The sequence below is a fragment of the Muscardinus avellanarius genome (assembly GCF_963383645.1).
Source record: "Muscardinus avellanarius genome assembly, chromosome: 3".
In the NCBI taxonomy this organism is placed as follows: domain Eukaryota; kingdom Metazoa; phylum Chordata; class Mammalia; order Rodentia; family Gliridae; genus Muscardinus; species Muscardinus avellanarius.
In genome coordinates, this window is record NC_137788.1 from 163,088,648 (window position 1) to 163,232,826 (window position 144,179).

At 39.8% G+C, this 144,179-nt stretch overlaps 1 protein-coding gene across 1 annotated transcript; it reads left to right on the forward strand.

Moving 5' to 3' along the window:
* Positions 1–130,777: 130,777 nt before the first annotated feature.
* On the forward strand, positions 130,778–132,478 carry MKRN3 (makorin ring finger protein 3; the record flags this gene model as incomplete). Its single annotated transcript, XM_080691710.1, has 1 exon — positions 130,778–132,478. One exon carries the CDS (start codon positions 130,778–130,780, stop codon positions 132,476–132,478), a length of 1,701 nt encoding a protein of 566 aa, XP_080547836.1.
* Between the last annotated feature and the right edge of the window lie 11,701 nt (positions 132,479–144,179).

Genomic DNA, 144,179 nt, shown 5'->3' on the forward strand with positions numbered 1-144,179 from the left:
TTATTTATTGGCCATTTTTACTTATTATTCTTAGAAGCATCTATTCAAATCCATTGCCTTTATTTTTATTGGGTTTATTTAAGCTTTAACTTTTTAATTTCTATTTAATTAATTACTTTGTAGCACTGGGGATTGAACCTAAGGGTATTCTAATTCCAAGGTACATCCCCAGCTTTATTTTATTATTTTATTTGAAAACAGGGTGACACTAGATTGATGAGATTATCACTACTTATAAGACTGTCCTCAAACCTCCAATTCTCCTGTTTGAGCTTCCCAAGTACTAAGATTACAAGCATGTGCCCACACACTCAGCTTAGTTCTTTTTATAGTCTATATATTAATCCTCTACCATAGGAATAGATCCTAAATATTTTCTCCCATTCTGTGGACTTCCTCTTTAAGTTCTTGGTGATATCTTTTGCTGCAAAGAAGCTGTTTAATCTACTGCCATCTCTTTTACTGATATTTGTTTTTATTTCCTAAGCTTTGGGTTCCTTGGTGCTTTGATTCTATACCTCCTAGTAGTTGCAAAGTCTCTGATTTAAGTTCTAGGTCATTTATCCATCTTGAGTTTACTCTTGTGCAGTGTAAGAGGTTGGGTTTTAATTCCATTCTTCTACATATAGTTAACTACTTTTCCCATCACCATTTATCGAAAAGGTTGTCCTGTCTCCAGTGTATCTTTTGAGCCCTTTGTCAAATATCATGTGGTTATACATGTTAGAATTTGTTTCTGTATCTCTTCCATTGATTTATGTGTCTGTTTTTGTGCCAGATTATGTTTTTATTACTATAGTTTTGTAGTACGATGTCAGGTATTGTGATACATTCAGCATGCCTTTTATTGCTAAAAATTACTTTGGCTCTTATCAGTTTTTTTTTTCTCCCCATGTGAATATTAGGATTTTTTTCCTTTGAAGAAAGATACTGGTATTTTCATAGAGATTGCATTGAATCTGTATATGACCATTTTGATATGTGTTTATTCTGCCTTTTTGCCTATTCAAGAACAGGGGAGTTCTTTACATATTCTAAGATCTTCATTTTCTCTTCAGTGCTCTGTAATTTTTATTGTAGAAATCTTTTACTTACTTGGTTACATTTATACCAACGTATTTTATCCTTTCTGAACCTATCATGAATATAATTCTGTGTGTATATATGTCACTTTCAATATGATTTGCATTATTATGTAAGACTAATGCTCTGTCTTTTCTACTGGATCAATGGTTTGTGTGTTAAAAAGCTACTGATTTTCGTAAGTTGGAGTTTTTATCTTTTAATTTGTTGATTTTAATTATCAGTTATAAAATCTTTTACTTGATTTGTCTTCTATATAAAATAGAGATCAGCCAAAATTCTTTCACTATTCAATTTTCTTACCTTGCCTTTATACTCTGTCTAGAATTTAAAATAATATATTTAATAGGAATGGTGATAGTATTCTTGCATTATTCCTAATCTTAGGGGAAATTATTTTTGTATTTTTCTACACAGAAATCTAGCTTTGGGTATGATAGTAGCATTGGGTTTATTATATATTGCTTTTATAATGTTAAGGTAATTCCTTCTATTATTTGTTCAGTATTTTTAGCATGAGTGGATGTCAATTTTTATCGGATATTTTTTCAGATTTTCAGAGAATCATGTGGCTTTTGTCATTCTGTTTATGAGTAATTTAATTTTATTGACTTGTGTTTGTTGACCCAATCTTGCATTCGTGACATGGAATTAAGTACTTGAGTCATGGTGGGTTAATATGAGTTGCTAATATTTTTTCAAGGATTTTTACATCTATGTTAATTAAGGACTTTTTTTGGTAGTTTTCTTTCTTTGAAGGATCCTGATTTGCCTTGGGATCAAGGTGATGTTAGCTTTATAGAATGAATTATGGAGTCATCCATCTTTTCATATTTTATGGAATAATTTTAGCAGCACAGGGCTCAATTCATCCTTGAAGGTCTTGTAGAATTCAACTGAGAAAATGTTGGGACTTGGGCTTTTCATGTTGGGAGGATTTTTATTGCTGCTTCAATCTCATGTCTTGGTATTGGCCTGTTTAAGCTTTCACATGTTATATAAATGTATATATTTACTTCTAGATTTTCTGATTTGTTGGAATATAAATTTCAAGCTCCTGATAATCCTCTGAATTATTATTGTATCTGTGATAGTAACTACCTTTTTTTCTTGTATCTTACTGATTTGTATTATATCTCTCTTTTAATTAAGTTAAATAAGGTTTTGCCAGTCTACTTTCTCTAAAAATCATTTTATCGCTGGGCGTGGTGGCGCACACTTGTAATTCTCGCACTTGGGAGGCAGAGACAGGAGGATTGCACAGGTTCAAAGCCAGCCTTTCTGGCTTAAGAGACCCTGATTCCAAATAAAAATATAAAAAATAGGTGTCTGGGAGTGTAGCCCACAGGGTAGAAGAGTTTCCAGATTTTGCTTGTTGTTTTCTCTATTATAGGTATTTCTAATATGATCTTAATTATTTTCTGCCTTCTATTAGATCTGAGATTATTTCCCGGTTTTCTAGGGCTTTGAGATGCAAAATCAATGTTTTTTAGGATTTTTTAAAATTTATTTTTATTGGTACATTGTAATCATACATCACATTGGAATATAAGACTTGAGAGGATATACAAGCACACATCATCCAATTAGCCCTCATCCAGTCCCCATCCCATTCCCTCCCCCTCCCTCGATCCCATGCTTCTTTGGTGATTAACTTTGATACATATGTTTATGTACCTCCTGCTTTTTAAAGAGGCTCCATCCTCTCCTATTCCATACCCTCTGATTGGTCACCTTAATTGCTTCACTATAGAGCCCTTTCTATAGCTCCACCACTTCCTATTGCCCCTTTCCTCCTAGTTATTGCTGATTAGGGGAAGCATCTGGTTTTAATTTTCTGCAATATTTCTCTGTGCGTGCCGCGTTGCAAATACCGATCCCACTCTTGACGGCCCCAGTTGTGGCCTGGCTATCCGGTGGACTGATCCAGACCTCGCTGGCTCAAGCAGCGGCCTTGCCTCTTGGGAGGCCCTGATTCTGGTCTCGCTGGCCCCAACACTGGCCTAACCCCTCAGCTGGCTCCAATCAAGGCCTCGGAGGTCCCAGCTCTGGCCTTCCTCACGGCAGGCTCCGATGCTGGCCAATGGCCCCGGCATCGGCCTAACCCCTCGGCAGGCTACGATCCAGGCCTCGGAGGCCTCAGTAGTGGCCTTGCTTCATGGAAGGCTCTGATGCTGGCCGCTGGCCCCGTCCTAACCCCTCGGCAGGCTCCGATCCTGGCCTCGGAGGCCCCAGCGCCGTCCTTGTTTCATGGCAGGCTCCGATGCCAGCCTCGCTATCTCCAGCACCGGCCTAACCCCTCGGCAGGCTCCAAACCCGGCCTCGGAGGTCTCAATAGCAGCCTTGCCTCACGGAAGGCTCCTGTGCTGGCCGCTGGCCCCGGCACTGGCCTAACCCCTCAGCAGGCTCTGATCCTGGCCTCGGAGGCCCCAGCACCGGCCTTGCCTCGAGGCAGGCTCCAATCCCGGTCACACTGGCCCTACCACCGGCCTGACCCGGTAGACACCAAATGTATAAATCTTACTGTTAATGTTGCCTTCTGAATATTTCATAGATTTTTGGTAGTTCTATCTGCAAATTATTTGATTTTTAAATTCTGCCCTAATTTCCTTTATGATCCATTTTTTTTATCCAGAAGTAAGTTATTTAATCTTCATGTATTGATATATCTCTTCCATCTTCTTGCTATTGACAAGAAGTCCATTATAATTTGAGAAGATACAAGTGTTTTTTTTTTAATTTACTAATATTTGCTTTGTGTCTGAGAAAGTGATCTGTTTTGGAGAAGGCTCTGTAACTAGTTGAGAAGAATACATATTTTGTTGTTGCATGAAATATTCTGTAAAAGGGTATCATGGTGGATTAGAGGAAGGCAGCATATTTCGATGACTACCAGGCTCAACAACTGCTTCCTTAGCAAGGTAAGAGAAACAATCTGAATTCACAAAAAGTTGAAATTTAATTCAGTTAGAAGCAGCACAAAGAGCAGAGAAGTGGAAAGAATTTTATGAATCTTATCTGGTAAGTAGAGATGAGAGGCTCCCGTCTCGGTTAACCTACTGCATTGGACCTGTTGGCTGCCCAAAGTTTGCAACTCTTAAAGAACTCCAGTAAAGAAGGTAAATCCTGTTGATCCATTGATTGACGTAAACAAATCATTTGCATTCTACTGTCCAATCTGGGATACCTTAAGAAAAAGAATCTTCAAACCACACAATAAACGTTTGCATCCAAAGCTTTCCTTATTGGGACCAAGGAACTACTGATCCTTCCTGAAGGTACCTGAGGGCTACAATAGGCTGCATCAAAACCACTGTAAATCTTCAGACTACTCAAACCACTCAATGAACTCCTCTAGGTGCTGATGAATTCATAAGGACAAGGAAACTAGACACTTTTTTCAGTGACCCAAGTAGCTACGTGATGCTTTTGTCAGAAGAAATGTGAATTAGCAGATAAACCCTAGGGACATTCATGCAAAACCTGGAGTCAGCAGTCCATCCTACCCCTATGAAGTCCCCAGCAATCACCAGAAGATCATCAGCAATGATGGCTTTGTAGTGAAATACTACAGACAACTATACTTCAGGCACTGAAGTCTATAAACTCATCGGACAGAGATTGTGTTAGGAGTGCACAGGCTGGTGGCTGTTAAATTCCCAAATTGTTTTGTCTACTAGAGCACAGAGGTGTCCTTGGAGCTAAATACCTTACTCATTCATGCCCCAAGCTTGGAACTTCACGTTTGTTCTTCTACTGGAGTTTGAACTGCAAAAGTGTGGGCAGGGCCTCGGGGTTTTGTGTGTTTGCAGCTGGAAAAGCAGCAGTGATGTCCCTAAGACAATTTAACTCAGCCACATCACACCCTGGGAGTCCTGTATTCTGGCCAGCAGTTTGGGGCTGGTACACATGAGTGCCAGCATCTGATTGTGTTTTGTTTGAACACAATCAATAGAGTACTGGTGGTATCTTGTGTGCATTAACACAGTTTCGTGGACTGCAGCCTCACAATATTAGTTTCTGGCCTTGCCAAATTTGGTATTGGAGAGCATGGTATTCTGAAGCCAGTCTGAGGGTGCTGCATACCTTCACTGAATAAGTACTAGATTCTAATAAACAGATTCTGGGGAAACAAAAGATAGAATATAGGACATTCATTGAAGGAAATATGTATGTCCAATACGGAATTTATACTAGGAGAACGAATAGATACTGAATTTACACAGAAAAGGAAACCAACACAATGAAGGTACAAACCTTTGATTCATGAAAATGGAATATTAAAGCGAGCAAGGAAACAAACTTGGCTCATTCAAAACTGACCATACAGTCAACAATGTAAAGATAATAAGCAGCACAAGGATATTCAGTTAATCTGGATTAATATGAAACAACATAATCTAGATAACAGATATTAAGTCTAGAAGCACAAACCAAGAGTGATAGAAAACTCTAAAGATATCTGAATATCTCAAACCTGGCAAATGAGATGGACATCCTTAAAAAGAATCACAATGAGATACAATCAAAGAATAAATTTTCCTTAAGAAAAAATGAAACAGAGGTCGAGGAATTATAATTGTATGGAAAGTAAAATGGTGGATAATTTTCAGGGGAAAAAAAATCCCACCAGGTTTCTCAAGTCATGAAGTCATGATATCCTGCTCTAATGTACCCCAAACACTGATGCAAAACACATTCTAACCAAGACCGTAGTACATTTCTTAAGGTTTCTTAAGGTTGATTTTAAAAAAAAAAAAAGCCTTCTAAGGCAAGCAGAAACAATTCATAGTTACAAAGCCAAATTCTAGAGAAATTGCTAAAATGACAAGTAAAAGAACAGATCCAGAAAAGGGATGAGTTCAACCATGATATCAAACAAATATAACTCAAAATTACAGGAAACAAACTATAACACTGAATGTCATGTCTCATTTCCCATTATTTAAACTAAATGTGGGTTAAGGGCCAAAATACAACTATATGGTCTTTTCAAGACATTTGAAGGCAAATAAAATTAACAAGTTTACAAGGAAAGATAGAAAAAGTTACTCCCAGAAAAAAAAGGAGACTACAAACAAGTAGATGTACCAATTCATATGTCAGAACTTTTCACAGAAAACAATGTCATTTTTTACTGATAAAGGGAAAAATTAAACCAAAAGATATAGTGAGAGTAAACATTTATACCCCGAGCAAAGGTGTACCCACTTTTGTAAATAAAACTAAGAACATTTAGATTCAGAATTTATCACAATATTTTTGGAAGAATGCATAATACTACTTTAGGTCAATCTTTCAGGCAAATTAGGAAAAACTCAAAATATAAACACTCTAAGACAAATGGACCTAATAGACATACCGAATATCCTGTCCAACAACAGCTGAGTACACATTCTCAGCTACTCATGGAAATTTCTCCAAACTTGGCCACAAAGAACCAGCAAATTTTAAGATATAGCTGTGTTCCATTTATAATTATTTACATTTTTTCAAATATAGTGGAATAAAATATGAAAACTCAGAGGAACTACATAAATACATCTGGAATGAATGATGTAACATTGAATGAGGACTGGATCATAGTAGATATAATGGTAGAAAATAATAAGAGGAGAGAAAATTACCAAAAGTTATGGGACACTTTGAAAGTAGATTTATGAGGGAAAATTTGTCATATTGAGTGCTCACATAAAACACCAGAGACTAATATTTCTCAAGTCCTTTTATAAAAAGGACCAAACGAATCTCAAAGCCAATACATGTCAGAAGTTAAACTCAAACGCAAAAATCAATGAACTAGAGAAAATACAGAAGCTCAACAAAAGAAAAATCTGACTTTTTGAAAATATAAACTTAGCCAACCTGTTCAAAAGGATCAACCAAAATTACTAAAATAAAAGAAATTGGAGTCATCACCACAAACAAATTCAGAGGATCGCCAGACAGTTATTTTGAAAACTTATAGTCCAATAAACTAAATAACTAGAAGGAATTTCCAGTTGTCTAGACACAAGCAACTTAGCAAAAAAAAAAAAAAAAAAAAACACTAAATGGACCAACAGTAAGCAAAGTGGTACAAGAAGCAATAAAATTATCCATCAAAAAAATAGATCCAGTGAGCTGGGTGTGGTGGTGCACTCTTGTAATCCCAGCATTTGGGAGCCTGAGACTTGAGAATAGCAGTTTGTGGACAGCCTCAGCTACTTGGTGAGGTCCTTTGCAACTCAGTGAGACCTCGTTTTGAAATAATAAAAGATTGGGCAGGGGGTGTAGCTTGGAGGTCAAATGCCTCTGGGTTCCATCCCCAGACCCGCAAAAAATAAAATCCAGATGTGTTGCCATTTGCATTCCACAAACTTAAAGTATTTTGATCTTCACAAATTATTTCTTGAAAGATGATGAAATTCTTCCAAATTTCCTGTGATTATTACCTTAATACCAAAACTAAATAAAATGTAAGAAAAAGAATAGTAACTTTGATGGTCATATTTCCAAGAATTCTAACAAAAGTACTTGTGCTACACATTCATTAACATCATAGAAGTTGTCAACTGTGACCAGTTTGCTTTCATTCTTGGTATTGAAGTGTAGTTCTCTATATACAATTCAGTGCATCTATTAACAATATGGGACTAACATAAAAATTGATTGATTATCTCAATATATCCTGAAAACTTGACAAAATCACATCCATTTATCTTAAAGCTGCACACAATATGAATAGAAGGAACTTACCTAAACATCATGGAGGTAATAAGTAATAAACCCAAAGCCAACATCATACTGAAATCGGAAAAGCTGCAAAAAGGGATTACCTTTAAAATTAGAAAAAAGACAAGGATATCCCTATCATGACTCCTTTTCAGTACAATACTCAAAATTCTCCCAATAGCAGTAATTCAACTGGAGGAAGTCAAATGAATACAGTTCTGAAAAGAATTGAAATTAACTTTGAGGATGACATGATTCTGTACCAAAAAGATTTAAACAAAACTTCCAGAATATTTCTAGAGCTGATTAACTTTCAGGATAAAAAAAAAAAAATCTACAAAAATTAATAGAATTTTTATATGCTAACCATGAGTCTACTAAAAGATGGTAAAATATCTGGGAATCTAGCCAAGGAGGCAAAAGATCTACAATTTAAAAAATTTAAAGTATTAAAGATAGTAAGTGAATGCCAGAAGATGAAAATAATTCTCATACTCTTGGATAGGCAGAATAAATATTATCCAAACCATTATTCTAAGATCTACAGACTCAGTGTACTCGATTTTAAAATGCTAATGCAATTTTTTACAAACCTAGGAGAATAAGGCCTAAATTTCATATGGAGAAACAAAAGGTCCAGAATACCTAAAGCTATTCTCAGCAATAAAAACCATGCAGGAAGCATCACAAAAGATGATTTCAAATGATACTACAGAACTAGAATAAAAAGTACAAAATTGGCATGAATACAGACATGTAGACATAACAGGATAAAAGTCACAACAAATCCTCTTACAGCCAATGAAGCAAGAAAATGCCAAAAATATGGAGGACTGACAGCTTTTTAAATAAATACTTATGCATTTGTAGAAAAATGAAACAACACAACCTACTTATCCTGCATAAAAGTTATCTAATTGGATAAAAACCTGAGATTTAGACTAAGGATTTTTAAATTATTATAGGGAAGAATCAGACTAAAACTTCAACATTATAGGCATTGATTAAAAAAATTAATAAAATTGTCAAAGTTCAGGAAATTAAGACTTAAGAATTGTAATGGCATCATATTAAAATATTTTTCTTTAGGATAGGAAGACTTTAAAACTTAAAGATGAAGTTTGTACCAGCTACTCTTCTGATAGAGGATTAATAACTGGAATATACAAAGAACTTAAAATATGACACTATAAAATCAACCTAATCAAGAAATGATCAAAATAGATGATTAAATATGAATGGATAATATATAAAAATTCATCATTTTTATCATGGAAATTAAATGAAAACTACATAGATTCTTCTAATGCCAAGTAGAATGGCGATCATCAAAAAGTCAAGCGAAAGTAAATGCTAATGAGGATGTGGGGAAATCAAAATTCTTATACTTGTGGAAGTGAAAAGAGTGCGGACACCATGGAGATCTATGTGGAGAGTCCTCAGAAAACTGGGAATTGATATGCCAAATGATTTATCTATAACAATCACTAGAATATTATTGAAATGAGAACAGTAATACATCCATATTTATGTTTATAGCAGCATAATTTATGAAAATCAAATTATGAAACCAACCTAGTTGTCAACCAATCAATGAATGGATTAAAAAAACTAAGACATAGACTCAGTGGAATTCTACTCACCAGTAAGGAAGAACAAGATGTCATTTTCAAGAACTTGAATAGAATTAAGAGACATTTGTTAAATGAGATTAGTCACAGAAAGTGAAGGTATGTATGTTTCTGTATATGCCAGGGCTACAGAATAAATTGAGATGCAAGAGGGTGTTCAGATAATGGAGGAAAACCTTCACTGAATCAAATGATTATAGGGGACAGTGGTAGGTGTGTGTAGGGAGAATTAATAAAAGATACTTTCATTGGTGTGTACATATAAGAAATAAATACAAATCTCAATATTATGGGGAAGGGGAGCAAGGTAGGCATAGACTCAATAACTACTGTATACATGTTTACTGCTATATACATGTTTTTGTCCTATCATGGGGAACAACATTATGATATGAAACTACAATGCACGAAGAAAAGTATATCTTAAAAGGTCCTATAGGTCTTTTTGAATTCCATTTGGTTTATAGTATTGTTTCTGAAGAGTCTACTGATGTATCTGGTTGATCTCTCTAGTGGAGATAAAAATTTATTGAAGTTTCCCAGTAGTGTTGTGTTTATACATATTTGTGTCTTAACGTCCATCACTGTTTAATAAATGTAAGTAGGGGTGCTGATGTTGTAGGCATAAATGTTTAATATATTGGCATTTTGTATTCTTTATCAGTAAGAAGTGGCCCTTTTTGTTATAGTAAACTTTGGCTTGAATTTTGCTTTGTTGCATATGAGAGTAGCTATTTTTGTTTTCAGTTTTCTTTGTATGGAATATTTTTGTTGTTGTCTTTAGCTTGTATGTTTTTATAATGTGATTTTTTACAAACCTACTGATTTTTAATTGTTTTAAAGGGTGTTTACTAAGGAATTAAGACCATTTATAGTCAGTTTTCGTATAGAGAAGCATTTTTTCTGACCTTTAGAATTTTATCAATTCAACTCAAGCCTTGCATATTTTTTCTATTGGAAATACTTTCTGTGGTTTTGAGGCAGATAGTTTGTATTTTCCTTAATACTAAAGTGGCTTCTGTAGTGCAAGCTTGGTATTTATGTATTATTTTAGGTTTTCTTTATGGAAGTTTATTTGTTGTTGAATTTGAAAGATAGCTGAATTTAGCTATTTTTTCCCCAGAGATTGTTTTCTAATGGTCTTGTCAAGCTTTATTTCTAGCTCTTCTGGCTTTTCAATTTTGAATTGAGAATTCTGGTGTAATTTGAAATAGTTTGCCTCTAAATGTTATCTGACCTGCTTTTGGTGAGATTATGATTCTCTCATTGATCTCAATGTTTGTTATTTTAATTACAATGTAGTATACAGAGGATCTTCTTTTATCTTGTCTTATTGAAAATCTGAATGTCTTTTTAACTGAAGATTCATCTCATTGTTCAGGTTTTGAAAATTTTCTGGTATTATTTTCTTGAAGAAAATTTTTTATTTTGTTGTTTTTCAGTTGTCACTCTTTGATTCCATTTATCCTGTAGTTTGGTCACTTTGTGTAATCCCAGATATCTTGAATATTTAGCGCATAGCCTTTTATCATTCTTTTCTTCGTTGTTGACTATAAGTTTAAGAGTAAATGTACTTTTTCTAAGGTTTAAATTCTCATTTTCATTTTTTCTTGCTGGTAGTATTTCCTGTTGATTTTTTTAGGTCACATTCACATTACCCAAATTTTCAAAGATTCAAACTCTTTATTGACATGTTCTTTTATAGTAAGGAATAATCTCTTTGATAGTAAGAATAACCTCTAAATTCTATTCCCCAGTCTCCTTTTAGGTGCTTATCAGATTGATAATTATACCTCTGAGTTCTCCCTTTGGAATTCTTTATTCTTTTCTGTAGCTTCTACTTTTTTTGTCAATGTTTTTGTGTACTGTTTTTAGGTGGCTTTTTTTTTTCATGTTTTCAGAGTACTTTGTGTTTTAGTTTTTTCTATAATATTGTCTTCCTTTTGATGCCATACTGATGGTTAGTATTGTCAGGTACATTAACTCCTAGCCAGGTTAGTGGTACAGTTCATATGTCTGGTTCTGCCTTATACAAATAAATGTCACCATAGGATCTATTTTGGGGTTTTTTTTTTGGGGGGGTAGGCAGAAGAGACAGCAATAACTATAGGATTATGTACTACATAGGATTCAGTTATGAACCAGATAGCTGTTCTCATCAATACTTGTATCTTAAACAACCTGGATGTTGCACACATTAGGAAGTAATAGTGGCAATAAATATCAATAAACTATATTCTTAGTTTTATCATGTGTGTCTTCAAAGGCTTCTCTTGTCTTAATCGCCACAACACAGAGGAGCTGTGTAGAAAAATATCTGTCAAAGATAGTAATACTTTTGTTTCCTAAGTAGTTAAGAAGCTAACATAAAGGGGCTAAGGAAATGTTAATATTTTTAGATGGATGATAGAAAAAGAATTAAGTAGGATGTAGTAAGTGTAGAGAAGGAAAGAGGAAATAGGTGGCCCCTCTAGTCCAGAGGTAGAATAAGGATTATCAAGAGGTTTAGGCTAATAAAGACACAAGGGAAGATAGAATAAGTAATGAGGGATTCATTCTATAAGTTTCAGCAGCCTAGCATATCCACTAGGCATCATGTACAAAAGCTAGCCAGATAATATAGGAATCAGAGGAAAATTATGATGATGGGTAGGAATTGAAGAAATTAGAAGCATTTAGGTAAATATACAGAAGTCACATTCAGTTTGGTATGTACAAGCAAACAAAAAAACTAGCAAATAGTGAAAGAAGAGTACAAAAAGTAAAAGGAGTGAAAGCAAAAATCAAAACAAAAATTTAAAAGAAGATAAGATTAAAAAGTGCATTCAGACAAGATATTTAAGAAAATGTGAAAATAAAGAATTTAAAATGAAGTAGAAGACTGAGTGACATTCATAGGCAAAATAATAAGAATCACTCCTGATTTCTCAAACCAAGTCATGAAAGCTTGGAGGGATTATAGTGACATACTCCAAAACCTAAAAGAAAACAACTTCAACCAAGACTACTCTACCCATCATAGATATCTTTTAAATCTAATGGAGAAATAAAAATCTTACACGTGAAAGAGATGGTGAATTTGTCTTCCAAATCTGCATTAGTAAAAAATACTTAAAAATTATGAAGAAATGAAAAATAAGTGCCAGAACTAGTAAAAGAATAATTCTCATCAAATGAACAATGAAGCAAAGAAGATCAAACACTCCCTCAAACAGAAGTTGCAACTGTAAATGTAAAACTCATCTCTTAATAATTACTATCAACTTCAGTGGCCATAACTACCCAATTAAGACATAAGATGGCAGAATGAATTAAAGCTCATAACCCATACATATACTTTCTACAAGAAACATACTTTACACCTAAAAATACTCTCCTACTAAAGGTAAAGGATGAAACAAGGTAATACATACTAATGGAAACCAAAGACAAGCAGGGTCAGCAAATCCCATATCAAACAAAGTAAACTTCAAATCTAAGCTATTAGAAGAGACATCGTTTTTTATTGGCAAAAAGAAGTATCCAAGAAGACAATATAATAATAGTCAACATTTATGTTCCAAACGTAGGTGTAGCCACTTCTGTAACAAACTCTTCATGACATATCATGGATGTAAACACAGTAATACTGGAAGCCATCAACACTCCTCTCATCTTACAAGACTGATCTTCAAGACAAAAGATAACCAAAGATGTGTCAGATATAAAGTACATCATAAAGCAAATGGATCTACTAGACAGAATATTTCATCCATCTACAGCTGAATAAATATTTTTAGTTGCTCATGGAACCTTCTGCAAAATAGACCATATTGTGGTCACAAAGCAAACACTAGGAAATTAAAAAGAATGTGACATAATTCCCTACATATTATTCAGGCCATAATGAGATATTAGAAGTCAACAATACAACTCAGAAATTTTATAAATACATAGAGGTTGAACAGTACACTGAATGAGGAATGGATCATAGAAAAAATAAGAGAGAAATAAAATTTCTAGTAACAAATGAAAACAACATCGAAATATCTGGGATACTTTGAAGGGAGTATTAATTACACTGAGTGCTCAAATGAGGTAGAAAATAACCAAATAACCTAATGACGCACCTCAGAGTTTTTAAAAAGCAGGAACAGTTTAAGTCCAGAGCCAGAAAAAGGAAATCATTAAAACCAGCAGAATTCAAAGAGAAAAAAATAAATGAAAATTGATTTCTCATGAAAAATACAAGGTGATAAGCCATTATTCAATGTAAACAACAGAATAAACCCAAAATATTAAAATGAGATAAAAGTGTAATATTATTACAGACAGTATGAAAGTCCAGAGAATCATCAGAAACTACTTTGAAAAACTATATGCCAATAAAATGGGCGACCTAGAAGAAATTAACAAATTTGTACACATCTGTAAACTTAAAGGATATAGGAAATGTAAACTCACCAGTAGCAATCAACAATATTAAAGCAGCAATAAAGAGCCTACCACCAAAGAAAAGCTCAGGTGTAGAGAGTTCTCCAGCTGAATTTTATAAAACTTTTATAGAAAATCTAATCCAAATACTTCTCAATTCATCCCATGAAATAAAAAAAGGTTTCTACCCAACATAGTCTATGAAGCCAGCATCATTAATACTAAAACCAAAAAAGACAACTGGAAAAAAATCTACAGAAGCATATTATTTATAAACTTAAATGCAAAAGTTCTAAATAAATTACTAGTAATGCACATGCAAAACCATATCAAGAAAATTACATCATGACTTTTTCAGGTTTATCCCAGGGATACAACAATGGTTTAGTATACAAAAATCAATCCATGTAACTCATTCAAACAGATCTAAGGGCAAAAGCCACATTTCAGTAGATGATGAAAAGCATTTGAAAAAATCCAAAAACATCCATGCTGAAAACTCAGACAACCTAAGTAGAAGGAATTTACTATCATAAAGGCAACATACAATATACCTACAGCCAACATTGTATTGAATGGGAAAATCTACAAGAATTTTCTCTCAAATCAGGAACAAGAGGAGAAAGTCGACTATCATCATTTCTTTTCAATATAGTACTTGAAACTAAGAGCAATAATGCAAGCAAATGAAATAAAGAGTACTAGTAGGAAAAGAGTGGAAACTATCTCTATTTGCATATTACAATATCTTATAAGACTCAATAAACTTAAAAGAATTTAGAAGTATTAACAAATTCAACAAACTGGACACAAAAATCTATAAAATCAGAAGTTTTTTTTTATGACAACCATAAATCCACCCCAAAAGAAATCTAACCAAGGAGGAAAAAGACTTCTATAATTACAAATTTAAAACATTAAAGAAAAAAAGTTGAGGCCATTTGAAAGTGGAAGGATTTACCATGCTCTTTGACTGGCAAAACAAATACCAAAATCGTCATCTTTTTAACTTATCTAAAAAGTTGATGCAATGCCCATTGAACTTTAATGTTCATTCTTCACATATTTGGAAAAATCAGTTCATAAATTCACATGGAACAACAAAAACCCCAAATATCCACAATAGTCAACAATAAGAACCATGCAGGAGACATCGCAATACCTGACTTAAAACTATACTACAGAAGATAGGAATAAAAACAGCAGGGTATTGGCACACAGACCAGTGGAGCAGAATAGAAAATTCTTAAACAAATCCATACACAGCCAAAGGATTATTTGCAAAGGGGCCAAAACACACTGAGGAAAAAAAGAGCCTCTTTAGTAAATGGTGTTGGCAAAACTGGTTTTCCATAAAAATAAAAATAGAAATAAATTCTGTGTTCTCATCCTGCATAATAGTCAGTTTATAAGATCAAAGACCTGGTAATTTTATCAGAGACTTTGAAATTACTTGCATTGGGCATAGGACCAACACTCCCAACATATAGTCACTTGTAAAATCTTTCTCGACAAACCCCAAAGGCAAAAGAAACAAAAGATTTGTACATGGAAATGCATTAAACTGAAGAACTTTTATGCAGCAAAGGAAACTAACAAAAATCTAAAGATGGAGCTGACTGAATGGGAAATTATAGCTAGATATTACTCTATTAGTGTACTAATATTTACAATATGCAAACAACTCAAGAAACTCACCACTAGAAAACCCAGTCAAAAAATGGTCAAGTGAACTAATTAGAAAATTCACAAAAGAAGTGAAAAAGTGCCCAATATTATTAGCAATAAGAAATGCAAATTAAAATACTCAAGACCAAAATGTTCATCAACAAATAAATGGATTATGAAACAATGGAATTTTACTTAGTCCTAAAGAACAAAATTATGTAATTTTCAGGAAAAAGAATGAAACTGGAAAATATAATGCTATATCAGGTGAATCAGTCACAAATAATGAAGAGTCAGATGTTCTCATGTGGAATCTTGGAAGAAATTGCAAAACAAGAAGGATTCTAGAAAATTAAATCATAATAAAATGAATGAAGGGACCTAACTGAAGGAAATAAGGGAGAGAAAAACTTGATGTGATGCATATATAGAAAATTATGAAATATATTTGGGATGGTGGGAGGAAGAGTGTGTGGAAACAGGAAGAGTACTCAATGACAGCCTTGCTCATGTATGCATCTAGCTTTTTTTTTTGGTGGTGGTACTGGGGTTCCTGGAAGCCCTTATACCCTCAGGCTACTCTCCTTTACCTATTTTTTATATTTTTATTTGGAAACAGGGTCTCTTAAACCCGCGGGGCAGGCTGCGAGCCTGTGTGATCCTCCTGATTCCGTCTCCCAAGTGCGGGGATTACAAGCGTGCACCCCCACGCCCGGCTGAATCTAGCATCTTGAACTGCATTAAGATGTCTAATTTCATGCACTAATGAAGAAAAGTTGTGACACTTTTGATCTTGCCATGCTCAGATGGGAGCTGGCAATTGCCAGAATTTGTCAGCTCTTATAGACAAACTACAGTAAAGGAATTTAATCCTAACTAATATTTGCAAAGAATGAAGACCAAAGAGAAAACACATTCTCCATTCTCAAAAACTTCAAGACATCACTAGAAATCACATCTGACAGACTAGGTGACAGACAATAGAGTTTTACTTTTAGAATATAATTTATTCAAAACTAACCACAAGTCAACAACACAGAAAAGACCGCAAACCCACTGAATCAGAGCATTCTAGAAATCTAGGATAAAATGAAATTATTTTTCAATTGGTAACAGACATTGAGGATGGGAAAGAAGCAAAAGTGAATAGCATTAGAAACTTTTCCAGTAAAATAACATCAGGATTTCCAAACATGGAAAATGAAATAACCAAATACGAATGTATAACCCTAATAAGTGAAAATCAAATAAGCACTTCTTTTAACCACTTAATGATCAAAATGACAAATATAAAGACAAAGAAAAGCACAAATACATTGAGAGCAAAAGCACAGGTGACATTTTGGAGCAAAACAATAAAAAACACTCTAGACTTCTCAACCCAAATCATGAATACCAAGAAGAACTGGCATACTGTACTCCAAATTCTGAATGAACAAAACTTCCAAACAAGACTCCTATTTCTAGCAGAGATAGGTTTCATTAGTTGAAAGAGAAATAAAAGCCTTCCAAAATATACAGAAAAGAATTTTTTATGACTATCAACCTGTCACTTGAGAATATACTTAAAGAAACCAGAAAAGGGATGAACTCTACCACATGAATGAAGCAAATGAGAAATTATTCCTAAAATGTCAGGAAAAAATAACCTCAGTAATAATACTGAATGTCAAAACTAAACTCTGAAACTTGTGATCAATGTGGACTACAGACCATAATCCAACTGTATGATGCTGGCAAAAACTTCATTTCGTGCACTAAGTATTATATGTAAAGGTGAATTAATGAAAAGATATTCTACACAAACAGATCTGAAAACAAGCAGGTGTAGCAACCCATATCACACAAAGCTGAACTGAATTTAGAACTTATCAGAAGAGACAAATTGGGTCATCTTTTATTAATGAAATATCTACCTAAAAGACATAAAAGTAGTAAATATTTATGCCCCAAATATGTGTGCACCCACTTACATGAAACAAATTCTTCAGGGCAGTAAAAGTCAGAATCTGTTACAATAATACTGGGAAGTTCAGCAAATCTCTTACACCATTTATAGAGACTTCACATCTAAAGAATACTATAAAACAAATGGATATGATAGAAATACAGAATATATCAACCAACAATAACAGTATACATTCTCAGCTTCTCATGGAAACTTCCCCCAAAAGACCATATTCTATCCCAGAAAACAATATCAGCAGATTTACAAAAATATAGTTATGCTTCTCAGATCATAATAGAGTGAAAGTAGAATAAGTACTAGATCAAGGAGAAATTTTGAAAATTGCTAGAATTAAGCAAAAATAGAGAAGAAAATCCCAAAAAGTATGGCATATAAAAAAAATTCATATCAACTAGTGGCCACATAAAAAAGAATCACTAAATTCCCTAATGATAACCTCAAGGCCTTTGAAACATTGGAACTGACTAATCCTCAAACCAGTAGAAGCCATTAAATAATTGAAATCAGAGCAAAACAAATAAAATTAGACAACACCCCACAAAAAGTCAAAATACACTGCTTCTTTGAAAAGATAAACATTGATAAACCCTTATTCAACCTATCCTAAAGAAGGAATTGACATTTATTAGTGTCTAAATCATAAAGACAACATACCACATACAGTGAGAAAGTCCCCATGATCACTGGAAATTATTTTGAAAATCTATACTCCAATAAGCATGGATATATAGAAAAAACTTGACAGATTTCTAAAAAATTCCACAAACAAATTACCTAAGTTGAGTGAAGAGAATACATGAAGCATGTTTTGAACAAAAATAAGCAAAGACACTTCAGGAAGATGGCGACGGAGAAAACTGGTGTTTATGAGTCCTGCTAACAATTGATCTCTATTACCACAAAATCAGCACTTTTCATAGCCAGAAAACGCCATAAGCAGAGAAATAAAAACTGTGAACTCAAGGGGCAGAGAAAAAGAGGGCTAGAAGAACAACCAGACACCAGAAAAGAAACAAGCCTGTGTTGCAGCAGTGGAGCCATGCTGGCGCCATCTTCCCTCATAGCACCAGGCTCCAGAGAGGAGGGGACTCAAAACAGAGCTCAAAACCAAAGAGGAGATATGCTGGCCTCATGGCCGAAGGCGCGGCAGCAGTGCTTTGCTGATTGCGGCAGCAGCGACTTCACCAGATGGCCCCAGATCAGCGCACTCAACAACCCACCAGCTTCCAGAGAGGAGGGGTGGACAGGGAGCTGAGGTGAGCAGCTGCGGAACAGCCAGGTTTAATTCTGCAGGTTTTTTTTTTTTTTTTTTTGGCGCAAGGAGCATCTAAAGCACCAGGGGCCGGGCTCAGCATGCCCTCCAGGGACTCAGAGCGGAGCTTAAAACCAGAGAAGAATATGCCAGCCTCACAGCCGGAGGTGTGACAGCAGCGCCATATTGCCAGGCGGCAGCAGGGATTTCAATGAGTCCACAACAGCAGCCTATCAGTGCACTCCACAACTGTGAGTCAAATTGCGGCCCTTAGAGGAGAAATTCCTGTACTGCATCCCCAGGGACTTGCGTAGCTTTGTTTTCCTGAGTCTGATATTTTGCAGTCCAGCCCAACAGGGGAGTGGAGGTGGCAGAGATATCACACCATAGCCACAGCTCCCCATGGGAGCACACTCAGCCTGGCACCCCCATGTTCTCAAGCAGCCTCGATTGACTCCCTGGGTCTGAGACTTTGAGATGCAACCCAGTAAAGGAGAAGTAGTGACTGAGATTACCAGACTTGAGATCCAGAGCATCTTAAGTGAAGACATAGTGACCCAGGGAAGAACCCAGAGAAGGCACAAACTTCCGAAATCATGGGAAAGAGGAATAACAATGAAGCAATGAATGCCCACAACCCTACAACATCAGAACCTGATAACAAATTCAGAGATCTCTAGAAGATCAAATCAGGAAAATAACTGTAGAAATAATACAGGACCTTTGAAAATAATTCAGAGATAGTATAAAAGAAATAAAGGATGCAGTCATTGAAGTAAAGGCCTCAACTCAAAGTATAAACAATCGATTGGACCACATGGAGAATAGAATCTTGCTCCTAGAAGATGATCACTCCAAAAACTAATGCATAGTTTATAATTTAGAAAAAAATCTGACAGCAGGAATTTGACATTGAATAAATATGGGCCCATTTTAAGAGAGCTAACCTAAGAATAATTGGAATAGAGGAGGGAAAAGAAGGTGAAACCAAATGGATCAACAATCTCTTCAAGGAAGTAATAGCAGAAAATTTTCCAAACATAGAGCAAGAGGTCGATACACAGGTCCAGAAAATTTATAGAACTCCCTTTAGACAGGATCGGAGAAGAGGATCCCCATGCCACATAATTGTCAAAATGACCAATGTGGAAGCCAAGCAGAGAATCTTAAAAGCAACAAAAACAAAAGGCCAAGTGACATTCAGAGGCAAACCAATTAGAATCACTCCAGACTTCACAAACCAAATTATGAAAGCCAGAAGGGCTTGAAGTAACATATTCCAAACTGAAAGAAAATAACTTCCAGCCAAAAATTTCCTACCCAGCAAAACTATCAAATTATATGGGGAAACAAGAAGCTTCCATGACAAACAGAAACTGAAGGAACTTATATCTTCAAAACCAGCACTAGAGAAAATATTCAAGGAGATTAACTACAAAGAAGACATAGGTAGATAATACACACCAAAATCAAAGAAACAAGATTTCCCATGCAGCAGACAACTAAGCAAAGAAGAATAAACAGTATCTCAAATAGAAATAAAACCTTAACATGTTAAGAATTAAAAATTACCTTTTAATAATCACACTGAATGTAAATGGCCTCAATTCTCCAATAAAAAGTCATAAAGTGGCAAAATGGATTAAAACCAGAATCCATCCATCTGCTGCTTACAAGAAACACACCTTACAAGTAAAAATAGGAACAAACTCAAGGTAAAGGGCTGGAGCAAGATAATCCATGCTAACAAAACTCAAAGGCAAGCAGGAGTAGCAACTATGATATCAGACAAGTTAGACTTCAAACCCAAACTTATTAGAAGAGACAAAGAAGGTCATATTTTACTGGTAAAAGGAATAATCCAGCAAGAGGAAATAACAATAATCAACATCTATGCCTCAAACATAGGTGTAGCTACTTTCATAAATGAAACTCTTTGTGACATGAAGTCACACATGAATCCTAATACAATAATACTGGGAGACTTCAACACACCTCTCACAACACTAGACCGATCTTCCAGACAAAGGGTCAGTAAAGATGCCTCAGAACTAAAGAACACCATTAATCAAATGGACCTGTTGGACACATATAGAATATTTCACCTAACTATAGCAGAGTTTACATTTTTCTCAGCTGCTCACGGAACTTTCTCCAAAATAGATCACATCCTGAGACAAAATGAGCTCTAGCAAATTTAAAAAATGTTACATACTTCCCTGTGTCATTTCAGACCATAATGGAATGAAACTAGAAATCAACTATAAGAAGACCCAGAGAAACAACATAAACATGTTGGGACTGAACACCACACTTCTGAATGAAGAATGGGTCATAGAAGATTTAAGAGGTAAAATCAAGAAATTTCTAGAAACAAATGAAAATAAAGATACAACATATCAAAACCTCTGGGACACTTTGAAGGCAGTATTAAGAGGAAAATTTATATCACTGAGTGCTCACATAAGAAAAATAGAAAGTCTTCAAATAAATAACCTAATGACACACCTCAAAGCCCTTGAAAAGCAGGAACAATTGAACCCCAAAGCCAGTAGAAGACAGGAAATTATTAAAATCTGAGCAGAAATTAACGAAATAGAGAATAAAATAACAATACAGAAAATCAACAAAACCAGAAGCTGGTTTCTTGAAAAAAATAACAAGATAGATAAACCACTAGCCAACCTAACTAAAAAAAGAGAATCAATCCAAATTATGAAGATAAGAGATGAAAAATGAGACATTACTACTGACAGCGTAGAAATCCAGAGGATTATCAGAAACTACTTTGAAAAACTATACTCCAACAAAATGGAAAATCTGGAGGAAATTGACAACTTTCTAGATAAATACAACCTTCTTAAACTGAGTCAAGAAGATATAGAACACTTCAACCAACCAATAACAATCAAAGAGATTGAAACAGCAATAAAGAGCTTACCATCAAAGAAAAGCCCAGGACAAGATGGTTTCCCAAGTGAATTCTATAAAACCTTTATAGAAGAGCTAACCCCAATACTCCTCAAACTATTTCGTGAAATAGAAAAAATCGGGACTCTCCCAAATACATTCTATGAAGCCAACATCACACTAATACCCAAACCGAATAAAGACAGTTCAAGGGAGGAAAACTACAGGCCTATATCTCTGATGAACTTGAATGCAAAACTATTAAAATACTAACAACATGCATTCAAAACGACATAAAGAAAATCATGCACCATGACCAGGTAGGGTTCATCCCAGGGATGCATGGCTGGTTCAACATATGAAAATCAATCCATGTAATTCACCATATAAACAGAATTAAAGACAAAAATCACATGATCATTTCAATAGATGCTGAAAAAGCATTTGATAACATTCAACATCCATGTATGATAAAACCCTGTAGAGAATTGGGATAGAAGGAATGTATCTCAACATTATTAAGGCAATCTACAATAAGCCCACCACCAACATCATATTAAATGGGGAAAAACTTCAAGAATTTCCCCTAAGAACAGGAACAAGACAAGGATGTCCATTATTACCACTTCTCTTCAATATAGTACTAGAGACTCTAGCCAGAGCAATAACACAAGAAAAGGAAAACAAAGGAGTACAAATAGGAAAAGAAGAACTCAAATATTCACTATTTGCAGATGACATGATACTATATTTAGAAAACCCAACAAACTCAACCAAAAGGCTTATAGAACTGATCAACAAATTCAGCAAAGTATCTGGATACAAAATCAATCTTAAAAATCAGAAGCTTTCCTGTACACCAATCATAAATCAACTGAAAAATAAATTCAGAAAACACTTTCACTCAGGATCTCCCACACACACACAAAAAAAATACTTAGGAATAAACTTAGCCAAGGACATAAAAGATCTCTACAAAGAAAATTATAAAACAATGAAAAAAGAAATCGAAGATCTTAGAAGATGGAAAGATCTTTCCTGTTCATGGATTGGCAGAATAAATATTAAAATGGCCATCCTTCCAAAAGTGATCTACAGATTTAACGCAATGCCCATTAAACTACCAAGATCATTCCTCACAGACATAGAAAAATTAGTCCTTAAATTTATCTGGAATAACAAAAAGCCCAGAATAGCCAAAGTAGTTCTCAGCAACAAAAATCATGCAGGAGGAATTACAATACCTGACTTTAAACTATACTACAAAACCATTTAAATAAAAACAGCATGGTACTGGCACAAAAAGAGATACATAGACCAATGGAGCAGAATAGAAGACCCAGAAACAAGTCCACACACTTTCATCATATTGATTTTTTACAAAGGGTCCAAAAACATACACTTTAATAAAGATAGCCTGTTCAACAAATGGTGTTGGCAAAACTGGTTAACCATATGCAGAAAACTGGAAATTAATGCCACTTTCTCACCCTGTACAAGAGTCAATTCAAGATGGATCAAAGACTTGGAAACCAAACCAGAGACCTGTAAGCTCCTTGAAGAGGGCATAGGTCCAACACTGCAACTCATAGGCACAGATAAACACTTTCTCAACAAGACCCCAAAGGCACAACAAATTAAAGGGTGGATCAATATGTGGGATTGCATGAAACTGAAGAGTTTCTGTTCAGCAAGAGAAACTGTCAAGAACCTCAATTGAGAGCCAACAGAATGGGAGATTTTTGCCACCTACACCTCCAATAGAGGACTAATATCTAGAATATACAGAGAACTCAAACTCAACACTAAGAAAACAAAGTATCCAATAACAAACTGGGCAAACGAACTAAATAGACACTTCACAAAAGAAGAAATTCAAATGGCCAATAAATGCATGAAAAAATGCTCAGCATCTTTGGCAATCAGAGAAATGCAAATCAAAACTACCCTGAGATTTCACCTAACTCCAACTAGAATGGCCATCATTCAAAACACAAACAACAACGGATGCTGACGAGGATGTGGAGAAGTGGGAACTGTAATACATTGTTGGTAGGATTGCACATTAATGCAACCACTTTGGAAAACAGTATGGAGAATCCTCAGAAGAATGGGAACAAATCTACCATTTGATCCAGCAATACCACTGTTGGGTATCTACCCAAAAGATAGGAAACCAAGCTACCAAACTAATGCATGTGTATCTATGTTTATAGCTGCACAATTCATCATAGCCAAACTATGGAAACAGACAAGATGTCCACCAACAGATGAATGGATTACAAAACTGTGGGATATGTACTCAATGAAATTTTATTCAGCCATTAAAAAAAACTCAATTACATCATTTTCAGGGAAATGAATGGAACTGGAGGACATTATGCTAAGTGAGATTAGTCAGTCACAAAAAATAAGAAATCAGATGCTTTCCCTAATATATGAGAGCTAGGGAGAAATGGGTAATAGGAGGAATTCTAGATGAAAAAGGAAATCCTATAGAGGAGCAAGCAAGACAACCTAAAGGAGGGAGGGAGAAGGAAAATCTCTAAAACACACATATACTTAAACATATCGAAGTCAACGACAAAGCCAAGCAAGGGAAGGGGGGATGGGGAAGGAATGGGGTGGGAAATGGGTAGGAGTTAAATCAGTGATGTCTACATGTATGTACACACAAGTTTTTTACCACAATATGTATGAATATAATGCACCAATTAAAAATTTAAAATAAATTTTAAAAATTAAAACAAAGTCTCACTTAAAAAAAACAAAAAAATTAAAATAAGCAAAGAGATAGCAACCACAATAAAAAGCCTTCTATCATTCTAAAGTTTGGTTCTAGGTTTTTTCCTAGTTGAATTCTAGTAAAACCTTTATAGCAGTGCTTAACCCAATATTTCATACTCAATAAAATAGAAAGAAATGGAATTATTCAAAACTTTTATGAAACGAGCACAGTAATAATAAAACCAAATAAATGTACCTCTAAAAAGAACTAGATGATGAACATGAATGCAAAAATATTAAAGTGCTAGTGATATGTATTTAAAATCATATCAAGAAAATTGTTCGTCATGACAAACTTAGTTTAATTCCAGTGATACAAGGGTGTTTCAAATATGCAGATGAGTTCTTGTCATTCACCACATGGATTGAATTGGGCAAAAATCATAATATCATCTAAATAAATATTGAAAACACATTTGATGAAATCCAACAACCATTCATGTTTAAAAAAAAAAACTACAGAAAGTCTGAATATAATGTACTTACCTGTACATCACATGGTCAGTATACACTAACCTGAAATCCATCATCATATTGAATGGGAAGTAATTTTGAGAATTCCCTTTAAAATCAGGAACAAGACATGGATGCCCACTATCACCTCTATTTTTGGAAAACAACAGTGATTCTCTTTACTTGTAGATGGCATTATACCAAACTTCAAATACCAAAAAAACTTGCCGGGTGTGGTGGCACATGCTTGTAACTCCCGCACATGGGAGGCTGAAACAGGAGGATCACGAAGGTTTGAGTCAGCCTCGCTGGTTTAAGAGACTCTGTTTTCAAATAAATAAAAAATATAAAATAGGTCTGGGAGTGGATCCCGGAGGTAGAAGGGCTTTCAGGAATCCCGGTACCACACACACACAAAAGAATAAATAAATAAATAAATAAGATAAAAAGTACCAAAAAACTCAACCAGAATGCTTCTAGAGTAAATAATAAATTCATCAAAGAAACAGAATACAAAATGAATTGTCAAAATAAATATCCATTCTGTATTCCAATCATGATTCTACTGAAAAATTCAGAAATAAAGATCCATTCACAGTAACTTCAAAAACATTAAAACATCTAATAATAGATCTAACCAAGGTGGTAAACGACCTCTACAATGAAAACTCTAAAAAAAGAAATGGAAGAAGGTCTTAGAAGATGGAAAGATCTCTCATGCTCTTGGATAGACATAAAAATATAAAAATTGCCATTTTTTCAAAAGTGATCTACAAATTCAATGCAATTTCTATAAAAATACCAATGTCATACTTCAAAGAGCTAGGAAATTCAGCCCTAAGCTTGATATAGAAAAACAAAAGACCCAGAATAGCCAAAGCAATTCTCAGCAATAAAAACCATGCAGGAGGTATCAAAACACCTGACTCCAGTTTATAATACAGAGCTATAGTGATTAAAACATCAGGTTTTGTCACAAAAACAAACATAGATTAGTGAAACAAAAAGTACAGAAACAAATTCAAATACTTACAGCCAATTGGTTTTCAACAAAGAAGCAAAAACATGTTGAAAAGACAGCCTTTTGTTTTTCCAATGGTCTTGAAAAAACTGACCAACCATTTGTAGAAAAATGGAATTCTACCTGTTCATGCAGAAAAGTCAGGGTGAACCAAAGATCTGGATATTAGATCAACGACTTTGAAAATACTAAAAGAAAGCATAGGTCTAACACAACAGCATATAGACAGAGATGAGCACTTCTTCAAATGACCCCCCATGGCACACAAAATTAAAGTGAAGATTTTTAAATGGTATTAAAGAGCTTTTGTGAATCAAAGGAAACCATTGAGAACCTTAATTGAGAGCCAACAAAATGGAAGATATTTGCCAGATACTTCTCAGAAAGACTAAAATCTAGAATATACAAGGAACTTAAACTTACAACCAACAAAACCTTGTCTAATAATGAGAAATAAATATGGCCTACAGATATATTACAAAATGTTCAACATCAACAGCAATTGGGGAGATGCAAATCAAAACTAAACAGATCTCATCTAACCCAAATTAAAATGGCAATAATCAAGAAGTCAAACAATAAATGCTGGTGAGGCTGTAGAGGAATATAAACTCTTCTACACTATTAAGATTGCAAATTAGTGCCTCATCTATGAAAGTCATTGTGGAAATTCATCAGGAAATGTAATGGATACACCATTTGATCCAGCTATACCACATCCTGGATATCTATTCAAAATTACTGAAATCAAAATATAATGATTATATGCATACCCATGTTTATGGAAGCACATTTCACAGTAGCCAAATTTTGGAACCAACCTAGGTGTCTATCAAACAAATAGTTGACTTACAAAATTTTGGGATATTATACAATTGAATTCTACTTCACAACAAAGAAGAACAAAATTATTTTGTTTGCTGGACCGTGGATGGACCTGGAGATTATGTTAAGTGAAATTAAGCAGTCACAGAAAATGAAAGGTTATGATTTCTTTCCTATATGGAAAGAAATGGATATGAAAAAGACTTTAGATAGTGGAGGGAAAACTCCATGGAGTGAAGGAAGTGGTCTTGGAGAAGGGGGAGAAATAAAACATTTCTACTGACACTATGCACCTATGAAAATATCAGTGTTAAACTTAATCTTCTATATGAAGAAGTTGAGAATGGGGAGGGAACAGGGTGAAAACTCACCAGGATCTGTGTGCATCCATGTCACTACCACTATGAACTACATTATGATGTGACATTATAATATACCAATAAAAGCACTGTAAAAATAAAAATGAAAACGTTGAGCCAGGCGTGGTGGCACACACTTGTAATCCTAGCACTCAGGAGGCTGAGACCAGAGGATTGTGGTTCGAGGACAGCTTCAGTTACTTAGAGAGACCCTCTGCAACTTAGTGACATTCTGTTTCAAAATAAAGAATAAGAAATAGGACAAGGGGTGTAGCTCAGAGGTTGAATGCCCCTGGATTCCATCACCAGACTCCCCCCCACACACACACAAAATGAAAATGTAAGAAAAGATAATATTTGAAAGCCTCAATGGTTGAAGGAAGGTGGTCCCTTGGCGGGGAAATGGGGATGGATAATTAACAAAGAGGCACTTCCATTGATATCATGCACATATGTGGCAATACCAGTGTCAATCTCAGTATTATGTATAAGGGAGGGAGTGGGAAGGGAGTTTTGTGGAAATTCACGAAGTGCTGTTTGCATGTATGTCACTGTCTCTCTGAACTGCATTGTCATGTGAGTCTACACTTCAATAAAAGTATATAAAAATAAGCAATTACAAGCACCGGACGTGGTGGCGCATGCTTGTAATCCCTGCACTTGGGAGGTGGAGACAGGAGGATTGCGCAGGTTCGAAGCCAGCCATGCTGGCTTAAAACACCCTGTTTCCAAATAAAATATAAAATAGGTTTAGTAGTGTAGTGTGGAGGTAGAAGGGTTCCACCCCCAGTACCACAAAAAAAAAGCAATTACAATACACCTCTTAAATATGAAGAAATAAAGTAATTGTAAAATAAGTTAATGTTGAATATAAAAATGTGAAAGTTTTTTCCTACACAACAGGATTGAAGAGAGTATGAATAATCTCATCCAGCGTCAATTTTTTTTCTTGGAGTGTAGCCTCTTTTGAAGAGTTGAGAATGCTCCTTCCAAGTTCCTACTTAGTGATTTCTCTATTAAATCCACTCTGTTTCTGACTGCCTGGATTTAAGGGTTGTCAATGAGAGGAGATGTTTGCAGAGCACACTCATTTTGGAAGCCTTAGGGGAATACACTTTTGGCAGGTGAAATTCCTAGTCTTTGAGTGTCTCTCAGTACTTCACTGATGGAGTTGGGCTACAGCCCACTGCAGCCCCCTGCCCTCTGTTCTTCTTGTGTAGGTGGCACTCTCTCCAGGAGTCTGGCATTGAGGAAGGATTATCCTTCCTGATTTTATCCTTTGTTAGCTTTGTCTGTTTTAGGTGTAGACAAGGAGTCAGATTATCAAAGCATGATCTGGGAGTAAAAGGTGGCTAATCTGGGGTGAGCTGAGCTTCTGGTCCTTATAGAAGTCATCAGTATTTCACTAATGGAATGTGGTGATAAATCGAGTTGGGAGAGAGGCTTGCCTCCAAGTCCTGCTGTCACCTCTGGCTGAGTAAAAAGCTATTTCCAATACAGACATTCTGCACTCCCTGAGCATTCCTGGGCACAAACTTCCTGATCTCTTTGGGGCTTGCCTCCTCACTGGCCAGATCTGAGCTATATCAGGTATAGTGCTAGGGAGAAGTGCTCTGCTGAGCTCCTTTGTATTTCTGAAGCCTGGAAATTTTTCAAAGGTCTGTTTTCAGTGTTTAGCAAGCAAATTTCTTCTTGCAAAGTTCAATGAATAGTTCCACCCAGATATTTGCCCATGTGAGCATTCCTTTTAAATTTTCTGATTCCCACTCATGTAAGTTACCCACGCACCTCACCCATGTTTTAGCACAGGAGCATGTGGGTGCTTTTTTTTTTCTTTTCTGTGTCGCCAGCAAGGAACTACTGAGGGTATAAGCATCTCCATTTTGAATGTAACCTTTTCTGTCTGTATATTGAACCTAGGTAGCTTCTTTGTGCTCTTCTAGGTTCACAATTACTTATCTTTTGCAACTTTATAGTTCTCATCATTTGGCGATATACACTGTTGTTCCTCTTTGATGTCTCTACTTCCTCAAGGTTCTATATTTTTTCAGTCTCACTGGTTATAATGGTCATTTTAGTCACCCCAAGGTTTCTTAGCTTTGAGTTCCTTAATTCTTGTGAAGATAATTTGTCATGTGGGTGGCTGCTTGACTGGGGTTCTCACTGAGAAGAATGAAGGGTCACCCAAGGATTCTAACCTCTAACAAATATTTTTTTTTCGATCTATTCAGTAAGTGACTATATAATGAATGCCTACCATTGTTAGGAATGTATTTATTTATTTATTTATTTATTTATTTATTTTACAACCTGGAGATGCAACAGTGATTAGAACCCAAATAAAAACTGCATTTTCTCATAGAGCTTCCATTTCAAGTGGAGGAGTGGTGTGCCAGAGAATGGAGAAGACAATAAGCAAGTAGAACATTAGTGATTGGCTGCTTTGGTGAAGACAAGAAGATATATGGAGAAAGTGAATATGGTAGCTGGCTAGTTTAGATTTAGAGGAAAGAGAAGGCACTTTCAGATATTATTTAAGCAGGAGGCAATGATTGCAAAAACCATCCTTTAAAAGTCTTAGTATAAAGCATATTCAAGGTTCTCAGAAGAAACAAATTGAGGGTTCTTCTTAGAAAGAAACAAATTGGAAAGTATGGAAAGCATACAATGAAAGATAAGAGGTAAGAAGTGAGATTAGATAGATAGAAATTGGTTCATGTTGCAGAGCTATGGGAATCCATTTGAGGTATTTATATAGGAAGGGAAAATCAGGATTATGGGGAGGTAACAAACCCACAGGATATCTTTTTCAGGAGTCTAGATAAATGACGATGGTTGCCCAGGTCAACATTGGGAGAAGTGAAGATGGAAAGAATATAATGGCAGTATTTGGTAAAGTTAGCTGAAATCATTATTTGGATGCGGAAAATCAGCTAAGGAGAAGAAGTAATACCCCCAAGGTTTGGAGTTGAGTGATGGTTTGAGAGAGATGATAGAGCATATTAGTGAAATTAATAGAGATGGAAAAACATATTGGGGGGATGGGGTGAAAATCATAACTTCTGTTCCAAAAAGCCTACTGTTTGATATGCTTACTGTACATCCAAATATGTCCACAGACAATTGAGAATAATAGAGTTCAATAGGTGAGCAAGGGAATAGACCTGGAGATAAATTTGAAAATCTGTTTTATTGATAATAATTATAGCTATAGTACTGGATGCTGGATGTGACAGAGAGAAGCAGAATCTCAGATGAGAGCTGTAGGTCAGCTCAGTCTTCATAGTCCTCTTTGACCTCATCTCTTTGATCCTGAGTTCACTATAATTGCTAACTTTCCTAATGTTATTCTTTTGGTGAAATGTGCATAGATAATGAATCTTGTATCTGATCAGAAAAAAACCCTAAAGAAATTTCTTATGAAAGCTAAATAACTTCTGAAACTTCATAGTTCTCTATAACCTGGCCTTTTAAAATATAACTCCTTTGCATGTAGCCAATTATTCTAACACCTGTTAATGGATACACTTATTGGTGTTTGGTCCTGTATGTTATGTGTCCTATTGTCTTAGGGTTGAATCAAATTTCATTTTCTTCCTGAAATACTTGATTTCTCTAGTCAAAACTGATCAATCGCTTCTCCAAATTATTTCAGTAATAGTTTTATACTTAGCTAATGAATTTTTATTTTAATTGGTTATATGCTCTTAAAATCTATATAATTCTATAAGGTTGTCACTATGTATAGACAAATTAAGCTACATAGACAAGGTACATGACCAGCGAGTGGTAGAGGCACTCCTAACCTAAGAAGCCTGGCAGTAGGGACTACCTTTATAAATACATTAGCTTGCATATTCAGCAGACTGAAATGAATCTATTTGAAAAGAATCAATGTTATTGTTTTGGGGAGAGGACAAATACGGGCTTATTCTGAAGCTGCTTCCTCACGCTTATATTGTCTTATCTGCTATTTCATGGACAACACAGTCTTTATTTGTCAAGTCTCTTCTTTTCTGTTCATATATTTTAAGGTTAATATCAGAAATTATTTCTTCTTTCACATATAAGTGGTTTATCCTTAATTTGTACATCAGTAATACTTGTGACTTTCAGATCTCATCTTCTGTTTATGCCTCCAATTCCCATTTCTTACCATTATTGCTATCTTTCTTAAATTCTGTAGTTCAGTATTTATGAATTTTATGAAGTTTATTAAATGATCATATGATTATACTTCTATCACTATACATGGAAAATTGTCTTGTTTCTGTCATTTGTATTCTCTTATTAATATTCCCAAGTTCATTTCAGACAATATTTGCTCACAGTATCTTCCCTTGATACTTTCATTTTAGGTTAAGTGCCCTATTTGACACTAAGAATTGCTTTAAGTTTTACCTCTTATTAGACCTTATATCATAAGATTTGTCTTTTCTTTTGCTTTGTCTTTCAACTAAGGATCTCATCCTTTTCATTTTTGAGTCCTGGATACTTAATTCTCATAGTGTTTCACAAATATTAGTTATGTACTAAATTTTAGAAAAAAACTTAACAAACTGAAGAAATAAATCATAAGCTGTTAAGTAAATTCATAACTTTGTGCAGGAAAAAGAGATGAAAATTTTAGGCTTGAAATTACTCTTATGAAAAATCTTTCTGTGATTATCACTTTGTTTTGGCTTATAGTTATTAATTTCTATCACATTGATTAAATATCATATTTTAAATTGTGATCACTTTGCATTTAGTTCTTGGTTCTTACAACCAGAATTCTAGGATTTATCGTGTAATATATATATATAGAGAGAAAAAAACATGAAAATTTGGAAAGAGAACAAAAAATTTTATTAGTAAGAAATCCTTGAGTTTGACCATTTTTATTTAGATATGTTCTTTAAACTATACCTTATTCTCATCACATAATTATTCTTATTCTTAAAGGAATATCAACTAATTTATTCAGAAGTGGGGACTCTGTGGTAAACTGTCAAGGGGAGGTTGCCACAAACTTAGAAAATAAAGAGTTTTTACCTTGGAGAGTCATAAGGCATTCTAAGGACCTTTTTGTGAGTGACTCCCAACATTCTGAAGGAAGCAGAGGTCATTTTCTGACCCAAGAAGAAACCAGAGACAAAGGACTATTGAAGAAAAACTATCCAGTGGAAAATGGTTCAAAGAAATCCCAAGGTTATGTTGCACCTAACTTGCCAAAAGAAACCTCTACATTGTTTCACAATGGGATAGTAGGTCAAAATATATATGCAGGAGAGCTTGTGAAACCATACACCTCTGTTTGTGGAGAGTATAGGACAGATTATTCTTTAAACTCACAGTTTGTCATTTGTAGTCCTCAGGAAATGCATGTAAAAGAAAAGATGCATAACTGTGAAAACTTTAAGAAAAGTTCAAACTTTGAAAGAACTGTAAACACTCTCATGGTTGATATGCAAGATAAACATGGTCAGGAGGATAATGAGTTATATTTGAGCTTACATCAGTGTGATCACAGAGAAAACAAGAGAAAGAAGTCTAATAAGTGTAATGATTGTGGAAAAGACTTTAGTTGTAGGTCAAAACTAAATCGACATATGATGATCCACACAGGGAAAAAACCTCACAAATGTGATGAGTGTGGTAAGAAATTCATTGATTATGCAAACCTTCGTGTTCATCAGAGAATCCATACAGGAGAAAAACCATATAAATGTAATAAGTGTGATAAAGATTTCACTCGAAGTTCAGACCTAAGCACACATCAGAAAGTTCACACAGGGGAGAGGCCATTTAAGTGTGAGAAGTGTGGTAAGGGCTTCATTGCAAACTCAAAACTCCTAATTCATCTGAGAGTACACACAGGAGAAAAGCCATTTAAATGTCAACAGTGTGGTAAGGGCTTTCCTAGAAGATCAGATCTATATATTCATCAAAGAGTCCACACAGGAGAGAGACCTTATAAGTGTAGTGTTTGTAGCAAAAGCTTTAGTAGAAGTTCTAAACTCCGCATGCATCAGAGAATACACACAGGTGAGAAGCCCTATAAATGTGAACAATGTGGTAAACATTTTAGTAGGAACACCAAACTTCACATCCATCAGAGAGTCCATACAGGAGAGAGACCCTATAAATGTGAGGAGTGTGGTAAGGGATTCACTCTTAGCACAAATCTTTATGCTCATCAGAGAATCCACACAGGAGAGAGACCATATAAATGTGAGAAGTGCGGCAAAGGTTTCAGTCAGAGTACAAATCTTCGCGTTCATCAAAGAGTCCACACAGGAGAGAAACCTTATAAATGTGAAGAGTGTGGTAAAGACTTCAGTCTTAGCACAAATCTTAGAGTTCACCAGAGAGTCCACACTGGAGAGAGACCATATAAATGCAATAAATGTGGGAAAGGTTTTATTCAGAGTTCAAAACTTCATATACATCAGAGAGTCCATGCAGGAGAGGAGAGTTACATATGAGTTTTGTTGTGCTTTGTTAAAAATGCAATCTTCACGTAGAATATACACTGAACCAGAATAAACAATTTAGCCAATATACCAAAGATATTAACATACAAACTTTCAATGTAAAAAACATGGAATTCTAGTTCAAATCAGTGAGAAAATTATGTCACAACTTGACTCCCAAGAAAATAAACTGAGGAAAGAAATCTTTAAAACACCTAAATTGGGCCAGGCATTGTGGCACACACTTGTAATCCCCATGCTTGGGAGGTGGAGACAGGAGGATCACGCAGGTTCAAAGCCAGCCACTCTGGCTTAAGAGACCCTGTTTTCAAATAAAAAGTATAAAATAGGTCTGGGAGTGTAGCCTGAAGGTAGAAGGATTCCAGGGACCCCAGTATATCCCGGAGGTAGAAGGGTTTTCAGGAACCCCAGTACCACAAAACAAAAACAATACCTAAATTGAAATATGTTAGTATGCATATAGATATATGAATAAGACAAGAGATGTGTATGTAAACACGTGTGAATTTTTGTGTGAGAAAACTTAGATTTTATGTTTTGTATTTGCCCCAAGTCACATAATATGTAGCACTTTTATACACAAAGTGGCATAATATTTTATTGTATTCTATGAGAAGATACCCATGGATAAACCATTATACAACCACTAAAATAAGTTATATGTAATACACCAAAAAACAATCCATATTCAATTAACTCAAAAGAGAAACTGGTCAAAAAATAATTTCTATGTGCTTCAAATACAAACAACATCATAGGATTGTAGACTTAAGACTAGTCATATAAAGAAAATATTAAATCTAAATGGCTTAAAATGCCAATGAAAATGCATAGATGGTATAAACAGAAAAACAAGAACCAACTCAAAATTGGTTTTAAAAAATGTAGTTGAAACATAAGCTCACAAATAGTACAAAAATGTTTTTAAAAGATATATAACCTTAATAAAAAGAAAGCCAGGCCAGGCGTGATAGCGCATGCTTGTAATATCCATGCTTGGGAGGCAGAGACAGGAGGATCACCGCATGTTCGAAGCCAGCCTCGCTGGCTTAAGAGACCCTGTTTCCAAATAAAAAAAGTATAAAAATAGGTCTGGGAGTGTAGCCTGAAGGTAGAAGGATTCCAGCGACCCCAGTACCTCAAAATAAATAAATAAAAGAAAGAAGCCAGTTTTATATTTTAATAACAGGCACACTAGATTTTAGAGCAAGTTTATTGCTAAGAATGAAGATTTAAAAAAACATTTCAGTTAGGAAAGAAAAAATATTCAACAAAATTTAACATCAATTCATGCTAAGAATGCTTGAAACTCAACACTCAGGATTATAAAGGACTTTCTTCCATTTGATAAAAGGCACATAAAAAACTAATTAAAACTAGCTAACATTATAAATAGTTGAAGAATGAGTACATTTTCTCTATGAGGAAAAAATACAAGAATGTCTTCTTTTACTTATTCAATAGTATTGAACTTCTAGCAAGTGCAATAAAGGAATCAAAATAAATAAAAGGCATTCAGAATATTAAGGAGGAAGTGAAACTCAATTTGCAGATATTATGTTGGCATAAAAATCGCATAGAATTTTCATGAAATTTTGCTTGGCTAAGTGTGGAAAATGTGACACACACATGCTCAGAGGCTCCCAGCAATGATTGGAAGACTTTCAGATTTGGAAGGCGTTATCTGTATAATTATTTGCTTCCCAATGAATGAACCAAGCAGAGACTCAAGAACACAACACAAATTCAGACTAAAAATTTAAATCAGAAAGTCTAAAAGCCTTTATTCAAATAACATATCTTTTTCTGCATAGTCTTAGCATGCTAGATATTATGTGATTTGGGACAAATACAAAATTTAAACAATGACAATGAGCAACAATAAAAAGCCTAGAAAGAGAACACAAACTCTTTTTCAGAGTTGCCATAATTGAATTGTCCACTTTTTCAACAAAAAGTAAATAATGAAGAATTCAAAAAACAGTAAACTACATAACAGGGAAAACAGCAAATAGCAAACTTTTTTCTGAAGACATTTAGACATTGGAATTATTAGACAAAGATTCTGTCAAAAATTTAAATTACCATTTCAAAGAAAAACTTGGAAAAGAACTACAGGAAAGTTTGAAAGCAACAGCTCACAAAATAGAGGCTGTCAACAATAAAATAGAAATTATAGAGCAGGCATGGTGATGCACACATGTAATCCCAGCATTCAGGAGGCTGAGACTGGAGGATCATAGGGGACAGCCTCAGCTAATTAGTGAGGCCCATCACAACTCAGTAAGACTCTGTTTCAAAAAATAAAAAGACAAAAAAAAATAGAGCTGAGAGTGTAGATCAGAGGTAGAATGCCCCTGGATCCCATCCCCAGGACTGCAAATTAAATAGATGATAGATAGATAATAAAAAATAGAATTACATTGAAATTTTGGAGATGAAAAGTACAATATCTGCAATGAATAACTCACTAGATGAGCTGAACAGCATATTTAAGCATTCAGAAAATGAGTCAGGAAACTTCAAGGAAGATTGTACAGTTAAAGGAACAGAAACAAATAATGGTTGAATACACATTTGATGTTTAAAAATTGACAAGGTAAAGAAAATAGAATATATTTCAAATAAATAAGGAAAAAGAACAATAGACTGAAGAAAGGTGGTAGAGAAAGGGAAGTGGGAGGGGAAAATAAAGAAGAAAACAGTGTAAGTAATATGTCTATATATGAAGTTATCATTATCAATCTTACATGTATGGGGTAGAAAAAAGAAGTTAGGTGACATGCAGAAGTAAATATACCAAGTGATGTGTACACATATATTTCTATCACTTTGAATTTCACTGAGATGCATAATTTTAATGCCCAAACAAAAATGCTTTTTTAAGGGACTGGGGATGTGCCTCAGTGATAGGGGCTGACATGTGAGGCCCTGAATTCAATGGCAAATACTGAAAAGGAAATTAAAGCATGGCAATGCACACTTTTAACCCCAGTACTTGGAAAGGTGGAACAGAAGTATCACAGATTTGAGACCACCATGAAGTAACTTAGTGCGACAATGTTTTAAAACAACAATAACATAACCAGAACTAAATGGGCAATAGACTAAGGAGAATTCAAAAGGTAAATTTAAAAAATACTAAAGTTGAAGAAAAAGAAAATAACCAAACTTATGGAATGCAGCTAACATAGTGCCTATAGGAAATTATAGATGTAAATATATTAAAAGATAATAAGCAAATTTTCAACACAGGAAAGTATAAAATAAAAGTCCCACTAAACTAAAAGGGAATTAAAAATTAGAGTGGAAACAAATAAATTGGAAAACAGAAAAACATAAAGAGAAACAAAATAAAAGATGGTTCTTTGTAAAAATTAAAGTTGACAAATTTAAAGTTATCAAGAGATGGAGAAAGAAGAGAGATAGAAGAAATAAATTAAAAGAATCAGTTACATAATGGGAATAAATGGAGTTTCTATTGATTTACAAAATTAAAAGGATCATAAGGAATTACAGTTATACAATTAATTATATGACAACAAATTAGATAACTATGAAATAGACAAAGCATAGAAATACAAATTATCCAATTTTATTAAAGGAGAAATATGAAATCTAATCAACATTTTTGGTAGTTTGGCAGTTTCTTAAAAATGCTAATGTATATGTTGAATACACACACACACAGGAACACACACACATACAATACCATCTAACCATCCCACTTTTCAGAATTCACCAAGAGCAATGCAAGAATATGTCCACTGAAAGACATATTTAACCAAGCCCACTGTCACTTGTCTATAGTCCTGAACTCGAGAGACTAAAAAAAAAAAAAAAAGTGGATTACAGATCTGAGGCCAGCCTCTGCAATTTAATAAGGCCCTGTTTTAATTTTTTTAATTTAAATGACTGGGCATGTAACTCAGAGATAAAATGCCCCTGAGTTCAATCCCCAGTCCAAAAAAACAGTTATATAATTATATATTGATTGTATAATAATATTAATAGCACCAAAGTACAAATGAACCAAAGGTCCTATCAAGTAAGTGAATATTATATTTATACTAACTTATAAGTAATCTGAATATAATTATATAAAGCATATCAGTGATTATCTGGAGTTAAAGAGTGTTTTTAAATTAAGGTATGATATGATTGTATGCAAAAATACAGGAATTATGAAAATGAGTGAGAGTAATAAATTGTAAAGATGCACAAGGAAGCTCATATCATTGAAATGTCTATTATCTTGGTGTGATAGGCTCATAGATGTATACAAATGCTGAATTATCAAATTTGTGAACTTTACATGTACTTATTGTTTTTATCTTTTGTTTCAATAAATCATATTTAAGTGATTGAATACCTACAGAAAGCTTTGTTTTTAAGGTGTCTTTAAATCAAGGGTATATTGGGCATAGGTGTCTGTATGTTTTATTTATTTATTTTTATATTTTTATTGGTGCATTGTAATAATACATCACATTGGAATATAAAACTTGAGAGGATATACAGCACACATCATCCAATTAGCCCTCATCCAATCCCAATCCCATTCCCTCCCCTTCCCTCAATCCCATGCTTGATTGGTGATTATCTTTGATACATTTGTTTACGTACAGCCTCTGATTTGTTTACATCCCCTCTGATTGGTCACCTTAATTTCTTCGCTATAGGGCCCTTTTTATAACTCGACCTCCTCCTTTTACCCCTTTTCTCCTAGGTTTTGCTAATTAGGGGAAGCATCTGATTTTTATTTTCTGTGATAGTTCCCTGTGCATGCCACATTGCAAGTTCCAATCCCACTTTTAATGGCCCCAGTAGTGGCCTGGCCACCTGAAGGACTCTGATCCCAACCTCGCTGACTCCAACACCAGCCCTGCCTAATAAGAGGCCCCAATTCTGGCCTTGCTGGCCCCCACACCAGCCTAATGCCTCAGCTGGCTCCAATCCCAGCTTCAGAGGCCCCAGCACCGGCCTTGCCTCAAGATGGCTCCGATCCCATCCTCGCTAACCCTAGCACCGGCCTAACCCCTCAGAGGGCTCCTATCCTGCCCTAGGAGGCCCCAGCATCGGCCTTGCCTCACAGCAGGCTCCGATCCCGGGCTAACTGGCCCTGGCACTGGCCTTAACACTTGGAGAGCTCCAATACAGGCCTCGGAGGCCCAAGCACCGGCCTTGCATCATGGCAGACTTCAATCCTGGCCTTGCTAGCTCCAGCACCGGCCTAATCCATCAGCAGGCTCCGATCTCGGCCTCGGAGGCCCCAGCACCAGCCTTGCCTAATGGCAGGCTCTGATCCCAGCTTTGCTGACCCTGGCACCTGCCTAACCTCTTAGCAGGCTCCAATCCTGGCCTCAGAGGCACCAGCACCAGCCTTGCCCCACAGCAGGCTCTGATCCCAGCCTAGCTGGCCCTGGCACCAGCCTAACCCCTTGACAGGCTCCAATCCCAGCCTCGGAGGCCTCAAGAATGACCTTGCCTCATGGTAGACTCTGATCCCGGCCTCGCTGGCCTTGGCACCAGCCTAACCCCTCAGCAGGCTCCGATCCCGGCCTCGGAGGTCCCAGTACCGGCCTTGCCTCATGGCAGGCTCTGATCCCAGCCTCACTGGCCCGGGCACCAGTCTAATCCCTCGGCAGGCTCCAATCCAGCCCTCGGAGGCCCCAGCACTGGCCCTGCCTCACGGCAGGTTTTAATCCCGGGCTTGCTGGCTCTGGCACCAGCCTTACCCCTTGGCAGGTTTCAATCCAGGCCTTGGAGGCCCTAGCATCGGCCTTGCCTCATAGCAGGCTCCGATCCTGGCCTTGCTGACCCCGGCACTTGCCTAACCACTTGGCAGACTCCAATCCCAGCCTTGGAGGCTACAGCACCGGCCTTGCCTCATGGCAGGCTCCAATCCTGGCCTCACTGGCCCCAGCACCAGCCTAACCCCTCAGAGGCTCTGATCCCGGGCTCAGAGGCCTCTCAGTAGAGGCCTTGTCTCATGGCAGGCTCCGATCCCAGCCTCGCTGGCCCTGGCACCGACCTAACCTCTCAGCAGGCTCCAATCCTGGCCTCAGAAGTCCCAGCACTGGCCTTGCCTCATGGCAGGCTCCGATCCTGGCCTCACTGGCCCCGGCACTGACATAACCTCTCAGCAGGCTCCGATCCCGGTCTTGGAAGTACCAGCACCGACCTAACCCCACAGCAGGTTCCAATCCCGGCCTTGGAGGCCCCAGCACCGGCCTTGCCTCATGGGAGGCCCCAATTCTGGCCTCGCTGGTCCCCGCACCAGCCTAACCACTCGGCTGGCTCCAATCCCGGCCTCGGAGGCCCCAGCACTGGCCTTGCCTCAAGGCAGGCTCCAATCTCAGCCTAGCTAACCCTGGCACTGGCCTAACCCCTCGGCAGTCTCCTATCCTGGCTTTGGAGGCCCCAGGGCCGTCCTTGCCTCACGGCAGGCTCCGATCCTGGCCTTGCTGGCCCCGGCACCAGCCTAACCCTTAGGCAGGCTCCAATCCTGGCCTCTGAGGCTCCAGCACCGGCCTTGCCTCAAGGCAGGCTCTGATCTGGCCTCCCTGGCCCTGGTACCAGCCTAACCCTTTGGAAGACTCCAATACTGGCCTCAGAGACCTCAGTCGTGGCCTTGCCTCATGGCAGGCTCCGATCCCGGCCTCACTGACCCTGGCACCAGCCTAACCCCTCGGCAGGCTCTGATCCCAGCCTTGGAGGCCCCAGCACTGGCCTTGCCTCACAGCAGGCTCTTTTCCTGGCCTTGCTGGCCCCAGCACTGACCTAACCCCTTGGGAGGCTCCGATCATGGCCTTGGAGTTCTCAGTAGCGGCCATGCCTCACAGCAGGCTTTGATCCCAGCCTCACTGATCTCGGCACCAACCTTGCCTCACGGAAGGCTCTGATCCCCGCCTTGCTGACCCTGGCACTGGCCTAACCCCTCAGCAGGCTCCAATCCAGGCCTCGGTGTCCAAAGCACAGGCCTTGCCTCACAGCAGACTCCAATCCCCGCCTCACTGACCCCAGCACCAGTCTTGCCTCACAGCAGGCTCTGATCCCTGCCTTGCTGACCCTGGCACCTGCCTAACTCCTCAGCAGGCTCTGATCCTGGCCTCAGAGTCCCCAGCACAGGCCTTGCCTCATGGCAGGCTTCGATGCCAGCCTTGCTGGCCCCATCACCGGCCTGACCCCTCGGCAGGCTCTGATCATGGCCTCAGAGGCCTCAGTAGCAGTTTTGCCTCATGGCAGGCTCCAATCCTGGCCTTGCTGCCCCGGCACCAGCCTAATCCCTCAGCAGGCTCTGATCCCAGCCTGGGAGGCCCCAGAACTGGCCTTGCCTCATGGCAGGGTCCAATCCTGGCCTCACTGGCCCTGGCACCAGCCTAACCCCTCAGCAGGCTCCAATCCCAGCCTTGGAGGCCTCAGTAGTGGCCTTGCCTCATGGCAGGCTCCAATCCCAGCCTCGCTGGCCCTGGCACCAACCTAACCCCTCGGCTGACTCCAATCCCGACCTTGGAGGTCCCAGCACCGGCTTTGCCTCATGGAAGGCTCCCATCCCAGCATTACTGACCCCGGTACCAGCCTAAACCCTAGGCAAGCTCCGATCCCAGCCTTGCTGGCTCTGGCACCGGTCTATCCCCTTGGCAGGCTCCGATACTGGCCTTGGAGGGCTCAGTAGTGGCTTTGCCTCCCAGCAAGCTCCGATCCTGGCCTCACTTGGCCTAGCACCAGCCTACCCCTCGGTAGGCTCCTATCCTGTCCTTGGAGGCCCCAGCACTGGCCCTGCCTGCCTCACAGCTGGCTCCAATCCTGGCTTTGCTGTCCCCATCACCGGCCTCACCCCTTTGGCAAGCTCCGATCCGAGCACCCTCTTCACCCAGCAGGTTGTCCCACATTCCCAAGGGTGCGTGGTGGTAGCATTCTGTCTCTGCGGTTATTCCTTCAAAAGTTCCAGGTGTAATGCATCAGATCTCTGCCTCCTCTGAGTACTGGCACTGCCATTGCCACTGCCTCCACCATTTCAAATCTTTCCTAAGCTCTTTTTCCACTCTGCATGTTGTCCAGTGTTCCTAAGCATGCATGACTGTAGCATTCGACATTTGGGGTAATTTCTCCAGAAGATAAGGTTGGTAGGATCAAATTTCTGCCTCTCCCAAATATAAGTGTCCACCGCCATCGAGGTGACCACTTCCAACACTGCCTTCCTCCTAGGTCTCTGCTAAATTCTATCCTTACAGGTGATGTCCAGGATTCTTAAGGATGTAGAGAAGAAGCAGTACGCCTTCGCAAGGAAATTTTCCAAAGGTTCCAGTTCAGTTTGATAAGCTTTGTCTGCATCTCCAGTATCCTGGCAGCTGCCATGGCCATCTTGACCCCTCTCCAATATTTTTCTCTTCTTTTTTTCTTTTCCTTTTTTTTTTTTAGTAAGAAAAGACAGTATATGTGGCTTGAGGAGGTTGTGGGATCAGTCACTCAGTAGCAATGAATTTTTTTTTCTATACTCCCTTCCAAGAGCAAAGGCCAACAGCCTCATCACGCAGAGCAGAATCTGCTGTTCTATGTGCAACATGGCCTGGTGCTGCACAGCAGTGCTGGGTTCCTCTATACCCATAGCTGGGCCTCCTGTTTGGTATCAGGCCTCCCAGAACTTGGGCTCAGCTTCCTGCCAGGCACCATGCCTTCCTGGGGGGTAGACCGGGTTGCTTGCCCCCCGACTGGGACACCAGACCTTCTGGCCCAGGCCTCTGGACCCTCTGGGGGGCTACCAGGTCCTGCACACACCCCGCCCGGGACCAAGGGCCTTGTGGCCCCGTCCGGTCCTTCCAGGGGGCCAGCATTCCCTGCATGACCTCCGCCCAGGGCCAAGGGCCTTGTAGCCAAGGCCCCGTTTTTTCCGTGGGACCGGAATGCCCTGTGCAACCCCCACCCGCGGCCTAGAGCCTTGCGGCCCAGGCCCCAGTTTTTCTGGGGGTCCAGAGTGCCCTGCATGACCCCTGCCCGGGGCCCAGGGTCTTGCAACCCAAGCCCTGGTTCTTCTGGGTGTCCAACGTGCGCCACCAAGAGATTTATTTAAGGAAAATTAAAGTATATGCTGCTGCAATGATAAATTCATGGAAATATATATTTGTCAAAATCTAGAAATTTTACATCACAAAACTAAACTTTAAGTTTTACATTTTTAAAAATATTATTTGAAAAGCCCAGTGATTCCAAGATAAAATGAAGACTATGACAAAAATACATGGTGTACAATTATATAAATCACTTTGTTTAAGGAGTAATAAAAAAGATATTAAAGTATGTAAATTTGAAAATGAGAATGTAAGCCTGCTGGAAAGGAAAACTACACATTAGAAAAATGGGTTTTGAGTTTGTTTACCAAAGAATACAGAATAAAAATTCTGAAACTACTATAAATATATACTGTGATTGAATTAAATGGATAGCAAATGATTGGAGCTATGTTTCTTAATTTTATTTTTTATTTTATTTATTTATTTATTTATTTATTTATTTATTTATTTATTTATTTATTTTTGGTGGTACTGGGGTTCCTGGAAGCCTGTCTATCTCCGGGCTACACTCCCAGACCTATTTTATTTTTGGAAACAGGGTCTCCTAAGCCAGAATGGCTGGCTTCGAACCTGCGCGATCCTCCTGTCTCTGCCTCCCAAGTGCGGGGATTACAAGCATGCACCACACCCGGCTATTTATTTATTTTTTATTGGTGCACTGAATTCATACATCATAATGGTATAAAAAAAAACTTTTGTAGACATACATGCACACATCGCCCAGTTAGCCCCTACCCGATTCCCACCCCGTTCCCTCCCACCTCCTTCTCATGCTTGGCTTAGTGGTTGACATCTAGTATTATAGCAATTTATCCAAAATTAAAAATGATAATCTCACATAACAGTTTCATTTGTCTGATACCAAGCTTTTGATGACTTAAAGATGACATTTCAATATTTCTTTTTGCTTTCTTTCTTACCAGAGAATATTTTTTTTCTTTTTTGGTGAAACTATCATACATTTATTTATTTATTTTTCAGAGAAAATCTATCCTAATATGGAATATGGACTCTAGATATCCAAAACGATCTCGAAAAAAAACAAAGCTAGAAGATGTATATTTTCTGATTTCAAACCTTATAAAGTTATAATAATTGAAGCAGTGTAGTATTGTTATAAAGGCAGATATATAAACCATTGGAGTTAAATAAAAGCCTAGAGATAAATTCTTTCGTATATTGTCATTTTTGACAATGTTTCCACAAACATTTGGTGGAGGAAATAATAATCTTTTAACTAAATATTGTTGAAAAATAATAATTAGATGAAGAAGAATAAAATTGGACCCTTACCTAACACCTTATACAAATATTAACTCAAAAATAGATAAAAGACCTAAATATAAATCTTAAGACGATAAACTTTTAGAAGAAAATCTGGGTCATAAAACCTCATGACATTGAAATTGGCAGTGATTTCTTGGATATGATTTCAATGGCACAGGCAACAGAAGGGTAAACAAACTCCCTAGAAAATAAAAAAAATTGTATATCCAAGGACAATGTAAACAAAGTAAAAAGTTACTGACAGAATGGGATAAAATAGTTCCAAATGTTAGATCTGAAGGTATATTAATATTCCAACTAGAAATCCTAAAAATTAGCAACAATAAAAGCAAACCATACAATTTAGAAATAGGTAAAAGACTAAAATAATGAATCTCCAAAGATAACCAATCTTAGTTGTCTGTTGGATGGAAAATATTTTTTCTCTTGTTCTGGTGTGTGTTACCTATTTCTTCTCAGTAGTCAATCTCTTTGAGTATTTTCTGTAGCGCTGGTTTTGAAGACATAAATTCCTTCAGTTTCTGTTTGTCATGGAAGCTTCTTATTTCCCCATCAAATTTAATAGACAGTTTTTCTGGGTAGAAAATTTTTGGCTGGCCAGGTGTGGTAGCACACACTTGTACTCCCCGCGCTTGGGAGGTGGAGACAGAAGGATCGCGCAGGTTCGAAGCCAGCCGCGCTGGCGTAAGACCCTGTTTCAAAAATATAAAAATAGGTCTGGGAGTGTAGCCCGGAGGTAGAAGGGCTTTCAGTAACCCCAGAACCACCAAAATAAATAAATAAATAAATAAATAAATAAATAAATAAATAAGAGAAAATTTTTGGCTGGAAGTTGTTTTTTTTCAGAGTTTGGAATATGTTACTCCAAGCCGTTCTGACTTTCATAATTTGGTTTGTGAAGTCTGGAGTGATTCTAATTGGTTTGCCTCTGAATGTCACTTGCCTTTTGTTTTTGTTGCTTTTAAGATTCTCTGCTTGGCTTCCACATTGGTCATTTTGACAATTATGTGGCGTGGGGATCCTCTTCTCCGATCCTGTCTAAAGGGAGTTCTATAAGTTTTCTGGACCTGTGTATCGACCTCTTGCTCTATGTTTGGAAAATTTTCTGCTATTACTTCCTTGAAGAGATTGTTGATCCCTTTGGTTTCACCTTCTTTTCCCTCCTCTATTCCAATTATTCTTAGGTTAGCTCTCTTAAAATGGGCCCATATTTCCTCAATGTCAGATTCCTGCTGTCGGATTTTTTTTTCAAAATTAGTAACTATGCATTCATTTTTGGAGTGATGATTTTCTAGAAGTGAGATTTTATTCTCCATTTGTTCTAATTGTTTGTTTATTCTTTGAATTGAGGCCTTTACTTCATTAATTGCATCCTTTATCTCTTTTTGGCTCTCTCTGAATTCTTTTCGAAACACCTCTATTATTTCTGCAGTTATTTTCCTGATTTGATCTTCTAGAAATCTCTGAATTTCTGTTTTATCGGGTTCCGATGTTGTGGGGTTGTGGGCATTCATTGCTCCATTGTTATTCCTCTTTCCCATGATTTCAGAAGTTTGTGCCTTCTCTGGGTTCTTCCCTGGGTCACTACGACTTCACTTAAGGTGCTCTGGATCTCGAGTCTGGTTTCTCAGTCACTACTACTCCTTTACTGGGTTGTATCACAAAGTCTCAGACCCAGGGAGTGAATCTAGGCTGCTTTAGACCCTGGGGGGGGGGGTGGTGCCAGGTTGGGCGTTCTCCTGCGTGGAGTTGTGACTATGGCGTGATATCTCTGCCACCGCCACTCCCCCACTGGGTCAAGTCCCTGGGAGTCAGTACTGGGATTTCTCCTCTAGGGGCCTCAATTTGACTCACTGTTGTTGAGTGCGCTGATGGAGCTGTAGTGGACTTGGTGATTTAGCTGCTGCTGCCGTCGGTGGCAATATGGCACCGCTGCCATGCCCTCGGCTGTGAGGCTGGTGTGTTTCTCCTCTGTTTTTGAGCTCCGCTGAGTCCCGGCAGGGTGTGCTGAGCCCGGCCCCTGGGAGCTTTAGAAGCTCCCTGTGCCAAAAAACTGCCGAATTCCACCTGGCTGATCCGCAGCGACTCACTTCGGCTCGCTGTCTGCCACTCCTCTCTGGTGCCTGGTTGGCTGTTGAGTACATTGGTCTGGTGCCGTCCAGTGAAGTCGCCACTGCCGCCGGCAGTAAGGCGCTGCTGCCGCGTCCGCGGGCATGAGGCTGGCGTATCTTCTCTCTGGCACTGAGCACCATTCTGAGTTCCCCTCCTCTCTGGATCCTGGTGCTGGGAGGAAAGATGGCATCCGCGTGGCTTGGCACTGCAGCTCCGGCTGCAGCACTGTGGTCTGGTTTCTTTCTGGTGTCTCATTTTTCCAGCCCTCTTTTTCTCTGTCCCTTGTATTTACCTTTTTTGTTTCTCTGCTGATGATGTTTTCTGGCTATGAAAGGCATAGAGATTGGTTGTTAGTGGGGCTCGTAAGCCCTGCTTTTCTCCATCGCCATCTTCTATGTTTCTTAATTTTAGAATGGGAGAATACAGACAGAAGAGTCTGGGAGTAAGTATAAAAGTGTGTCACATGATACTGGATTAGAGTGAATATACCAGTATAAATTAATGCCTAAAATGTGCGTGTGTGTGTGTGTGTGTTTGTGTGTGTGTGTGTGTGTGTTGTAAAAGTATTACTCTTAGGAGACAGTTCATTTAACACAGACCAAACAGTCAGTTATATAGAGAAGATAAAATGATTGCACAACCAAAATATTTAATAATTTGAATATTTTATGAGGTGATCTAACTTAGAAAATCTATGCATAGAAGAATATCTAGAAACTTAAATCAAGGACATGAGTAGCCTCCTCAGAAAGATACCATCAGAGAATTACCAATCATAGAAAATGAGATGGATATTCACATACAGAAGACATTGAGGACATCAGTAAGACAAAGTCAAATAACTTCTACATGTACCAGAATTATCAAAATGAGTAATATAGAAAAATGAATAATAACAAAAAGACCTTAAGTACATTGAGAGAAAAACGATGATTAGCATTTGGTGCAAACAGTACAAATCCCTTGGACATCGCAATCCGAATTGCCAAAGCCATGAAGGGCCTCTTATGATGTATTCCAAACCCTGAAAGAAAGGGACTTCAATCTAGACTGCTTTATCCATGAAAAACATATTTCAAAATTGACATAGAAATAAAATTTCAAGACAAGAAGAAACTAAAAGCTTGATGAATACCAAACCAACTTTAAGAAAATATATAAAAAATTATACACAAAGCAGAAACAAAAAATAATACCAGAATCAGAAAAGTGACTAATTCAAACAGAGGAGCAACTAAACAAAGAAGAAAGAACACTATATTAAACAGAAAATATGGAGGGGGAGATGGCAAGTGAGAGAAGCAGCGCTCCTGAGTTCTGCTGACACACGATCTCCATCACCTCAAAAACAGCTCTCTAGAAAGCAAGAATATACTATCAGTAGAGGGATAAAAACAATAAACACAAGGGACAAAGGAAAAAGATTAGAAGACCTACCAGAGAGCAAACAAAACAAAACCCGCCTGCCACATGGAAATGGGCACCAGCATCAGCATAGTCTTCCCTCACAGCTCCACAGATGAGAGACAGAAAGGAAAACAAGGATTTGAAGTGAGCAGCTACAGATCCACAGGTTGTAAGTCATCAGTCATTCCCACACAATGACCTGCTAAAGCTTCTAGGAGCTTACCATGCCCTCCAGGGATTCAGAGTTGAGCTCAACATCAGAATAGAAATTCTCCACTCTTCCCACTGAGGGCACCATGGCAGCACCATCTTGCTGGTACCATCAAAGCTCACCAAGCCCCCCAGAGTTTCAGACCAGCATGCACCAAATCATAAGTGCAACTGCAGTCCTCGCAGGAGAATTTCCATCTCTGTGCCCCTAGGGACTCTTGCAGCTGCGATAAACTCCCTAGGTCTGAGATCTTGTGGTTCAACCCAGTGAAGGAAGAGTGGTGGCAGATTACCACACCATCCGGAGACTCAGAATGGTGCTCAATACCACTGTAAGTGAGGTTGGGGTCACTGTGGGAAAACGCCCAGCCTGGCACCCCTAGGGACTCACGAAGCCCCGATAAACACCTCGGGTCTGACACTTTCCGATACAGCCTGGAGAAAATGGGAGTGTGTGGGTGGTCACTGTTGGACATAACAAAAGATCAGACATAATCATGCTTTAATCAGTGGAAAGTGTGAAGGGAAGGTCTAACTTAACACTAGACCTAACAGAAGCTCCAGAATCACCACAGACTGCTCAGTCGTGACAAACAGGGAGAAGTCAGACCAGATCATCCATAGCTGCAGAGAACAGAAACTCCTACATTGAGTTTGGTCTCAGAGCCATATGCTGCCAATGGTGGCAGGGAAAGACCAAGACTTTTAATCTGTGAGAAGTGTAGAGGGTGACCTGTGCTTAATACTAAATCCAGCCTCAAAGATATTGCCCATCTGCATAGGCTGAGAAAATCTCAGGAACCAAACGCACAGCAGGAAGGGTACCAGTGGCACTTGGTACCTGCACAGAGAGAGACCACAGTAGACCTATCTGCTAATCAGTCATTTATTTTTATAGTTGCATTAATTCATTGTTGGGGTTGTTTTTGTTTTTTGTTCTTTTTTGTGTGGGAGTGTGTATGCCTGGCTGTTTTTTTCTTTTTTGGTGGTGGTACTGGGGTTCCTGGAAGCCCTGCTACCTCCGGGCTACACTCCCAGACCTTTTTTTATACTTTTTTATTTGGAAACAAATAAAAAAGCCAGCACAGCTGGCTTCGAACCTGCACAATCCTCCTGTCTCTGCCTCCCAAGTGTGGGGATTACAAGCGTGTGCCACCATGCCCGGCTTGTTTCTTTTTTTTATCCTCTTCCCAAACCCTCTCTCAAGCTTCTTTCTTTATACATGCCAACTCTTTTCTCACTATTCCTCTCCTAACTTTTTTTTGCTTTTTATCTCTCCCTTGTCTTGTATCAAATCCACCTGATCAGTATACCAGAAACTCTACATTGGTAACTAAAATACTACTACATTTTTTACTACCTCTAAATTCTAGTATATACTATATTATCAAACTCATACTCTCATTCTATTTGACCTATCTGAGACTTTACCCTATTCTTTCACATACTACTTCACTTCCCTCCTTCCTCAACATTCACTGTTGAATATAATACAAACTGCCCTTTGAAATAACAGCTGACACCTAGAGACTGAGCACATTCCATCAAAAGCAACAAAAGCAAACTTCTGAAATCATGAAAAGGAGGAACAACAAGGGAACAGTGAGCTCCCACAACTCCAAAATTACAGAACCTGATAACATAGAATCTCCAGAAGGTCAAATCAGGAATATAACTGTAGAAATAATACAGGAATTCAGAAAAGAATATAGAGAGAGTCTGAAAGAAACAAATGATGCAATCATTGAAGTAAAGACATCTATTCAAACTATAAACAATCACTTAGAACACATAGAATCTGGCTCCTAGAAGATGATCACTCAAAAAATGAACACATAGGATATAACAGCAAAAACAATTTGACAGCAGGAATTGGACATTGAAGAAATATGGGCCCAGCTTAAAAGAGCTGACACTAAGAATAATTGGCATAGAGGAGGGAAAAGAAGATGAAACCAAGGGGCCCAACAATCTTTTCAAAGAAGAAATTGCAGAAAATTTTCCAAACATAGAGCAAGAGATCAACACACAGGTACAGGAAACTTATAAAACCCCCTTTAGACAAGATCAGAATAGAGGTTCCCCCAGCCATATAATAGTCAAAATGACCAATGTAGAATCCAAGGAAAGAATCTTAAAGGCAACAAAAACAAAAAGACAAAGAGACATTCAGAGAGAAACCAATTAGTATCACTCCAGACTTCCCAAACCAAGTCATGAAAACCAGAAGGGTCTGAAGTAACATATTCCAACCTTGAAAGAAAACAACTTGCAGCCAAAAATTTCCTACCCAGTAAAACTACTTTTCAAATTGATGAGGAAATAAAAATCTTCCATGACAAAAAGAAGCTGAAGGAGTTTATGTCTTTGAGACCAGTGCTAGAGAAAATACTCAAAGAGATTAAGTACAAAGAAGAAACAAATAACACGTGCCAGATCCAAAGAAACAAATATTTCTATCCAGCAGACAACCAAGCAAAGAAGAACAAACAGTATTTCAAACAGAAGTAAAATCTCAACATGTTAGGAATTAAAAATCATTTCTCAATAATCATATCGAATATGAATGCCCTCAACTCCTCAATAAAAAGACATAAAGTGGCAAAATGGATTAAAAACCAGAACTGAGCTATATGCTGCTTGCAGGAAACACATCGTACAAGACCCTGTTTCCAAAAATAAAAAAGTATGAAATAGGCCTGGGAGTGTAGCCTGGAGGTAGAAGGGCTTCCAAGAAGCCCGGTACCACCCCGCCCCCCAAAAAAACCCTTAAACTGTGGGGTATGTACATAATGGAATTTTACTCAGCCATAAAAAATCACAATTACATCATTTTCAGGGAAATTGATGGAACTGGAGGACATTATGCTAAGCGAGATTAGTCAGTCACAACAAATAAACAATCAGATGCTTTCCCTACTATATGAAAGTGAAGGAGAAATGGGTCATAGGAGAAACTCTAGGTGAAAAAAGAGATCCTACAGAGGAGCAAATAAGGCAACCTAACTGATGGAATGGAAGGAGGAAAAAGAAAACTCTAAAGGACAGGATGTTCTTTTTTTTTTTTTTTGGTGGCACTGGGGGTGCCGCAGACTGCTTAAAGAAATAAAGAAAAGAGATAGCTTACCTTTCTGGATTCAATCTGAAAATCCGCGCTTGGGCGCCACCTGCTGCAGACTGCTCAATCGGAATGGCCCTGAGTCCACTCGGGATCGATTTATCTCAGAAAAGATGGGCGAGGATTCGGGTGCCGTTCTGCAGCCGCTTATCTGCCGCGATTCTTTCCCCTCTAGGAAATAAATTTCTTTAAGTTCCTATTTATGGCGCTTCTGGAAAGAATCTGACATGGACAAAAGCTTCTTGAGCTATTGACACTTTATTACAAGAACCCAGAAAATTTATACCCTTCACCAGTGAGATTAATAGTAAGAAAATGAAGGGGAATGCAATCACTGCAAAAGAATAGTGATTAACATGTAAACAAAGGTAAAAAAAAAAAAAAAAAAAAAACTAGTCCAGCATTCAAGAGATTAGCTCTGGATCTTTTCCCGGATCTTGCAGACAGGGGTTCCAAAGGGCAAATTCCAGAAGACACGGCACACCCATGGCTTGGAGGCCTCTCATGGAATCTTTAACTTTTTTGGAACTTTCCATCTTTAGGGCTCAGTCCATATGGCAGGCATGGGGAGATGTGGCGATCCAGGTGGATGTGATGGAATTCTCCCAGGTGTTGTCTGCCTTGCCTTCTAAAATCTGAAAGCTTAAGCAAACTCACAACACATTTTGGCAGATAAACACCAAAAAATACCATGAAGTTTTTAGATTTAGTTGTCAGATGTATTTCCTTAGCTGCTGAACACTTTTCCTCAAACAATAGGCTTATTAGAAGCCTATTCCTCTTTTAATAATCCATTTCCACATCACAATCCTTCTGCAACCTGCTTTTAATCTTTCTAATTCCTTTCTTTCCCATTTGGGACAATCTTATGATAAGCTCTTCTTCATACAATAATCCTTTCTTATTCTCACCATATTTCTTTTCTTTTACACATTTATTATATCTATCCTTTGTTCTGACATATTCATTTCTTAGCCACATGGCGCCTCCCTGTCTCGGGCAGCGCTCATACTGGGTGTAAAGGTCAAGAATCTTCCTAGCCTTCAGCTCTATTGTATTGGGCAGTATTAGCTGCTCATAAACTAGGTTGCTTTGATGTCACACCCAACGTTTGTCTTCCTGTAACTAGGCAGGATCACAAATAGAGGGGTAAATAGAGGCACCAGGTTGCCTCCCCTCTAGGACTTTTGTTGTAAGTTAGTGATTAGGATGAAGGTCAGGGATACAGGGGAAATCCTGCTGTTGTAATTACTGACTTGAATGCTGCCACTGCATCTAAATTCTAACTAGATTTTATTACCATTTGAACAAAGCCAAGGACGTTTAGAGGCTTAGACAAATTACCAGAAAGTTTATTTTCCATGGACTCAGTTTCTCTCACAGTCCTGATCTTACACCACCGGAGCAATTCATGTGGGAAGTTAAAAGAATCATTACCAAAAGAATAATAGTTATGAAAGAATATCTAAAAATGGGGGAGTACTTTAGCCAGAGACAACACCCTCTCTCGGGGCTTTGCTCACGTTGAGAACCAGCTGATTAGCTGCATGGGAGACCACACAGATGCCGAGAAAAAGCAGGTGGTCTCGGCACTGGGGTTCCTGGAAGCCCTTCTACCTCCGGGCTACACTCCTAGACCTATTTTTACAATTTTATTTGGAAACAGGATCTCCTAAGCCAGCATGCACGGCTGGCTTCGAACCTGCGCGATCCTCCTCTCTGCCTCCCAAGCGCGGGGATTATAAGCATGTGCCACCACGCCCGGCAGCACAGGATGTTCTTAAACAAACATTAATGTCAACCACTAAGCTAAGCATGTAAATGAGGGATGGGGAGGGAATGGGGTGGAGATTGGGCAGCGGCTTACTGGGCAATGTGTGCATGTATGTCTGCACATGTTTTTTTATCCCATTATGGTGTATGAATACAATGCACCAATAAAATAATTAAAAATACAGAAAATACATCTCAAAATTACAGGAAAAAAATAATCTGTCATAATAATATTCAATTTTTTTGGTGGTACTGGGGTTTTTGGAAACTCTTCTACCTCCGGGCTACACTCCCAGGCCCGTTTTTATATTTTTATTTGGAAATAGGGTCTCGTAAGCCAGCAAGGCTGGCTTGAAACCTGTGCATTTCTCCTGTATCTGCCTTCCAAGCGCGGGGTTTACAAGCGTGCACCATCATGCCCAGCCACAATATTGAATTTTAATGGTCTTAATGCCTCAATTAAAAATAAGTTTGTAATGTGGATTCAAGATTATAATTCTAGTGGACATAGTTTTGCACTCCTGTAATCGCAGGCAAGAAAATTTCAGTTTGAATCCAGCCTTTGAAACTTAGCAAAACCTTATTTCTAAATGAAAAATGAAAAGTGCTGAGTATAGCTCAGGGGTAGATTGTTCTTGCATTTAATATTTATCAATGCACAGAGCCATATTTAAACTATATTCTGCTTAAAAATCAAAATTACAAAGTTATAGGCTTATGGTGAAAGATATGTTACACAAATAGAAACTGGAAACAAGAAAGGGTAATGACTTTTACATTGTACAATACAGATGTTAATCCAAATCTAACAGAAAATTAGAAGAGACAAACCTGGTCATTGTTTACTGATAGTGTTACCGACGAGCTCAGTCCTTGTGGGGGGGCAAGTCCACTCGCGGCCGGGAGCCTCAGAAAGATGGGGCAAAAGGCAGGTGATGTCCTGCAGAAACTTATCTGCAGCGATTCTTTCCCCTCTATGAATTCCCTAAGTTTTTAGGTACGACGTTTGGGAAAGAATCTGAGGCGGACAAAGGCTTCTTGAGCCAATGACACTTTATTACAAAAACCCCGAAAAATTTATACCCTTCACCAGTGAGATTAATAATAGGAGAAAAAAGAAAGGGAAGGGGGGCAATCACAGCAAAACAATAGTGAATTACATATAAACAAAGTAAATGACTAGTCCAGCATTTAGGGTAAATTCCAAAGGCAATACAGGCACACCCAAGGCCCAGGGCTTGGAGAATACGCCTTCTCATGGAATCTTCTTTTGCTTTCTTTTTTGAAGTTTCCATCTATATCCATATGACAAGCATGGGGAGATGTGGTGGTCCAGGGAGATGCGATGGGATTCTCTCCAGGTGTTAGCATTTTACCTTCTAAATCTGAAAGCTTAAGCAAACTCACAACACAGTTTGGCAGGCAAAATACCACAAACAACACCACAAGGTTCTTGGTTTTAATTGTCAGATGTATTTCCTTAACTGCTGAACACTCTTCTTTAGACAACAAGCCTATTAAAGGTCTATCCATTTTTAATAATCCATTTCCCTGTCACAAACCCTCTGTAACCTGCTTTTAACCTTCTAATTCCTTCCTTTCCCAGTTGGGACTTTCTTATGATAAGCTCTTCTTCGTGCAAAAATGCTTTTCTTACTCTTATGGTATTTCCTTTCCTTCATACATATATACTTAAAACGTCTGTCCTTTATTTTGTCATATTCATTAACCATGCGGTCAGCCTCTCTGTCTTCAGGAATATTTACACTGGGCGTAAAAGTCACCAATCTTTTTCCTTGAGTCTATTGTATTTGGGCAACTAAGTTGTTTATCAACTAAATTGCTTTAAGGTCACACACAAGGTTTTTATCTTTTCTGTCTCTAGGCAGGATCTCAAGGGTAAACAAAATTACCTTAAACTGAGCTACCTTACCGGAGTTAATAGCTTAACCTAAGTTAGTGATAGTGAGGGTGGAGACCCTTTGTGATTGCTGCAGCTGGAATGCTTATCACAGCATCTGAATTCTGGCCAGTTTTTATTATTATTGAGCAGTGCCAAGGACGTTTAGGCAAATTATTAGAGATTTTATTTCCACGGACTCAATTTCATCATAGTCCTGATTTCACATCATTGGAGCAATTCGTGTAGAGAGTTAAAAGAATAATAGTAAAAGTGGGGGGTACTTTGGCCAGAGACGACACCTCCTTCTCGGGGCTTTTTGCCGAATTAACTATGTGGAGTGGGGTCTCAACACATAGATGCCGAGGCAGCAGGATGTCTTGGCATGATAGGACAGATAATCTAACAAAATGCATGTTAGGAAACATTTATGTTCTAAATGCAGATGCACCCACTTTTATAATTCAAACTCTTTAGAATATTAAGTATAAAAAAGAACCCAATACTCTAATGTTGTGAGACATTAAAACCTCTCTTATAGTAACTAGATTGAACTTTCAGACAAAATATAAAGTCTCTTTAGACCTAATGAACACATTATATTAAATGGTTCTAATAGATATATACCTTAACACATTTTAAAATATCAATGTCAGCCGGGTGTGGTGGTGCAATCTTGTAATCCCAGTTCTTGGGAGGCTGAGACAGGAGGATCACACAGGTTCAAATCCAACCTCAGGTACTTAGTGAGGCTCTCGGAAACTTAATGAGACCCTGTTTCCAAATAATCTGGGAGTATAGCCTGGAGGTAGAAAAGCCTCTGGGTTTCACCCCTAGTACCACCAATAATAATAATAATAATAATAATAATAATAATAATAATAATAATATACCAATATCAGCCAGGCATTTTGGCATATGCTTGTAATCTCAGTATTTGAGAGGCTGAGACCAGAGTATTGTGGTTTGTAGACAGTCTCAGCTACTTAGTGAGGCACTTTGCAATTCACTGAGACCCTGTTTCAAATATAATAATAAATATAGGGCAAGGTGTGTAGCTTGGAGGTAGAATGCCCCTGGGTTCCATCCCAGACCTTCCAAAAATAAAAATAAAAAAAATAAAGTAAAATATCAATGTCATTTACAGAGGTAGAAACATCAGTTTAAGAATTCATATGGAAGCCGGGCGTGGTGGTGCACGCTTGTAATCCCCGCACTTGGGAGGCAGAGACAGGAGAATCGCGCAGGTTCAAAGCCAGCCGCACGCGCTGGCTTAGAAGACCCTGTTTCCAAATATAAAATGTAAAAAGAGGTCTGGGAGTGTAGCCTGGAGGTAGAAGGGCTCCCAGGAACCCCAGTACCACCAAAAAAAAAGAATTCATATGGAATAATAAAAGATCAAAAATCATTCTCAGCAACAAGAACCATACAGGAGGCATCAAAATGCCAGATGTCCAATTACACTACAGAGTTTTAGTCACAACAAGAGTGTGCTATTGGCACAAAAGCAAACAAATAGGCCAAGGACACTAAATAGAAGTCCCAATAACAACATTACTCACAGCCAATATTTTTTTTTAAAGGCATCAAAACATATGCTGAAAAAAATACAGCCTTTCCAACAAATTGTTTTAGCAAAACTGGCTATCCCTTTGTAAAAATAAAATGGAATTAAACTCCAACCTCTTACTCTGCACAGGAATCAAGATGCATCAAAGATTTTGAAGTCAGACCAGATACTTATAAATTACTTTAAGAGGGCACAGGTCCAACCCACCAACATATAGTCACTCATAGACACTCCCTTTATAAGACTCCAAAAGCTCAGGAAATTACAAAGAGATTTCATAGATCAGATGACATTAAAGAGGTAAATAAAAATTTGGAGAAATAAAGAAAAGAAGTGTGTTTAGGTTCTGAGCCTTGGAACTCAACCAGAGGTTAGACTCCTTTTTGTCAAGTGAAGGAACGCAGTCATAACTTATCAGAAGGAAGACACTGAAATGTGTTTGGATCAAAATGAGCAACTAAGCGCTCAGTGTGGTGTGCACACTTGTAATCCCAGTGCTTGGGAGGCTGAGACAGGAGGATCGCACAGGTTCAAACCCAGTCTCAACTACTTAGGCTCTCAGCAACTTAGTGAGACCCTGTTTCAAAATAAAATATAAAGTTGGTCTGGGAGTATAGCCCAGAGGTAGAAGAGCCACTGGGTTCCACCCCCAGTATGACACACATAAAAAAGAGCAACTAAAAGCAAAGAACAGAAAAGAGTTCCACATGTCTGGTCTGGTGAGTCGAGAGTTAAAGAGGCAGCTATCTCGGGAAGCCTGTCCTGGAACTGAAATCCAGTGACCTTTGGAGATGAACTCCAAAAGAAGCTAAATCCTGTCAAGCCACTGACCACAGAGTACCAACATGTAATAGCAATCAAATTCTTCTCCCCATGTTCAAATAATTCAGTACCATGATCTTTAGACTTCCCAGCCAAGTTGCCCAGGGTACTACTGCCACTGCAGCTGAAGTCATCACAATTTATAAACTACAGATACTCACAGGAGCCTTGATGCCTATACAAGCCTCAGCAAGACCATGATAAATCTCTAGATCACACAGCCAAAGAGCCCAGTGAATATCTATGAGTACAGCTAAAACCACTGTAACCAAGAAATAGCATACTCTTCCTGCAGGAAACCAAGTGGCTACAACCAGCCTTGGAAAGACTACCATGAATATCACAACCATTCAGCCATACCAACCAGGAAACTTATGTGTCTGCAGATGAACATCTTAAATGAGAAACTATTGTTCCTTCAGGAAACATTTCTACATGTATGTGAATGGATAAATTTGGGCTTCTCAAGACCATGCGGCTATAAAACATCTCAGCAGAGGCTGGTATGTATGCAGGAACTGCCATAGGACCCACAAACTGTTTGGTCTATGAGTTTTCAAACCATTACTGTGGAGATGAACTTGAACTACAGTAAGAAACAAGACCCATGAATTAGCATACAATCTCTAAACACACTGAGGAAAGATCAAGAGTTTAAAGTCCACCCCACCCGTGTGGCATCTATGGCAATCAAAGCAGGATTATCAATAGTGATTAATTTGTGCAAAAAAAATTAACAAACTGAGCTCTAGTCATTAAAGGTCATAAACTCTTGCCCAGAGAGTTTAATCTCCACAAGTAACAAGGCCAGCATCTAGCAATGTTGCATGTGATCACAGCAGGAAAAAAAAGCAATAATGACCTGGTGGATAAATAACTCAACCACCCATTTCTCAGCCCTTGAAATTTGCAGTTTCTTTCCTGGTGCAGTCTGTGCACTGCAAGCAAAGAGGCTGGTGATTAAAGAATTTTAAGTGATCACAACTGGCAGAGCATCAGCAGTGTTTCTGGGGCAATTTAATTCAAACAGCCATATCACAGGCAGGGAACACTGTAACTTTACAGACAGCCTGGTAAGCCTGGGAGATAGGCTGACAGTAAATAAGTTTTGGAGAAATAAGTCAAAGTCTAACTATATGAGACAGATATGTTGTGGTAAATATATTCTTTCAGCAAGATACAAGATTTATTATAAGGTGACAATGAATAGGCATAGGACTCACAGAAAAAAAAGAGGATGGCAACATAACAAATATACAGCCTAAAGACTCCTGACAACAAGAAAGAAGAATGAGAAAACAGTAAATTCCCACAACTTCGCTATTGAAAATGCACATAAAATAATTCAAAATTTTTATTTTCAACATGAGCAAAAACTTTAATGATGAAAAGAGAAACTTTTCAAGATAAGAAAGAACATTACCAAAAAGAACTTTAGGCACTAAATGAAAATGTAAAAAGGTCCTGAGCAAAATGGAGACAATAAATGAAATAAAGTCTTCAATAGAACATAACTCATTTAAAACTAACCACAGAATCAACAATATATAGAAGACAACATGACAACTCACCCAGAAATTTGAAGGAAAAAAAAGATAATATGAAATGACCTAATATACAGATAATAGGCATTAAAGAAGATCTAGAAGCAAAGATCAAGGGAATTAGAAACCTCTTCAGAGAGACTAACTCCATCATAAAAAAATTTTTTTTCAAGCCAATGATTGCAGAGAACTAACATTTAAGGCAATTGCATTTTTCTCTCCAAACTCCAAATTACAGATGAGAATTTTCCACAACACCCAGTCAAATTTCTCACTGAACTCCTGAGGCTGCAGCAGAACTTTTTGGGATCAAAAACTATAGAATCTTCCTGAAGAGTTTTCTGGAGTGCCTACAACAGATCTTCTCAAGATTGTGAGTTTACAAACCACCTCAGCATACTTTTCCACTGTAGGGCTTACATGGGCTTACATGGTAACATACAAACCCTAAAAAGTTGGAGGCATTATTTACAGTTGAACACAAGAGAAATGTAAATTAACAGACAGTCAATAGCCTGGGGCAGGACTTATTATCAACAGTTTTGTAGTGCTCTCTGGAAAGCTCACAGGTATGGAAAAAACTGTGGACTGCCAACATAAGTGTATTTGGGGGGGAAACAGCCAACCATACCCCAGACTTACAAGACTATCCAGAACAACAGTGGTGTTCCTGGCAATAAACATTCCAGCCACTAAAACCCCACAGTCAAAATGATTTCCTATCTCCCTGTCAAAGATTTGGCTCCAAAAACAGGAATACCTCTTCTCATTGAACTGAGTTCCTTTTGATTTTCAGTGTCACTCTAGGCTCAGAACAATACAATCTCTTTCCTTGTAGGGTTTGGGCCTCAGAAACAGGGAGTCCATGTGCCTGAAGGATTTCATGTGATCTCAGTTGGGAGATATAATGTAGTGTCTCTGGGTCAATTTGATACAGCCAGCTATGATGCAGGCAGAAATGTTACAATCTCTCTGCCAGCAAAAAATTGACCCTAGTAGTCATAGCACCAGTGTTTGACAGGGTTTCATATGATTACAACCAGCAGAGAAAATAGTGGTTTTGGGGTATCAAAACTCAGGCAGCCAGACTGCAGACTCAATGTTTAGACTCTGGCCAAGCTGACATTGGACCAGAGAACACAAAGATCTACAGGAAACCAGGGACTGCTGCTTGACTTCACTAACTAAGAATTCTAACTTCTTAAAGAGGTTCTGAGGGACTAAAATTTTTAATTATATGAGACAAAATCATTGCAGAAAATATTTGCCCTCCAGACTAGGACTTATAAAAGGACAACAAATAGACATAATAATCATAAACAAATAGAAAATGATGACACAAAAGCAAAAAACAAACCTAAGAATCCTGAAAACATGAGATTAAAAACAAACAAGGGAAAAACACACTCCTACAATTTTACAGCAAGAAAGATCACTAATTTAAAAACTGTAGAAAATGTAAGATGGAGAATTCAGAATTTTGCTTATCTATATGATAAAAAAACTTAGTAATGAAATCAGAGAAATAGTACAGGACATGAAAGAAATATGAGGAAAGTAATTGTGGCCTTAAATAAGAATATAAAGAGGGTCTAAGCAAACTGAAATAGACAATATATGAAATAAAGACCTCAAGAGAAACCACCTCTGGTAGAGTAGATCACATGAAAAATAGAGTATCTTTTTTTTATAAGACAGCTAATTGAAATATAATAACAGTCAAATATATGGGAAAATAGAACAAAGCAACCAGAATATTTAAAGAATATAAAATAATCAATCACCTAATTCATAGATAGTAGACATAGAAGTACAAACCAAGTGCTTTGGAAATATTTTCAGAGAAATAATATTAGAGAATTTATAATAATAGTTAATAGTATTATTATAAACTAATGCTAATATAGAATAATTATAATATATTAATAATTGTTAATAATTATTTATTATTAATCATGACATTAGATAATAAACATGAAAAATAAGATGTACATCCAAATACAGGAGACACTCAAAATCTCAATAAGATCAAAGACAAATTTCTCCATAACAAAGAGTAAGGAAAGTGACCAACATAGCTGTCAAAGAGAATCTTCAATGCACTAAGAACAAAAGGAGAGGTGACATTCAGGAGCAAAACTGTAATAATTATTCTACTCTTCTCAACTCAGACCATTAAACCCAGAAGTGCCTGATATAATGCACTTTAAAACTTAAAAGTAACAACTTCCAAGTTATAGTACTATATTCAGAAAAAAATATCTTTAAAATTGACCAAAGAATAAAAAATTTGTAATAAAATCTGAAACTAAAGTAATTCATGACTACCAAGTGGCTGCTAAGGAAAATACTTAAATAAATTACAAAGAAATAAAAGAAAAACATTCCAAAGCAAAGAGAAGAAATGAATTTTTCTAGATGAGCAATGAAGAAGAAATAACACTATATCAAACATAAAATATATTTTAAAATAAATATATCTCAATAATAATAATGAATGCCAATATCTAAACTCCTGATTAAAATCAAAATGGTAATTTTGATAAAAAATCATAATTCAACTATATGTCACAAGCAAATCTCACTTTAAGAGCTGGGCATGGTGGCCCGTGCTTGTAATCCCAGTACTTGAAGGCTGAGATAGGAGATTCAAAGGGTCATGGCAGCCTCAGCTACTTAGTGAAATCCTCTCCAACCTAGTGAGACTATGTTTTAAAATAAAAAAAATTAAAAAAATAGGGCTGGATATATAGCCCCATGTTAGAATGCCCCTGAATTCAATTTCCCATATCCACAAAAATAAAATAAAATAGCTCACTTTAGAAGCAAAGACATTCATATGCTAATGATGAAGGAATGGGAAAAGATATCCCTTCGAGATGAATATTGAAACAGAGTAATAATTCTCGTATCTGAAAAAGCAGACTTTAAAATATTTCAGAAGAAATTGGATGGGTCATTTTCTACTGATAAAGGAAACATACCAACAAGAAAGTAAAATGAAAGTAAACACTTTGGCCCCAAATCTTGATGCAAGATAGATAAACCCTTGGCCAATCTAAACATAAAAAGTTGACTCAAATTAATAAAATACTTAGGAATAAGCTTAACCAAGGAGGTAAAATATCTCTACAAAGAAAATTACAAAACATTGAAAAGAAAAATTGAAAAAGATCTTAGAAAATGGAAAGATCTTCAATGTACATGGATAGGCAGCATAAACATCATCAAGATGGCCATAATTCCAAAAGTTATCACAGATTCAATGCAATATCCATTAAATTACCAAGATCATTCCTCAAAGACATAGAAAAATCAGTCCTTAAATTCATTTGGAACAACAAAAACACCAGAATTGAAAGTGGAAGTCCGGCGCAGAAAAATCCCAAGGCCAGCCTTTGGAGATAAGCAAGCAAGCAAGCAAGCAAGCAAGCAAGCAAGCAAGCAAGCAAGCAAGAAAAAGCTTTATTAAGACAGCCCAGCTCCCTTTTGTATCAGGCAGCTGGGGATTTTTTGAAAAGGAGGGGGCTTCCATTCACAGCAGAAGATCGCACAAAGTACGGGGCATTTACTGATTGGGTGGTTCATACCCCAGTGAGTGTGTTATCAGGGGACTGGTTGTTGGGCATCCTGTGCCCCCTTTGGATGGCTATGTGGTAGCCAGCACAATCTGTAAGAGAAGCCGGAGAGGCATCATCTTTGACATGACTGGGCTGCTTATCTTAACATTCCTCCCTTTTTGGATTTTTAGGGGCAGGGGGCTTTGGATAATCATTCTGACTACTTCCTGCTGAGAAGGAATGGCAATGGGAAGGGGCTGGGAGGAGTAGGGAAAGCAGCCCCCAAGCCCATGCCATAAAAAGTAAATTTCATCGGGGCAAAAGTTGGCGAATGTTCCCTGAAGATGCAGATTCCACAAAGACATGAGCCAATTGTCAGGATGGTGGATAGGAGGTATCATCCAGCTATCTTCCAGGAGGGCTTGTATCATATGTCTCCATCGCAAAGGGATCCATCTCTGTATGCTGTCAGTCATCCCTGGGAATCAGTATCTTCCGAGTTTAGAAGCTGGTAGTTTCTAAGGAGATGCTGGTTAAAAGTTTGATTAGATATTTTATTTACCTGGTTTTGTATGAGCTTTATTACACAGGGTAAGAACATGCAGGCAACAAATATAATAAAAAGTGGACCCAGGATGGGCCATATTCATGTAATTATCCTTTAAATCTTATTGTTAGCTCATTAAGCCTGAGTATATTTTGTTCTACTATGCCTGATTCATTAACATAATGTCAACACTCTTCCTATAAGAAAACACAGGTTCCACCCTTTTCAGCTGTCAAGAGATCAAAGACCCTATGGTTTTGAAGTGTTACTTGGGCCAGGGATGTAACCTGTTCCTGTAATGCTGAGAGTGATTTGGCAGTTGACGTGAGGGCACTTTCAAGTTTATTGCCTTAGTCATCAGTGGCCCCGGCATAGCCCAGGGCCCCTCCCACTAGTCCAGTTCCTATGAGGGAGGAGGTTAAGGATACCCCAACCAGAATAGGAAGAAAAGCAGCCCTTTTTGTAAGCTTGGGTGGGGTAATCAGATATTGTAGTTTGGCATAGCAGTAGAGAGTCAGTTGTGGGGCCACCGTGACCAAGAAACAGGGAGTGGTGGAGTTGGGATATATGACATTGCTGAGAGTTCCTTTGCACCAGAAGAAATGACCTGGTTGGATATAACTGGGACTGGCAAGAGTGATATTGTACTGACAAGTGGGATCTCGAGGAAGGTAATGTCACAAAAATGCAAACTCTGTTTGGCTGGGTGATATTGTCGTCATTGGGTTCCTGAATCAGTTTGAGAGGTGAAGGCACACTGAGAAGCATTTATAGGTACTGCTGCCAACAAGGGCCAGGCAAGTGATGTATAAAGGAAACAGTTTGAGGGGCTCAAGGCGGGAGAGATGAGATTTAGAACTGAGAGTCTTGGTAATTAACTGAAACCACATATATGCAGAGGAAAATGGAGCAGAGTTAGAGACTTTTAGGAGAGAGTTAAGTATCACCTGAGCTGAATATTGGATATCTGTGGAAACTTGTGAAATTTGGGTGCCTGTGGATATATATTCACAGAAGAAATAAAGTGAACTGCTAGGGGTAGAGGCATATCTGTTACAGTAAACCTTGGCTGTAACTCCAGAAGCCCATCTTGGATCCCAAGGGTTAGGAATAGTATAGAGGTAGGTTTAGTTTTGGGGTAGAATTTAAAATTTTCTGATCCTAGTTGTCCTAGATAGGCATTGTGGATTTTGTATGACCAATATGGGCATCCTCCATATACATTATCCCAATTTTGGTTGCGGCAAAAACTTTCAGTTTGGTCAAAAAGAAAACAAAGATAAGGGCAGATAGCTTGATGAAACAGCTTAATGGTAGGAGGAAAGGCTAGTTGTAAACTATGAGAACATCCCATCAGGGGGCTAGTTTGGTGACCATTGTATTGTCTTCGATGTAGGTTTGCTGAACCTAGAATCTCCAGACAAAAGGGGAAGAAAAGATTATGGAAAAGGATATGAAACTAGTGAATAAAAAAATGTAGTTATTCATTTTCAGGTATGGGAGAATCCAAGCAAAGTCAAGATATTTGGAGTTTTAGAGGATTATGGGGGGAGATAGTAGACATATAAGTTGGTCTATTATCTTGAGGTGTCTGGGTTTTTGTGAAGCTGCTGAATCAGGTGGTTGTATATGTTCTGGAGCTGGTTTGAGGCTAGAAATATGAATCCAAGGAGTATATTAGTTATCATTTAATTTAAGTTTTGCAGCAGTAGGAGTACATAGAATAACCTGAGCTGGGCCATCCCATTTTGATTGTAAGATAGATTTGTCTCCCGGGGATTGAAATAGACCTGTTGTCCTATGGTCAAAGAGGAAATGGTAGGGGTCTGCTTAGGATCTGGGAGTAGCCAGTCTTGATATTTTCAGAGTTCTGATCTAAGATGGGAAGGGCTATTTGTGGAGGAAAGACATTGGAACAAGGAGAAATTCCTGGGGGATATAAGGGGTGGCCGAACATGATCTCAAAAGGAGATAAAAGGGAGGGTTTATTTGGTAAGGCTAGAATGCATAAAAGAGCCAGGGGAAGTAATTTTATCCAATCTAAATGTGTTTCCAGAGACAGCTTTGTGAGAATTTCTTTAAGAGTGCAATTAGAACTTTCTACTTTTGCTGATGCTTGAGGACGGCATGGGCAATGAAAATGCCAAGGCAGAGATAAATCTTGGGCTACATATTGAGTTATTTGGGAAGTTAATCAGGGCCATTATCAGATTGTAAAGAGGAAGGCATACCAATGTGGGGGATAATTTGAGAAATTAGGAGATCAGAGACTGTAGAGGCCCTTTTATTGGAGGTTGGGAAGTCCTTGATCCATCCTGAGAAAGTGTCAACGAAGATAAGAAGGTATTTGAATCTCTTAACCCTGGGCATATTGGTATAATCTACTTGCCAATCAGCAGCTGGAGTATGTCCCCTCGCCTGGTGGGCCAGAAAGGCCTGAGGTTTCAGGGGAGTTATTGGGTTTGTTTTTTGGCAGATGATACAATTGAATGTAATCTGATGAAGGAATTTTTTATCTTTAGGTATAAGAATGAAGAATGGCTGCAGGAACATCTCAAGGCTTTGTAGGTTTGAATGAAATAAGGAATGTAGATATTGTAAAAGATCAGAATGGGAATGGTCAAAATCAGAAGGGGAGTCTGAATTATTAGGGCCTGGTGAAGGTATGTCATCAGCATCATGTAATAACAGTATGAAGGGAAGGGGTTGATAAGTTCTTTGGGCTGCCTCCTATGCCACCTGGTCAGCCCTAGAATTTCCCTGGGTTATTGGGGATGAGTCAGTCTGATGAGACTTGCAGTGAACAATGCCTAACTGCTGTGGGAGGATAGAAGCTTGGAGGAGTTTGGCTATCAGTTTAGAATTAATAATGGCTGATCCCTTGGAATTGAGAAGACTATGTTCCTTCCAAATTGCAGCATGGGAAATTAAGATATGGTGAACAGATTTGGAATATGTGTACAGGGTGAGAGTTTTCTGTGCCGCCAATGTACAGGCTCTGATAGCCACCATTAGCTCAGACTGTAGGTTGGTGGTATTAATAGGAAGAGGATGGGCATCAATTGTCTCGGTGGATGAGACTATGACGTACCCTGCCTCTGTATCCCATCCAAAAGGAATGAGCTCCCATCAATCAACCAAGTAAAATCAGGATCTGTTAATGCCTCTTCCAAGATGGTTGAGGGACAAGGAAGAAAGGCTTCCAGAATATCACAACAATTATGTATAGGAGAAGGATGGTTATCTGTGGTTTATGGTAGCAAGGAAGCATGGTTTGGGGTGGGCAGGCCTCAAAAGAAAGGGACGGATTTTGGAGGAATGAGACTAAGAGAGATAAGATTCCAGAGGGAGGTAAAGTCTGTAGGCCTTTATAGGTGAGCAAGTCTTGAAGGTAATGTGGAGATAAAATGGTTAAGGATGTTCTGAAAGTAAGTTTGTGGGCTTCATTTTGTAGAAGGTGGCCTGCTGCCACAGCACGAAGACAAGTGCCCCAACCCTTGACTGTGGAATCTACTTGTTTGCAACTTATCTATAGGTATGCGACCGGGGCGAAGGTGGGCCCATACTGTTGACCAAGAACACCAAGGCCCTGTCTTCCCCTTTCATGTATGTATAGAAGAAATGGTTTCTTTAGGTCTGGCAGGTGTAAAGCTGGGGCTAAGAGTAACGGCTTTTGTAGGAAACAAAAAGCATGTGAAGGGGAGGAGGCCAGGGGTTCATGAAGGGGGCCCTTGGCCAGCTTGGATAAGGGTTTGGCAAGAAGGGAGTAGTTGGGAATCCAGGCCTGAAAGTAACCAGCAAGACCTAGGAAGGAAAGAATTTCATTTTTTGTGTTGGGGACCAGGAGAGTCTGGATAAGATTCTTGCGGTCTACTGTGATATGTTTTTCTTTTTTTTTCCTGTGAAATGTTGAAACCTAAATAGGTGACCAAAGGTAGAGATAGTTGAGCCTTATCTGGTGAGGCCCGGTACCCATGTTCAGCGAGGAAATTAAGCAAAAAGACAGTGTCTTAGCCAGGCGTGGTGGCGCATGCTTGTAATCCCCGCGCTTGGGAGGTGGAGACAGGAGGATCGTGCAGGTTCGAAGTCAGCCATGCGCGCTGGCTCAGAAGACCCTGTTTCCAAATAAAAATATAAAAATAGGTCTGGGAGTGTAGCCTGGAGGTAGAAGGGCTTCCAGGAACCCCAGTACAACCAAAAAAAAAAAAAAGGACAGTGTCTTGAAAGGATTGATCTAAAGAGGAACTATATAGCAGATCGTCAACATATTGGAGAAGGGTGAATTCATAACATAAAGCATGGAATTGGGTTACAGTTTTTCTTTAAATGTTTACATACTAGGCATAACTGACTGAGATAGCAATGTTTTAAACAACCTTGAATAGCAATGGTTGGAATCCAAATGGGACAGACTCTCAGAAATGTTTTTGGAGGGCTCACTATAGGCTGATTTCTGAGTAGCAATTTATTTTACATCAGGGTTAGAGGCTGATCATCAGAATCAGGCCAATTAGCATACAAGATAAAATAGGTCTCCATAGAAGAGAACTCTAGGAGAGAAAAAGCAAGCAGAAAACTAAGCCCTGTATCCAAAAAAATCAATATTCTGCCTGACACTTCAAGAGCTACCCAGGCTTTCTCTTGCTGGTTAGAGGGCTGATCAGAGGGGCCTTGCCAAGCCTAGGGCATCTTCAGCCCTCAGTCTTCAAGGGCAGCCACGATGGGAGCAGATGACCTCACTTCACTTCAGAGGTGAGGGCAACATGCTTTCTATTATTCTTCTCATTACAGAGATGGCACAGCCCAGATGCAGATGGACTCCACTGAGGAATGGATGAAATCAGGCACCTTTGTACCGGCAGGTACCAAGCCATTAGGCCCTTTCTCTCTCTCTGTATGAGAAGCCTTTGGTATCTCTGAGGGAGCAAAGACTTATTACCCAATGCAGGGCGATTAAATGGGCTTGTCCCTGTGTCTGCATTTGTCTCCTCTGATGCTTAATAACCAGCCAATGGATTAAACCATCATTTTAACAAAATTAATCCTCAGAATGACATTATAATTTAAACATCTATTACCAGGAAGCCAATGGTAGTTGTCTTAGCCTGAAGAACATAGGCAAAACAACAAAATCTTTTTCTGCCTCTAAGCCAGTGTTGACCTTGGTCAGCTAAAAGTTGGCTGTCATACCAGCTGAACTTCAAATGTTAAAAGACAAACAGTGGCAATTCTAAAGTTTATGCCAAGTGAGGCTGTAGGCTTGAGTGATATAATGGAATTCTCTGATATAGATATCAGGGTTGGAGGTATAGGAGTCTAGCTTGGTGTGAATCTGGGATAGATCTGCCATGGAGAAGGGGATGTGAACTCTGATTATGCCCTCGGTCCCAGCCACCTCACGGAGAGGAGCCACAACCGAAGACATGGGGGTGGCCGAGGGTTGAGAGTGAGACTGAGCACGAGATCTTATTAACAGAGGACTAAAGGCTGGTTGGGGAGAAATCTGAGAAATGGGGGGGTGGTAGAGACGAGAAGATGAAGGTTGCTCGGGAGGGGTTGAGGTTTGTGGAGGAAGGGGGTAGAGTTTGTGGGAGAGCGGAACACAGAGAAAGAGATAAGCATGCTGGAGGAGAGGAGGAGGTGGAGTTTGTGGGAGAGTGGGCGGCTGAGAAAGAGCCGATTGTGCTGAAGGCGCATGCCTATAAGGGGGGGGTTCGTTTGCTGGGTCAAAGGCAGTAATATCTGACTCAGGGAGCATATCAGAGGAAGGTTTTTTTTTTTTTTAGAAGGAATTGTAGCGGGTTTGCAGGCTAACAGAACTTGCTGGGGAGTGCAGGAAGAACACAGATCAGGGTAAGATTGTAGATCTTCTTCCACCCTTTTGCACACTCAGTAATTAAATCGCAGAGGAGTAGAGGGTCAAGGGATCCCTCGGGAGGCCAATGGTTGTTATTATCCAGAGAGTAATGAGGCAAATTGTGGGGAGCCATTAAGGTTTTCCCCTTTAAGAATACTTCTGACTGTCCTTTGCCCAGAGCCAATAATGTTTGGGGTCATGGAAAGTTCAAGGTCTGAGAGAAGCTCAGGTGGAATTGATTGGTTTGACCATTTACATGCACAGGTGGTGACGGCAAGAGGGTTGATTGGTTTGACCATTACACACACAGGTGGTGATGTCATGAGGGTTGATTGACCAGGAGCTGTATAAATAGGATGAGAGTGATAAACCCAGGATCGGTCAATAGAGATATCGACCTGGGAGTGTACTGGTGATCCTTCCATGAAAGAATTAAATATTCTATGAATAAAATTCATTGAATTGAATTCTTTTCATCCTCACTCCTCTCTTCAGAATCCGTACTTTTGCTGGCAGGCTCTGGCAGCCAATTTAGGTTTAATGTCTGGAATAAGAGAGAGATGGCTTAAATTATTAAGTAGACACCTTAAAGGGGCAGTATCCAGGATGGAAGAAGAGGCCCCCATGGTGAAAGGTTATGAAAGAGGGATGGAGAGGTTAAAAGAGAGAAGGTAAGGTAAAGATAACAGGAGAGAGAGAGAGAGAGAGAGAGAGAGAGAGAGAGAGAGATAAAATGGAGAGTTCCAGTGTTTGAGGAGGTGTGAGTGAGAGAGAACGGTAAGTCCTGGACCAGTAAAGGAATAAAGGACCAAAATGGGCATCCCCAGATAGCTGATTATTCCTGGAACCCAGTAGGGTCAGAGTGGCTGAAGACATCCTCAGGTTGTCACCCGAGAACAGTCTGCCTAGGCCGGAGTCGGAACTCACGGGACACCTAGTGCCAGGATTTTCAGATGAACGTTATTGGTCGGACAGTATCAGAATGTTATCAGAATGGAGAGTGTTAGGAGGGGGAAGGGATGAGAGTGGAGAGAATAGCAGGGCCTGTTCTTCCTTCCCATTATCCCGTCATTAAAGGAAGCAGTAGACTATCATGGGAGTCCACTGTAGCCTTGAAGGCCATGGTGGGGTGCAGTCTTCCCCCAAGCCTGGCATCAGGGTAGAGCCAGATGATCATGGTCAGATACCCTGCTATAGCCAGACTCAGGCAGATAGCCTAAGGAAGACTTTCCCAGCTGGAGTGGAGTGACAGAGGTGGTCGGGATGGCCGGTGGTGGTGGATGCGGAAAGCGAGCGCCCAAAAAAGAGGATGAGGACGACCGGCCAGGGAAGATCCAGGAGGAGGGAGTCCTGTAGATAGAGGGGTCTTCCTCCAGGGTTTCTGCACCATTGAAAGTAGAAGTCCGGTGGAGAAAAAACCCAAGGCCAGCCATCAGAGATAAGCAAGCAAAAGCTTTATTAAGACAGCCCAGCTCCCTTTTATATCAGGCAGCTGGGGATTTTTTGAAAAGGAGGGGGCTTCCACTCACATTGGAAGATCGCACAAAGTACAGGAAATTTACTGATTGCGTGGTTCATACTCCAGTGAGTGTGTTATCAGGGGACTGGTTGTTGGGCATCCTGTGTCCCCTTTGGCTGGCTATGTGGTAGCCAGCACAATCCGGAAGAGAAGCCAGAGAGGCGCCATCTTTGGCATGACTGGGCTGCTTATCCTAACAAGAATAGCCAAAGTAGTTCTCAGCAACAAAAACCATGCAGGAGGAATCACAATACCTGACTTTATACTACAAAGCCAGTGTAATAAACACAGCATGGTACTGGCACAAAAACAGATACATAGACTAATGGAGCAGAATAGAAGACTCATAAACAAATCCACACACTCCCAACCAATTGATTTTTGACAAAGGGGCCAAAAACATACACTGGAAGAAAGATAGCCTGTTAAACAAATGGTGTTGGCCAAACTGGTTATCCATATACAGGAAAATGGAAATGAATCCATTTCCATCTCACCCTGCACAAGAGTCAGCTCAAGATGGATCAAAGACTTGTAAATTAGACCAGAGACCTTGAGGCTCCTTGAAGAGGGCATAGGTCCAACAGTGAAACACACAGGCACAGTTAAAAATTTTCTCAGCAAGACACCAAAGGCACAACAAACTAAAAGGCGAATCAATACGTGGAACTGCATGAAACTGAAGAGCTTCTGTTCAGCAAAGGAAACTGCCAAGATCCTCAACCAAGAGCCAACAGAATGGGAAAAGATTTTTGCCACCTATTCTTCAGATATAGGACTAATATCTAGAATATACAGAGAGCTCAAGAAACTCAACACCAAAAAACCAAATAATCCAATTAAAAATGGGCAAGTGAATTTAATAGACTTCATGAAAGAAGAAATTCAAATGGCCAATATATGCATGAAAAAATACTCAACATCATTGGCAATCAGAGAAATGCAAATCAAAACTACCCTGAGATTTCACCTAACTCCAACTAGAATGGCAATCATTCAAAACACAAACAACAACAAATGCTGGCGAGGATGTAGAGAAGTGGGAACCCTAAAACATTGTTGGTGGGATCGTACTTGGAAAGGTGAGACAGGAAGATGGCAGGTTTCACAATAGCCTCAGGAAGTAGTGAGACTCTCATTAACCTAGCAAGACCTTCTTACAATGTGAAAATAAAGTAGAACTGGAGGTGTAACTTGAAGGTAGAATGCCCCTGGGCTCAATTTCCAGCAGAAATAAATGAGAGAATGAATAAATAAATGAATAAATAAACTTATAAAGTGACAAAACTTAAGGGACACTTTTAAATAATAACTGTAAAAATATCAACAAGTCCTTGAGCAAGCCAAGAAATGAAACAAGATCAATAATATAAACCTCTGAATTGTGGAACTTTCAGACACCCCCACTAAAAAAAATCTCAAATTCACCTCCCTGAGATTTACTACACAGATCTGAGAACACCAGGCAGAGAATCACATAACTCCATGCAGATACCTGGAAAATAAAACAACAGTGGAGGGAAAATGTCACCCATAAATACCACCCCAATCCCTTCCTAGATCAACTATACACTGGTGGTCAAGGTACATGTAGGGCCCACACATGAGTGGGTAATTAAAAACAAACCTTTAATAGAGTGGGTGGGAATACACACTGAAGTTAGTTACACACTGCAAATGAAATACTGAAGAGAACCTTGATCTTGAAAGACACAATCCATCTTAGCCATTTTCTACAAAGAGTGCTATGATACACTAACCCTCTGTTAATTAAGGTGTCTTTTGCAGAGCTTCTGTCTGGAGCCTTTGACAAACCCTGATAGATAAGTCACAGAAGAGGCCCTTTGGATTTTGAAGAAAGTCCCTGCCATTATTTGAAGACAATTACTGTGCCTTTGAGAAACAGATATTGGCTTGCTAGTACAAATTAGTGCAAACTGAACACTTGACCATGGGACATCAAGTTACCATGAGACATAAGCTGCTCATCCTGAATTATGTGCTGTCTAACCCTCCACGCCATAAAGTTGGACATGCTCAGCATCAATCCATTATTAAATGTAAGTGGCATATACATGGAAAGACCAAATGGGTCCTGGAGGCACAAGAAATTTACAAGAAGAATTTTTCCACCTTCCCTGCACATAAACCTTCTGTCCAAGCTGAAGTGCTGCAATAAAATCATGCTCATGGGATCCACAGGTCTTGTCATGTTCCTCACTATCCTGAGCAGCTGGTTTGATAGAACAGTGGAACCACCATTTGAAGACTCAGTTACAGTGTCAGTTATGTGGCAATACCTTACCAAGCTGAGGCAAAGTTCTCCAGAGGCCATATATTCTCTGAATCAGTGCCACTCTATGATAGTTTTATCTGTAGCCAGAATTCATGAGTTTAGAAATCAAGGGATAAAAATGGGAATGATACCACTCACCATTACCCCTAATAACCAACTAGCAAAATGTATGCTTCCTGTCTCCACAGTCTTAGGTTCTCATGGTCTTTAACTCTTAGTATAAGAAGAGGGAATGCTTCAACAAAGAGCAACTACAATTCCATTAAACAGTTCTGTGAGTTTTGTTAGTATTGTGAACCCTGACCAATATAGTAGAGGTCTAAGGAAAGGATGCAGATGGGGGAAAGGAGATGTGATGAAGAGAACACTTCAGTGAAGATAATGTTCATGGACAAATGTGTCAACGCCAATCACAATGTTATACACAAATAGGGTGAGAAAGTTGGACGAGAGCTGGCATGAGGCTTAACAAGTGCTCTATGCATGTATAACTCTGTCACTCTGAACTTCATTATGATTTCAATGCACCAATTAAAAATCAAGTTACATACCTCCAATGTACAATAGCACAGAGTAAACAATTGCATTTCAAAAGATCACAAAGGGACATAGAAAGAAGAAATGAGATACACATGAATGAGCGATGTGTGCATGTATGCCTCTACCATCTCATACCCCAGTAACATGTATGAGTACAACACAAAAATCAAAAAAGAAAGAGGGAATGAGGCCAAAACATTGTTGAAGTTTTTCAGGGCAAGGTTTTGATCCTGCAGCTCCACTTCTGGCATCTGGAGCTCAGGATGGTGAGACATTATTACCAGAAGGTTTTGCAGACATGCACCAATGTCATTATTGACTGTAGTGGGATACATATTGGCTAGTTTAGCCTTGCTCCATATCACACTGCTTGTAGCCTTTCCTAAAGGTTGTCCCATGCTTCTGGAATTTCTAAATCACAGGTGTATTACTTGAAACATTGCCTTCACCCTTAAAGATCCACAGACTGCCCCATTTGGGACTGTTTTCAGGGATTATGACCCTTTCACACACGGAATGGTGTTCTTTGACATCTGGGGAGAAGCTTCCGTGATCCCTTTTTAAATAAAAGCCACCATTATGAGAAGTCCAAGACTGACCATTAGCAAGAAAGTCGATATCACTTTCATCACTGCCTCTAGGCCCTTTTCAATCATATCGACTGTCCCAATCACATGTAGGCCACTGCTAGCCCTGCGCCATTATGGCTACCATTTCTTCCTTCCACTTACTCATCTTACATTCTACCAAAACAGCATCGCTCTGAGCTCCAGTTTCAATCATGCCTTTCCGCCCAAACTGCAAATCTATAAAAATCTGTCTCTTTTATTCTCCACTTGGGAATTCAGTGTGAAATTTGCTAAACTCAGGCATCAACACTCATAATACATGTAACCAAAAATTTAAGTTAGTACCCCAGTATGTATTTAATGGGTTATAGTACCTACAAGTAACAATAGTAGTTAAGATGAAAACAAATTTTAACATACATGCTAAAAGTAATTACTAGTAGTTACTAATAATCTGTAAAATTATATTTTCAAAAGAAAAACATAGAAATATATTGTGTACAATAGTCTGAAAAACGGAATTAAAGAGTACATACATATTTGTTGGGGGTTGGGTAAAAGAAAAAATCATAAATAATGCTAGAAATAAAGAAGGAGAAAATTTATTGGGAAATTGTAAGAGATAGAGATCAAAATATAGGGAATATTGTAGAGTAGGTATGGGAATTGAGATAGAGTGAGAAGAAAGCTAAGTTGGAATGACCTAATTTAATTACAAAATACCAATAAGATTATTAATTTACATAAATTGTGGAGGAGCAATAGCAGTTTTTAATATTAGTTTATCTAAGTCTTATTATGAAAACTTATGAAAATTCTCAGTATTATTCTCTCTAGAAATATTGAGATACACTGATTTGAATAAGATTCTATGATCCAAATGGCTGTTTGGAGGCTCTAAGTCATCTACTTTTAGGCTTATCATATCTAGGACCCCAATATTGCATGTTGAGATGAGATGGAGTTTCCTGGCCACCTAAATATCCAAGCTTTGTAACCACATGACAATCAGAATCATATCCCTCACCCATGGAATTTATGACAGTCTTTTGGGACAGAACATTGAATTTGAGTAGAATCAACTTGTCAGAATTCTCTCTGATCCTAAATCTTTTATCTTGATCAGAAGGTCAGAATGTCATTTTAAAGTGCTTATTTGCTTTGTTGGAAAGAAGGAAATAAGGAAGGAAAAAGAGGAGAAAGAAAGAAAAAAGAAGGAAAGAAAAAAGTGTGATAAAAAGAAAAAACAAAAAACACAAAAACATAAAAAAGATATTGAATTTCTTGTTTGTTTCTTGCTGGAAATTTAAGAAAAGAGACACTTCTGCTTTTGTCTTCCTCCTGGCTGTAGGCACCTTTGCCTAGATAGGGGTGTGTGTGTGTGTGTGTGTGTGTGTGTGTGTGTGTGTGGTGTATTCTTTGTGTCTCTTGAGGTTAGCTCAGTGAATCCTTCGAAATATGTAGCATACTTTCTGTCCAGTCTTGGCCATTTTTTTTCTGAGACCCCCGATTCTGCCCTAACTATAGGTATTTTAGAGAACTTATTTTCTATAAGCAAGATGGCTAATTGTATTTATGCTCTTTTTCTGATATTTGTTGTTCTTGCTGTTTTGGAGGTAGGGGTTTCTCTACCCCACCAAGCTACTTTAGTGAAGCAACTGCTTTGAAACACAAGTAATGGTGATGCAACTTGGCTATTTATTAGTTTTTATTAGTGCCAAATATTGATTTTTGCTTGATTATTATTGCAAAACTTCCCAATATTTTCACTATGTTCTCTCTACATCAGTTTGTTGGTGGATAAGTGTTGTTTTATGTTATCCAAAGGGGGCAGCACTGTTTCTGTAGTGCACTCCAATCTGCCACATTTATCCTTTCTAAAATATATATTAATTGAATTGTGCAGGATCAGAGGTGAATTCGAATGTAAAACTATGCTTTCATAATGTAAGAGGCTTATACCAAAATAAAATGGTCATATTTACTCTAGTCAAAGAATACATAGAACATTCATATTAAAACAAACTTCACTTTTAGATTACTTTAGTTAGAAGAGAAATTCCAGAGTATGAGAGCCCATGAGGTAAGTTATGGGCAAAGAAATATAAGAGATCTCTAATGATATTTTGCAGATTCTCTGAAATAAAACAAACTTGGTCATGATGTACAAATTTCTTAAAATGACTTTGAATGCATATTGCTAGTATTTTGTTTAGAATTTTTATCTATATTTATCAAAGCTATTGACTGGAAATATTTTTTATTTTATTTTTGCAGTACTGGGGATGGAACCAACGGGAATTCTACGTTTAAGGTACACTCCCTGTCCTATTTTTTATTCTATTTTTTTGCAATATTAGGGATGAAACCCAGGAGCATTTGAACTCTGAGCTACCCCTCCAACCCTATTTTTCTTATTCTTTATTTTGAAACAGGGTCTCATTGAGTTACAAAGGGCCTCACTAAGTAGTTGAAACTGTCTGTGATCCATGATCCTCCTGTATCAGCCTCCCAAATGATGGGATTACAAGTGTGTGCCACCATGCCCAGGTTTATTCTTTATTTTAAAACATGGTCTCACTAATTTGTAAAATTCCTCACTAAGTAGCTGAGCCTGTCCACAAACTGATCCTCCTGTCTAAGCCTCCCAAGTACCTGTAAGGTACAATGTGTGCCACCTTGTAAGGCTTCTGAGTTCAATTTTTCTATAATGTTTTTAATTGCAATTGGGAATTTATCTTGACCTGTACTTTTCTTTGATAAAAGGCTTTTTATTGATGTTTCTTTTTCCATTGTGATTTTAATTGATTTGTTGTATTCTCCATTTCACACAGGGCCTCTATTTAGATCTTATTTCATCCTCAATCTCTCTATTAATGTGTCCTTTTATACCCTGTATACTTTCTCTGGATTTATTTCTAATACATTTGATCATATTGAAAATCAATTCTGAATTCTACTGGGTCCTTCTACACCTCATTATTGGTCAACTTTACTCCTGTTGAGTTGCCTCATTTTATTGTTTTCTTTTTTTTTCATCTCATCATGTTTCAGAATTCTCAGGTTTTTTGTCTCTGTTATTTTGGAATACTCTTTTTATTTTCTACTGTAAGATTTATATGCCTATTATCTAGGTCCTTGAGCTGTGTCATTAGGTTTTCATGATTCTCTGTTCTTTTTATGTGGGCACTCAATGAAATAAACTTTTCTCTTAACACTGCCCTCAAAGAGTCCCATAGATTCTGGAATGTTGTATCTCTATTTTTGTTTAATTTCAGCAATGTTTTTCATTTCTCTTCTTTCTTTCTTTCTTTCTTTCTTTCTTTCTTTCTTTCTTTCTCTCTTTCTTTCTTCTTTCTTTCTTTCTTTCTTTCTTTCTTTCTTTCTTTCTTTCTTTCCTTCTTTCTTTCTTTTTTTTGTGATACTGGGGTTCCAGGAAGCCCTTCTACCTCCTGGCCACACTCCCAGACCTATTTTTTTAATTTTTGGAAACAGGGTCTCTTAAGCCAGTGAGGCTGGCTTCGAACCTGCGTGATCCTCCTGTCTTCGCCTCCCAAGCGCAGGGATTACAAGAGTGCACCACCATGCCCAGCTCTCCCCTTATTTCTTGTCTTATCCACTCCTCATTCAATAGTGTATTATTCAATTTCCATGTATTTCTAGTTTCTTTTGGTCCTTTTGTTGTTGATTTCTACTTTCATTCTATTGTGATCTGAAAAGATGCAGGGAATTATATCACAAATTTTGAATTTGCTGGTGCTTGCTTTGTGGCCCAGGATATGATCTATTTTTGAAAAGGTTTTATGGGCAGCCGAGAAGAATGTGTACTCTGCTGTTCGTGGTTAAACTATTCTGTGTATGTCTATTAGTTCCATTTGGTTTATAAATTTTTTTAGTTCTGAATAGTCTTTACACATCTTTTGCCTTGAAAATCAATCTAGTGGTGCGAGTGGTGTTTTAAGTATCCATATTATTGTATTTGGGTGTATTAGAGAGGTAATATACAGAAAAATTTGTTTTACAAATGTGAGTGCCCCCCACATTTGGAGCATAAATATTTACTATTATTATATCTTTTTGCTGAATTGTTCCCTCTAATAATAGGAAGTGCCCTGCTTTGTCTCATGTGTTTTAGCTTAAAGTCTTTTTTATTAGATACAATCGTTGCTACCTCTGCTAATTTTACTTTTCATTAGCATGAAAATATTTTTCCATATTTTCTCCTTTAGGTTTAATAATTTTGATTGTAAGGTGGGTTTATTGCAAGCAGCATCTATTTTGATTATGCTTTTTCTTTGCCAGTCTATGTCTTACAATTGTTAAGTTCTTTGATAGTCAGTGTCATTAGTGAGATATGATTTTTGTTTCCTATCATTTTGTGTTCTATATTGTTTGATAAAGTATTATTTTTTCTTTCCTTAGTTGCTCCGCTGAACAAAGTCATCTCTAGTTATGAAATTTGTTTTTTTCTTCATTATGATTTATTTCTTTAAGTATTTTCTCTAGTGATGGCTTAGTATTAGTGGATTTTGAGATTCATTTGCTAAACAGATGCTCTTCAGTATCATGCAGTCCCACATATTGATTCACCTTTTACTTTGTTGTGCTTTGGGGCCTTGTTGAGAAAGTTTTATCTGTGCCTATTTGTTTTAGTGTTCGACCTATGCCCTCTTCAAGGAACCTCAAGGTCTTGGGTCTAATTTCCAAGTCTTTGATCTATCTTAAAATGACTTTTGTGAAGTTAGAATAAGTGGGATTTATTTCCATTTTTCTGCATATAGTTAACCAGTTTTGCCAACACCATTTTTTGAACAGACTATCTTTCTTCCAGTGTATGTTTTTGGCTCCTTTGTCAAATGTCAATTGGTTATAAGTGTGTTGATTTGCTTCTGAGTCTTCTATTCTGCTCCATTGGTCTATATATCAATTTTTGTGCCAGTACCATGCTGTTTTTATTACAATGGCTTTGTAGTATAGTTTAAAGTCAGGTATTGTGATTCCTCCTGCATGGCTTTTGTTGCTGAGAACTACTTTGTCTATTATTATTTATTTGTTGTTCCAAATGTATTTAAGGACTTCTGTTTCTATGTCTGTGAGAATAGATCTTGGTAATTTAATGGGTATTGCATTGAATCTGTAGATTTCTTTTGGAAGTATGGCCATTTTGATGATATTAATGCTGACTATGAACATGGAAGAGCTTTCCATCTTCTAAGATCTTCTTTGATTTCTTTTTTCAATGTTATATAATTTCCTTTGTAGAGATCTTTTACTTCCTTGGTTTAGTTCATTCCTAAATATTTTTTTTTGTGGGAAACTCTGAGTGGAAGTATTTGCTAAATTTCTTTTTCAGTGGATTTGTGGCTCATGTACAGAAAATCCTCTAATTTTTTATGAATGGTTTTATATACAGACACTTTGCTGAATTTGTTGATTGGTTCTATAAGTCTTTTGGTTGAGTTTGTTGGGTCTTCTAGGTATAGTATCATGTCATCATGTCATCTGCAAATAGTCAATCAAGTTTGAGTTCTTCTTTTCCTATTTGTACTCCTTTGATTTCCTTTTCTTGCTTTATTGCTCTGGCTAGGGTCTCAGGTACTATATTAAAGAGAAGTGGTGATAATGGACATCATTGTCTTGTTCCTGTTTTTAGGGGGATTTCTCATAGTTTTTTCCTATTTAATATGATGTTGACTGTGGGCTTATTGTAGATTGCCTTTATCATGTTGAGGTATGTTCCTTCTATTCCAATTCTCTGCAGTGCTTTTTACCATAAATGGATGTTGGATTTTTTTTTTTTTTTTTTTTTGTGGTACTGGGGTTCCTGGAAACCCTTCTACCTCCGGGCTACAATCTCAGACCTATTTTATATATTTTTTAAAATTTGGAAACAGGGTCTCTTAAACCAGTGAGACTGGCTTTGAACCAGCACAATCCTCCTGTCTCCACCTCCCAAGTGTGAGGATTACAAGCGTACACCACCACACCTGGCCAGATGTTGGATTTTATCATAGGCTTTTTCAGTGTCTATTGAAATTATCATGTGATTTTTGTCTTTGGTTCTGTTTATATGATGAGTTAATGGATTGGTTTTCATATGTTGAATCAGCCTTGCATCCCTGAGGTGAAGCCTACCTGGTCATGGTGTATGATTTTCTTGATGTGGTTTTGAATACGTGTTGCTAGTATTTTCTTTAGTAGTTTTGCATCCAAGTTCATCAGAGATATAGGCCTGTAGTTTTCCTTCCTTGAACTGTCTTTATTTGGTTTTGGTAGTAATGTGATGTTGGCTTCATCTAATGCATTTTGTAGAGTCCCATTTCTCTCTATTTCATGAAATAGATGGAGGAGTATCGGAATTAGCTCTTCTATAAAAGTTTTTATAAAATTCACTTGGGAAGCCATCAGGTCCTGAACTTTACTTTGATGGTAAGCTCTTTATTGATGTTTCGATCTCTTTGATTGCTATTGGTTGGTTTAAATTTCCTATGTCTTCTTGACTTAGTTTAGGAAGGTTATATTTATCTAGAAAATTGTCAATTTCCTCCAGATTTTTCATTTTGTTGGAGTATAGCTTTTCAAAGTAATTTCTGATAATCCTCTGGATTTCTGAACTGTCAGTTGTGATATCTCCTTTTTCATCTCTTATCTTCAAAATTTGAGTTTATTTTCTCTTTTTTTATTTAAATTGGCTAGTGGTTTACCTATCTTGTTAATTTTTTTGAGGAGCCAGCTTTTGGTTTTGTTGATTTTCTGCATTTAAAAAATTTTCTACTTCAGCCAGGTGTGGTGGCACATGCTTGTAATCCCTGCGCTTGGGAGGTGGAGACAGGAGGATCGCACAGGTTCAAAGCCAGCCACACGTGCTGGCTTAGAAGACCCTGTTTCCAAATAAAACTGTAAAAATAGGTCTGGGAGTATAGCCCGGAGGTATAAGGGCTTCCAGGAACCCCAGTACCACCAAAAAAAAAATTTTTTTTTCTACTTCATTAATTTATGCTCTGATTTTAACCATTTCCTGTCTTCTACTGGCTTTGGGGTTAGATTGTTCCTATTTTTCAAGTGCTTTGAGGTGTATCATTAGGTTATTTATTTGATGATTTTCTGTCTTTCTTATGTAAGCACTCAGTGCTATAAATTTTCCTCTTAATACTGCCTTCAAAGTGTCCCAGAGGTTTTGATATGTTGTATCTTTACTTTTCTTTGTTTCTACAAAGTTCTTGATTTCACCTCTTAAGTCTTCTATGACCCATTCTTCATTCAGAAGTGTGGTGTTCAGTCTCTATATGTTTATGTGGTTTCTCTGGGTCTTCTTATAGTTGATTTCTAATTTCATTCCATTATTGTCTGAAAAGACATAGGGAAGTATGTCACATTTTTTAAATTTGCTTGTGATCACTTTGTGATCCATAATGTGATCTATTTTGGAGAAACTTCCATGAGCAACTTAGAAAAATGTGAACTTCCCTGTAGTTGGGTGAAATATTCTATATGTGTCCAAGAGGTCCATTTGATATTGTTTTTTATGTTATTAACTATGTGTTCATTTTTGGAGTGATCATCTTCTAGGAGTGAGATTCTACTCTCCATGTGGTCTAAGCAATTGTTTATAGTTTGAATAGATTTCTTTACTTCAATGATTGCATTCTTTATTTCTTTCAGACTCTCTTCTTGTATTATTTCTACAGTTATATTCCTGATTTGACCTTCTGGAGATCTCTGCAATTCTGTGTTATCAGGTTCTGCAATTGTGGAGTTGTTGTTCCTCCTTTGCATGATATCAGAGGTTTGCCTATGTTGCTTTTGATAAATTTCTTTCAGTCTCTATGTATCAGCTGGTATATCCAAGGGCAGTTTTTATTATATTCAACAGTGAAGATTGAGGAAGGAACAAAGTGCAGGAGTAAATGGACGAATAGTTTTATGGTTTTGTAACTGTTATGGTTTGGGGAAACAGTCCCCGGGGACCTCTGTTAGGCTCCTGGAAACTGTTCCAGTAAATACGGATCCTTGTCCAGAATTAGGATCAATATACACTAGTCTGAACTCTTGCTGAAGACTTAAATGAGTTTATTATTACAAAGATAGAAATACAGAAGACATTTATAACCCCATAATATCCAGGGATAGCATAAGGGGATGGCCTGAAATGAAGTCACCAGAGTTCAAAATATAAAACAGCATTTTAAAGATACAATGTCCCCCATCTTGCTCTTCCATATAATCCTATAGCCTAGGTGTAAGTCTGCCCCTTAACTCTGTGTAGACCTCATGTTTTATACTTATGGGGATTTGGGGAGTGGCAAAATACCCTCCCTGCCTAACTGTAGGTATAAGCCTAGGTTTCTTTTGTTAAACCCAGAATGAGTCACAATGTCAAAGGAAATGGCCTAAAAAGATTTTAAAAAAGAAGTTTTGGTTATATAGATCAGTTTGTAGAAAATGGAGTTTAGATGTGGTAAAGAGAATGGCAGTTGGGGCCTGGTTACTGTCAGGCACTCAGGTAGCTGTTATAATGCAAAGTACCTTCACTAAAAGTAATTAGCAAGTGGACAGAGAAGTTGGGACCTAGGACTTTCACATTCTAAAAACAGGAGTCTCTCATTCTGCAGATACTGAGTACCACTGACCCACTTCCTGATGTGAGTTTGGTTCTCTGAGATTTTATCAGTCTATGCAGATGGCCAATACCATTGTGGCTGAGTTAAGTATTAAGTGCATGCCACCCTCCACACTTTCTACTGATTTGGAGTCTTAGTCTCTCCCCATCACGATTGATGATGTATGCCTCTGAGACCAAACTCAATGTAGGAGTCTCTGTTTTCCACAACTAGGGCTGGTCTGTTCTGACTTCTTCCTGTTCTCCATAAATGGGAGGTTGGTGGCAAGTCCCTAGGGGTAAAGCGCTGGAAGTTCCACTGTGGGAAGCAGCTTCTCTTACAATTTTGATGCACACTGGTCTGGAACTCTGAGAGGCATGATAAGCTCAGCTGCCACTGACAAGATGGTGCCTCTGCAGCATGCTGAGAGACTGGTTGGTTTCTATTCTGGTGTTAAGCCCAACTCTGGGTCTCTGGAGGGCGTGGTTAGCTCCTGGAAGTTGTAGTAGCAGTGGGTCTGCAGCTGCTCACTTCAAATCCTTGTTTTCCTCTTTATCTCTGAAGTGAAGTGCTGTGTGGGAAGACTGAGCTGGTGCCAGCACCTGCCACTGCAAGGTGGGTGGGGATTTCTTTTCCTTTGGTCGGTCTTCCAGTCTTTTTTTTTTCTCTGTCCCTTGTGTTTGTCATTTTTATTACTCTACTGATACTATTATCTGGATTTGTAGAGTGTTGTTTTTGAGACAATCTTGTATTCTGTTTGATATAATGTTATTTCCTCATTGTTTATTTGCCCTGCTGATCAAATTCATCTCTTCTCTGGTTCTGGAATTTGCATTTTTTCTTTATGATTTATTTTTTAAGAATTTTCTCTAGTTATGGTTTAATATTCATAAATTTTTTGAGATTCTGCTTACCTTGAAACACTTTTATTTCTCCATTAATTTTGAATAATATCCTTGCTGTATGTTGCAGTTTGGGTTGGAAGTTGCTTTCTTTCAGGATCTGGATTACATCACACCATGTCTATTGGAATTTGTGATTTGGCTTGTGAAGTCTGGAGTGATTTTTATTGTTTTCTTCCTGAATGTCACCTGCTCTTTTTTTCTCACTCCTTTAAGATTTTTTTCTTAGCCTCTATGTTGGTCATTTTGATTATTACATGGCATAGGGAGGTTCTTCTTTGATCTTGTCTTAAAGGTTCTGTGTGTCTTTTGTACATGCATGTTCAAGTCTCCCTCCATGTTTGAAAATTTTCTGAAATTATTTCTCTAAAGAGATTACAGATACACTTGTTCTGTGCCTCTATCTCTTCTTCAATGCATTTTATCCAAAAGTTAGGATGTTTCATAGTATCCCACAGTTTTTAGATGTTTAGGTTCTGTTTTTGTAATGTCTTCTGTACACTGTTGACTGTGTATTCAGTTTTGAATGAACTGTCTTCTAACAGTGATATTATGTTTTCCATTTAATCTAATTTTTCAGAATTTCTTTTTATTGCTGTCTTCATTTTACTTATGGACTTTTTCATTTAATTCCAGGCCTCTTTCAGATTCTTTCTTAACATCTCAATTTCCTCTTTAATTTCCTGTAAACTTTTAATGAGGCCTTTCATCATATTTAACATCAGGATTTGGAATCCTCCTACTTGCATTTTTTTAGATCAGTATTTATGATTTCCCTTATTTCCTTGCCATTCCTCATGCTTATATTTTCAGAATGCTCAGGTTTGTGTTTCTGTTGTCTTGGCATCTTCTTTCTCTTTGTGAGGTGTTATTGAGCTGGTTCCAGCTGCCACTCACACTTTGATATTAGCACCAAATACTGTGTTTGCTATCACTCCAAAGTTGTTCTATGTGGAGATCATCAATACTGAGTTTCTCTGAGGTTAATTCTGCTTGCTGTTATGGTGACATTGATGGTTTCAGGTGTTAAGGTCAGGTATTCTGTCTGCCGCTACCTTTATAAAAAGTCATCTCAGCATTTTGGGCAGAATATTTTATGACCTATGCGTTTTTTAAACTTTTATGTGTAGTCTGTTGAGTGTTTCCTTCTATTGGCTTGGTTAGTTTATCTTTATTGTTTGGCTGTCTTTTCCTGTGTATCACCTCTCTGATCCAATCTTAGACATAAGAAATTAGAGGTGATAGTAGGTTCACAAGCAGGGAATTAGTGTTGTTTTCAATGGTGGTGGTTAGGTGAGGAGGGAGGAGCTGGGGTGATGGTATAAGAATAGGGAACCTATTGATACCTGATACTTGAATGATCAAGTTGAGTAGGAGTTTAAGTATAATAGATGGGACCTGGTTGAGAAGAGAGATAGTAAATATATAGTAGAATTCTTATAGTTAGTATAGAGTATTTTGGTATAGAAATACAAAAAGAGAAAAAAGTTTGATAGAAGAGAGTAGCTGGGATAGAGAAAGAAAGATTGCAAAAGAAATAGGGAAGGGAGAAAACATGCATAAAATAACAAAACAAGCAACAAAAGCTAAAAATAACAACAAAAGCAAATCAAAACCAAACTCAACAAAAAATTAATGACAGGAAAAAAAGCATTTCCCGTGTACACATATAGGGCCTGTTTAATTTCTGTTCACTCTAGTAGGCTTTGGAGCATGTTTGAATATCTCATTTGCTCAGTAACCTATTTTCAGTTTTTAGACCACTTTTTGAGAGTTTGCACCCCTCTCTTGCTTCTCACTGCTTTGTGCTCAGTTGTCAGGGCAGTGTGTGTCACTGTATAAGGGTTCCATGTATGTGCCGGATTCTGTGCTTTCCATCCCTGGGCCTGGGCCTCCCTACTCACACTGTGACCTTGTGTGGGTACTGTACCCTGGGCACTATGAGCCTTTCCTGTGTCAGTGTAGGTTATAACCCAACCACCTCAGGAGTGGATCTCCAAATCTTAGCCCAGTTGGGTCCCTGGGGCTGCTCTGGGCAGTATTCTGTTGAGAAATGCAGTTACCTTATTGTCCTGTATCCCAGGTCTCTGAAGGGCACAGTGCACTGCTGCGAGTACCAGGTTCTGGTGAGTTAATGGGTTTTTGGATCTTTTTAAATTTGTTTTTTTTCTTGAAGTGTGGTGCTGGTCACTACACTTGTTATTCTGCCTCCAATTACTTCCCCTCCAATTGTTGTTTTTCTTTCCAGGATTCCTTGGGGCTTTGGAGCCAGCAGATGTGGCTCAGGCCAGTGGACCGACATGGCGCAAGCCTCCACATCAGGTCAGTTGTGAGCTCAGACTTTCTGCTTTGGCATTCTGACTACTGGTTATTTTTCTATTGTGGTTCCCTATTTTGTTTTTTGTTTGCATGTATTTTTGTTGCTTAGTTTTCCTTGTCAAGAAGCTGTCTTCTTGTTTTTGTTTGCTACAGTTACTGAGATGTGTTGTGTTCCACAGTCACCATTTTCTCCTTGTATGTCACTCAGTTTTGATATTAAGATGATAATGGCTTCATAGAAAGTGTATGGTATATTCCATTTTTTCATATTTTATGTAAAGTTTGAGAAGCATGAAGCTTATCTTTTTAAAACATTTTATAAAATATACTGGAAATCCAATTGTACCTATCTTTTTTTAATGAAGGAATGTTTATTGTTCCTTCAATATTTTTGCTTGATATTGGTCACTTTAAGTTTTCTCTAACCTCTTGATTCAATTTATGAAGGTTGTATATATCTATAATTTGTCAATTTCTTGTACACTTTTAGTTTATTGGTGTATAATTTCTCAAAACAGTTTCTGATGATAATCCTAATTTCTATGCTGTCTGTGACATATATCTACTTGTTCATCTCTTATTTTAGTAATTGTGATGATTCTTTTGGTTAGGTTACCTAAGTTTATCAATCTTGTTGACTTTTAAGAATCAATATTTTCTTTTGTTGATATTTGTATTGTGTATTTTTATTTCTGAATTAAATTTAGTGACTTGCAGTCTTCTACTGGTTTTGTTATTTTTTTCTCTCCATAAACATTTATTTTTTTAATTAATTAATTTATTTTTTAAATTGGTGCATTGTAGTCATATATCAATCACATTGGAGTACAAGACTTGAGAGGATATACAAGCACACATCATCCAATTAGGCCTCATACAGCCCCCATCCCATTCCCTCCCCCTCCCTCCATCCCATGCTTCTTTGGTGATTAACTTTGATACATGTGTTTATGTACCTCCTGCGTTTTAAAGAGGCTCTGTCCTCTACTATTCCATACCCTCTGATTGGTCACATTAGTTGCTTCACTATAGGGCCCTTTCTATAGCTCAACCTCTTCCTGTTGCCCCTTTCCTCCTAGTTATTGCTGATTAGGGGAAGCGTCTGATTTATATTTTCTGCGATATTTCTCTGTGCATGCTGCGTTGCAAGTACTGATCCCACTCGTGGCAGCCCCAGTAGTGGCCTGGCTACCCGGTGGACTGATCCAGACCTCGCTGGCTCAAGCAGTGGCCTTGCCTCATGGGAGGCCCCGGTTGTGGTCTCGCTGGCCCCCACACCGGCCTAACCCCTCAGCTGGCTTCGATCCCGGCCTTGGAGGCACAGTAGTGGCCTTGCCTCATGGCAGGCTCCGATGCTGGCCATTGGCCCTGGCACCAGCCTAACCCCTTGGCAGGATTCTGATCCCGGCCTCGGAGGAACAAGCACCGGCCTAACCCCTCGGCAGGCTCCGATCCCGGCCTCGCTGGCCCCAGCATCAGCCTAACCCCTCGGCAGGCTCCAATGCCGGCCTCCCTGGCCCCAGCTCTGGCCTAACACCATGGCAGGATTCAATCCCGGCCTTGGAGGCCCCAGTACCGGCCTTGCCTCATGGCAGGCTCCGATGCCGGCCTTGCTGGCCCCAGCACCGGCCTAACCCCTTGGCAGGCTCTTATCCTGGCCTCGTAGGCCCCAGTGCCGGCCTTGCCTCACGGCAGGCTCCAATGCCAGCCTTGCTGGCCCCAGCACCGCCCTAACCCCTCGACAGGCTCTATTCCTGGTCTCAGAGACCCCAGACCGACCTTGCCTCACAGCAGGCTCCAATGCTGGCCTCACTGGCCCCAGCACCAGCCTAACCCCTCAGCAGGCTCCAATCCCAGCCTCAGAGGCCCCAGAACCAGCCTTGCCTCACAGCAGGCTCCGTTGCCGGCCTTGCTGGCCCCAGCACTGGCCTAACCCCTCGGCAAGCTCATATCCTGGCCTCGGAGGCCCCAGTACTGGCCTTGAGTCATGGCAGGCTCTGATGCCGGCCTCGCTGGCCCAGTACCGGCCTAACCCCTCGGCAGGCTCCGATCCCGGCCTTGGAGGCCCCAGCACCGGCCATGCCTCACGGCAGGCTCCGATGCCGGCCTCGCTGGCCCCAGCACCGGCCTAACCCCTCGGCAGGCTGTGATCCCAGCCTCGGAGGCCCCAGCACCGGCCTTGCCTCACAACAGGCTCCAATGCCAGCCTCGCTGGCCCCAGCACCGGCCTAACCCCTCAGCAGGCTCTTATCCTGGCCTCGGAGGCCCCAGTGCCGGCCTTGCCTCACGGCAGGCTCCGATGTCAGCCTTGCTGGCCCCAGAACTGGCCTAACCCCTTGACAGGCTCTGATCCCGTCCTTGAAGGCCCCAGCACCGGCCATGCCTCACAACAGGCTCCGATGCCAGCCTCGCTGGCCGCAGCACCAGCCTAACCCCTTGGCAGGCTCCGATCCCGGCTTCGGAGGCCCCAGTACCGGCCTTGCCTCATGGCAGACTCCGGTGCCGGCATCGGTGGCCCCAGCACCGGCCTTGCCTCACAGCAGGCTCCGATGCTGGCCCTGCTGGCCCCAGCACTGACCTAACCCCTCGACAGGCTCTGATCCCGGCTTCGGAGGCCCCAGTACCGGCCTTGCCTCACAACAGGCTCTGATGCCGGCCTCGCTGGCCCCAGCACCGGCCTAACCCCTCGGCAGGCTTCGATCCCGGCATCGGAGGCCCCAGTACCGGCCTTGCCTCATGGCAGACTCCGGTGCTGGCATAGGTGGCCCCAGCACCCTCGGCAGGCTCTGATCCCAGCCTTGGAGGCCCCAGAACCAGCCTTGCCTCACAGCAGGCTCCGATGCTGGCCTCGCTGGCCCCAGCACCGGCCTAACCCCTCAGCAGGCTCCGATACCAGCCTCGGAGGCCCCAGCACCGACCTTGCCTCACGGCAGGCTCTGATGCCGGCCTTGCTGGCCCCAGCACCAGCCTAACCCCTCAGCAGGCTCTTATCCTGGCCTCGGAGGCCCCAGTACCAGCCTTGCCTCACGGCAGGCTCCGATGCCAGCCTCGTTGGCCCCAGCACCGGCCTAACCCCTCGGCAGGCTCTTATCCTGGCCTTGGAGGCCCGAGTACCGGCCTTGCCTCATGGCAGGCTCCGATGCCGGCCTCGCTGGCCCCAGCACCAGCCTAACCCCTCTGCAGGCTCCGATCCCGGCCTCGGAGGCCACAGCACCAGCTTTGCCTCATGGCAGGCTCCGATGCCAGCCTCGCTGGCCCCAGCATTGGTCTAACCCCTCAGCAGGCTCCAATCCCAGCTTTGGAGGCCTCAGTAGTGGCCTTGCCTCAAGGCAAGCTTCGATGTCGGCCACTGGTCCCAGCACCCACCTAACCCCTCAGCAGGCTCCGATTACTGTCTCTGGGGTTATTATTTCAAAGGTTTCAGGTGTAATGTATCAGATCTCTGCCTCCCCTGAGTACTGGCCACTGCCATTGCCACTGCCTCCACCATTTCAAATCCTTTCCAGGCTCTTTTTCCACTCTGAATGTTGTCCAGTGTTCCTAAGCATGCGTGACGGTAGCATTCGACATTTGGTGTAATTTCTCCAAAAAAATAAGGTTGGTAGGATCCGGTTTCTGCTTCTCCTGAATACAAGTCTCCACCACCATCGCGGAGACCTCTTTCAACACCGCCTTTCTCCTTGGTCTCCGCTAAACTCTCTTCTTACAGGTGATGTCCAAGATTCTTAACAATATAGAGAAACAGCAGTCCTCCTTCATGGGGAATTTTTCCATAAGTTCCAGTGCATTTGGGTAAGTTTTGTTTGCATCTCCAGTGTCCTGGCATCTGCCACAGCTTTCTTAACTCCTCTCCCATATTTTTCTTTTTCTTTTTCTTTTTCTTTTCTTTTTCTTTTCCTTTTCCTTTTCCTTTTTTTTTTTAATAAGAGAAGACAGTATATGTAGTTTGAGGAGGTAGTGGGTTCAGGCACTCACTCAGTAGCATTGTAACCTGGTCGGTTTCCCCATGGGTCCAGAGTGTTCTGCACTACTCTGCCTGGGGCCCAGGCCATGGCTGGCGTGCCCCGCTCGACCCCCGCCCGGAACCCAGGGTACTGGGCCAGGTTTCTCCAGGGGTCTGGCGTGCTACGCATGTTCCGGCCCAGGGCCCAGAGTCCCGCAACCCAGGCCCCAGCTGGTGTGCCCCGCGCAACCCCCATCCGGGACTCAGCGTCTTACTGGGCCTGGTTTCTCCAGGGTTCTGGCGTGCTACGCACAGTTTGGCCTGGGGCCCAGAATCCTGGTTTTGTTATTTTATTTTTTAGGGCTTTCAGGTATGTCATTAGGTTTTTGATATTTTTTCTCTTATATGGGCACTCAATGTTTTTTCCTCTTAAAACTATCTTCAAAGCACTTCAAATATTTTAGGATATCATCTATATTTTCATTTGATTCCAAGAGTTTTTATTTCTCCCATTCTTTTTTATGATTTGTGCCTCACTGAGAAATGTAGTATTCAATTGCATGTATTTATGTAATTTTCTGAGTCTATCAGGTTTTTTTTGTGTGTGTGGGGGTCTGGGGATGGAACCCAGGGGCATTCAACCTCTGAGCTACACCCCCTGCCCTATTCTTTTTATTTATTTTTAATATATTTTTTATTGGTGCTTTGTAGTCAAACATCACAATGGAATACAAGACTTGTGGGAATATCCAAGTACACATCATCCAATTAGCCTTTATCAAATCCCCCTCCCACTCCTTCCCCCTCCCTCAATCCCATGATTGATATAGTGATTAACTTTGATATATTTGTTTATGTACATCATGTGTTTTAAAGAGATTTCAACTTCCCCCATCTTGTCCCCTCTGATTGGTCACCTTAATTACTCCCCCATAGGGCCCTTTCTTCCACTAGATTTCCTCCTATTACCTGTTTCTTCCATGTTTTTGCATATTAGGGAAAGTATCTGATTTTTTTATTTTCTGTGATATTTCTCTGTGTATGCCACATTGCAAGTTCTGATCCCACTCTTGAAGGCCCTGACACTGGCCTTGCCACCTGGAAAACTCTATTCCTGGCCTCGCTGGCTTCAGCACTGTCCTTGCCTCATGGCAGGCTCCGATCCTGGCTGTGGAGGCCCCAGGACCAGTCTTGCCTTAAGGCAAGCTCTGATCCCAGCCTCGCTGGCTCTAGCTACAGCCTCATTGCATGGCAGGCACTGATCCCGGCCTTGCTGACCCCAGCACTGGCCTTGCTGCATGGCAGGCTCTGATCCCAGCCACTTTGGTCCCGGCACTGGCCTTCCCCCTCTGCCGGCTCTGATCCTGGCCTCCGAGGCTCCAGCACTGGCCTTGCCTCACAGCAGGCTCAGATCCTGGCCTTGCTGCCCCTGGCTCTGGCTTCACCTCTCAGCAGGCTCTGATCCTGGCCTTGGAGGCCCCAGCACTGGCCTTGCCAAGTATATCATTCCTAGAACTCCTGCTTCCATGACTTGTTTTGAGAATTCTAGAACAATTCCTATTGTTTTACCTCTGAATATCATTCCTTGATCTCTTCATTATTCGTTTTGTTATTATGTCATGTAAAAAAAATCTTATCTGATCTTGTCCAATTGGGGATCTGAATGTATCCAGTATTTGTACATTCAACCCATCTTCTATATTTGAGTAGTTCTGTGATATATATCTCTGAGATTTTTAATTCACTTGTTTTGATTTCTAGATTTTCTTCTATGCTTATTATTTTGGGGTTTACTTGTTAAAATAACCCCAAATCTATTGTATATTTTGGTCATATCATTTATCTCTCTATATATTTTCTGCATTTTCAGTTTTTAATAAACTGTGTTTTTTTTGTGGGTCTGGGGATGGAACCCAGGGGCATTTAACCTCTGATCTACAGCCCCTGCCCTATTTTTATTCTTTATTTTGAAACCAGGTCTCACTGAATTGAGGAGGGCTTCACTAAGTAGCTGAGGCTGTCCACGAACCGCAATCCTCCCATCCTCCTGAATGCTGGGATTACAAGCATGCGCCACCACGCCCAGCTAATAAACTGTCTTCTAAGAATAAAAATGTTCTCTGTGTGATCTATTCTTCCAGTGATGTTTTCTGCTAAGGCTTTTAGTTCACTTATTGCAATTTTCCTTCCAAGCCTTTTTTTTATTCCTGTTTAGGATATTAATATATTCCTTCATATCATTTAGAATTCTCTAGTTTCATACCTAACAACTTTAATCATTTCTAAAATCAGTGTTCTGAATTCTGCTTCTGGAACTCTTTCCTCTCTTAATTGGTGATTTCTACTGTTGTGGATTTATGGGAGCTAATTATTTTCCTGCTAATATTTTTCTTATGTTTTCAAGTTTTTAATATTTGAATCTTTGTTCCATTTGTCAATTATTATCAATTTCCTCTTTCTTCTTTTCTCTCTCCTTTCTCCTCTTTTCTCCTCTTCTTCTTCTTCTTCTTCTTCTTCTTCTTCTTCTTCTTCTTCTTCTTCTTCTTCTTCTTCTTCTTCTTCCTCTCATTCCTTTATTTTTTTTTTTACCTTTATGACGTATCCTGTTCTGGAGGTAAGTATTTATCTCAAGGTATGTCTTAAAAGGTGTTGTGTGTATGTAGCCTCTGGATAGCTTCCATCTTCTCTCCTCACAGAATCCAGACAGAGTTGGCTAGTGGTTGTAGCATTTTGAACTAACTGGCATAACTATTTAGATTGTACTAACCCCAGAAAGGCTCCCATTTTTATGGTTACTGTTGTCAACTTATACCATGTGTCCTACTAAGACCAAGTGATATCTTGCACTCACAGAGTTTATGACCTGCCCAGGTTTTATTGTCACAGTGAGACACACTGCTATCCTTCTAGCAGTGGTCAATTAAGATACTTCAGCCCTTGGGCCGGGCGTGGTGGCACAAGCTTGTAATCCCTGTCCTTGGGAGGGCGAGACAGGAGGATCACACAGGTTCAAAGCCAGCCTCAGCTGCTTAGTGAGGCTCTCAGCAACTTAGTGAGACCCTGTTTCCAAATAAAGTATAAAATAGATCTTGGAGTATAGACCAGAGGTAGAAAGCCTCTGGGTTCCACCCCAGTACCACCAAAAAAAAAAAAAAAAGATACTTCAGCCCACCTTGAGATTATAGTGTGTGTCTGCCTAGGCTATATTGTTTTTGTATTATCCCTCACTGTTTTTGGTCTGGCTGCACTTCACCTACAGCATGATGTTGCAACATCTCCAAAACTGTTGAGAGCTGCCTGCAGCAATGATTATAGTCTCCAAATACTCATCTGCTGCCATGCCAAGAGGGTCAAAGCTCAGAAATATGAGTGATCACCGTATTCAGTTTAGCTTTATCTCCCTGAGAGACCATCTCTGTGGTATGTGTACTGTGATGACCCTCACACACAAACACTGTTCTGACAGCATCTCACAGGCACTGTGTCAAAATGTCTGTAAGCCTCAGTGGGGACAGCCAATTCTGCCAGCCAACTGCAGTCATGTTATTGTTCAAATATCTTCTTGTCATTATGCCAATAGGGTCCGGGCTCAGTAGTATGAGGAATTATGACATTAATTTGAGTGTTTATCACCCTGAGAGCATGCAGCTTCAGTTAGTGTCTTGTGACATGCCATCTCTCCATGAGCATTGGATTACAGCTTTTCTAGCCCTCTGGGAAGTGGGTCAGCTCCACCTGCCAACCAAGATCATGTCAGTGTCCAAATGCCCACCTCCCACCTAGCCACCTAGGACCAAGCTCAGTAGTATGAATGTTATTAAAATTTCCATGTGTTTGCAAGGCATGGTGGTACACGCTTGTATCTCAGCATTTGGGGTGCTGAGACAGAAAAATCGCAGTTCACAGATAGTCTCAGCTATGTACTGAGGCCCTTTGAAACGCAGTAAGATCTTGTTTCAAAAAATAAAGAATAAAAAATAGGGCTGGTGTTATAGCTCAGAGTTAGAATGCCCCTGAGTTCCATCCACAGTACTGAAAAAAAAGGGAAAATGTCCATGTGTTTTATCTTCCTAGGATTACACAGCTCATTCTACAATCTCTGGGTTCTGTGTAGGATAGAGGGGCAGGGTAGACTGCTACCTCTGCATTCAGACTCTGTATCTCTATGAATTTCAGCGAGTCAATGCTTTCAATATGTTAGGATCTGCTGGAATTCTCTGCAAGCTCACAGACCATGCATGTTTTGTAGTTTCCATGGAGACCTAACGCACACAGTCATGTGGGCTCCAACTGCAGTTGAGTGCACACTCAGGTTTGCCATGAGGTATACTGGGAGCTCTGTTGATTATGTAGGAAAAGTCTGTTTACTCTCTGTTCTGATTCTGTTGAGTTCTGCTGCCTCCATAGTCATATTCACTGTGCAATCTGGCTGTGCAACATGGTGATTTGTAGGTATGGAGAGCAGATTGCATGTGTCCCTTTGATTGTTACTCTGTACCTATGAGGTCGACAGAATTTGTTGTTGTTTTTTATTCATTTTCTGGAATTTTTCTTCTGGGGTTAGGGAAGTCTCTGCCTCTATCTTGCTGTGCATGGAGCTAGTACGATGCACTCTCTACATATTCTCCACCATATTTACTTCCTTTTCAAAATTTTAAAGACCAGGGCTTGTTTAATCAGATTCTCCCTATGGGCTATATATCAAGAATCTTGCTGCTTTCTTCTTTTGTGGTACTTTTTTCATTTTGACTAAAAAACTATATCTTCTTCACCAATAACCAATTCCTTTGGCAAGATTTGATAAGTGTGATGCATTTATTATTTGATGTCCGCCTATGTATTATCAGCTATGTGATAAAATTCATGTCTTCAATATGCTCATTATGTAAGAATACTAACTCATCTCCACTAAACTTGAGATGGTCGTCAGTGCATCCCACCTGTCCTATATAAACAACTCTTCTCCTTATTCCTCTACCTTCTTTGCCCACTTACAGCTGGAAGATCCATGCCAAGAATTTGTCTCTGGGAAAATTCTGGGAAAGAATGTGGTAGCTCACTGAATCTGAGGAGGTAGCCAAGGAAATTTAAGGGAGTCCTAAGAACAATAGCTGTACAGCCCCAGCAAATGCTATGTTACACTTCAATGAAATGTCTCATCACAAGCCCAACTAAATTACAAACAGCATAACCCATTCATGTTCTTGAATGCTCCAGACTAAAATATATCTTTATTTCACAGTTATCTTTAACTAATTTCCACAGATAGTCATAAACCCTTCTTAAATTCTCACAAATGGATATCAGACAAACCTTTCCACATACAACTCCAAATATATTCCAGTTTTGGACTAATAGTTTCGGGAATTAACCTTCTAGGACAAGCCCTAATTTGTTCCAACACTTTCAGCTTCAGGCCTCCCATTTATGTAGGATCATTAAAACTACAGTTATACAATAATACCATCTCAATGATAAGAGCCTCCACTTACCAAAATTTTGACCACCTCATCAGTAACCATGTCAGAGTTATTGGAAAAATAGTTGTGTTAAACAAAAATAGTAAACACTATAACTTGAGATTTTGTCACTGCTGCCTTTCCAATTCCAGCGGAGTCATTTTTCCTTGTTTCCTTCACAATAACCACAGAACAACAGACCTTCAGGATAAAGATGAGATACATCATGGTTTTTTAATATTTAATCTATAGTATCCATTTTTGTTTGTTTATCTTCTTTTTAAATATTCCTTTATCTTTCACATCATACATCACTATGAGGACTCTAATATTGAAATACCATTAGTGCACAGTATTTGTTGAAAGTACTATGAATAAAGAAACTTGTTGAAAAAGGGGATCATAAGTTTTTCTGTTTTGGGGGACTGGGTATTGAACTCAGGGACACTATACTTCCAAGTCCTATTTCCAAGCCCTATGCCCCAGCCCTAATTTTTATTTTGTATTATCTTTTTAGATAGCATTAAATTACATTTTTATTTTTTCTTTTGGTGGGAGAGGTAAACTCTTAATTGGGCATTGACTTGTTTTCTCTCAGTCAGAAAGAGAAAAAGACGTAAACCAATGTTTCTACATGTTCTTGTATAAATTAAAATGTATTTCATCATTAATATGTGCTTACAATTTTGTTATTCCTACAGAAAATGAAAAGAGTAAAACACCATGCTTTTGAACATCCTTTTTTTTTTTTTGTTCTCCAAATCCCAGCTCAGTTAAGGAAAATTGAGAGCAAGTCTGAGATGAAATATTCAGATCTATATTATCTTAAAGAACACTAGCCTTATATCATGCACACTGGAAACTGAGCAAGATAGAATTATCTGTAGAAAGCTACTTTCTTAAATGTACACCAGGACAGTTGCTCCCTGAGGTGCTGGTCATGTGCTCAAACTAAGCAGGCTGATGATGCTTTTGAATTCTAAGATACAAAACCCCTCTCTGAGTGGATACTGGTATCAAACTGAGGGTGATGTGGAAAGTATCTAAATCACCCATCCAGCTGGCCACTACAGGAAGAAATGTAATGAAGGATGAAGGTGCTGTTTAACATAGAAGTGTGAGGAACACAGGAGCCATGGATGCAGCCTGTCACCACTGACCTCTTTGTGGAACAATCACTGATCTATAATTTATTTCTGATAAACCATACATTTTACAAGCTTACTTTATGCATTCCATTCGAATATTAACCTAATATTTTGGGCAACAGAATATAATAATATGAGTAATGAGAATAAATTACAAAGAAAGTTTGAGAATACTTTCAACTGTGCAATAGTGAACATATCACATATTAAAACACTTAGGATACACCTAAAGATATGCTTAGAGGCAGAATGTACAGAATAAAAACATTCATTAAAAAAGTAAGTTTCATGTCCAGAAAGAAAAATAAGTGACAAAAGAAGAGTTGCGGGAGAATGTCAATCAATAATGTTGAAGTTCATATTTCTCCCTTTCCCCTCAAGAAGAGATCTTAAGGGACATCCTCAGAAGTAGAAGATGTATGGGGATGAGGGCAAAGTCAACCTGAATTTTTGGTCCTTAGTGAAAGTGCATCTAATTTCTTAAAATAAAGTTTATTATTGTCATTTTTCATCTTCCTTCCCTTCTCCAAACAGGCAGTTATTAAAGAGAATTGTGATCAATCATACTTGAGCAATTATGTAGACTTTAGTCCATCTCATGACTAAAGTATAAATGCACTAATATTAATGACCATAATGAGGGAGGCGATTTCATTCATTTAAAAGGAAAGGAATAAAACCTCAGCAAAGTTATAAAAACATTATTAACACTATTGACATAATTAATGTATATGAAAACACCGCACTCACCAAATATTACAAAAAATTATACAGGGGAAAGTAATGACAGTTTAAGACATATCAGCCCTAAAATGTGTATTAATATTTTCAAAGGATTAAAATCTTTCAGAATACATTCTGACTCCAGGCTGAAATGGAACTGGATGTCAATAATTAAGTGTAAATAGAAAATCACTTTTCTATTGTGTATCAATAAGTATATTTCTAAATGACACAGAAGCCTAAAACATTCACAATATAAATCAGAAATCATGATCCAATTAATGGAGATGTAAGATATCAGAATGTATCTGATGCGAAGTGGTAATGGAGTAGGATATGGTGGGACATACATCATGTGGGGTGTACACATGTGAATATATCACTCTGAATTAATTTCACAGCACATCAATAAAATTATACAAAAATCACCATCATCATGTTATTTGTTCTGTAATGGCCGACTCAACAGGATTTAGATTCTTCTTTACTCCAGCTTATCTCTAAGAGTCACTCGATCCTGCACATATCAGCCTCTGTATTGACTTGCTGAGACAGCTCCCACCTCAGATCTCCAATTGCTAGATGTCACACATGGAGCTCTTATCAGTCCTCAGCTCTTTCCATAGTTTCCAATTCAACTACATTTCAGTTGTCTTTCTTCTGTTGAATTTTGTCTGCTTTTCTGCTCTTACCTAGAATTAGTCTTCTGAGTAGTTGAATTCTGAATCTTGAACCAAACCACACCACCTCCCTCTATTCGGACATCTTTTAGACACTTCATTATTCATAATTTAAAAATTAGCATTAACTATACTTTGTCTTATTATTATTAGTTATCTTAAATATAGTTAACTTATATACTTGCATCCTATGAGGGTACTAATATTGAAATACCAAGGTTTCACAATACTATTCATAAGGAAACCTCTTGAAAAAAATTATACTGCATATATGTGTATGTATATATATAAATATTTATGTATGTATATATGTATATATATTTAATACTGTAGATTGAATACAGAGGCATTCTATGTCCGAGCTACACACCCAGCCCGATTTTTTATTCTTTATTTTAAAACAGGGTCTCACTAAGTTGCAGAGGACCTCACTAAGTAGCTGAGGCTGTTAACAAACCTGAGAGAAAATCTGGACAGGAAAGTTCAGCAACATATCATCTTGAATGACAATGGGTTAATCTCATGCACATGGATATTGGGCAAATCAGGGTTATCTGTAGAAAGTTACAATCTTGAATGTGCACCAGGACAGTTGCTCCCTGAGATTCTGGCCATTTATGCAAGCTATTCAAACTGAAGCTGATCATGTTACTGTTTCTGAAGCCAAATATACAAAACCCTTCTTTAAGTGGGGACTGCTGTAGAATTCAGCACAGTATGGTAAGTTATCTAAGCCACACCTCCGCTTCTGGGTTAATAGTCATGAAGGATGGAGGAGCTGCTTAACAAAGAAGTGTGAGGAGAAAAGATACTACTGATTTAGCCAGTCACCATTGAACTCTCCTGGGAAAAGTCACTTTTCTTTGCACAATAAACCATATGTTTTACATGCTTATTCTGAGCATTGTATAAATGTGTGTTGCCAACTGGCATGTAGATATAACGACACTTCGATAATCTTTTGTTGTTAAACATCAGCTTATGAACATGGGTCTAAACTATGTTTTCTTAAAATGTTATAGAGTTTATTGTAAATCTTTCTAGTCCTGTAATTTTCTTTTAAAGTTTTACTTACAATCATTTTTATCTAATTAATAAAAAGGTGTTCATATCATCCCTCTCTCTCTCTCTCTCTCTCTCTCTCTCTCTCTCTCTCTCTCTCTCTCTGTGTGTGTGTGTGTGTGTGTGTGTGTGTGTGTGTGTGTGTGTGTGCAGGTACTTGGAATTGAACACAGAACATTGTACCTCTGAGCTACACTTCTAGCTCTTTTATTCTTACTTTTTATTTTGAAACAAGATTTCACTAAGTTAAAGAGAGCTTCCCTAAGTTGTTGATGTTGGCTGTGAACCTGTGATCCCATTCTCTCAAGCGTACTCGTACTGGGATTACATGCATCCACCGTAACTCCTGGATCCCCTATTTACTTTACTTTTGAGACTTTAGGGTTCCCATTTTAATCAAATTTCCACAAACAGCAGACAATGTTTTTATGGCATTTAACTATGATATTTTAATTTCTGAATGACAATAAAAATATTGTAATTTTTATTCTTGATATTGGTTAGTGGAGTGGACACTTTTTAAAAATTTGTCCCAATATAGCTTAATCAGTTTTACTAGTGCCATTTTCTGACTATCACCCATTTTATATGTTTTCTTTTATTAAATCAAGTTCTTATTTTATTATTTCCTTTATACGTATCATTTTGGTTAGGTTCACTATCTTTTAAAATGATCTGAGGCCAGGCATGGTGGCTTATGCTTGTAACCCCAGCATTTAGGAGGTTGAGACAACCTAACTGCAGTTTAGTGAGGCCCTTTGCAACTCAATGAGACCCTGCTTCAAAATAAAGAATAAAAATAGGGCTGGGAATATATCTCAGAGATAGAAGGCCCCTGCATTTCATTCCCAGTACTGCAAAATAAAAATAAAAATAAATAATCTGAATATTTGATTGTATGAGAAATAAGAATTTCTCCTTTTGTAAAGCGTTAGATACTAGCAACTCACATTAGCTATTCCAAGCTATTGTATATAACTTCTTATGAGAAGTATTGTATTTGATCCAGCATAGATTTTTATTTTGTTAATGTGGTGATTCTTTTTGTATACTTTCATTGGTTCACAGTAATTATACATTATGTTGAGAGTCAAAGCAATACATTCCCACATGCACACATTATGTCATGGATTTCCCACCATATACTACCACGTTTCCCTATCTCAACATATGAATTCTAATTACTACATCTTCATTATTAATTGGATCTTGACTTTTGAATTCGCAAGTTATTCTTAGACTTGTGGTCCATTTAGAAATATATTTATTAACATTTATATTTAGAAGTGAGTTTCTCTTTACATCTTACTGATTTCTGGTTCAGTTTTTGTCTAAAATCAGAATACGTTATGAATGATTTCAAGCTTTTGAAGTTATTAAGACAACTAGAACTTTTTGGCCAATATGTTGTAAATTATTTTAAAATTTTCATATGTAAGTTTAGTCTATACTTGGTGAATAAAAATTATTTATATACATTAATTATGTCAATAATTTTAATAATGTCTTTAGTAACTTTTGGAGACTTCTTTCTTTCATGTCCAATGAATGACACTGGCTCCATCTAGTGACTGTAAGTATTAATGCACTTTCTTATATTATAGGTGGGAGGAAATGGCATTCTACATAGATCCTAAAGTATGATTGATCACAATTCTCTTTCATAGCTGCCTAAATGTTTGGAGGAGAGAATGAATATGAAAATGGTAAGAGTAGTTTGTATTTTAATAAATGGGAAGTGCTCCCTCCCCAAGGATCCAGAATTGGGTTAATTTTTTCCTTTTTCCCAGTATGCCTTTATTTCTGAGGATGCCCCCAGGGCCTCTCCCTAAAGGGAAAGAGAGAAACATTATTGATTGACATTCACACCTACTATCTTTGTCATTCAATATTTTTATGCTTTCTGGAGATGGATTCTCCTTTCTTATAAATACATTTACGCTAGTACATTTTCCCCTAGATCCATCCTAAGTGTGTTAATATGCTCAGTTTGTACAGCTGAAAACACTTTCAAATTTCTTTGTGATTTTTTCTTATTACTCATATTATTCATCCTTTTACCCATAAGGTTAGGATGATATTATTTTGAGAGAGACTGGTCTCATCTGCAATGCTCCTGTCTCAGCTTCTCCAGTACAGGAGTGACAGGCTTTTTCTACCATGCACAGCTAGACATCTATTTTATTATTTTTTTACTGGTGCATTGTAGTCATACATCTTAGTGAGGTCCAAGATGGTAGAGTCAGACATGCATACATCACTCATTTAACCCTTCCCCAAAGTGACTGATATGTTTGTGAATGTATATCATATACATTAGAAGATTTCCCTCTTCCCCCTCTTCCCTCTCCCATCACTCTCAGTTAAGTCACCTTATTTGCTCATCTAGGGTTCCTCCTTCTGTGTCTAGAGTTCCTTCTAGTAGCATTTTAGCCCTAGATTCTGTATATTAGGGAGAGTATCTGATTTTCACTTTTTGTGACTGACTAATCTCACTTAGCATAATGTTCTCTAGTTCCATCCATTTTCCTACAAATAAGATAATTTTGTTTATGGCTGAGTAAAATTCCAGTGTGTGTGTGTGTGTGTGTGTGTGTGTGTGTGTGTGTGTGTGTGTGTAGTTGGTCTGGGGATGGAACCTAGAGGCTTTCTACCTTTGGGCTACACTCCCAGACCTATTTTCTATTTTATTTGGAAACAGGGTCTTACTAAGTTGTTGAGAGCCTCACTAAGTAGCTGAGGCTGGCTTTGAACCTGCAAAATCCTCCTGTCTCAGTCTCCCAAGTACTGGGATTACAAGCGTGCACCATCACACCCAGCTACATATCACATAATTTTATAATCCATTCCTCTGTTGATAGACATTAATATTGGGACTGCATATTAGTGCAACCACTTTGGGAAAGAGTGGAGGATCCTCAGAAGAATGGGAATGAACCTAGTATATGATCCAGCAATAACACTTCTGGGTATCTACCCAAAACAATGGAAACCAAACTACCAAACCAATGCATGCACTTCTATGTTCATAGCTGCACAATTCACAATTGCCAAACTATGGAAACTTCTCTTCTTATATTTTCAAAATTATCTTGATACTTCATTTGGTTTGGCTAAAGATAAGTTTTGGAGTTCCCAAAATTTCAGTGAATATGAGAGAAAAATGTGTCTTTTATGATATCAAAAAATCCTGTACTATTTTTCATATTCTAAGAATTTTATCATAAATAAATATTATTTTTATACAATTTTGGAAACTATGAGCTGATTTTTACTTTCTTCTTTTAAATATATTAACACAACAAATAAATGAATTTATGCAAATTAATCTAAAATTTTTATATTATCACAAATCACTAGAAAAAAGGCTTTGTTTTCATGCTGTATTATTCTTTTAGTTTTATTTTCCATTTTGTTGGGGGGAAGGAGTTATAGCTTAATTACTCACTGGCTTGTTTTTTCTTAGAAAAGATACAAAAAGACAGAAACATATGTTCTAACATATTCTAGTATAAATTAATATGCATTTATCATTAACATGTGCTTATACTTGTATTATTCCTAAAGAAAAAGAGGACAGTAAAATACAATGCTCCTTAATATTCCATATCTGTTGGCAAAATCCTGGCTAAGTTAAAGAAAATTGAAAGCAAGTCAGGGCTGTAAAGTTCAGAAACATATTATCTTGAAAAACACTAGCTTTATCTTATGTACACTGAAAACTGGACAAGTTAGAATTATCTGTAGACAGCTACGATCTTGAGTGTGCACCAGATGCTGGTCATATACTCAGAGTGAGCTGATGCTCATGATGGTAATGCTTCTGAAGCCTAAAATATAATGTCCTCTTTGACAGGGGAGTGGTGTAGAATCGAGGGCACTGTTGACAAGGCATACCTAACTCCTTCAGCCGCTGCTCCTGGATCAGTTGCCGAGGAGCATAGAGCTGCTGCTTAACAAAAAATTGTGTGGGACAGAGGTGCTACTGATTTAGCCGGTCACCACTGAACTCCTCTCAGAGCAGTCACTGACCTCTAGTAATCTTTACCAATAAACTGCACGTCTCGTATGCTTACTTCTTGTGTATCATTTCTCCTGTGCACAAACTACCTCTCTGCTTTTGGACAACTGGATAGTAGATGTGACAACACTTCAATAAATAGTGTTGCTAATTGTCATGGGCCTGTAGCTCTTAAAACATTATAAAGTTGATTTGGAAGCTCTTTTTTTCTGAATTTTCTTTTTAAAAAAGTTTTCATTATTATTTTCCTCTAAGTCCTATGTGTATGTGTATGTGTATTGTATAGTTGATTGAAACCAAAGGCATTCTATCTCTGAGTAATACCCTCTGCCCTATTTTTTAGAGTTGTCCAAAAGGTTCTCACTAAGTGTCACATGGTGTTGCTTAGTTGTTGAAGATGGCTGTGAACCTGTGATCCTCTTGTCTCAGCTTTCCAAATGCTGGGATTCCATGCATGCACCACCGTGCCTGACTGTCCCATTTTCTTTATATTGGTAACTGTGGGTTCTTATTTCAATCACATTTACATAGCCAATAGCCAATGTTATTCATGGTACGTTCCTAAGAGAGCTTTAATTTCTGTGCGAACAGTAGAAATATCACTTTTATTTTTGATATTAATTATTTTAGTGGACATTGTTCTTTAAAAATGAATCAAATGAGGGTGTATTCATTCAAGTCACCCCTCCATGCCAGTCTGGTATGGAGCTGTACCTATCCTCTGTATTTCTATCTTTCTAATAAACTTCTTTAAATCTTCAAAAAAATGAATCAAATCAGAGTTTACTCAGTTTTACTAAACCCAGTAAAAAAGGCATCTCTCTCTATTCCACTTTTTGTTTGTTTCCTTTTATTAATTTCAGTTCTCACTTTAATTATATTGTCATATATTTTATTTTTGTTATATTTGCTATTTTTATTTATCCAAGAGTTTATTTTCATTTTTAATTGGTGCATTGTGGTTATACATCTTAATGGGGTGCAAGATGGTATACATGCACACATCACTCATTTAGCCTGCTTCCATTTCCCACCCCATTCCTTACCCCCATTCTTTTAATGTTTGGCTTAGTGATTGACTTTGATATGTTTGTGAATGTAAATCATGTGTATTAGAAGATGTTTTTCTTCCCCTTTCCCACCTTCTTCAGTTCAGTCACCATATTTGCTCATCTATGCTTTCTTTTTCATAGAAACTGTTTCTAATATGATACATCCTCATATGCCCACATCATGTGGTGGCCGTGCTGCTCCTTCCTTCCCATTCCACTACCTGAACATATGCCCTGTACGTCATTCTTACAATGTGGGTCATTTAAAATATACTTATTCTGCGGGGCGTGGTGGCACACACTTGTAACCCCCATGCTTGGGAGGCGGAGACAGGAGGATCGCACAGGTTCGAAGCCAGCCATGCGGGCTTAAGAAACCCTGTTTCCAAATAAAATATAAAATAGGTCTGGGAGTATATCCCGGAGGTAGAAGGGCTTCCAGAAACCCCAGTACTACCAAATAAATAAATAAATAAATAAATAAATATATATATATATACACATACATACATAATACATAAATACATACATAAATACATAAATAAATACATAAAATATACTTATTAATATCTAAATGTATGAATGAATTTCTCTTTACATCTTGTGATTGATTTCTGGTTCAATTTCAATCTGGAGTCAATATATTCTGAATTATTTCAATTATTTGAAATTATTATGGCAACTAAAACATGTTTTTGTGCCAATGTGTTGTAAATTGTCATAACTTTCCCATGATTAAATTTTCAACCTATATTTTGTAGGTACAGTGTATTTTTACACATTAAATATGTCAAAACTATTAATAATGTCTATGCATTTGTGGAAGTTTTTCCTCTGCTATCCAATTGAATGACATTGGCTCTATCTAGTGGCCATTAGTATTAGTGCAGTTTCCTGTATTTTGGGTGGAAGAGGAACTGCATTCTACCTAGATGCTGAATTGATCACAATTCTCTCTAATAACTGCCTACATATTTGGAGTAGGGAAAGAACATGAAAAATGGCAAGAATGAGACGCTCTCTGTTCTTTATCTCCTCTCTCTCTCTCTCTCTCTCTCTCTCTCTCTCTCTCTCAATGACCAAGAATCAGATTAATTTGTCCTTTATCCCCATGAAATCTCTATTTCTGAGGATTTCCTCAGGACTTATTTCTGAAGGGGAACAAACAAATAGGATTGCAACATCGTTTTCTTCTTTCTGGAGATTTCTTTTTTATGAATTCATTTAAGTCTATATATTTTTGCCTCTACCATAAATTTAGTTCCACTCTAACTGTTTCAATATGTAATATACTCAGTATGTATTATACAGCTAAAAATACTTTCCAATTTTCTTTGTGATCTCCCTTTTTTACGCATATTAGATCCTTTAACCCATAATGTTAGCTTATTATTATTAGAGGGACTGTCTTATATGAAAGCCTCCTGTCTGAGCTTCTTCAGTATTGGGATAACAAGCATTCACTACTATGCCCATTTAGACCTTCTATTTATTTTTAAAAATTATCTTGACACTTCATTTGGTTTTATAGATAACAGTATTGAAGTTCCCAACATTTCAGTTAATATGATAGAAAATTTTATCTCTTATATGATCAAGAAAATCCTATTCCTTTGCTAGTAACCTAAAAACTTAATCATGAATAAATATTATTTTAACAGAATTTTGGAATTTTTGAGTTTATTTTTACTTTAAATACATGATTTTTTCAAATTGTTTTATTAATACAAACAGCTAGAAAACAGTCTTCTTTTTCATGTTTTATTATCCTTTTAGGTAACAGTACTCTTTGTTTTTATTTTTTAATGGGAGCAGTTATAGCTTAATTACACTTTGACTTGTTTTCTCTCAGAAAAGAGAGAAAAGGACCTAACCATCCATTTCTACATGTTCTTGTATGTATTAACATGCATTTTATCATTGATATATGTTTACACATATTATTCCTAAAGAAAAGAGGACAAGAAAACACTATGCTCCCGAATGTCCCTTATTTGTTGGCAAAATCCTGGCTAAATCAAGGGAAATTGAGAGCAAGTCTGAAATCAAAGTGTTGCAGAAATTTTCTGGAATAATTGGCCAAATGCCAACAGGATGGAAAAGAGGAAGTTTACTACACCAGCTAGCCCGGGTTGGACAGCTCCTGAAAAACCTCCAGCCCCAAGCTCTACTGAGCTCACATTTTTTAGATTTTTGACAAAGAGCAGAAGCAGGCAGGTGGCAGGCTTGCAGGGGATGAAATGAGACAGTGATTGAACTTGGTATGGGGAGGGCAGTGGGGGAAATTGCTGAGAAAGTTATTGACATATGTGTATGTCTTTTACAAGCAGTTGCCTGGATACCTGACCTCCTGCAAGGCTTTCTCTAGTTATATTCTTAGTTACGAGTTTAGGCTTAGGATAGGAAAACTATAGTTTTCTGCTTCCTCCCCTAGTCCAGCTAGCTGAATCTTAGCAGAGAAAGGAGAGATCAGACCCTCCCTCTAGGCAACCAGGAGACAGGACCAGTGCAAGTCTCTTCCTTAAGGTAAACAAAGCATCTACCTGATAAGAGAGACAAGATAATTTAAATGTTTTTCTGTCTTCTATAACACATGCCTGATAGAAGTAATCTCCCTATTTTTCCCCCTCCTCTCTGAGTTAAGTGACCAACGAATAAGGTTGGAATTTCTTTGTTCATGGCCAGGGGGATGAAAAGCAGGAATTAACTGCTTCTGGAGTCCATCAGCTGTTGAATAAAGAGAGACTGGCTCATCAGCCTTCAGAGTTTCTTTTGTCTTTTAAATCAGGCTGTGGGGAACATTCTATGCAACAAAGAGGAAAGGAAAATTTTCAGCCTTTCATTTTAGTAACACTTTTGGATTTATAACAAAGGTTCATACACACACACGCACGCACACACACACGCATGCATGCATGCTAGAAATTGGGCAAGTTAGAGTTATCTGTAGAAAGTTACTGGCTTGCATGTGCACTGGGACAGTTTATCCCTAAGATACTGGTCATATATGCAAACTAAGTAAGCTGATGGTGATGATGTTACTGATTCTGAAGCCTAACATGCAAACCCCCTCTCTGAGTGGTGGATTGTTGTAGAGTTGAGGGCAGTGTAATCCAGTGTAGCTGGCTGCTACTGGATTAATAGCTAAGAAAAAACGGAGTGCTGCTCAACAAGAAAGTGTGAGGAGCAGAGGTGCTACTTATTCAGCTACTTGAGTCACCACCGAACTCTTCTGGTAGCAGTCACCGATATTTTACATTCTTTCCCAATAAATCACACATCTTGCCTGTTTACTCTGTGCATTTCATTGGATCTGTGGACAAACAATCCAATTGCTTTTTCACAACTGGATAGTAGATGTGGCAATAGTTCAATAAGTATTTTGTGGATGCACATCATCAGGTTTATTATTTTTTCATAAAAATTTTATAGAATCGAGTTTGAAGCTCTCTGTTGCTAGAGATTTCTTTCTAAGAAATTTTTAGTCATACATTGTTTCCTCTAAGTGCTACAAAGTTATTCATATAGTTTATGTTTGTGTGTGGGCGGTGTGTGTGTGTGTGTGTGTGTGTGTGCGCGTGTGTGTGTGCGCACATGCACCCATCCATTTGTAGGTGTGGTACAGAGGATTGAACCCCGGGGGCATTCTATCTCTGATCCACACGGCCCAATTTTTTTTTTTTAATTTGTAACGTGGTCTCCATAATTACAGACAGTGTCATTAAGTTGCTGACAGGGGCTGTGTACTTGTGATCCTCTTGTCTGAGACTCCCAAGTTCTGGGATTATAGATCTGCACCGCCATACACAGATATCACATTTACTTTACTTTGAAATCTTTAGTTCTCATTTCAAACACATGTAAATATTCAATGGTCAAAGTTACTCATGGTAAATTCCTACATCTTCAATTTATGTATGAAAAGTAGGAATGTCACTGTTTCTATTCTTGTTATTGGTTAATGGAGTGGACACTGTCTTTAAAAATGAATCTCACCAGAGTTTAACCGGTTAACTAAATTCAGTAAGACACCAATCTCTTGCTATTCCCCTTTTAATATGTTTATTTTCTTTTAAATTCAGTCCTCATTTTAATTGCTGTCTATTTCATATATTTCCTTTCAGTTAAATTTGCTATCATTTAAAAACTACCAGAATTTAGTGGAGTATAAAAATTATAAAGATTTATCTTTTTAAATGCATTGTATATTTGCAACATGCATTTTGTGTTATAAAGTATATAATTTTCTTTACTTTTCCTTTAATACCATTTTATTTCAAAATCTAAATATAATTTGAAGAATTACACATAACTGGGAATATCATAGTAACTGATGATATGGCACACTTTCATCTTATTTTAACTGTCATCATAATTTTATTTTATTTTATTTATATTTTTATTTTTTACTTTTTTATATATTTTTATTGGTGCATTGTAGTCAAACATCACAATGGAATACACGACTTGTGGGGATATACACACATCATCCAATTAGCCTTTATCATATCCCCATCCCATTCCTTCTCCCTCAATCCCATGCTTGATTTGGTGATTAACTTTGATATATTTGTTTATGTACATCATGTGTTTTAAAGAAATTCTATCTTCCCCCATCCCATCCCCTCTGATTGGTCACCTTAATTGCTCCTCCATAGGGCCCTTTCTTCAACTAGATTTCCTCCTATTACCCATTTCTTCCTAGTTTTTGCATATTAGGGAAAGCATCTGATTTTTTATTTTCTGTGATATTTCTCTGTGTATGCTGTATTGCAAGTTCCAATCCCACTCCTGAAGGCCCCGGCGCCAGACTGGCCACCAGGCAGGCTCTGATCCTAGCCTCGCTGGCTCCAGCACCGGCCTTGCCTCATGACAGGCCCCGATCCCGGCTTTGCTGGCCCTGGCACCGGACTCACCCCTCGGCAGCCTCCAATCCCAACTTTAGAGACCCAAGCACCAGCCTTGCCTCAAGTCAGGCTCCGATCCCTGCCTTGCTGGCCCCAGCACCAGCCTCACCACTCGGCAGGCTCTGATCCTGGCCTCAGAGGTCCAAGCACCTGCTTTGCCTCATGGCAGGCTCCGATCCCAGCCTTGCTGGCCCAGGCACCTGCCTCACCCTTTGGCAGGCTCTGATCCCAGCCTTGAAAGCCCATGCACTGGCCTTGCCTCATGGTAGGCTCCGATTCCGGCTTCGCTGGCCCCAGCACTGGCCTCACCCCTCGGCAGGCTCCAATCCAGGCCTTGCAGGCCCCAGCATTGGCCTTGCCTCACGGCAGTCTCCAATCCCAGCCTTGCTGGCCCCAGCACTGGCCTAACCCCTTGGCAGGCTCTGATCCTGGCCTCGGAGGTCCAAGCACCAGCTTTGCCTCATGCAGGCTCCAATCCCAGCCTCACTGGCCCTGGCATCGGCCTCACCCCTCAGTGGGCTCCAATACTGGCCTTAGACGGAGGCCCCAGGACCGGCCTTGCCTCACGGCAGGCTCCAATCCCAGCCTCCCTGGCTCTAGCGCCAGCCTAGTTGCCCAGGAACGCTCCTATCTTGGCCTCAGAGTCCCTGGAACTAGCCTTGCTGTGCATTGAGCTCTGGGCTCTGTCACTATGAGCAGGTTGCCTACAGATGTTCCCTTGTTTCTTTGCATTTTTATTTTTGTGTGTGTGGTACTGGGGTTCCTGAAAACCCCTCTATCTCCAGGCAACACTCCTGGAGACATATCTCTTTTTTAAATATATATTTTATTTCGAAACAGGGTCTCTTAAACCAGCATGGCTGGCCTTGAACCAGCGCGAGCTTCCTGTCTACACCTCCCAAGCTTGGGGATTACAGGTGTGCACCATCATGCCCAGCATTCTTCCTTTTTTTTTTTAATATGAGAAAGCAGTACATGTCTTTTGCAAAAGCTGGAACTCCAAATACCTAGTGGCAATAAATTTTGTCTTCTCTCCAAAGGCAGAGGTCCACAGCTTCTCTTCAGAAAGCAGGCTCTGCTGTTCCATGTGCACCCTGGCCTCCCACTCTGCGCGGAGGAGCGCGGTGGCCACGAGGGCTGATGACTCCCAGAACATGCAATGTGTAGGCCTATCCCAGCTATGCGGGGATCCTTCCAATACTCCCCAAACCCTTTTTCTACTTAACATGTTATCCAGTCATCTTGAGCATGTGTGGCAGGTGAAGTCAGTCTACTTTTGGAGAGATTTCCTCAAAAGCTCAGGGTGGACTTACTGGATCTGTCTGCCCCTCCAATTTCTACCTTTGGGGCAATTTCTTCAGATGAAGGTAGGTTGAATCAGGTCTCTGTGTCTCCAAAATAATGGCCTCCACCTCTGCCTCCGGCACTGGTGCCCACACCTCTGCGCATTCTCAATTTTTTGTGTAATTTCTCCTTATTATCCATATTATTAATTCTGATTAATATTTCCTTGGGTTTATTCGAAGCAATTAACATATAACATATAACTCTTTGACTAAGTCCTTCAAAAATTTACTTCATGTCCACTTTTTATCATTGTTTTAGATAGAATTATTGGCACACCAGAAACTATTTCATCTGGCATATAATAGGCCCTTTGAACACACTTGTGATTTGGGTTGAAAGGTTTGGAGTCATCCTGATCGATTTACCCCTAAATGTCATATGCTCTTTTGCTCTTCACACAACAAAAAAATCTCTACTTGAGCTCTATATTAATCATTTTGATTAATATGTGGCATGGAGCAGTTCTTCTTTGGTTTTGCCTTATTCTCTGATTTATTTTTCTAGACCGACTTCAACACCTGTTATTCATACTTTTGGTCACTTGATATTATTCCATATTTCTTGAATATTCTGGACAAATTGTCATATCATCTTTTATGTACTGTTAACTCTGGTTAGTTTTCAGTGAGCTGGATTCTAAGATTGAGACAACGTTATCTATGTGATATATCCTAGCAGTGGTGATTTCTATTGTAAACTTTATTTCATTTATTGTCTCTTTCATTTTGTTAAGTGCCCTTTTTATTATTTAGAGCCCAGTTTCTTTTCTGATATGCTCTTTCATGTCGTCTATACTTTCTCTGGTTTCCAAACTGACACATTTGATTATACCAATAATCAAAATTCTGAATTCTCTACATTTTAACTGTGTTTCTTCTAGTAAATTTTGACTTCTTTTCTCCTCTTGCTAAGAAGCAGGCTTTATTTGGCCTGTGAAAACCTACTTCATTGTTCAGGACCAACTGACCTATAGATGGGACAACACTTCAATAAATCTTTTTTTTTTTTGATTCACATCATCTTATAAACATGGGTCTGCAATATTTTTTCTAAAAATTCAATAAATTTAACTGTAAATCTTTCTGGTCCTGACTTTTTCTTTTTAAAATTTTTCTCTTGATTAATTTTCCCTAATTAATATAGATGTATCCATACGTGTGTGTGTGTGTGTGTGTGTGTGTGTGTGTGTGTGTGTGTGTGTGTTGCTTCTGGGGATTGATCCCCAAGTATTCTTACTCTGAGGTAAACTCCCAACCCTATTTTATTATAACATTTTAATTTCAAACAGAATTTCACTAAATTCCAGAAGGCTTCTCGAAGTTGCTGAGGCTGGCTGAGAATCTATCATCTCTGGACACAGCTCCCTAGTCCTCAATTACATGTATATACCTTCATTTCTGGCTCTACCATATACCTTCATTTCTGGCTCTACCATTTACTTTAATTTTGATAATTTGTGGTTCTCATTTTAATCAGATTTTCACAAAATAGCCTGTTATTCATTGTCTGTTCCAATGATATCTTTGTTTTCTGTATGAACAGTTAGAATATCATAAGTTTTATTCTTCATACTTGTTAGTGTAGTGGACCTTTTTTCTAAAAAAAAAATGAATCCCAACAGAGTTTAATCAGTTTTACTAAATCCAGTAAGGAAAAAAGCTTTGGCTATTCCCCATTTTGTATGTTTGTTTTCTATTAATTTTAGTTCTCTTTTTTGTTATGTCCTTTATATATTTCCTTTTGTTTAGGCTTGCTACTTTTTAAAATTACCTCAATTTTGTAACTGTATTAGAAATAAGAATGTCTCTTTTCCAGTGCATCATATATTATCAATACACATTGTATGTTTCCAGCTACATAACTTTTATGAGAAGCACTGAGTTCCATCCAGTATATATTGTTTTGTGTTAGCATGGCGAATGTTTTTGTATGTCTTTATTGCTGCAATGCAATTACACAGCCTAGTAAGTTTCAAATAGTATATTCCATATGGCCACAGTATGTGGGATATGCACTGCCATATCCTTTCCATTCCCCCATCTGAACATATGTGATGCACTACATGATTCTTATTAATCAAATTATGATGTCTGATTAAATTTTTGAAGTATCCTTAGACTTGTGGGCCTTTTACAAATATTCTTATTAATATTCCAATGTAGAAATTCATTTCTTTCATTTCTTTCACATTTTGTTATTGATTTCTGGTTAAATTTCAGTTTGGAGTCAGAATGTATTCTGAGCGAGTTCAATCATTTGAAATTATTAAGAAAATTACAACATGTCTTAGGGAAATGCGCTGTAAGATGTCATAACTTTCCCTTGTATAATTTTTGCAATATATTTGTTGGGTACGGTGTATTTGCATGCAGCAATCTTGTCAAAACTATTAATAATGTCTTCATAACTTCGCAGAGAGCGTTCCCCTGATATTCAATGAATGACATTGGCTCCATCTAGTGGCCTTTGGTATTCATTCATTTTCTTAAATTTTAGGCGGGAGGAACCTCATTCTACACAGATGCTAAAGTATGGTTGATCACAGTTCTCTTAAATAAGTGCCTGAAAGCTTGGAGGAGCGAAGGAACATGAAAAATGGCAGGAGTATTTTGTGTTTTAAGAAATGAGAAGCTCACTGTCAATTCTCTGTCACTCTGTTTCTATTGTCTTTCTTGCCCTCCCTCTAATGACTCAGAATTAGAGTAATTTAGTCCTTTTTTCCCCATGCAGCCTCTATTTTTGAAGATTTCCTTCAAGACCACTTCCGTAAGGGGAAGGAAAGAAATAGAACTTCTATGTTATTTTCATTCTTGAAACCCTTTTAGTAATTTCATTTTTTCTTCTTTCTGGAGAAGAATTTTCCTTTTCTATAAATTTATTTAAGTCTGTATTTTTCTCTATCCTAAATTTAAATTGATCCTACGAGTTTATATGTGATATTCTGTGTTTTATGTAGTTGCAAAATACTTTCTAACTTTGATTATTATTTCTTATTATTACCCATATCTTTTAACCATAGTTTTAGGTTAATATTATGTTAAGAAAGGCTGGTCTCTTATAAAATCCTCTTGTCTCATCTTCTTAAGAACTAGAATTATGGTTATGCACAATCCTGCTCAGCTAGACCTTTTTAAAATCACAATTATATTGATATTTTATTTTGTTTTGCAGAAAGTAATATTGAAGTTCCAAAAATTTCAGTGAATATAAGGGAAAAATACATCTTTTATAAGATCAAAAAAATCTTCTTCTCCTGTTAGTATCCTAAGAATTTTATCATAAAGAGATATTATTTTAACTAAATTATGGAAATTTTGAGAGTGTCTTTTTATATTCAATTTTTAAATATTTTAAACTGGTAAATTTATGCCAATGATTTTAAATTTTTATGTCAGCATAAATACCTAGAAAAAAGGATTTTTGCATGTTGCATTATCCTCTTAGATAACAGTACAATTTTTTCTGGAAGAGATTATATTTTAATTAGATATTGACTTGTTTTCTCTCAGCCAAGAGAGAAAATGACCTAACCATAAGTTGCTCTGCATTCTTAAAAATTAATATGCATAATATCATTAAAGTGTGTTTACACTTGTATCATTCTTTTAAAAAGCAGAACAGTAAGACACTTAGGGCTTCTTTTCACCTCTTATTTAGACTCAGTTTCTTTATTGCCATGCTATTTCATATCATCGCTACATTCTCTCATTCCAAATCAGACCACTTGGATCATATGAATAATCAGCTTTCTGAATTCTCCTGACATGTTTCACAGCTGTTTTAATAGTCTCTTTTCCTGCTGAGTTTTTGAAGATTATTATTTACCTTTCTGTCTTTATTCATTCTCATTTGTTCAGGGTTCCTAGGTTTATCTCTCTGCTAAATATTCATCATTTTCCTCACTGTTTGGGAGTCCTCTGTTTGTTAAGTTTTACTTTATAATAAATCTTGTGCCAAGGGTATACCTTGTGAAAAGGACTCTGTCTCACAAAATCTGAATTTTGAATGAGCCCCCCAGAACCTCTTAAATTACATATATCATGTGGCCAGTGACGGCAAGAGCAGTCTCTAAACGGCTCCCTGGACCCAAACTCACAAGAGCGAGATATGCTAATACTCCAAACCTGTCGTCAGATTGCTGAGTTGTAATAGCCCAAGGACACCGCTGATGTCCTCTCAGCTGTGAGCAGCAACTTCCACTGCAATCACAGGCATTTTTGTTCACTGGTTTTACTGGGTAGTCAGGAGATTCAATGTTTTTAGGTATTCAAGCATTTGCAAATTCTTTTTTATATTGGTTCTGCAATGATTAACTTGACAGAATTTGGAATCTCCTTTACTAGAGTTAATCCTACGAGCCACTTGAATTCTGCCTCCGGTGTGGGATAGCTGAGATGGCTCTCACCCCTCCTTTCCATTTGCAAGATGAGGTATAAGGAGGGAGGTCTTTTCATTCCTTTGCTTGTTGTTGCAGTTTGTGATCCAACTACATTTCAACTGACTTTTTTCTTGTGAGTTTTGACTGCTTTTCTCCTCTTGCCAAGAAGCAATCTTCCTGCTGGTTAAATTCTGAGTCTTGGAGTAAGAAAACCACACTGCCATCCTGCACTCTGCTCTCTTTTGCTGATATCTTGATTTATAATTAAAAATTTAGTGTTAATTAAAATTCCAACTAGTATTACTGATTCTTATCTTAAGGTCAGTTGGGTTATGTCCTTGGATCTTAGAAGGGCAGTAATATTGAAATACCAATTTCACAGTACTATGCATAAAGAAGCTTGTTGAAAAGAGAGATCACACAGCTTCTATTTTATTTGGTTTTGTTTTGTGAGTAGTGATTATTGAACTCAGGGCCAGCCTATCTCCAAGCTATACTCCTACTTTTATTTTATATTTTTATTATGAAAAGTAGTCTCTCTCACTTGCTGTGGGTCTCATTTTTTGCTTAGACTGATCTCCAGTGTGCAATCCTCCTCTCTCAGCTTTTCCATTACTGGGATAACGGACATGCACTGCCATGCCCAGCTAGGCTTTTATTTTTATTCCCAAAATTATCTTGATATCGAATTTAGTTTTGCTTAAAACAATATTGAAGTTCCCAAAATTTCAGTGTCTCTGATAAAATAATATGTCTCTCATAAGATCAAGAAAATCCTGTTCTCTTCCTACTATCCTAGAAATTTTATCAAAAAGAGATATTATCTTAACAAAATTCTGGATATTTTGAGAGCTTATTTTTTACATTTCTTTTAAAATATATTGACCTGTTTATATAAGTTAATTATTTTCAAATGCTTATATGACTTCAAACCACTAGAAAAATGCCATATTTATAATTTTGTATTATCCTTTTAGATAACATAAAATTTTAGCCGGGCGTGGTGGCGCACGCTTGTAATCCCTGCGCTTGGGAGGCGGAGACAGGAGGATCGCGCAGGTTCAAAGCCAGCCGCGCGCGCTGGCTTAGGAGACCCTGTTTCCAAAAATGAAAATGTAAAAATAGGTCTGGGAGTGTAGCCCAGAGGTAGAAGGGCTTCCAGGAACCCCAGTACCACCAAAAATAAATAAATAAATAACATAAAATTTTATCTTTATTTTCTGCTTTGGGGATCAGGGATTGTTTTCTCTCAGCCAAAAGGAGGAAAAGTCTTAAACAAAGTACATTTTCTTGTATAAATTAAAATGCACTTATCGTTCATATGTGTTTATACTTGTATTATTTGAAAAGAAAAGGATAGTAATACACCATGCTCACAAATATCCTCTTTCTGTTTCAAAAATCTCAGGAAAAAGTTAAAGGGGAATTATGGCCAAGTCTGGGCTGGAAAGGCCATTTACATATCTTGAGTGGCACCTGACTGTCTCCTGAGCACTGCACATTGGGCAAATTAGGGCTTTCTGTAGAAAACTGCTTCCTTGCATGTGAACCAGGACCTTGCTCTCTGAGATGTTGCTCACTATCCAGACTAAGCGAGCTGATGCTGATGACATCGCCCCCTCTGCAGCCTGACACATAAAACCCTCTCTGAGGGTGCACAGGGGCAGAGCCCAGGGCACCGTTGAAAGTGTATGTGCTTCTGCGCCTGGATGCTTCTGGACTAAAGGCCACGAAGGATGGAGGTGGTGCTTAACAAAGGAGTGTGTGAAGCAGAAGCCGAACTGATTCAGCCTGTCAACAACTGAAGTCCTGTGGGAACAGCCACTGATTTCTTATCATCACTGCGCAATAAACCGTATGTCTTACAGGCTTACTCTGTGCATTTAATTTGGTTTGCGCACGACTTACCCCACTGCTCTGGTCCAACTGGCTTTTAGATGTGACAATATTTCAATAATGTTTTCTTGAAGCACACTAGCTTCTGAACATGGGTCTGTAATATTTTTTCTTATACATGTGATAGAATTGATTGTAAAATTTTCTGAACCTGGAATTTTCATTATAAGAAAGAGTTCATTGTAATTAACTTCTCGAATTGCTAAAAAGGTATTCATATCTCTCGTCAATTTTTGTGCGTCTCGGTGTGCTATCAAGGATTAAACACAGGGGCATTCTCTTCTGAGGTATAACCTAATCCATTTTTCAAATTTTTTGAAACGGGGACTCACTAAGTTGCAGAGGTCCTTTTTCTAAGTTGCTCAGGCTGTCTGTGAATCTGTAATTCTCTTGTCTCAGTCTCCTCAATGCTAGGATCACAGGAGTGTGCCATCATGCCTGGGTTTTGCATTTATGTTTATTTTTGATAATTTGGGGTACTTATTTCAATTTATTCACAATATATTACTATGATGTCATTCTGCATTAACAGTAAAAATATAAACATTTTTCTTCATATTGTCCAGATGAGTGGACATTATTTTATTAAAATAATCTCAGCAAAGTTTAATCAGTTTTATTTTTATCTCTGGTATTCTCTTTTTATATGTTTATTTTATGTTATGAATTTCAGTTCTAATTTTTATTATTTTAATATATATTAAAATATATTTATAAATAATAAATAATATAATGAAATATATTCATTTAATATATTTTGTTTTGTTTTCATTTGCTGTCTTTAAAAAATTACCTGAATTTAGTGCCTGTATCAGAAATAATAAGATTTTTTCTTTTGTACTGCATTATATTTAAGCAACACACATTATGTGTTCTAAGCTACATAATTTCATATGGAAAGTATTTTTCAATGCAGAATATATTTTTGTGTTAATATAATATATATAATGTAATCTTTCATAATTTTATATATTCATTGTAATTATACATCACAGCCAGAGCCAAACTGCTGCATTCTACATGCAAAAATGGGGTGCTTAATTTCCAACCATCTGTCATCCCATTCTCCCGCTCCAGCAGATGATGTTTGACATAAAACATCATCTCTAATCAAATCATGGTTTCTGATGTAACTTGTGGATTTTTATTATACTTTTGGGTCATTTTAAATTACACATATGACATCAACATAGAAGCGATTTCCTGTTTACATTTGTCTTTGATTTCCAGTCCAATGTCAGTCTGAAGCCAGAATATACTCTGAAAGATTTTAATCCTTTGAAAAGACTAAGACATTATTTCAGGCCAGTACGTTGTAAGATGCCATAACTTTTGTGTAAGATTTTTGCAGTCTGCATTTGGTGGATGCTGTGTTTTTATGCACATTGATATGTCAGTAGTATTATTAACGTCTTTATAACGTTGTGGAGGTTTTTCTTTCCTCTGCGATTCAATGAATGGCATTGTCTTCCTCTTGTGGCCTTTAGTATTAATGCACTTTCTAATATTCAAATGCAAAATGAGCTGTGTTCTACATAGTTGCTCAAGTATGATTGGTCACAATTTTCTAACTAACTGCCTAAATGTTTTGAAGGAGGGAGCAGTTTATATTTTAAGAAGTGAGAATTGTGTGCGCGCTCTCTCCCTCCCTCCCTCCCTCCCTCCCTCTCTCTCCCCTCCCTTCCTCCCTTTCTGTCTCAGAAAACCCGATTAATTTTGTTTGTTTCCCCACTGCAGCTTCTATTTTGAGAATGCCCCAGGACCTCTTCCTGAAGGGGAAGGGAGAACTAGGACTCGCCAGTATTGCCTGAAATTCTCCCCCACTTTGTCTTTTTGTGTTTTGATTTTTTTCAACTTTCTGGAATTGGATCGTCCCTTCTTATGAATGTTGGCTCTATCATGGCTGTAGGCACACCTTAAGTATTTAAGTATGTGAAGCCGGGCGTGGTGGTGCACGCATGTAATACCAGTACTTGGGAGGCTGAGACAGGAGGATCTGAGTTTGCAGCCAGCCTCCTCTACTTGGTGAGGCCCTCTGCAACTTAGTGAGACCCTGTATCAAAATAAAGAATAAAAAATCAGGCTGGGGTGTAGCCTGAAGATAGAATGTCCCTGAGTTTAATCCCTAGCACTACAAAAAATATGTGATATACCCACTGTTATGCAGTTGAAAATATTTTCAATTTTTCTTTGTGATTCCTTCTTATTGTATATATTATTAGATCCAATTATGCATAATATTATATTAATATTCCATTAATTTTCTCAGTATTAGTCCCTTACTAGTCTCTTCATATTATTAATTCTTAAGATAAGGTCAGTAGGGTTGTGTTCTTGCATACTATGAGGATACTGATATGAAAACACCACGTTTTCACAGTAATGTTCATAAAAATCTTGTTAAAATCATACAGCTTCCATTTTGCTTTGTTTTTGTAGTGGGTTATGAACACGGGACCATTCTACCTGTAAGCTATAGTCTAATTTCTGTTTAATTTTTCATTTTGAAAAAGAGTCTCACTAAGTTTCTGAGGGTCTCATTAAGTTGCTGAAGCTGCTCCTAGTTGTGCAATTTTCCTGTCTCAGCTTCCTTAGTACTGGGATTATGGGCATGCACCATCATTCCCAGCTAGACTTTCTACTTTCTAAAAAATTATCTTGATATTTTATTTGGTTTTGCTGAAAACAGTGGTAAAGTTTCCAAAATTTCAATTACTATGAGAGAAAAATATGTCTCCTATAAGATCAAGAATATCCTGTTCTTTTCCTAGTGTTCTAAAAATTTTATCATAAACAAATATTTCAACAAATTTCTCCAGCCAACATATTCATCAACAGATGAATGAATTAAATTCTGGAATTTTAGAAAGCTTATTTTTACTTTCCTTTTAAAATATATTAACCTAGTGAATTCTACCAATGATTTTTAAATTTTTACATTATCAAAAACTACTAGAAAAAAAGTTTTTGTTTTCATCTTGTATAATCCTTTTAGATGACATTAAATTTTATTTTTTTTCTAGAAGGAATAATAGCTTAGTTAGAATTTGACTTATTTTCTCTGAGTCAAAAGAGAAAAAGACATAACCAAACCTTTCTATATGTTCTTGCATACATTAGTATACATTTTATCATTAATATGTGTTTATACTTGTATTATTGCTAAGGAAAAGGAGAATAGTAAAATACCATGCTCCTGAATGTCCCGTTTGTTCCCCAAATCTTGACTAATTTGAGAGAAAATGAGAGCAAATCGGGGCTGGAAATTTAAGATACATATTATCTTGCGTGTGGCTGGCTTCTTCACTCACTCATGCAAACCAGGGCAGGTTAGTGTTTGTAGAAAGCTGCCTTCTCTTCTGGCGTGTGCACCGGGACGGTTGCTTCTTAGGACGCTGGTCAGACAAGAAGCCAACAAGCTGCTGCTGCTAATGTCACCGCTGCTCGCAGCCTGACACATAAAACCCTCTGTGAGTGGGGACTGGGGCGGAACCGGAGGCACTGTGGACAGTGTATACGCCTCTCCTCCGGCTGCCTGCTACTGGGTGAAAAGCCATGACAGAAGTGTACCAGAAGTCCAACTGATGCAGCCTGTCACACCTGAACTCTTCTGGGATCGGCCACGATCTCTTGTAATCTTTCCCCAATACATCATAGGACTTGCTTATTCTGCGCAACTCATTTGGCCTGGGCACAACCCTACTCCACTGCTCAGGTACACCTGGATGGTAGATGTCACAACTCAATATAATGTTGATCCACATCAGCTTAAGATCATGGGTCTGCATCCTATTTAAACAAAGTTATAGAACTGATTGTGAAATTTTCTAGTCCTGGAGTTTTTGTCTGTTTTTTTTTTTTCCTTCTAACGTGTGTGTGTGTGTGTGTGTGTGTGTGTGTGTGTGTGTGTGTGTGTGTTTTACTGGGGAATTGAAGCCGGGGGCAGTCTAACTTTGAGCTACCCTCCCACCCCTATTTTATTTTTATTTCGAAACAGGTTCGCACTGAGTTGTGGAGATCCTCACTATGTTGCTTAAGCTGGTCAGGAACCTGTGTTCCTCCTGGCTCAACCTCTCAGGTACTTAGATTACAAAGGAGTGCCATCATGCCCACCCTGGACTTTTGTTTTTAAGAAAGTTTTAATTGTAATTAATTTTCCTTACTTGCTAGAAAAGTTTTCATAGCTCCCATTTACTATTACTTTAGATGATTTGGGGTTCTCAGTTCAATCACATTTTTATATTCAATGGCCTATGTTTCTCGTGGGATATTGCTATGATATCTTTAAATTCTGGATGGACAGTAGGAATATCGTCATTTTTATTCTTGATATTGATTTGTTGAATAGACATTTTTTTAAAAAAAATGAATCTCACCAGAGTTTAATCAGTTTTACTAAACCCAATAAGGATCCAATCTCTGGCTATCTACTACCCCCTATTTGTGGTAATGAAATAGAACCCAGGGAAATTCTACCTCTAACATACACCCCAGACCCATTTTGTTCTTTTTATTTATAAACAGGGTCTCACCAAGTTGCTGAGGCTGTCCTGGAATCTGTGATCCTCCTGTCTCAGCCTGTCAAATACTGGGGTTATAAGTATATAGCAACACACCCTGTCTCCTATTGCCCTTTTAATATGTTTATTTTCTTTTGTTAATTTCATTTCTCATTTTTATTCTTTTCTTCATATATTTTCTTTTGATTAAATTTCCATATTTAAAAAATTACCCAAATTTAGTGATTGTATCAGAAATAAGAATTTGGTTTTTGTAATATATTATATATTAGCAATATGCATCATGTTTTCTAAGCTCTTTCTCCTTTTCTATAAGAACTACTGCTTTCCACCCAGCATACATTTTTATGATGTTCATATGGTGCTTTTTACTTTTTAGGTGCATTTTAATTATACATCATAGTGATAGTCAAAGTGGTACATTCACACATGCACACACCCACAAGCATACATCCACATCTTGTGATTTATTTCCTGCCATATCCTACCCCATCACCCTCCCAGCACATGCATTTATTTGATGTATAGCACCATTATTAATTAAATAATGATTTATGATTAAATTTGTTAATTTTTCTTAGACTTGTGACTCATTTAGAAATATACTTATTAACACCCCAATCCAGAAATTATTTTGTTTACATTGTTATTGATTTTTGATTCAACTTCAGTCTGGAGCCAGAACATATTCTCAAGGATTTCAATCCTTTGAAACTATTAGGAAAGTTAAAACATGTTTTAAGGACAATGTGTCATAAATTGTCATGACTTTCCCATGCATAACTTTTTTCAGTTTATATTTATGGGTACAGTGTTTTATATACATTATGTCAATAGTATAACAATGTTTTTATAATTCTGTGGAGCCTTTTTCCCTGTGCTGTTCAGTGAATGGCATCGCCTCAGTCTCATGGTCTTTAATATTAATGCATGTGCACTTCAGGGTGAGTGGAATGGAATTGTGCGTAGCTGCTCAAGCGTGATTGGTCAGAATTCCCTTTCAGAACTGCCTACAAGTTTTGGAGGATGGCAGGAACATGAAAAACGACGAGCGTGAACATGAGAAGCTCTCTGAGGACTCAGAATCCATGTTGATTTTCTCCTTTCTGAGGACGCCCCCAGGACGTCTCCCTGGAGGAGAATGGGGAAATCGGACTTAACTTTCTTAAGTCTGTACGTGCATTTTGCTTCTATCATAGCTTTAGGAACATTCCTTAGTGTTTTAATGTGTGATACACTCGCTTTTATGCAGTTCGAAACGTTCTTTAATTTTCTTTGTGATTTCTTATTTCCCATAGTATTAGATCCTATTACCCATGGTGCTATGTTAATATTCCCTTGAACTATCATCCATTTTCTACCAGTGTTTTATATGGAAAGGTTAGCATGCTAGAAGCTACTTCATTTGGCTAGAAATTGGAGTGCGTCTTACATGTGTGCGAGTATGAGAACATTCTGCTAACCACATCAAAGTATAAATGTAGCTGAATTCTTGACGTTTATAAAAATGCCTCCAGGGAATCTACTGAAATGTTCAGCCTTTGATTGCAATTTAAACAAATCAGTGTGATTTTTATAATTAGTGCTATTTTATCATCTTAAAATTGAGTTGCTGTGGGAGTATTTATATTTGTATTTTTTGCATGCATATTGAAATTAAAAGACAATGTAAGCAATTTTCGTGTACCTACTTTTTCAGTTAGGGTGACCATGTGTGGATTCCTTAAATTAGTCCATAGTCCACACACTCCCAGGATGAGATAAAGGTGCCTATTCTAGCAATTTACTATGGATATCACAACGATGGGGAGATAAAAAGTTATTGCATAGCTGGGCGTGGTGGCACACACTTGTTATCCCAGTACTTGGGAGGCTGAGACAGGAGGATCCTGCGGGTTCGAAGCCAGCCTCAGCTACTTAGTGAGGCTCTCAGCAACTTAGTGAGACCTTGTTTCCAAATAAAATAGAAAATAGGTCTGGGAGTGTAGTCCAAAGGTAGAAAGCCTCTGTTTCATCCCCAGCACCACACACATACACAAAAGTTACTGCATAAAAGTACTTACATATGAGCTTCTGAACTAGAGTTGTAGAAAACTGACCCTTTACATTTTAAAGCAAAAGTCATCTTGCCTATCAATATGAAACAATAAACACCCTCACTGCTTCTTCTGTTCCAGGACCTCCCAGGGACCCTTGCCTACAGTGTCTAAACATTGGCAGTAACACACCAGGTGTGCTGTGGAGGAAACAGCTTTGATAGCATTTTGGGTTCCTTAGCTGAGGATATAGAACTGTGCAGAAGCAGTCCTGAGCGGTTTGGAATAAAAGACGGACAGACCATCTGGCCTTTTCTCTTTGGCACCCCTACAGTTCACTTAGGAACAAGCCTCTGGCCTCTGAAGCTTTTGTTGGGCTGTGTGGACTGTGCCTCAGGCCCGCAGGCTGTCGCCGCCCTCCTTTCACTCAGCGCCCTGTTGCCCTGGTTGCCTAGCAGAGCCTGTCCTAGGACCTGCTTTCCCTGGTCTGACATGTGGCTCTCAAATGCTGACCAGCCAGGTGCCAGTGCCAGAGGGTCTGGTTTTCCTAGAAAGAGAAGATTCTGCTGAAAAAAGTAACTCAAAAAAATGATTAGAAGTGTGTTCTCGATGACTGTGTGATTAACATCATTGACAACAACAACATCAAAATCAAAGCAGCAGTATACACAAAGTAAATCAGAGAAAATTCTCCAAAGATTGTACTTTTCCAAGATGGGAGATAGTTGCTTATTTCTTTCAAGATGCACTACCCTATATTTCAAGTTATTAGGTCTCATATTATATTTAAAGGCATGGGATACAATTTTAATTCACAATAGTGTATATGACATGCTGTCACTATAGACATAGGAGACATAGTCCCTGAGAGATGCCAGGACTACAGTACGATAGGGAGGCATACAGGTGGGGATTTAAAATATTACCTGGTCCTAGCTCCATAGCTTAAGCAGGTTACCAGTTCCCTTGTGTTTGAATATAGCAATGGTTAAATACTACCTTGAACTCTACAGTTTAGTATGGTAGCTTCTAGACCTATGTTGCTATTTTTAATAAAATTATAATTAGTGACCCTCAGCCACCAGCCACGTTTAAAATTCTCAGGAGCCACGGAAGGCTAGTTAAACTGTTTTGGACAGACGGCATTCTTTACAGAGAATTCTATTGCGCAAAGCTTGTCTATAAAGAGAGGGTCAAACTTGACTTAGACAAGGAAATAGATGTTGGGAATAGATAACCATTAAACAAATAATATAGTTATATATTAAGAATTTTTTGTGTTTGTGAATCTGAGCTTGGAATATAAGCCTAAGTAATATTTATGCTCCAAGTCTTTCATGTAAAACTTATTAGGACTGTTAAAGGATAATAATAAATAGAGCCTTTTTATCTTTATATATGTTTCAAGGAGAGGGCTTTACATGTTTTACTTGAGGAATTATTTTAATTATGTATGTAACTTATTTGATCCTTACATTTCCTATGTCTGCCCTCAAAATTGTCATCTACGGATGTATTTCTAGGTGTGTGACTGCTTCATTGAAAATTCAAGGTTTAATGGCTACACCTTGTCCCCATGTCATGTCGTGAGTTTTGGTGTCTGGTATTAGACACCACTTTTATAATTTCTGACCTTGGTTATTTGTGCTTCCTTCATTTTGCATTGATAAGCAGCACTAGACATTTATCAGCTTTAATAACCCATTCAAAAATTTTTGATTCACCCTTTTTTATTCCTGATTTAGTTAGGATTTTTAAAATGGCCTTTAGTTAGGATTTATTATAGTGACTTCAATAATTAGACTCTCTTCCACTATAAAATATATTTAAGGTATAAGACTCCCTTTAATAAATAACTTTTGAAAAATAAAATCCAGTTACATATAAACTGGTGACATAACATAACACAGAAAGGTTTATTCTTAGGGGAAATACACTTGTGGGGCGAAGTTAAGTATTTGAAACTTTATGTATGCATGTTTAAAAAAAAAAAAAAAACCACAGGAGAAAACACCATGCCTCCCAAAGCACACAGAAAGTAAAATTCAGTACTCCATCCTGGGCACTCCTCCCGAGCAAAAAGCTCCCTAAAACGGGGAGTCGAATGAAAAGCCTCTGCAAAACCAAAGGAAGCACGTGCACCTGTGAGCTGAAGTGGCTGCGCGGCCGGGCGGGGCAGGGGCGGGGCCGGGTCAGGAGCAGGGTCAGGGTCAGGGGCCTGGGCAGGGGCCGGGGCGGGGCCGGGGGCGGCTTCGCAGGCGTCTGGCAGCTCCGCGGGCAGCGGCCGCGGACAAAGGCGCCGCTAATTAAGGCCCAGGGCGCGGGGGCCGCCCGCCGCGGATTAGAAAGCCAAGACCTTCTGGAGAGTTAGCCCGACAAAGGCGGCCGCCTCAAAAGCAAGACCCGCGCCCCCTCCAAGGGCCCCCAGGAAGCCCCGCCCTCTCCCAAAGAAAAAGGGCCCCAGGAAAGCCCCGCGCTCCTTCCCAAAGGAAAAGGGCCCCCCAAAAAATCCCCGTGCTCCCTCCCAAAGGAAAAGGCCGCCCCAAAAAAGCCCCGTGCCCCCTCCCAAAGAATCAGGGCCCCAGAAAAGCCCCGCGCCCCCTCCCAAAGAATCAGGCCCCCAGGAATGCCCCGCGCCCCCTCCCAAAGAATCAGGCCCCCAGGAATGCCCCCCCCAAAGAATCAGGCTCCCAGGAAAGCCCCGCGCTCCTTCCCAAAGGTAAAGGGCCCCCAAGAAAGCCCCGCGCCCCCTCCCAAAGAATCAGGGCCCCAGAAAAGCCCTGCGCCCCCTCCCAAAAAATCAGGCCCCCAGGAAAGCCCCGCGCCCCCTCCCAAAGAATCAGGCCCCCAGGAATGCCCCACACACCCTCCCAAAGAATCAGGCTCCCAGGAAAGCCCCGCGCTCCTTCCCAAAGGAAAAGGGCCCCCCCCAAAATCCCCGTGCTCCCTCCCAAAGAATCAGGGCCCCAGAAAAGCCCCGCGCCCCCTCCCAAAGGAAAAGCCCCCCCCAAAAGCCCCGCGAACCCTCCCAAAGAATCAGGGCCCCAGAAAAGCCCCGCGCCCCCTCCCAAAGGAAAAGCCCCCCCCAAAAGCCCCGCGAACCCTCCCAAAGAATCAGGCCCCCAGGAAAGCCCCGCGCCCCCTCCCAAAGAATCAGGCCCCCAGGAAAGTCCCGCGCCCCCTCCCAAAGAATCAGGCTCCCAGGAAAGCCCCGCGCTCCTTCCCAAAGGAAAAGGCCCCCCCAAAAAATCCCCGCGCTCCCTCCCAAAGAATCAGGGCCCCAGAAAAGCCCTGCGCCCCCTCCCAAAGAATCAGGCCCCCAGGAAAGCCCCGCGCTCCTTCCCAAAGGTAAAGGGCCCCCAAGAAAGCCCCGCGCCCCCTCCCAAAGAAACAGGCCCCAGAAAAGCCTCCGCCCCCTCCCAAAGAATCAGGCCCCCAGGAAAGTCCCGCGCTCCTTCCCAGAGGAAAAGGGCCCCCCAAAAAGCCCCGGGCTCCCTCCCAAAAAATCAGGGCTCCAGAAAAGCCCCGCGCCCCCTCCCAAAGGAAAAGGGCCCCCAAGAAACCCCGCGCCCCCTCCCAAAGAATCAGGCCCCCAGGAAAGCCCCACACCCCCTCCCAAAGAATCGGGCTCCCAGAAATGACCCGCGCCCCCTCCCAAAGGAAAAGGGGCCCCAAGAAAGGCTCGCGCCCCCTCCCAAAGAATAAGGCCCCCAGGGAAGCCCCGCGCCCCCTCCAAAAGAATCAGGGCCCCAGAAAAGCCCCGCGCCCCCTCCCAAAGGAAAAGGGCGCCCAAGAAAGCCTTGCGCCCCCTCCCAAACAATCAGGCCTTCAGGAAAGCCCCGCCCCCCTCCCAAACAATCAGGGCCCCAGTAAAGTCCCCGCCCCCGCCCCCTCCAGAAGGAACAGGACCCCCGGCAAAGCCCCGTGCCCCCACCCAAAGAAGCAGGGCCCCCAGGAAAGCCCCGCAGTCCCACCCAAAGAAGCAGGGGCCCCAGGAAAGCCCCGCAGTCCCACCCAAAGAAGCAGGGGCCCCAGGAGAACCCCGCGCCCCCTCCAAGGGAACAGGACACCCAGGAAAGCCCCGCACCTCCTCCAAGGAGCAGGGCCCGCAGGAGAGCCCCGAGCCCACTCCAGAAGGAACAGGACACCCAGGAAAGCCCGCGCCCCCTCAAAAGGCAACAGGGCTCCCAGGAAAGCCCCGCACTCCCTCCAAAGATCAGGGCCCCCAGGAGAGCCCCACGGCCCCTCCAAAAGTACAGGGCCCCCAGAAAGCCACGCGCCCCCTCTAAGGAGCAGGGCCCCCAGAAGAGCCCGGCACCCCTTTCCAAAGGAGCCGGTCCCGAGAAAAGCCCCGTGGCCCCTCCTAAGGGAACAGGACCCCCAGTAGAGCCCGAACCCCCTGCAGAAGGGCAGAGGGCCCTGCGCCCTCTCCCAAGGAACAGGACCTGCAAGAGAGCCCTGCGCCCCCTCCAGAAATAACAGGACCCCCAGGAAAGCCCCACACCCCCTCCAGAAATAAAAGGACCCCCAGGAAAGCCCCGCGCCCCCTCCCAAGGGAACAGGAACCCCAGGAGAGCCCCACGGCCCCTCCAGAAATAACAGGACCCCCAGAAAAGCCCTGCGCCCCCTCCTAAGAGAACAGGACTCCAGGAAAGCCCCACGGCCCCTCCAGAAATAACAGGATCCCCAAGAAAGCCCCGCGCCCCCTCCTAAGGGAACAGGACCCCCAGGAAAGCCCCGCGGCCCCTCCAGAAATAACAGGATCCCCAAGAAAGCCCCGCGCCCCCTCCTAAGGGAACAGGACCCCCAGGAAAGCCCCGCGGCCCCTCCAGAAATAACAGGATCCCCAGGAAAGCCCCGCGCCCCCTCCTAAGGGAACAGGACCCCCAGGAAAGCCCCGCGGCCCCTCCAGAAATAACAGGATCCCCAGGAAAGCCCCGCGCCCCCTCCTAAGGGAACAGGACCCCCAGGAAAGCCCCGCGGCCCCTCCAGAAATAACAGGATCCCCAGGAAAGCCCCGTGCCCCCTCCTAAGGGAACAGGACCCCCAGGAAAGCCCCACGGCCCCTCCAGAAATAACAGGATCCCCAGGAAAGCCCCGCGCCCCATCCCAAGGGAACAGGACCCCCTGGAAAGCCCCGCGCCCCCTCCAGAAATAACAGGATCCCCAGGAAAGCCCCGCGCCCCCTCCTAAGGGAACAGGACCCCCAGGAAAGCCCCGCGGCCCCTTAAGAAATAACAGGATCCCCAGGAAAGCCCCGCGCCCCATCCCAAGGGAACAGGACCCCCAGGAAAGCCCCGCGCCCCCTCCTAAGGGAACAGAACCCCCAGGAAAGCCCCACGGCCCCTCCAGAAATAACAGGATCCCCAGGAAAGCCCCGCGCCCCCTCCTAAGGGAACAGGACCCCCAGGAAAGCCCCGCGGCCCCTCCAGAAATAACAGGATCCCCAGGAAAGCCCCGCGCCCCATCCCAAGGGAACAGGACCCCCAGGAAAGCCCCGCGCCCCCTCCTAAGGGAACAGAACCCCCAGGAAAGCCCCGCGGCCCCTCCAGAAATAACAGGATCCCCAGGAAAGCCCCGCACCCCCTCCTAAGGAAACAGGACCCCCAGAAAAGCCCCACGGCCCCTCCAGAAATAACAGGATCCCCAGGAAAGCCCCGCGCCCCCTCCTAAGGGAACAGGACCCCCAGAAAAGCCCCGCGGCCCCTCCAGAAATAACAGGACCCTCAGGAAAGCCCCGCGCCCCCTCCCAAGGGAACAGGACCCCCAGGAAAGCCCCGCGCCCCCTCCAGAAATAACATGATCCCCAGGAAAGCCCCGCGCCCCATCCCAAGGGAACAGGACCCCCAGGAAAGCCCCGCGGCCCCTCCAGAAATAACAGGACCCTCAGGAAAGCCCCGCGCCCCCTCCCAAGGGAACAGGACCCCCAGGAAAGCTCCGCGCCCCCTCCAGAAATAATAGGATCCCCAGGAAAGCCCCGCGCCCCCTCCTAAGGGAACAGGACCCCCAGAAAAGCCCTGTGGCCACTCCAGAAATAACAGGATCCCCAAGAAAGCCCTGCGCCCCTCCCAAGGGAACAGAATCCCCAGGAAAGCCCTGTGCCCCCACCAAAAGTACTGGGCCTCCAGGAAAGCCCCGCGGCCCCTCCAGAAATAACAGGACCCTCAGGAAAGCCCCGCGCCCCCTCCCAAGGGAACAGGACGCCCAGGAAAGCCCCGCGCCCCCTCCAGAAATAATAGGATCCCCAGGAAAGCCCCGCGCCCCCTCCTAAGGGAACAGGACCCCCCAGGAAAGTCCCACGGCCCCTCCAGAAATAAGAGGATCCCCAGGAAAGCCCCGCGCCCCCTCCCAAGGGAACAGGACCCCCAGGAAAGCCCCGCGCCCCCTCCAGAAATAACAGGATCCCCAGGAAAGCCCCGCGCCCCCTCCCAAGGGAACAGGACCCCCAAGAAAGCCCCGCGGCCCCTCCAGAAATAACAGGATCCCCAGGAAAGCCCCGCGCCCCCTCCCAAGGGAACAGGACCCCCAAGAAAGCCCCGCGGCCCCTCCAGAAATAACAGGACCCTCAGGAAAGCCCCGCACCCCCTCCTAAGGAAACAGGACCCCCAGGAAAGCCCCGTGTCCCTTCCAAAAATAACAGGGCCCCCAGGGAAGCCCTGCGCCCCCTCCTAAGGGAACAGAACCCCCAGAAAAGCCCTGTGGCCACTCCAGAAATAAAAGGATCCCCAGGAAAGTCCCGCGCCCCCTCCTAAGAGAACAGAACCCCCAGCAAAGCCCTGTGCCCCCACCAAAAGTACTGGGCCTCCAGGAAAGCCCCGCGGCCCCTCCAGAAATAACAGGGCCCCCAAGAAAGCCCTGCGCCCCTCCCAAGGGAACAGAACCCCCAGGAAAGCCCTGTGCCCCCACCAAAAGTACTGGGCCTCCAGGAAAGCCCCGCGGCCCCTCCAGAAATAACAGGGCCCCCAAGAAAGCCCTGCGCCCCTCCCAAGGGAACAGAACCCCCAGGAAAGCCCCGTGGCCCCTCCAGAAATAACAGGACCCCAGGAAAGCCCTGCGCCCCCTCCCAAGGGAAAAGAACCCTCAGGAAAGCTCAGCGGCCCCTTAAGAAATAACAAGACCCCCAGGAAAGCCCCGCGCCCCCACCAAAAGTACTGGGCCTCCAGGAAAGCCCTGTGCCCCCTCCAGAAATAACAGGACCCCCAGGAAAGCCCCGCGCCCCTTCTAAGAGAAGAGGACCCCCAGGAAAGCCCCGCGGCCCCTTAAGAAATAACAGGACCCCCAGGAAAGCCCCGCGCCCCATCCAGAAATAACAGGACCCCCAGGAAAGCCCCGTGCCCCCTCCAGAAATAATAGGACCCCCAGGAAAGCCCCGCGCACCCTCCTAAGGGAACAGGACCCCCAGGGAAGCGCTGTGCACCCTCCCAAGGGAACAGGGCCCCCAGGAAAGCCCCGCGCCCCCTCTAGAAATAACAGGACCCCCAGGAAAGCCCCGTGCCCCCTCCCAAGGGAACAGGGCCCCCAGGGAAGCGCTGTGCACCCTCCCAAGGGAACAGGGCCCCCAGGGAAGCCCCGCGCCCCCTCCCAAGGGAACAGGGCCCCCAGGGAAGCCCCGCGCCCCCTCTAGAAATAACAGGACCCCCAGGAAAGCCCCGCGCCCCCTCCTAAGGGAACAGGGCCCCCAGGAAAGCCCCGCGCCCCCTCCTAAGGGAACAGGGCCCCCAGGAAAGCCCCGCGCCCCCTCCTAAGGGAACAGGGCCCCCAGGAAAGCCCCGCGCCCCCTCCCAAGGGAACAGGGCCCCCAGGAAAGCCCCGCGCCCCCTCCTAAGGGAACAGGGCCCCCAGGAAAGCCCCGCGCCCCCTCTAGAAATAACAGGACCCCCAGGAAAGCCCCGCGCCCCCTCCTAAGGGAACAGGGCCCCCAGGAAAGCCCCGCGCCCCCTCCCAAGGGAACAGGGCCCCCAGGGAAGCGCTGTGCACCCTCCCAAGGGAACAGGGCCCCCAGGGAAGCCCCGCGCCCCCTCCCAAGGGAACAGGGCCCCCAGGGAAGCCCCGCGCCCCCTCCTAAGGGAAGCCAGGGCGGCGAGGCAGGGCCGGGAGCCGGCGGCCGTGGCCAGCGAGGCCGGGGAGAGCAGCCTCACGACCCCCGCCCCGCACGCCTAATTAAGGGCCGCCGTGAATGGCCCGAGCCGCAGATGGCTCACACAATGGGGACAGCGGGGCCTCCGCGCCGCCGGCACCTAAGGCTCAAAGGAGCGGAGCGATTAAATTAAAACCTCATCCTCTCGAGGAGACAGAGGGGCGAGGGGGGTTAGGGCGGGCGGGGGTGCAGCCCGGGCAGCGGCGGAGGCTGTTGAATGGGAAACGTCGCTGCCGCCGCTTCGCCTGAGCGAACGAAAAAAATGGCGGCTGGAGATCTGCCAGAAAATGCTACTACGCATGCTCGGTGTCACCACAGGAAGTGTCCGTCGCTGCCGAGCAGACCGGAACCAAAGTTCACAGGGAAAAACCGGAAGTGGAGATGGGGGAACGAAAAAAATGCGACACACATCACCAAACGAAGCCAGGGTGCTCGGGACGGGCTCAGGGACTCAAGCCCCAAATTTTAACGCACTGGAGAGGTTCTAGAGCCTTCTGGGGGCCTGTATTTGGCATGCAAGAGCCTGCAGCTCCCGTGGATGACCCTGGGGCCCCTGGGGCCCAGGCAGGTGCCGAGGATGCGGGGGAGGGTGTGGCCGGGCGGGGCCCGCCCAGGTGTGAGGCCCCAGGACCTTCTGCTGCTGCAGGACAGGCTCCTCTGTACGCTATTGCAGGCCCGCCCCCCTTCCCTGTGGCTCCCGGGCCTGTTTACTACGGCGGAGTGGATCCGAGATTCTTCCAGGCCGCAGGGGGCGTGGCCAACCCCAACTTCTTTCCGGACCCGAATAACAGCTTCTGGACACAGCAAATCTTATGCAGGTATTATCTGCATGGGCAATGCAAGGAGGGGGACAACTGTCGCTACTCCCACGACCTCTCTAGGTGGCAGATGGCCGGGCAGGGCCCCGGTTTCCTGCCTTGGGCCCCTCCCTACGGTGGGCCTTTTGCGGCTGCGCAGAGCGTGCCCCCGGTTCAGCAAATGGCGGCGGCAGCCCCCCCTTATGCATCCGCAAGCTACTGGCCTCTGATTGGCTCAGCTCCTGAATGGGGTTTCTACCCAGCCCATGCCGGGACAGACAATGCAGGCTATGAAGCTGCCGGAGGTGCAGAAGGCTGGGCGGGGGCCTTTGAGTTTGTTCCGGGGCAGCCCTACAGAGCCCGCATGGCCGCGCCGCCTCCGCCGCCGCCGCTGCCGCCGCCGCCGCCTCCGCCGCCGCCGCATGGTCCCGAGGCTCCTCTGCCGGTGCCCGTGGCTGAGAGAGAGCAAATGGCTGTGGGCCGGGGGACGCAGCTTTGCCGCTATGCTGCCAGGGGCCAGTGCATTAATGGGGAGAGCTGTTTATACCTCCATGGAGATGTATGCGACATGTGTGGGCTGCAGGCCTTACACCCCGTGGATGCTGCCCAGCGCGAAGCCCATATCAGGGTCTGCCTTGAAGCACACGAGAGAGATATGGAACTCTCGTTTGCTGTGCAGCGCAGCATGGACAAGGTGTGTGGCATCTGCATGGAGGTTGTCTATGAGAAAACCACCCCTGGCAATCGCCGCTTTGGGATCCTTCCCAGCTGCAACCACACCTTCTGTCTCATATGTATCCGTAGGTGGAGAAGTGCTTCACAGTTTGAGAACAGGATCAGTAAGTCCTGCCCGCAGTGCAGGGTCTCCTCCAGCTTTGTCATTCCCAGCGAGTTCTGGGTGGAGGATGAGGAGGAGAAGGCGCAGCTTATTCAGGAATACAAGGAGGGAATGAGAAAAAAAGACTGTAGATATTTTGCTGAGGGCAGGGGTTACTGCCCATTTGGAGCCTACTGTTTTTACAAGCATGCCTATCCTGGGGGCCATGATCACAGGCCAGATGGTGGTGGTGGAGGACCGGCCGGCGTGTACTGGCTTCAGCTTGTGCAGCCTGTGCCAGTGGCACGGGGCAACCTGCTCTCTAGAAGCAGTAAGAAGGAGCTTGCCATTCATCGGCTGGCCAATCGGTTGTTGAAGCGGTTTCTTGCGCTGAAGTATAATTTGCCCATCTCTGAGTGGGATTTGCTTTATTCTCAGCTGGAAGAATATTGCGATCTGAATCTGTAGCATCCTGGTCTGGCATATGGTCTAGCCTGCTGAGGCGCTGTCGTCCGCTGTTGCCTGATTTCCTTTATTGACTGACGTACTTTGCTTTCAGGGCTGTTGAGGCAATCTTGATGCAGTGTTTCTCTGTTTTCCTGTCTGTTCCCCATCCCTACTAGGATTATGACGTGTGTTAAAAAAAGTAACAAAGTCTTTAAAGTTACTGTTTTGGTGAAATGAATATTCGTCAGCTGATGGCTTGTGTTGTCATGTCTGTTTTCAACAGTATTTACTCAGTGCTAGTCTAGTGTTTACAGAATATTTACATGCTCATTATAAAACCCCTCAAGAATAAATGTGACAAGATGAAAGAAGTCTTAACCGAATTAGGAGCTTTCTGCTGCATTAGCCTTAAGAAACGGACCCTTGCAGGGCTTTGCTGCTGCTCTCTCTGTCTGTTTACATGTCTGCTTCTTCAAGTGCACTTGTTAACTTGTGGGTACTTTGTGATCTCGTGTTTTACTTGACCAAAACTAAGTGCGTATGTTTACATGCTTTTATCCTGTTTAGCTTGACGTGAAGTTATTTATATTTGGAAGTCTATATTTAAGAATGATCTATATATGATGCATATGGATTTTATGCATGTAAGTGTATAAAAGTTATGTATTTGGAAAATATGAAAGAGTATACAGCATAATATATATGTTTGTGCAATGAAATAAATGCAGAAGTGAAAGCTAAAGGTCAAAGGCTAGCAGTATGGGCTGTTGTGTGAGTTGTGTGAATAATTTCTTTGCCCCTGTGGGTGATCTGTCTTCAGCAAAATGTAACAGACACAAACCTTACAGGACTTAAAAAACATGTTAGCAGTGATTCCCATGAAGACATTAGTATCTTATTCTGCTATTACAAATACAGAAGTGTGTGTGCCTATGCAGTGTGGCCACCATCTTCCTATTCATTGCAAAAAATCCTGGGCTCATATACATAGCCCTTTGCATTAAATATCTTATGACTATCTAGATAGACTTTTGACAGAAGTTTACAAGATAAAAGCAACAAGATTATAAAAGGAAAGTGAAAATAAAAAATACTTAAACCAGTAAGAATGTAAAAATGGAAAAGTAAAAATATAAAAAAATATAAAAAGCATCAAAACTAAATATAATAGGAGCATATACAACTTATAATACAATATACCATAATCAGATTAAACAAAAGTAGCTTAAAAGCTTAAGGCAAAGGTTATGAGACATGCTTTAAATTAAAATGAAACTATATGCTATTTAAAATACATACCTATGGTACAAAATATGAAGATATTAAAATAGAATTGAAAAATTAGCAAAACATGCTGTGACTTTCATAGACAATTTTATACTAAGGATATGCTCCTGGAGATAAAGAGAAATAATATATAATAACATTAAGTTATAATTTGCTATGAATTCATAACCATTCAAGTGTTGTACTCCTATAGTAACATTATAAAGGGTTTTCAAAGAAATTATCAAAATAGAAAAATGCAAGATTCAAGTGCTTAATGGGTAGTAGTTAAAATACATCTTTTAGTAACAACAGCAAACAAAGGAGGACTTTGTGGGAGTTGGACAGCACCATTGTAGCCACTTGGCTGCACGGTTAGTATAGAATGCTAGACGCACCAGCTGCAGTGTGCACTTTCCTTGCCTGAGAGCTGAGAACCAGGCTGGGGCCCCCAGTCCCAGGCTATTCAGTCTCCCTTGTCTACTCAACAAAGCCAGTGTATTTTTGGAATTTAGAGCATGTACCACACACACTTCAAAGTACTGATTTAGTTGTCAGAACTACCTTATGTGGTACTTGCTATTATTTTTCTCATCTCTGTAAGTTAATTAAGGTAGAAAGTTAAAATTATTTGTCCTTATTTGTCCAATAGATATGAATCAGTAGAACAAGAAACTGAGCTCAGAGGACTTTTTTCAGAGGACTTGAACTTAACAGGTGGCATCTGTGCCCGCATATATTAACAGCTGACTATGACTGCCAAAACATTTGTGGCCCTTAAGGGTTGCTCAGCCAGCTGGGAAAAGGGGACAAAAACAAGCTCCCTCATGATGTGATCAGAATGTGCCTCAGGCTCCCATATTCTTACGTTGCTTATCCTTTATGTGATTTTTGGTTTTCTGTGAAATTACATTAATACGTTGCACTGGGATTTTTGTCACCTTTTTTCCCTCTTGATTCCTCTTTTCCAAATAATTTGCCAGTCAAAAAGCGCTGGCTACCATACATGCAGGTAAAGGAGTTTTCAAATGAAGCAGGCGACACAAAAGAATGGGACCAGATGGGGCATGTTCAAAGGATTTTATCCAGGCATAGCAGTGTACGCCTGCATTCCCAGGCTGAAGCCAAGACAGGGTTGCAGGTGTGAAGGCATTGCACTGTAATTTAATGAGACCCTCTTTCAGAATAAAAGGGGCTGGGGGTATAGCTCAGTGGTAGAATACCCTTGGTTTCATTTTCTACCAACACACACACACACACACACACACACACACACACACACACACACATTGCTGACAGTGAAATCTCAAAAGAGCTTTGGTAGTAGCTCAGCTGTCAGAGAGGAACTTTTAAACATAGCCTGGAAAAATTTTTCTTATTGTATACTGCCCATCCTTATGAAATATGTTTTATTTAGATACTTTGAACTGTAGTTATAACAAAGTTCCAGGGATAATAGTGGGATAATTGATAGTGAAAAAGTGGCTTGGGAAACAGATAAAAAGTAATTAAAATTCTAGCCAGATGTGGTGACCCATGCCTATAATCCCAGTACTTGAGAGGCGAGACAAGAAAATGGCAACTTCAAGACCAGCCTCACCAAACTAGAAAGATTCTCAGCAACCTAGGAAGATCCTGTTTCAAAACATAAAAACTAAAAGGATTGAGATTTGGTTGGAGGTAGAATGTTCCTGGGTTCAGTTCCTAGTAAAGCACACACACACACACACACACACACACACACACACACACACACACACACCCAAAAGATAAAGTTTTGACCGTGAATTCAAGTAAGTTACTTATATTCTCTAGACCTCAGTTTCTTCATAGGAGCAATGGGTACAACAACACCTTTTTGCAGGATTCTTGTGAGTGTAAAATGTAGGCTAGTAAAAAAGCCTGACACATAGGTGGTGTTATTAAAGTGGCCTGTATAAAAGTGGAATTTGTCCAGGCGTGGTGGTGCACGCTTGTAATCCCCGCTTGGGAGGTGGAGACAGGAGGATTGTGCAGGTTTGAAGCCAGAGCGCTGGCTTAAGAGACCCTGTTGACAAATAAAAGTATAAAATAGGTCTCGGAGTGTTGCCCGGAGGTAGAAGGGCTTCCAGAAACCCCAGTACCACAAAAAAAAAAGTGGAATTTGTGCATGTTTATGGACTTAAGAAGCGATTGCACAAGAATGAATACTCCACCGAGGTTTTTTTTTTTTTTTTTGGTGGAATCATTGAACTTGTGTTAAGGACACATTATTTTCTGATTACTATTGTAAGCAAAGGTTATATAGTTCCTAGTACCCTCACATTCATAATTTCAAAAATGCCATCTTTTAAAGCAAATATCGTACAGTTAAACCGTGAAAGTGCTACTCAGTTACTTACAATATAGAAAACGGCTAAATAGGCATGTTTTATTGTGGCCTATGCCTGTGAGAAAATGCGAAGGGATGCTTTATAAAAAGTGTGACTCCTTTTTCCTCATCGGCTGATTCACAGAGTTCAGACAGCAGATGCCTTGCAGGCAGCCTGCGCTCGGGAACAAAGGATCCCCGGCCACACACACAGGTTTTCTCTGTGACAAGTCAGGGTGCATGTCAACCCCGTGTCTTCATGGCTCATGGGCTCCGTCCCAGCTGGCGTCCATACAGGTGTCCTTATAGCTGCAACAGAAAAGGCCAGAGGAAGCAAGTTTGATTTGCTTATGTCTCATGTGTCCAAGTTTTGTGGTTGTACATCTATACAAATGTGCTAAAAGAAATTTTCCTAGTGATAATCCTCATAAAAATACAGAAACCACTTTGTGTCAGATCTCACGTGTCACTAAATTCATTTACCTAATTTACTGACTTAAAGGGGAAACATTTCTAGTTCACAGTCAATCCACGTATACCTTCCACTTTGCACTTTTGTAAAAACTTGGGAGTGCGGTTTCTCTGGCTCTGCTTCTTACCAGCCATGCAGTCTTAAGTGAGTAACTTAAATCCTCTAGACCTCAGTTTCTTCATAGGAGCAATGGGTACAATACCCCTGTTTTTGCAGGATTGTTGTGAGAATCAACTGTAGCCTGGACCAAAACCCTGAGCATAGGTGGTGGTTTAACGTGGGGCTGTGGTGGCCCAGCTGGGAGTGTGGAGAGCACAGCCTTGTTACATTACTTATGAACTTTACCCACACATGGAGTTTGGGGGACACATTCAACCCATAGCATAGACAACCACTTTTTCATAGTGTCCTTGTGTAGTAAAAAGGACTAGAAGCAAGATCACTGAGTCTCTTTTATAAGATTACTAATTTCATTTATGATGTCTCTACCTACATGAACTAATCACCTTCCAAAAGCCCCCAGCTCCCACCATCACATCAGGGATCAAGGCTGAATGTGTGGATTTGGAGGACATTCAATATGAATTTATAAATCCATCCCACAGAAGAGAAGAGAGGGACTCCTGGATATTTATGAGTGGCCCATTAACATTGACATCAGAATGTTACCAGTTTCATACAATACATAATAGATAGGTATCTAGAATTCTGCTTCATTTATAAATAATGATGCAGAAAGTAAATGGAATTTGAAAAACATAAAAGCACAGTAGAGGAATAAAACTTCAGGAAGGAGTGAATAATATGTATTTCTTATATCACAAAATATGGGGTTGTATTTTTAAAAGAAATATTCATACTAGCATCTTTATATATCTGGAAAAATTTATGAGCAATATGATTGTTTAAAACATGTAATACAGCTGGGCGTGGTGGCGCACATTTGTAATCCCCACACTTGGGAGGTGGAGACAGGAGGTTTGCGCAGGTCGCAGGTTCCAAGCCAGCCTCACTGGCTTAAGAGACCTTGTTTCCAAATAAAAATATTAGAAAATATTTTTTCTAATATAGAAAAAATATTAGCACAGAGGTAGAAGGGTTCCATCCCCAGTACCACCAAAACAAAACAAAACAAAACAAAACAAAAACATATAATACAGATTACAAATGTATACATAAATATTTTCTTTAACTTGTGCTATGTTTAAATTTACATATAAAAGCAATAGCTAAGAAAAGCAAAGAAAGATGAAAACAAAAATGATAGAGGGAAGTTGATTAGATATAAAGGTTTAATCCAGTTTATAAAAAGAACCAAGGTTTAATCCAGTTTATAAAAAGAACCACACAGCATAATTGGGAATATATTGAAGAAAATGAAGACGAAAATCTCATGTACACACACACACACACACACACACACACACACACACACACACACTAGCATTGTTCTTACTCAGACAGACAACCATCAACTAAAAACCCTGAAAGAATTGAATAATTTTCTAGGCATATGATATTTACTAATAATTGGCTACACAATGTATAAAATAGTTACATACCTGTTAACATAAAATCAAGAAAATAATTATAATTACATCTTAAATGGGGAATTTTATAAGCCTATTAATAAATAATTTGATACTATATAACATAATCCAGAAATTAGAAAATGAAAAGAAACACTTTTACGTTTAGATATGATTGACATAATTTTATATTAAGCTGTTAGCAAGGCACTAACATACAAATCACACATACACAAAAATTAATGATCAAATGTATTTATGAATAGGGATACAAAATGAATCGTATAATCATTTATTTTGATGAGATAAGGAATTCCCTTCTCTCTTCACTGTTATCACGTCATATTATACTGATGTGTCATTGAATAAAATACCAACATATGAGACATTCCTCAAAAAAGTGTGCAGACTCAGCTCTCTTAGCAAATGATATAATGTATGTTGAAAATCCAAACCTACCTGGATAACTTCAAAAAATTAGTCAGGTAGTAGGAAAAGTTAAAACTATATTTTAATGAAAAAATAAAATGTAATGGAAGGTTTATTTTTCTTGTGGCAACAATAAAGTACACAGAAATAAGCATAAGTATTAATGTATAAAAGCCACCAAAAGAAATATACCTCAGAGGAATTTTAAACAATATTTGAGAAGATGAAAATGTATACCACTAAATTTTATAGGGAAATCCCACATCACCAGCATCTCAATTATTTGTGTATTTGAAAAAAATCTTAATAAAATACAATAAGGACATTCATAACTTAAATGTGTGAGCCGGGCATGGTGGCACACACTTGTAATCCCAGTACTTGGAAGTTGGAGGGGGAGAATCGCAGATTCGTGGCCAGCTCCAGCTACTTAGGCCCTCTGCAACTTAGTAAGACCCTGTTTCAAAAAATATAGACTAAAATATAGAATAAAAATAGGGCTTGGGGTGTAGCTCAGAGGTAGAATGCCCCTGGGCTCCTTCCCTAGTACCACAAGAGAAAGGAAAATAACAAAGAAAAGAAAAGCAAGAGGCTAGTAGAACTTGACTATTTACAATTAAAGCATAGCCATTCAGCTGAGGCATGCTGTGGGTCCAACCTTACTTCCAGCTGTTCAGGAAGCAAAGGTTGGGAGATGCTGAAGCCCAGGAGTTGGAGACCAGCTGGGAAATAATTGCAAGAGCCTGACTCAGAACACAAAATAGCACGTCAATGAACCCTACCCCGTCATAGAACATAATGCTATATGCCAACAGCATGAAGGGGGAAATAGTAGTATTTTAATTGATAGATCAAGGATACATTTTTAAATGGTTTATAAATGCATACATTTACATTTGTATTGAATTTATGATAAAATAAAAATAATTGAGACTTGCTCAGTAAATACTGGGTGACTTGATAAGTCATGTAGGAATCCAGCACTGGGGATACATCTATTTTACACCAGTGTAAATTTCATTTACATATAAATTTCATATGTATCCATGAAACAAAAAATGTACAACAGCAACATAGGATATATGTTTTTAAAGTCTTCTAGTCAAGAATTCCTTTCTATGATATTTTGATACAACTCCTTAGAATTGGATAACACCTGTAGCAAATCACTGCTTGTAGTGTGCTATGTGCCAGGCTTTTTCTAGGATACTATTTCATTTAATTAATCCAATTTTTCTAAAAGGTAAGTGCTATTACTGCCCCCTTGTGGCAGTAAGATTCAGAGCTCCAGGATGTTTAGTCATATGCCTATGGCTGCTTGGTTAATGATGGGTCATCAGACACCAGGGTCTGACTTCACAGCCACAACCACAGCCACCACCACAACCACCTTAAAATGAGTCTAAGAGATTTGACATGGAAGTTCAGAACAAAACCATCAAGCTAGGAAAAAACTAAAATAAAGTTTGTAAAATGGAGCGGGTGATTATTTCCATAATATATAAGTGTTGCAGTGAGACAAAAAATTAACTTAATAAAGACATTAAAAATATGAGTAGCTCCTTCAGAGATGAAATGTAAATGCTTCCGCAAATAGGCAAGGCTTTCTAGCATCAACAATAATGCTTACTAAAACTCCATTGCATCATTTTCAATTTTCTCCTTTCAATTTGTCAAAAACTCAAACATTTGAAAACATACTCTGTTAACGAGGGCAGGGGAAATAGATGCTGTCATAGATTGCTTATAAAAGTGTAATTGATACAGTCTGCATGGAGGAACATTTGACAATAATCAAATCATAAATTCAGACATACCCCATTGACCAGCTACTCTGTTTATATAAAAGTGACTTGCAGATATATTCTTCATGTATTAAATCATTCAAGTACAAGAATATTAATTTCAGCTTCTGTTATAACTGTTAAATATTAGAAATGACAAAATCCAACAATAGATGGTTAAAAAGGCATAGCTATGCAGTGGAATATTACATCAAGTGTTGCGATAAAACATCATCATCAAACAGTAAGGTCTGACAGCTTGAAAGCAAACAAAAATGCCTATACAGATGGGCTGCCTGGAAACACGTTGTGGTAAATTGGGCTTAAATTTGCTGAAAGTTAGAGAATTATGTCGCTTATAGATAAAGACGATACTTATATATAGTACCTATGTTATGTGTGTGTAGAAGTCTCCTGACAAATCACTTGCAGGTATAATGTATATTTAAATATGCATATGTATGTGTATATATGTATATACATATACATAAGAATATAAGCTCATTGTTATAATATGCAAAATGAAGACATAATGTTTGTATTAATATTTGATTCCCTTTGAGTGTGGATTTTGCAAATGTGGAAAAATGTGGCTGAATAGACTCCAGTGGAACACATTGTTTAAGCAGTTTAATCCAAGTAATGTGAGGACATAGTAGTGACTCGCTGCTGCTCCACACTAGCAGACACAGTAAAACTTGGCTGTACTGATAGGCCTGGGGCTGTGTGGTATTGCCATGAAATAATAAAGTGATAAATTGTAGTACAGAGATGCATAGGTCTTTGTACTTAATATCTGATATTTTCACAAGCCTCTCTACAATTTTTTAAAAATAATGAAGTAATAATTTAAAACCTGGGAAAAGGAAAAATTTAGAAGGGAAACTGGACATAGAGAACACAATACAAATAGAAAATAAACAGAAATACTAGGAATTAAAAACAGGTAATCCCAAACATGAGATTTACTTATATAACAAAGTTAGTTTTAAGGCAGAGGTGTTAGAGAAAGTAAGAAGACTGTAAGTAAGTAAGTAAGTGTTCTAGGAAGTTAAAAGCATTCCAAATTTGTATTCACATATTTATATAGCTTTGAAGTGTACAAAGCAGAAACGGCTAATTGGGGAAGTGCATGAATCTGCAGACTCTGAAGATATTTTAACACACTTTATTCAGCCACTTACTTAAAATTAGTAAAGGTAGAGAATATATGAATAACATATTGACCCCACTGTGAACTTAACTTTTATGTTTAGAATCCTATGCTCACCAAGTGGATAAAGTCATTTTTCAGTGGTATACATAGCAGGGGAAAAAATGAATGATGCCTCTGAACAGACTACTGAATCCCAGGTGACATACCCCCTTAATAAAAATAGATACCATCAAATAAACTTGCCAGGTGGTAGGGGTTGCATAGAGAAGTTAGGTTGTTCTAACCTAACTCTCATGACACTCACCAATTTGCTATTTTTTTTCCATTATCCAAATCATAAAATGAGGCAGAGAGAAGAAATTTGCCCAAAGTCAAGTTCACATCTAGGAAGTGGGATAGTGAGGATTTGAACCTGTGTTAATTCCAGAGCACTGAAGTTGACTGCCTCCTTCCATCCTGCCTGTCCTTTTGATTTGGAGTATGGGAGGAGCTCAGGTGGCATCCCCATCAAAAACTTCTTGGAGAAAAGTATATAGCCTTTTGCCATAGACAGGCTCACCACAAAGATAGGGGCTGGACATCCCTGAATTTCTCAGGAAAAGATTGCAGGACCCTTTGGGTTTTATCTCTTTACAGGATTCATTTGTTCTACACTTTGAGCTCTGATCCTAATTCTTCAGATATATGCAACAATACTCTTCTTGCTATACTTCTATTCCCTGGGCAGGTGGGTCAGCCTCTTTCATGTGGCTTTGCTTCTTCCTGCCACCAGAGTATCTTTCAACATGATAGCACCCACATACTTAACAAGGAGTGGGAGTCTGGTTTTCTGTGCAGCAGACACCAAGTATGATTACCACTCTGAAATTGCAGATTTTGAAAGTTAGAGTCCTCCCTTTTTCAGAGTCTATTTGCCCATCCCAATAAAGATTTTGTGCCAAGGGACGGTAAAAGTACAGTGCTAATATTGCCTTAGCGTCCATTTCAGATACAAATTTAACATTTTCATTCAACTTAAGGGTTCAGCCATCCCTGACAATTTCTTTACCAGTTCTTTACCTCCTCCCAGTTCCACAGTGTGACTGACCCAAATATTTACTTTGTACTTCCTGTGGGACAGCTAGGTACAGCCTACTTGACTTTCGCATACCCCATGTGGACTGTGCAGGTATGGCACAGTGACCCTCTTTCAGTCCTTGTGTGACCTCCTGGAATTTGTGCTTGCTTGCTGTCAACCCACCAATTAACACTCCCCACAGAAAACCTGCTTGGGTAACACCCTGGAAGCCTTGGCTCTCAGACCCTCCCTGCCCCTCTCTTGTTCCCCACCCACTGAGTGAACGTGTCTGGATGGCTCCAGCTTTCGTTGGCCCCGCTGGGCACGCTGCCCTCTTCTCTCTGGGATCCGTAAGTAAGAAATGCTGCTTCTGTTACTTCATGTATTTTGTCGTGCCGCCTCTTCTCTGTCTTACTTCACCAACATACTCAACCCTAACTTTTCTGCTCGTCAGGGCTCTTTTGTGGAATGGCTGTCTTGGTAGGAATAAAGTGGACACAGATGAGACAAGAGCCACAGTGGGTCTGACAATAAAACGAATTCTTGTGGGATGGACATCCAATCACTGGTCAGACACTTGGGCATCACACGGTCTGTCTGTGAGGATGAGGATGAATCTCATGACAAGCACACTAAAAATATCCACAGTCAAAGCCTCTAGAACCCTGTGGATATGGGACTAGAATTTATAGCCACTCTCAAGAGAAAACTAAGGTCAAAACTACAAAAGAAAAAAGGGGGGTGATTGGCTGTTTATTTGTATTTAACAGTGTCAGAGTTACCATCAACAGGCATAACCAAAGACTCCAAAATCTTAATTTATTAAAGGACCTTCAACCTTCATGGGCTAAATTCTTACATGATCTTTAGAACTCTGATCTGCTTCTTCTGAGCATCCAAATTAAATGCAGATAGCCTAAACTTCCCAAATAGAACACAGGGATATAGAATCCTCAGATTATGAAAATAGATCCTCAAACCCAAAGGGATAAGGTAAAGAACAAGTCTAACTCTTGCTTGTATTTCATGATACGGAACTTCTGGGCAGTGGAAAACAATCATTTGTACATTAGGGCATCATTTCTCCAATAGGAAAAGCCAATGGGGCTCTGAGAGCCACTTAATCTAAGTAGAGCCCGTGGTTATATGTAAATTCACTTGTTTGCTAGGGATTGTCCTCCTCCCAGGCACAATAGCCCCTTCCTTCCTGACTCTGGGGGCTTACTGGGACAGAAAAAAATATACAAGTCTTTCTGGTATTACTAGACGTAGGTGCCAAAGTCGTCATCCTTTAGGAAAAGCCTAATATGCCAGTGGAGTACCTTGGCACAGGGAATTGCCACTGACAATATCCCTGATGAGCAAGTGACCTTGGATGTATCCACTGGCTCTGTTTTTGTTAAATGGCTCCCAGTGATGGTGGCCCTGTGGACTTTCTCTTTCCCCTTTGGAGGAATAATTCTCTGCTGTGCACACATACACGGAGTAAAGTTGGATCCTTGTTGCTTCTGGTGAGGAAGGCCCAAATAGGAACCATTGTACCTCCCTGCACCAGTCAAGACAGACAATACCTGCAATATCAGCTGAAGCAGGGTGCTAATGGCCTGCATCCTGTCATTTCTGACATTCTCACGGCCTCTACAAATAAGTGGAGTCTAGCCATAGACTGCCACAGTTTA